Raw genomic sequence first — 112981 nt, forward strand, 5'->3', positions numbered from 1 at the left:
TTTCATTTATGTTTAGGGTTGTATTTATTTTAGTTTCTTGTGTCCTAAAGTGCAGGAGTTAAGTCAGTCCGGCTGATGAATTAACCAGCTGATATTAACTTATGTCACAGATATCAGTTTACAAAGATGAATAATTGAAATGTCTAGAAAATGCTGAGAAGCAGACCTTGAGATTTAATTTGACGTTGAAGCCTTTGCATCTTGCACACAGATAGTGGGGGCAAGTTTTCAAATTTTTTAAATAATTATATATATATATATATATATATATATATATATATATATATATATATATATATATATATATATATATATATATATATATAGTAATTATAATCTTTTACGAGATAATGGTATAATGTACAACACTTAAGAGACACTTCTTTTGTCCTTTGTATAAATGCTTAAAATGGAGCGATTTCCTGTGGCTTCATTATCAGGTTTTTTATTTTCTTTTATTTTTTAACTTTGCTGCGAGTATACCAAAATACAGATATTACTTTACACCTTTTTCTTCATAAACAGTCTTTACTTCTGTCTTTCCTTCTGTTCTTTGGATATGCTTTCCACCTCCCCATCACCTCCCCACATACATATATATATATAAGCTTTTTGGAGTCAGCTACGGAGAGCGAAGGAGGACCGAAGCGTCTCTTTGGATTGGTAGAAGTCTAACCACAGCCCTGATAAGAATCCAAATGGTACAAGCTGCTTCATTCATTCATTCATTCATTCATTCATTCATTCATTCATTCCAAAATATGATAACACAGCTGCACGGTGAATGGTCATGTATGAGGGTCCCGAGTAAGAATGATCGCTGGACCTTCTGCATCAAATGCGTTTCTTCTGATGTCAGATGAGGGCGACAGAGGGAGGTGTTCCCCCCTTCCCGGTTCTTAGGATTTTCCTCAGTCCACAATAAACTTTCATTTTGGGAAGCCGACAAACACGCACGCACGCACACGCGCGCGCACAGGCACACACACACACACACACACACACACACACACACACACACACACACAGAAGGGGTCGTCATCTTGTCCTACAGCGTTTACCGGGAAAGAAAGTTGGAGTCGGCGTTCCCTGTCATTAACCAAACGTGGTCGAGGAAGACGGAGACATGGGAAACGCACAGGTGGAGCCTTCAGATCAATTGGCGTCATCTTCTAGAAGGGAATAAGGAGAGACCAGACAATGGCAGAAAGTAACCTCTTCGTGGCTACTTAACCCCACAGTGTGTGATTTTTTATTTTTTTTTCTCCGTGCGATCCCCGAGCAACACCTGGAATGGAAAAACTTTATCTGCCTCGTGTGGACTGTAGTAAAAACTCCCAAGAAAGAATGAAGTAACCGCTATGGAGCCGGAAAATGCCCCGTACTCCAAACCCAAACCCACTGGAGTCGGGGGGTGAGTCGAGTCATTTAAAACCAAATATAGATCCTTCTCTCTTTGTTTATTGGATCAGGTAATTTAACGCGCTGGTGCGCGTCACGCACGTCTGAGCGCGCTTTCATGTCCATTTCATTGTGATGTTAATGTAAAGAGATTTTTAAAAGTTGTAACTGTTTTTGTTGCAGAATTCATTTATATTCACCTGAATAAGTTACACTGATGTAAAATTGATGCCTGAACGCATTAAGCCGTTATAAACTTCAGAAAGTTGTGTAGTTTAATAGCTCTCGGGTAGTTTGTGAAAACTGTTCTTTGCCCGTCACATAGTTGGTAGAAACCAGTGAAGTTCGCTGTTGTGCTGTACCCAATTGTACCAGAATGAGTTGCCAAACGATCTGGGACTGATTTGAACGAGATGTATGAAAGGAGGAGACAACATCTCTCCTCCTCTCACACCTCCCCCCCCCTCCTTCCTCTCCTCCTGCTGTGCATTTCACTCAGCCGGCTGGCTGCTGTCCCTATGGGAGGGGAAATAAAATTCAAAATGTTGCATCATATAACCCTGCTGGAAATATGAGAGAATGCACACCTCCCTTTCTTGGATTTGGTCTATTTCAGCGTGAGAGCAGTGAGTGGGATTTGAAGTGGAGAGGGGGAGTTCCTCAGGAATCATCCAGGAGTCTGGGTTTCAGCGGCAGACCGGTGGCTTTCTGCGGCCTAAGGGAAACCGCGAATGTAAAATACAGTAAATCAATTTAACGGCGTTAATTATGGGACTTGTCGCTACTTCATCATTTCTCCCACATAACTGATAATTTAACATCTTTAAAGTCACCCCTTCTCTATTTGTGAGCAATCAATGTTTCTCTGATCTTTATCTCAAGTTATCTCTCAGTGGAACCAGTGGTGTAAGATTGTGTGTTATGTGTTGACTACATTTTCTCTTTTCCTACAAATTCCTTACAAAACCTCTACCCTGGATCGTTTTCTTGTGGAATCATAAATTTGAAGATGCTGCTGTGTTATTATTGTTATCAGAATTGATCCAGTGGGGGCACTCGCCCAAGCGCTGCTGACAAGTAGTTTGTCTGGTCGGACAGCAAGATAAGACAAAGCGTTTTGTGTAAGTCAAAGACGTTAGACTGAAAAGGGCAGAGTTGTGTCTACCCTCCTGTAGTGGATCTGTTCATTGTGACAGGAAGAGGACGCTGTTATTGACTTCTGAAACAAGTGATTTATTAATAAGATAATCAGAGCCAACTTGTAGTTACAGCTGCAGACATCCAAAGATGATCTTGCGTTTGTGTAATCCTGATCAGACACAAAGAAACCAGCCAACTAATCAAACAGCGGACACGGTTGAACACATAATTTGCTTGGCGGAGTTAAAAGGATTTAGCATTTAATCAGAAGAAGCAAAAAAGGGATATCAGTTTATGGATACCTTTTATTAAGAATCTGTTTTTGCTTTTGAGTCAAAACATACTGAACGATTAAACCTGAAGGGCAGAACTTTGATGTACATTGGTTGTGTGGCAGATCCCTCGTCCTATACCGCCTGCTCCATTGGTATAGTTACACGGTCTTTAGTGGTAACAAACCAGTCTTAATGAAATATAAAGTGTATCATGATCATTGTATTAGGAAAGTCATTTCAAACTGTAAATTTAACATCTGCACTGAGTCCCGAAATACAGTACATAGAGATTTATATGGCTGTGGTTGGTGTGAACTCATTTGGCAAGAATGGAATGAAAGTTTCAGCAAGTTCTGCACTGTTTAATACAATCAAAGAACCATCTTTTGGACTGTCTGTGCATTAACTCTGACATAATTTGTCCAACTTTTTTGTCTCTATTTAGGAAAGTTCTGATTCTATGGACAATAATCTGTTGGACATGCCCTCTAAGCCTAGCACAAGCACATGGTAAGCAAACGTTAGTACAAAGATAGTGAATTTTGCTTTCTTGTTATTGTTATGTTATGTTAGAATTTTGGGAACGAGAGGAGTCATGGGAGGTCACAGGGACACTCACAGGTATATAATTTACACTGCAGCTCAGTGAATCTATTTATTTGACAATTAGTAAAATGATTTTATGATGTTTAAAAGCAACAGAACACAAAATGAATTAAGGAAGAGAAAGTAACTCCACATCGCCCCAACACTGGCCCCTAGTTGTTGACATGTTTATTCACAGTCCAGGGATCATCCATGATCAAGATGATCAGATTTTCAACTTTCCATTTGCAGCTTAGTAAAACTATATCTCTCTGAGTATTGCCAAAAACAGTGTTTGATTGTGTTTACACTTCTTGGGGAATCCTTTTCTGTCTACGCTGGAGATTGGCTGCTCCTCTCTTCTGTTTTCCAGTGGATGTTGTGTAAAAACCCCTTACATTGGATTAGTGACAAAATGTAGATGCGGAATATGGCTTCCTAGTCATTGAGTTATTTTCTGAGTAAATTGAGAATAAGAGACACCAGAGTCACCTTCAAAAAAACCACTGTATATTTGCCTGTATTTCATTATGATACAGTATAAGAATAGTATATGAATATATAAAATATATATAAAATATATAAAATAGTATATATAAAAGTATATAGTACATATAAATAGTATATATAAAATAAAATATATATTTTATAAAATATTTTAAATAGTATATATAAAATAATCTCAAGTGCCTGTTATGGAAATTCACTTTTTATGCTTCTTTTTTGCAATTCTACAGCATTGAATTTCATATGGGTTTTTCTCCAAAAAAGCCTTATAATGCTCTACATTTGAAGGCGTTACCTGACCCCTCACAACTCATTCCTTTTCTGAAAAATTAGTGTCTCATGCTGACTCACATTTACTTGTGTTTGGTGTCTGATATAATCAGCTTTATGTTGTCAGATTTGGCTTTCTCTATAAATCTACTAGATCTAAATTCCTCGATCTCGTCCCAGTTTTTGATAATGAAATAGATCTGGCATTTACAGTACTGCCTGACAGTTTTCTGTTATTACAAGCAATGAATACTTAAGATGTTAATTTCCAGTTTCAAATTCTATTGAGACTGTAAATCACTAGATCGTTGTTTTTAATGGTGACTATTCTTATACAGTGTCTTTTGTTAAATACCCTGAGGTTGCAGATGGCTTTTAATGAAAATCATGTGTGGGGAAGCTATTGTTTTCTTATTGTGAGTGTGATGGGCCATATACCCAAGTTCAGTTGTCAGAGTTCGTTCAGTGAGTCCTAAATCTTCATTTGGACACCAGAAGGAACCTAACTGTTAACATGCTTATCCCTTTAGATGTTAACATAGCTACAAATGCTTAACTGGCCTGTACTTTTCCTCAAAAGGGCCAGATACTGATCAAAGTGGTGCATCCATGGAGCAGATGTTGGCTTTCAGTATTTAATTGTAGATGCAATACCAGCGTCATCCAGATGGAGGCTCACCTGTGGGTGCATAGACTTGAACTGAAAACCTCATGGTTATAGGCCTTGAAGGTATCATTCAACATCTTTCATGTAGGGATAACAATTCAAATAATATTGTATTAATAAATGATATAGATAAAACCCCTGGGAAGCTATTCTTTGCTTAAAGGAGTCCCATTTCTCCTTCATAAAAAGAAGTCATCTATTTGACTGTGTCATGGAAAATGTTAGCCGAGTAAATTTTTGGCCATGTTTCTGCTGCCAGTGCGCGTTCATGCGCTGAGTCAGACAGCAACAATTTGTTTCCAGTTTTTGAGGAATTATGCAACCCCAAATTTTTGGACGCAGACTTTTTGAAATTCCTCTTTAATCTTTCTGTTAACGGATCGTATCAAATATTAAGAACCGGTTTTATGACTTAGTTGTAAAATGAACATCCATTTGCATTAATTTTCACTCGAAGCAGTTGTGTTCTTCAACAGCTGAAGTTGCTACGTTTTCAGAGCAATTGTGGAGAGAGATTCTTCTGTGCCCTTACCTCCGTTCTGGGAAAAGATTTATTCCTGTGCAGTCTATTGCCTCCTTGATGTGTTTCATTATTTCTTTTTAAGGTCATTTGAGATAGATCCCCAGCCACCTCAGCTGGCTCTGCTTGATACGAAAGAGCAACGGCTCTACTCAGAGTTTCTCCCGTGACTGAGCTACTCGCTTTATCTCTAAAGGTGCATCCGGCCACTCTGCGGAAGAAACTCATTTCAACCGCTTGTATCTGGGATCTTTTGGTTATTACACAAAGCTCATGACCATAGGTGAGAGTAGTAGCATAGTTTGACCAGTAAATTGAGACCTTCGTCTTTCGGCTCAGCTCCTTCTTCATCACGAACGACCTATATAACGACTGAATCCTTGCAGGCACTGCACTGATCCGTCTGTCAATCTCACGTTCCGTCTTCCCTCCTTTCGTGAACTAGATCCCAAGATACTTGAACTCCTCCATTTGGGGCAAAGACTCCCCACCAACCTGGAGAGGACAGACCGCCTTTTTCCAGTCGAGAACCATGGCCTTGGATTTGGAAGTGCTAATCCTCATCCCACTCGCGCCGCACACAGCTGCAAACCGCCCCAGTGCATGTTGATAATAATTCAATAATTCAAATGAGCACTAAATGGCTGGGTCTTTGTTTTCAGTTCAGTTTGATGTGCATATTACATATGTGGGTTCTTCAGTCCTGCTGATTTCCTTGTGCCTGCTGGCATTGAATGGAGTTGGATTCCCAACGTGTAGTGTTTCTATTATTATCTTCGCTCTGTAAGTCCATAATTCATCATATAGTTTTTTGTTCCTGTCTTGCCCACATTTGTCTTCTATTAGTCTGGAATATGATGGATATTTGAGATGTATATGTAAGCCTTTTATTTCAACATTGCACATGCTGAAAGTATTACCGCACCGTGTTCAGAATACCGTATGCTGATGGGTAGAAGATGATCAATTCTCTATTTTTCAACTTTGCTGAACCAAACAAACAAGCCTTTGTTTAACTTTGCTAATGAATTGCATCAGTGGCTATGAATCGATAAAAAGATGATGATGGGAACATTTCCAGTCTGTTTTGATGTAGAAAACAAAAAAAATACACACTTTGAAACTTTCAACACTTTCAAAGTGTTGAAATTTATGCTCGCAAAACTGATATCCAATAATTAGTGGAACCCTGATGCTGTTGTTTCAGTGGTCTGCTGAAGTTTATCATGCTGAGTTTAGGGGATGCACATATCATCGTTTTTTGGATTGTAATTATTGTTTGATGAAATGTAGACTACATTAAACATGTTGTTGAAAGGAGCAGTGTCCAGCACAATAATGTGTGATATTACACTGATTTTCCTCCAATGTGATGCAACAAGCAAACAAAACTCACAGAGAACACTGCAGTGTATATAGTCATGGCCCCTTTCAGAACAATTCTTGATAATCAAAAACATTACCAGATAAAGCGAGATGGTTAGACAACTGTTAAAATGTTGCACTGTCCTCCCCTGGGTTTCCTTTGGTTTCCTTTTCCTGAGCTTGTTCTAATTAAGACTGATGTAGCATAATTTGGAGCAATATCCAAAACTAGATATTGATACAGTATCTGCCCCTGTCTGTCATATTCTGCAGTACTTTTTATTTTCTTTAGCTGCAGGTTGTCCTTTATTCTAACTGTAAACTTGTGACTCCTCAGCTTGACATCACAAAGTAATGAGCACATATATAGCTACAGTAGGATAGTTTTAATAGTCGTCATCCCCAAATTCATCTGAGCACATGAGGTGCACACATCATGTTCAACATGCACAATAATCTCTGTATTTATCCCTTTAATTATGACATTTATATTTTGAGATGGCCTTCCTGCGCCTTTGGATAACTAATTTGCTGTTCTTTTTCCAGAAGTTGTGGATGTGCTGAAGCAGCTTGGGCTTTCTGGACAAAGGGCAGGGAGGTTGTCATCTCCAGGTGGTCAATCCATTCCGAATGGTGTCATTCCTTTTAAGTCTGGAGTTATCCTCACGCCACGGGCTCGCATTCAGGTGCCTCTTCAGGCCGTTATTCCTCCTACCTACAGCTCCACTAATCTGTCCCTGATACTCAGCGTATCTGTTCACCGCATCAACAGCGCCTTTCTTTTCTCGATTCTTTCCAAGAAAAGGAAAGTGCAGCTTGGAGTCCAGTTTGCACCGGGTAAAGTTCTGGTGCACATGGGGCACAGAAAGTCTGTCAGTTTTGACTATGACATTCATGATGGCCAGTGGCACAATCTGGCCTTTGACATCGAAAGCCACCAGGTATTTTTAAATACCTCTTGTGGAAAAAAAAGTTTACATGCAGATTTACAACCTAAAAAAGCAGAGTCTCTGGATGCAGAGGGATCTTTCCTGCTGGGCAAAATGAACCCCAACTCTGTGCCATTTGAAGGTGCGATCTGCCAGCTTGACATTTATCCCTCTGCTAAGGCAGCTCATAACTATTGTGATTTTATTAAGAAACATTGCAGAGAAGCCGACACATATCGGCCCGTGTTTCCAGCCCTCCTACCTCTATTTTCCGCAGACCCAAACATTACTGTCACTCACACAACCACGCCGTCATTGACAAAACCATCCAAAAACTCCCAGAAACCCACTTTCGTCTTGACGGAGAAAAGAATCAGAACTACCATTCTCGTTCCAACTTACAGTTCGCTGATGCTGAACATAACATCTGTGTATGAGACTGGGAGTAATCCAAAACCTGGTACTGTGCCTATTTCTCCACCGGTTCGTCCAGAGTTGGAAAGTTTGTTTAAATTTCCAACTCAAACAGCCACTACGTCTCTTAGGATCAACGTAACAACTCCAACCCCCAAACCAGCTTCACATGACAGTAACGGAAAGAATACAAAGCAAGGAAATAGACATTCTCAGACCCCTGTCAAAAGTATGGATTTACCAGCTTCCAGGCCACCTGACAAGAAACCAAACTTCCAGACCATCGCTGCTTTCACTCAGGGGTCCTCATCAAACACTTACCTTCCCCATAAACATCACCTGACCACAGTAGCTTCAAAGCAAACTGAGCCAAAAGTGACCATTGTGCAGGATGCCAAACACACATCGTTTGTTCCAGTCACTCCAGCTGCAACAGATGGCTTCCAAACATTTGACCTGGAACCGACCCAGTTCTCACTGCTAGCTGGACCACCTGGACTAAAGGGAGAACCAGGACTGCCGGTGAGTGTGTGAGCTTTAAAAAAAGACAATACCCACCTACACTTAAACCCATTTGCATCCATACATGTTACTTATGCCTTCGGGCCATAGAAAATACTTATTCCTATATGGACTTCAAGAGTATTTGATGACTACTGTACATGGCTGTCAAAAGTAGTTTTTTACTGTTTAATTTATGATGAATACTTGTGGGAGAATATCTGAATTTAAACGAATCTCATTAAACATTGTGGCTTCCACACTTCTATGGGGGTGGCAAGTTTCCCTAGTGACTAGATCTCAATGAAAAAAGTTTAATTTTCGATTATTTGATGTACAAATAATCGAATAGATCTGAATTGTTCTTCTTATCATAATTTTTTGTATGAATATTTGCACATGGTGTCCTGCTCTATTGTGCATCTATATTGTAAATACATATATGATTTTTGCTTTTAAGGAGCCCTGGTACAAAACATTGGATTGTCTTTTAGCAAAGTTTTTGTCAGAGTGACATTAAAGTGTGTAGTTCCTATGAAGAGAGAATGTTATGGCTTAGAGAATGGATTAAAACTGGAGCATAGGTTAAAAAAAGGCACATGTGTGTGTAAATATATCGAGTGCACCCGAATATAAACCACACTAACTAAATAATAAAAATCAAAACAACTTTGTACATATATAGGCCACACCTGTATGTAAGCCCGGGGTGTCGAGGTGTTGTAACATGAGATATTTACACAGAAAAATTCTTATAATTTACAATTAGCACTTTTTTCTGAACAATGTCTGTAACACAGTAAAACAACGCTGCGTCTCCAACGTGTCATCATCAATTAATTGATGCCAAGCGGATGTGCAGCAGCTCTGTTTCCTGCATCAACAGTCAGATCAATTGTCTATAATGTAAAATCTATATCATATGGCTTTCTTCACCTGTTTTCTATCATAAGGGGTGTACATGATGCCCAAAGTGTCTGTTCAAAACACAATGAAACTACAGTACCATCTTCCTCCTCGCATTGTCTCGTCTACCTGTCTGTCTCATTCTTGCACTTCCTGCTGGAGTGGCCCTGGAGGCCGTTAGCTCATAAAAATCTATAGAGTAGCCGCATTGTTGTTTAAGCCCCAGGGTTCAGTGGGTCAAAAGAGTAGTCGCTGTTATAGGAATTTACAGCAATATGTTGTACTGCATGAAGGGATTGGTTAATTTCCATTATTAAGAAGTATTAATTTAGTATTAATATTGATTCATTGTCTTTTGAAAAAATATTTTAACCAAATATGACTTCTCTGAAAATGTTTATAACAGGCTTGACTCTAAGTTTGAGATTTTGCATGTCTGTAAAAATGTAAAAGTAAACTCTTCCTTGCCGTGCTCAAGTTGCAGAGTTAAACGCTAGCATGGAAGACAACGAAAATAAATGTAACCCGTTTCTTTTATTACATCATCTTAAGACAACATAGAACAACCAACCTTTTTTACATTCAGAGAAAACTGTTGGTAATGAACATTGTTGAAGGATTATGTCCTATCATACATTGACTAGAACTGAGTGTGGACTTTATGTGATTATGATTTATATGATAGTCTTCTGTTGATAAATAAATGGCTAACCACATGTTCAATAGTTAAAAAGACTTCTTCCATTTCCTCCATCTCACATGTATTTTCACCAAAGAATATTTTAAGAAAAGCCTCTCTTGAGGCCACTTGAACCATTCAAATGAGAGAGGAGCAACCATCATTTTGTTTTTAGTATTACCGTAAGACTAATCTGATTCCCAAGTCACCTCTCAAACATTTTCAGGATAAATACTCATAGTAAAGTCTTGAAGAAAGTCTTGAAGTCACCAGTCTTTCAGCCTTCCACCTAGAGTAGAGATTGATTCACTTTTTAATAAGGAATATGCTTCAACTGGTACAAGAAGATTAATATCTTCATAAGTAAATACAGCATGTCAGCCCTGTTTGATCATCGTAGGGCAAGGGTCATTTAAGCCTTCAGTTTTACAATTTTATAATGGAGGATCTCTTCATAATGTTGCCTTTCGATCTCTGTAGGGTGTTGGATCATTGTGCTGGAATGCACTGGTCAAATGTGTGGGTTGTTATCATCTTTGATACTGACCTGATTTAACAGAACTCATATCTGACATACATTTTACAAATGTGTGGTTTTTGTGCCAGCATCATTATAAAACTTTCTGTCTTGCAGTTACTTGTAATAAAAGTGGACAGAAATCCCATACTGTGTACTGAGACACTGAGTCATGGATTTAAGCTAAAGGGGACCGCCTGTAATTTAGTGGATAGTTATTTTTGCCAAAACAATTTCAAGCGCAATGACAGTCAAGTTAAAACATCAAAAGAAAAAAAAAAGATGCAGGTTCCTCAGACTGACCGCTGCTTAGATTTGACCTACCAGAGCTAATTCATGTATGATCTTGCTTTAAAGCCATCTGATGTCCATAATGAATGTGATTAGTTGTAGCTGGAACCACTGCAGTCCTCCTTGCCAGAACAATGAGTCAGACTTGCATGATGTGCTGCAGATTTCTTGCTGAGATTATACTGGTTTCAGAGGAACCAAACTTTTCATTCCTCTAAACAACACATCCCCCTGTTAACTAGAATTTCACTAATGGAAGGTTTTAACTTTTAACATGTTTGACTTTTAGTGTTTGTTTTTCCTGCTATGTATTTATAGACTTGATTCAATCTGTCCCTGACATCTCTTAACTGTTCTTTTAAGGGCCTTCAAGGACTTTCCGGGTTACCAGGAAAGCCAGGGAAGAGGGGCCCAAGGGTGAGTGTTTGCCAGTCAGTGACACATTTCCTATTCATTTTTGTTCATTTCGTCTCATTAACCCCCCCAGTATTCCTTCATGGCCTACATCTTGATGATGCCTTAATCATGTCAGATCTGCATTAGAGTGTGAGTACACCACTCTCTGATATGGAATACCCCGGAGTATTTCTGATCAAGCACTCAGTGACATCTTTGGATTACAGAGCATTTTTCAGCCAGACATTAGTTTGCTTTGGCTTCGAGTTGGATCTGTGCTTCTTTGCTGCCAAGGTCCATTTGTGAAGCTGGAGACGAAACAACCATACAAAAAATCTCTGAATTGCCAATGTTAAATTAACTGAACACATATGGTAGATATTCATTACACATGGAAAAAAAGTGCAAACATTTACATAAATCTGAAGAACTGGCACTTTCTATCCCTTCAATAAACAGTGACGCGACTTAAATTAGGCATAGGTCCTATGTTCACAGTGGTGAATGGTACAAGTGTAGTGGATTGAGTTCTCTAGTGCTGTGTCTCTCCCAGTTGTAGAATGATACCGTACCTCAGTATCATTCTACAACTGGGAGCCTGTGGCGGGGCCACATGGAGAGAGTGCAGATGTTATTTTGAGCTCATGTTTTAAGAAGAAATACAAGAGGAGAGAAAAAACTGCAAGATGATTCTTCCCAAGGGATATTTTGTTATTTTAGTTCACTTCTATGACACTGAACTGTAGCATTGATTATTGTATAAGTAAGTGCTGCAATTTAAAGTGATTCTGAGCCTGCTGTGCCTAGAAATAAAGCAAAATACTCCATCACAGGAATACAGGTAGTGATAAGGAGTAGAGATACCTGATTTGACTTTTTTATAATGTAGGTGAAGTTCTCCTGCATACTTTGTGTGTGTGTGTGTGTGTGTGTGTGTGTGTGTGTGTGTGTGTGTGTGTGTGTGTATGTGTGTGTGTGTGTGTGTGTGTGTGTGTGTGTGTGTGTGTGTGTGTGTGTGTGTGTGTGTGTGTGTGTGTGTGTGTGTGTGTGTGTGTGTCTGAGCTACCTGGTGCAGGGTATTAATACTGCGTCCTGCAGTCAGGGCTCAGTGGGGTGGGTTTTGTGGGAACCCAATCTCTATAAACAAGAAAGAAAGAGGTCTTTGTCCCCATCTTATTAACGGCATTTAAGACTTTGTCCAGAGCTCAGCGGCTTTACCCAGTAGTACGCTAACCTCTCTTGAGGTCATTCATCCGTGAGCTGCAGGCCACACTGACTTAGAGCAAGAAACAAACAAACAAACAGTAAATAAATAAAAAAAAGAACCACAGGGTAAAATTCAAGGCTTTAATGTTTTTTTTTTCTTTTTTCAGCTAAAGTTTTCCTCTCTGCTCACATTATTAGAGAAAAATACCACACAGCTACACACATGATTAGTAGGAAGCTCTAGTGTGGACTCTGCTCCTGGCAAGGCTTTAACAAACACTGTGGATCAAAGTGACAGTCATTTTGGAAAATGTTTTTATATTTGTGTTAAACTTACATGCAGAAGACCAAATCATTCTTCATTTCCTTTCAGCATTTTGCCATTAGGGGTTGTCACAGCAGACCATCATCTTCTTCCAATAAGGTTGAATTATTAATACACATTTTTAAACTGCTTGTAAATTTCAAATTTAAATTCACAATTTAAGCTTCTGTAATTTCTTAATATTATTGATTATAGTTCAAGGGAAATGTTTTCAAACTACGTTCAAACACATTTGTTAAACTTACATCCCATCCAAATCACAAGTGATTTCGCTAAAGAAAAATTAGTGTAATCTTGTAACTGGATTTTTCAGGTCAAAATATTGCAGGTACTTGACAGTTCAATGAATGTAATCTGTTTGGTCTGCAACATAGTTTGTGTTTTTAATTTCTGCCCCTTGTATGATCAAGCCTGACACCTCCACTAAACATTTAAAGATAGATTAACGTTTGAAAGACGTGCTCTTTAAAGAAGAATGAGTCATCTGCTACCACTTAAAAAAATAAGAATATCATTTTAACATTTGCAATGTGTTTGTTTTTGGGATTATACAGTAACTTCTAATTTCTGAATATACAGTATTTCACATGTATGAATGTTTCATATATGAAGATATTTCCTGGAAAGAATGTAGAATATTACTGAGAATCTTCTTTTGTTATTTTTGTGTGAGTTTGAAATTATATATGGTGTTTCCATCTTGTTGTTGTGAAATAAAAAAAATTGTTAACTGTCGTGTAAATTTTTGACATTAATCAAGCTCCCTTTAAAAGAATCTGTGACAAGATTTTGTCACAAGTTAAATTTCCCTCTTCAGGATTAACTGGTTTGCAGTGAGCATATTTCTAAGGTACTCATCCCATCTCACTTTGACCTTTTAAGTCACACCAAGATATGATGTGCAGTAGACAGCTGTTCCTATTGAACTAAACCTATGATCAGCATGACTGTAGTCTGCGTAAGCATTCTTTCCCATCAGAAAGACAATGCAGCTCCTGTGATGACAGCACACTTTTAAGGCTTCACCTCTCTGAGAGTAGGGTGTCCTGTCTGACAGCAGCATCTCTTACATGTAAGGATGTCCGTGTTCCTCTACATCAGGCCATGAGCCTTGTGCTCAGCAGGGCACGGAAATTTACTCAGCCCTGAAGCTTGACAAGCTTGAGAACCAGTCAGAGAGGCTTTTGTGAAACACACTTCAGGTCCACAGTCACCATGTGAAGCAGGGTTTGTGTGAAAAGGAAAATTTTTGTAAAATGTTTTTATGAATTGTTTTTTCTCACTTTATGACTGGGGACTGCAGGAACCTTACGTCATTCAAGTAGTATTCACTAGAGCAGCAGTAGCTCAGGTCACTAGGTCTTGGGCTGGAGGGTGGCTCAAGACCCGCGTGGACCAAAAGGTTTGGAATGTGGACTGGCAATTCACCTCCTGAGCACTGCCGATGTGCTCTAGTTGCTTGTTGGTCGCTACATGAACACAGGTAACCGCCACTCTAACATCATTCTGTCCTCTATTTGCACACTTAAAGGCCCTGTGTGTGTGTGTGTGTGTGTGTGTGTGTGTGTGTGTGTGTGTGTGTGTGTGTGTGTGTGTGTGTGTGTGTGTGTGTGTGTGTGTGTGTGTGTGTGTCTTCAATATCTGCTTCTTCTGCTGTCGCGAGGGTTGCTGGTGCTTATCCCAGCGGACTCCAAACACAATGCCAGTGCATGGCTGAGCCACATGAAGTGTGTGTGTGTGTGTGTGTGTGTGTGTGTGTGTGTGTGTGTGTATACACTGTATATACACACACGCACGCACGCACGCACGCACGCACACACACACAATCACACACGTGTGGGAAACAAGATTAATGAAAAAGTGAAAAAAAAATTACTCTAGAGGGATAATAAAGTATGTCCTTTATTGATCACTAATAAATTGATGATATCTATTGGAACTAAATTTGACTTGTTGATAAATCTTTTGATTAACTATCCTTAATTTTAATCAACTTTCCCAGTCATGATTTTCAACATTTAATCACAGCTAATAAAATTGTTAGTCAGGAATTGGTTCGGTCTTCTTACCACAAGTCGGTTTTGGTGTGAAGATGTCGATCTATTTTTCAAAAGGAGGAATTTGTGTTAATAAAGTGTTAAATTAAGCACCTCCAACACAGTCATGAATGATTTAAAAACAGACAACCATAAGACGGGCATATGCGCTCTCTGCACTAAAACTCTTAATCAATGGAATATTAATTACTTGAGTAGTTTCTGGAGTTACATGACACTAGAATGACACTGGGGAAGTTTAAGGTCTAACTGATGATTAGGTAGTAAAAAACAGGTTGGCAGATTAATTGTTAAGAAAATGGCTACTTTCAAACGTAGTTACACCACTGGGCTTAACTGTTTCTCCTCCCGATCCACGATCTTATTGAATTTAACATCTACGATTTTTGTAGCAAACATACATGAGTAGTGTGTCTTTTTGTGCTGTCCATTCAAGGTGTTTGCAGGTCTGTTCAGGGTTAATTACCAATAAAACAGGAGCTGTCTATGTGTCACTTCTGTGACATGTAGAGAGCTCCTATTCACTCACATTATAAACCTGGTTACAGTGATGGCATACAGGTGCTTTTCCTCGGCAGGCCTCAGTTGTGTGCATGTTGTGTGTGTTTATCTGGTGACTACCATTTACATTGGCTCTAGTGTATTTTGTGTTTATGTTTATTTGTTGGTGCTCTCTAATTGGTTCCTTCCTTATCGTCAACTCTTGTCAATAGTGAAACTAGGAGGAATTCATGAAGTGGCAACTTTATGCTGATCATAGGTGTGAATATGAGTGTGAGTCCAAGTTTCTTTCTGTGTGTTGGCCCTGTGATGAACTGGTGACTTGTACAGGGTGTACACCACTTCTCGCCCCAGTGTCAGCTGGGATAGGCTCCAGCCCCCCACCCCCCACTCCCATGACCCAGCATGCACAGGATAAGGGGATACAGAAACTGAATGGATATTTTCATTCCCTTTCTCACCCACACAAATTTAGATGAACAAAGTGACTCATTCACTTTTTTTTTACACCCGTCTCCATTGGGATAACTCCAGCCTCTTCAGCGGTGTGTCTCTTCACTTTATGTTAGAAGGCTATTTGTGATAATCATTTCTGACTCCTCTTCCTTTTGCTTCCTATCTGGAGCTAATTGCTTCCATATGGTTCAATATTAAGTGAGTGATGGGGGAATGCTCTGAACAGAGGAGGTGCAGGAAATCTATAGATGGGCTTCTGTTAAGTGTCTCCATATGCTCAGCTAGAGGGGAGAGGTGCTGTCTGAGGGGTTTAACTATTCTCCACAAACTGATAATGAAGCACAGTTTGTACTCAGACAAATAACAGAGATGGGCCGCATCACCCATCCAAAGACCTCTACCTCTTTCTGAGTCAGTGTTCCATTCCTCCTGTTTTACCTCCAGCTCAAGACGAAATGTCTTCCAACCACTGGAAAGTTTGAATAACTCAAAGAACAGGCTGAATATACAGTAGCATTGTAGTCAGGCCTCTTGAACATGTTTCAATGCTTTCAGATTTTGCTAGGGGAGATTTTCCATGCTCAGCATTGTGGTCCCACTCCAAACAAATGTTCAGTTGAACAATTGCCTCAGGAAGTTGTGGCCTTATTTTTCCAAACAATCCCTCTTTGTAGTTCCCATGAATTTATAGTCTTCTTACCAAAAGGAAAATTGATTTTCTGCTCCATTTTCTGCTCCTGTGCATCTTCCTGCAGAGCATGACTTGAAGGAGAGTCTGATTGGATTAAAAAAATAAAATATATTTGTACATTTGTACATTTGTACATTTGTAAGTGATGTGATGGATGGGTTTTCCTTTATTTTACACTACCCCAGAAAAGAGTGAAAATGTATATGGATGAGGAAAATCACATCCATATGTCATAACTAAACAGACAGGGAGAACATACAAGGATGAACATTTTCCAATGAACATTTACACATTAAGAGGGACCTTGGTGCACCACAGACCCATCCCACCAACACAATACCAACAGACAATGGAAGAGAAACAAGGTGTAGACATGTGTGTATACCATACAACATATACCACCTTGAATGAACCTCAGCGACTCCACCAATTACCTTTGCTCTTCCTAAAAGATGTTTGTCTCTGTTTTCAGGGTCCTGTTGGCACACATGGAAACCCTGGTCGGTCTGGATCTTCTGGAGTGAAGGTGATCTATAAATCGCTATTTTAACACTTAATGCTTGTGTGGCGATAACAAATTGTCTTCTTTACCTCTCGGCTTGTCCCTTTAGGGGTCGCCACAGCATGTCATTCTTTTCCACAGCAACCTATCTTCTGCATCCTCCTCTCTAACACAAACTGCCCTCATGCCTTCCCTCACTACATGCAAACACCTTCTCTTTGGTATTCCTCTTGCCTGGTAGCCTCATCCTATACATCCTATACTCACCATCTCTACTCTAAGCTTTTCCAATTCATCAGTGTCTGCTCTCTAACTTTGTCTCAAAAAAAAAAACAACTTGGTTTTTCTTCTGATGAACTAATTTCTGATCCTATCCAAGCTGATCACTCCTGGAGAAAACCTCAACATCTTCATTTCCACTACCTCCAGCTCGGCTTCTTGTCTTGTCTTCTTTTCAACAGCACTGTCTCTAATCATGTCAGGCCTCACCACTGTCTTCTAAACTTTGCCCTTCAGTCTAGCAGACTCTTCTTTCTCATCAGACACCTGACACTTTCCTCCACCTGTTTCAGCCTTCGTGGATCTGTTTCTTCACCTCCTTACCACACTCAGCATTTCTCTGGACTGTTGACCCCAATAATTTAAAGTACTTCACCGTCGCTATGTCTTCCTGTAGCTCACTCTTCCTTCTCCACTACTCTCATTTATGCACACATATTCTGTTTCGCTTTAGCTAATCTTCATTTCTCTCTTCTCCAACATATGCTGCCACATATGTCACCATTTTCCTCTTGTTTTGTCTTTGCCACCTCCATTTTCACTCTACATCACATCTCAATGTATTCTTGTGTTTTCTCCTCATTCCCACTTCTTAAAGGCTAGCTTATATCCTTATATGGTTTCCTGTACTTTAGGGTTCCACCACCAAGTCTCCTTTTCCTCTTTCCTATCAGAATACACCCTGAGTACTCTCCTGCCTGTTTCTCTGATCATCTTGACTTCACTCTTCTGAGAACCTCTCCTGTCTCACCTCTTGTCTAAAAGTTACACAACATTATTCCTTTTTCAACTTCCACCAGATGGTTCTCTGCTCTGTCTTTGTCTTCTTAAATTTCCCCACCACCATCCTATGCCGTATAGCTACCCTCTACCCTAACACTATAATACTGTACAGTCAGTGACCTCCTTCAGATGACATTGTCAGTACAAAATGTAATCCACCTGCTTGCCTTTACTTCTGCTCTTGTAGGCCACCAAATGTTCTTGCCTCTTCTGGAAGATGTTCACTGTAGCCATGTCAAACCTTTTTACAAAGTCTACCCAAGTCACTGTAAAAAATAACTTTTCTTTTAAAATAACTCCTACTCAATTTCTAACATCCATTAACACTGTAGTAAATTAATCTGAATCCTGCTCTCACAGAGTAGATTTATCTTCCTCCTGATGATCATGCCAACCAACTCCCTAGCTTTTCTTATCATATTCCCCACATTCAAAGTCACCATTTTCAGATTTTGGGGTTTTCCTTTTATTTTATTTTTCTGTGCCAAAGTCCCCTGTCAATGTCTCCTTCCTCTTTCACAGTAGCTGAATTTCCATCAGAGCCCCGTAGGTTAACTGCACCAATGGTAGACCTTGTTAACCCGGGCCACGGCCAATCCAGTATGGAATTCTTTGGATGAACGCAAAGTTTAATGCCAGATGCCCTTCTTGCCACAACCCTCTGCATTTTTCCAGGATTGGAACTGGCCTACATTCGACACTGGCATCTCTGATCAGCATTGTTAGCTTAAAACAGATGTTTTTTGATTGAAGTCCAGCAGACTCTGTGCTGGACTTTAATCAAACAAAAGAGACATGCTGTGACATTTTTTACCTTTTATTTTTTCTTTGTACAATAAGCGCTAATATATTAAATAATCTATTTTCTCATGGGCCTTTTAGCATAGATACTCTTCCACCAGCTTTACTGGCCGACAGAGAAAGTACTGACTAGACTCGCACTGCCCGAAAAAGGAGAAGAATTTTCACAATCTCTCCCCATCACTTCTCCCAGGCTTGGTGTAAACCAAGTCACTGGAGGGCATAAATGGACTGCACGTTTGTGTAAATACAACCTCCAGACTCACCAATAAGTGGTTGGAGCTCATTACTCTTTGATAATGTAAATGCAAACAGCAAACTCCTCTGCAATTTGAGAAGTGGCAATACACAAAATGTGAAGTGGATACTGGTGCAGACTAAGACATGTTGTACTTGGTGGTGTGACAGTATCATAAACACTTTTTTATGTTCTAGGGACATAAAGGGTATCCTGGACTGTCCCCTGGTCAAGCTCCAAAAGGACAAAAAGTATACTTATTGTCATCTTTCCTTACTATTTGTAGACTGTCCTAGAAATCACTGTACTGTATTGACATTTATGTTTATTTCATAGGGAGAGCCTGGTGTCATTGGCCCTCCTGGACAGATTGGCCAAGGTGGACGAAAGGTGAACACAATACAAACTGTGTCTGTTATTGTAGATCGAAATGTACAAAGACATAAATATGATATCCTGAATGAACGAGTGTGTTTAAAGTAAAGTGTAAAGTGAGGATCACTCACAAAGTCTGGCTGATATGAATTTCCTTGGAGGGTAGAATCTGTGAAATTGAGGCTCCAGCCAAATGTAAATGTTGAGGCTCTTGGTTGGAGAAAAGCTGTTATGATTCATACATAAAGGAGTACACCTGCATTCTCTGTTCCCTCTGGGTTAAGCACCAAAGACCTGAATATCTGGGTTCTTACATCATCAGGGTCCATACTCAAAAAGGCTGCTCAGGAGAGCTGAAATTTATTGAGTAAAACATACGACTTACATGTTCCCTCCAAATACATGTTATGTCACTGACTTTGGACAACAATTCTAAAAAGTAGGGCAAGTTATAATGTGACTTTTGTTATCTTGCCCAGTTCTGTATTGTTAGTCTAAATAATCTGAGTGCTTCACATGCCACAGAGCTGGGTTATCTGACAGAGAGTGATGGCTTGCAGTGGAACATGTTCTTCATGGCCTTGTGTATTTTACCCTTGGACTTCTTCCAAAGAATGTTATGCTGCTCACAGTTGCTACTACACATATCAAGTACTCCGGTGCCTACTGTACTTGGAATAAGTAACATTATGCCTTGTAACTGACTGACCTTTTATTTCACTTAACAATGTTTTATTTTTTACAATTAATTACAATGAATTTTAAGAAGCACGTATTAACAAAACTTCATTTCATTAAAAGATAACGTTGGCAATATTGATTTTTTTATTGCTAGTATATGTGATGAAAGACATTAGCAGCAGTGCAGTATTCCATGTACACAAACAATTTTTTTCTAATCCCAGCCCTCTGGTACCACATATACTTCATACATGCACAACTACTAGTGATGTAATTGACGTTTGTCATCGCGGGAATAGTGCACTTGTTAGGGACGATCTTAGAAGCAGCTCAATGTTTGCTGATTTATTGATTAGTAGGATACTGATTCAGACTTATCTATGATGCTCATTTTTTGAATACATTTGGCACCCAGTGTAACATTTAAAAAAAAATGATACCAACTACTGTTGGAGTATGTTTATATTATTTGTCTGGTGGTTTATTCCAATCTCTTCTTATGAGAAGAAGAAATCTGCCCACTGCTTTACAGGCCCATTGTGTGTGTGTGTGTGTGTGTGTGTGTGCGCGCGCGCGCGCGTGTGTGTGTGTGTGTATGTGAAGGATTTATTATTATTATTGTTATTGTTATTATTACTATTATTATTATTATTATTATTATTATTATTAAGAACATATTTTGCTCTATCCATACAGACAGTACTCATTAATAGGTTAACCTCTGTTTTGGTTTGTTTTCATTGGGATTATTATTAAATGGAAGGCATCCCAGATCATTGTGGCTTCTGAAAAATACAAAATATCTTCAAATCAGGCCAAATGAAGGAGACATGTTTGAAATGTTTGTAGTTTCACTCTTATAATCAATCAATAGCACGATTGTAGAGATGGCTGATGTCGGTTAACAGTAGGCCTGATAAAACGTTCTGCAACACTTCTGACTAGTTTTCCTTTCAACACTGACTATAACGACAATTTAATATCCTCTACATGCCAAGAAAAAAGCATATTCAGCAAGATTCCTTCCTAAACAGATGGACATACCGCAGAAATATTTAAGACATCGTGGTATGTAAAGCTCTTTACTAGTACTCAAGCATCGTTCATTCTTCACCACATCAAGCTGGAAATTTGGGTAGGTTGGTTCCTGGCAGGGAATGTTTAAAATACAAATCAGAAATTAACTGATAAATACAGTCCATTTAATTACATTATAGGGTAGACAGAGAGCATTGTGGATATAATTACAATAAGCAAGGAGACTTGAACAAAAAAAAAAAAATCAGAGTTACATGACAAACAATACTGCAGCAGCATCTGTTCTAGGGAAACAAATTCATAATAAAAGTTGGTAGAAAAAAAATCCTGGAGAAACACTTCTTTTAAGCACTTCATTCTGCAGTTTATCTCCATACACCTGCTCTATTGTGTTTTGGGAGAATGATCTGAAGAATTGCAGCAGTACATTTAGAGTGTTTATTGTGCTCTTAAGCTGAGCAGAGTATAGTATGTATGTAGAATAAGATGCAAAGTGTGATAAAGTTGTGTTCAGTCTCTAAATGAATTACCAGTTTAACAATAATTTAGCCAAATGGCAAAAACTTTTCCATTTAAATGGACAGATATTTCTTACTTGACCAGTTAATATTCTGCCCCAAGTGTTAGTCAGTCCTTTTACCTATCAACAAATCCATTTGATTGTGTGTGAGGATACCCTTTGCTGTGTAATGTGCCGGCTGCCTGCTCGTTGTCAAGTAGTTTATGTAAAAGGCATCAGATACATCTTTTGATGTTTTCTGTTTTCAACAGTTTTCTGTTGGAGAATTTGATGCGCACAAGCAAAGTTGCTTCTCAAATAATAAGGGTAAGAAAATGATGAGAAGCTCGTCGGTCATAAACCTGTGATGACTCTTATGCTGCAAGTGTCATTTGGTGTCAGACGTAAGATTCCAAAGTAATCGGCTGCAAGTTTCCCCACTTGAAATATGTTGTCTCATTATGGAGACAAGTTGTAATGGTCCCTAAAAAGACAGATGAAGAGCTGAACATCGGCGCTTGTGTTCAGAGTGGACAACTTTGATTACACGGTCCATGTCATTACTTAGAGCATGAAGTGCTTAAGTGCATGAGGGAGGGGACATCTCATTCGTTCCTGTCCAGAGAAGGACGATGAAAACCAGCCATCGGCTGCTGTGCGGCGGTGGTCACGGCCAGTGCTAAGCCAGTGGGTGTGACTGCTGTGCCCAGCAGCTGCGGTTGTTGCGCGGCCAACAGTTGTGACTGCTGCGGGGACGGGGGCTGCAGCGTCCGCTGCACAACCGAGGAAAAGCCCTATCACTTCTTACGTGGCTGCAGCAGCTTCAAGTGCTGCAGTCCCTGTTCCATGACCCCAACCTCATGGGTTTCCAACCCTGGCCCCCGCTGACTCGCCGATCATCAACCCGGAGCCACAGAGTAACATGCAGGACACAGGTGACACAACAATGGCAACACAGGTAACTGACACACAGAGCACAGATAACGTTGATTATAGTTCACAGCGTGATTTTGAGGAGGTGGATGAGGCCACAGAGACTGCTGCCAGAGTGGCAGAGTCTCTGCTGGAGAAGGAGGAGGAAGAGGACATGATAATGGATGAGGCTTTTTAAAAATAGCTTCAAAAGAAAAAATTTCGACACCAGAAATAGTAAAGGTAAAAACTTTGCTAATGAAATAAATAAAAAGACACCAATTTATACAAGTAGTTCTGACAGTGAAAATGAAAGCAGTCTGAAAGAAGCCGTAAACGAAAAATATGATTCACAAAAGATTAAAAAAAGTCCTGCATGATACAAAAGGACTGAGGGTAAAAGTGGAAAATGTATTTCCTGACCTCAAGATGCTTTTAGATAGCATCCGTTTTTATTTAAAAAGCCCAGAAGGAAGTTTTTAGATTGAAGATATTAATGACAAAAGTAAAAAATGTGGTTGTGGCTCACGAATAGTTGTTTTTAAATTTTTTCTGTCTTTTTAAACCTGTGTTTTAAGTACTTGTTTGTTTTTAGCTCCATTTTTTACATGTGCAATTTTAAAGTAGGCACACTGAACATTAATGGAGCGAGGGACATGGAGAAAAGAGCATTTGTATTTAGTTTCTTCTTCTTTTCCTTTCGGCTTTTCCCTTCAGGGGTCGCCACAGCGAATCAATTTCCTCCATCTAGCCCTGTCCTTTGAATCCTCTTCTCTCACACCAACTGCCTTCATGTCCTCTTTCACTACATCCATAAACCTCCTCTTTGGTCTTCCTCTAGGCCTCCTGCCTGGTAGTTCAAAACTCAGCATCGTTCTACCAATATATTCACTATCTCTCCTCTGGACATGTCCAAACCATCTCAGTCTGGCCTATCTGACTTTATTTCCAAAACCTCTAACATGTGCTGTCCCTCTGATGTACTCATTCCTGATCCTATCCTTCCTGGTCACTCCCAAAGAGAACCTCAGCATCTTCATCTCTGCTACCTCCAGCTCTGCCTCCTGTCTTTTCCTCAGTGACACTGTCTCTAGGCCAAACAACATCGCTGGTCTCACCACAGTTTTGTACACCTTTCCTTTCATTGTAGCTGAAACTCTTCTATCACACATCACACCTGACACTTTCCTCCACCTGTTCCATCCTGCCTGTACACGCTTCTTCACCTCTTTTCCACACTCTCCATTGCTCTGGACTGTTGACCCTAAGTACTTAAAATCCTCCACCTTCTTGATCTCTTCTCCCTGTAACCTCACTCTTCCACTTGGGTCCCTCTCATTCACACACATGTACTCTGTCTTACTGCGGCTAACCTTCATTCCTCTCCTCTCCAGGACAAACCTCCACCTCTCAAGCTTCTCCTCCACCTGTTCCCTGCTCTCACTCCAGATCACAATGTCATCTGCAAACATCATAGTCCATGGAGATTCCTGTCTAACTTGATCTGTCAGCCTGTCCATCACCATAGCGAACAAGAAGGGGCTCAGGGCTGATCCGATGCAGTCCCACCTCCACCTTGAACTCCTCTGTCACACCTACAGCACACCTCAACACTGTCTTACAGTCCTCATACATGTCCTGCACCGCTGTAACATACTTCTCTGCCACTCCAGACTTCCTCATACAATACCACAGTTCCTCTCTGGGCACCCTGTCATAAGCTTTCTCCAGATCTACAAAAACACAATGCAGCTCCATTTGGCCTTCTCTGTACTTCTCTATCAACATCCTCAAAGCAAATACTGCATCTGTAGTACTCTTTTTTGGCATGAAACCATACTGCTCACAAATGTTCACTTCTTCCCTTAGTCTAGCTTCCACTACTCTTTCCCTTAACTTCATTATATGGCTCATCAGCTTTATTCCTCTGTAGTTGCCACAACTCTGCACATCTCCCTTGTTCTTAAAAATGGGCACCAGCACACTTGTCCTCCACTCCTCAGGCATCTTCTCACTATCTAAGATCCTGTTGAACAACCCAGTCAGAAACTCTACTGCCACCTCTCCTAGACACTTCCAAACCTCATCAGGACCGACTGCCTTTCCACTCTTCCTCCTCTTCAGTGCCCTCCTCACTTCATCCTGACGAATCTTTGCTACATCCTGGTCCACAACAGTCACCTCTTCTAGTCTTTGTTCTCTCATTTTCCACGTTCATCAACTCTTCAAAGTACTCTTTCCATCTTTCCATCACACTACTGGCACCTGTCAATAGACTTCCGTCCCTATCCTTAATCACCCTAACCTGCTGCACGTCCTTCCCATCTCTGTCTCCCTGTCTTGCCAACCGGTATAGATCAATCTCTCCCTCCTTACTGTCCAACCTAGCATACAAGTCATCATAAGCTTCTTGTTTGGCCTTTGCTACCTCTACCTTCACCTTACGCTGCATCTCCCTGTACTCCTGTCTACTCTCCTCAGTCCTCTCAGTGTCCCACTTCCTCTTAGCTAACCTCTTTCTCTTTATACACTCCTGTACCTCCTCATTCCACCACCAAGTCTCCTTATCTACTTTCCTTCCAGATGACACACCAAGTACTCTCCTACCTGTCTCCCTGATCACATTAGCTGTGGTTGTCCAGTCATCTGGAAGCACCTTCCGACCACCCAGAGCCTGTCTTTACTCCTTCCTAAAAGTCATGCAACACTCTTCCTTTTTTAGCTTCCACCATTTTGTCTTCTGCTCTGCCTTTGCCCTCTTCATCTTCCTCACCACCAGAGTCATCCTGCACACCACCATCCTATGCTGTTTGGCTACACTCTCGCCTACCACTACTTTGCAGTCACTGATCTCCTTCAGATTACACCGTCTACACAAGATGTAGTCTACCTGTGTGCTCCTACCACCACTCTTATAGGTAACCCTATGTTTGTGCTCCTTCTGGAAGACAGTATTCACTGTAGCCATTTCCATCCTTTTTGCAAAATCAACTACCATCTGTCCTTCTGTGTTCCTCTCTTGGCTACCAAACCTCCCCATCACCTCCTCATCACCTCTGTTTCCTGCACAAACATGTCCATTGAAGTCTGCACCAATGACAACTCTCTTACTTCTAGGCATGCTCTGCATCACTTCATCAAAGCCGAACCAGAATTTCTCCTTCTCCTCCAGCTCCCATCCTACCTGTGGAGCATACCCACTAACAACATTGAACATCACACCTTCGATTTCTAGCTTCAGACTCATCACTCTATCTGACACTCTTTTTACCTCCAGGACATTCCTAACAAACTCCTCCTTCAAGATAACTCCTACTCCATTTCTCTTCCCATCTACACCATGATAGAACAACTTGAACCCTGCTCCTAAACTTCTAGCCTTGCTACCTTTCCACCTGGTCTCCTGGACACACCGTATGTCTACCTTCCTCCTCTGCATCATGTCAACCAACTCTCTACCCTTTCCTGTCATAGTTCCAACATTCAACGTCCCTACTCTTAGTCCTACTCTTGGGGCTCCTCTTCTCTTTCTTCGTGCGAACGCACTTTCCTCCTCTCCTTCTTTGACCAACAGTAATCCAATTTCCACCGGCGCCCTGTAGGTCAACAGCGCCGATGGCGGTCGTTGTTAACCCGGGCCTTGACCGATCCGGTATGGAAGTCATAGGTTTGATTCGCATCTTTGATTTGGCAAGTTTTACGCCGGATGCCCTTCCTGATGCAACCCTCTGTATTTATCCAGGCTTGGGACCGGCACAACAAGACAGTGGCTTGTGCCCTCTTGCGTCTACATTAGTATCTGTATTTAGTTTAATAAATGTTAAAAAGTTGGATGTTTTATTTGTCCATTAAACATACAGTACTGTAGAAAATGAAGTTAATTGGAAGCGAGAATGGAATGGAGAAATGTATTTTAGCCACAAAGCCAGCACCAGGGGTGGAGATTTTATTTTCTTGTCCTTTTAAAACTTGCTTTGTTTTAGTGGAAGACATTGTGTTGGGCCACATTTTAAAAGTACAAGCAACGGTTGAAAGGGAGACATTGGCTTTTATCTGTGTGTATGCTCCAACTCTAGGCACAGATAGAGTGGCTTTTTTAAACATTTTAAATAATGAAATTCATAAATGCAGCAGAGGTGAGTACCTGTTTTTAGGAGGGGATTTTAATTGTACGGGATACCCAATTTTAGACAGGAATCACTAGGAGCCTCATGCTGCATCGAGAAACTGAAAGATTTTATAAAATCGAATGAACTGGCTGAGGTGTGGGGAAATTTTGATTGCACACGTCAACAGTACACATGGGTAGGCTGTAGAGAAAACACAATATCCATGTCAAGATAAGACAGATGTTATTGTTTTACCCACCATTTTAATGTTTTTAAAAACTGTTCCATCTTGCCAGCTGCTTTTACAGATCAAGCTCTTGTACAGTGTTGTATTTTAATTAATAATATAAAAGCTAGAAATTTTTTCTGGCATTATAATACAACGCTTTTATCTGACATGTTTTAAAACAGCTTTTATTGCTTTTTGGAATAGTTTTAAAAAACAAAAAAGTGATTTTAGCTCTCTGCATTAATGGTGGGATGTAGGCAAAGCCAAGTTAAGAGTCTGTGTCTACAGTACACTCAGAATGTGTCTGGTGACTTGGTCAGATCTATCAGAGATCTGGAAAGACACGTGGCAGAACTGCAGAACTGCAGATAGATTTTAGCAGAGTCCACAGGAGAAAGAAGGGACATTACAGCCCTCAAAGAACAAAAGCGTGCTTTAGCCCAGCTGCTGGGTGTGCCTGCGAGGGGTGCCATGGTACGCAGTAAGTTTAATTACATTGCTGTGATGGATGCTCCCTCTCACTTTTCCTCTGGGCTGGAGAGGAAAAACAGACAGAGGAGGTTGATCCACTCTCTGCAATCCACGGATGGTACAGTGCTGTAGGACAGTGCAGAAATCTGTGGATACGCCGCAGGTTTCTATGAAGAACTGTTTCATTCTGAGTACACTGAGAAACCTGAAACATTGACATTTCTTTCCGCTCTGCCAAAGGTGTCAGCAGACAGTAAACAACAGCCTAGTTGCCGACATCACCCTGCAGGAGCTGCCTGTGGCCCTGCAGGGGATGAAACCTGGCAAGTCACCTGGCCTAGATGGCCTGCCAATCGAATTCTATAAAGAATTCTGGGCAGTGATTGGCGAAAGACCTGCTCTCCGTGCTCAGGGAAAGCCTGATGACAAATCAGCTGCTCCTGAGGTATAGGAGGGCGGTCCTCACACTGCTGCCGAAAAAAGGAGACTTGCAGGACATCAGGAACTGGCGGCCAGTGTCCCTCCTCTTCACAGACTACAAGCTCCTCTCCATGGTCTTGCCCATCAGGCTAAGAAAAGTGTTGGAGCAGGTTGTTCATGTGGACCAGACTTACTGTGTACCCAGCAGGCTAATCACGGATAACGTACATTTAATTTGGAATGCTTTGGAACTCTCAAGTTCATAGGGCACTGGACTTGGTCTAATTTCCATAGATCAAGAAAAGGCTTTTGATAGAGTTGAACGCACGTACTTGTGGCACATCTTGCAAAGTTTTGGTTTCAGCTCTAACTTTATTGCCAAGATTCAGACCTTGTATGGAGACATTGAGACTGTACTTGAAGATAACAGTGGCTTAAGCACACCTTTTAAAATCCAGAGAGGGGTAAGACAGGGCTGCCCCCTCTCAGGGCTGCTCTACTCTCTGGCCCTGGAGCCTTTTTAAACCAGCTGAGAGCAGGCCTCTCTGGTTTTAATACTCCCTTTTTTTATGGTTTTAAAATTTCCGCATATGCTAAGGATGTTATTGTTACTATTAAAAATCAGACAGATGTGCAGGTTTTAGAATTAATTGCAGTGTTTTAATTAGATCTCCTCCACAAAAGTCAACTGGCAGAAGAGCAAGGCTCTAATGATGGGAGGTGAGCTGGAGGAGGCACCGAGATAGGGTCCAATGGGAAAAAAAAAGGTTTAAATACCTTGGAGTTTATCTGGGAGACCAAAATGTTGTACAAAAAAACTGGGAAAATGTTTTATAAAAACCGTAAGGGAGGTTTAATAGCTGTAAGTGGATTTTAAGGAAACTGCCTTTTAGAGGTTGTTTTAATTGTTAACAACTTGGTTGCGTCAGTGTTGTGGCACCGGCTGTCCTGCATTGACCCCCCACCAACATTACTAGTAGAAATCCTAGCAATTGTGGACTTTTCCTGGGACTACCGTCACTGCGTTCCAAACAGCGCCCTCCTTCAGCCCAGAGGAAGGAGGGCAGGGGCTCATTCATTTGGCCAGCAGGAGCGCTGCATTCCGCCTGCTGTTCATCCAACAGTTCCTGGCTGGCCCTGAAGACCTGGTGTGGCAGCTCACAACGCAGGCAGTCCTGGCCCAGTGCTGGGGTCTGGGACTCGACTGTGCCTTGTTTTTAATGGACCCGAGGAGCTTTTTCCAGTTTTTTATCAGAGTATTTTTAAAATGTCGAGTTTTGTACTAAAGAAAAGACCAAAGGATTTTAACTCACTTTATTGGATTTTAAAGTAATCTGTCATCAAAGGAGGGTTTTTGAATGTGATACACGTTGCAGGGGCAGCAGTAAAAAACAAGTTCATCGCGGCTAGAATCTCCACCGTTGGACATGTGGTGGAGTTTTGTGAACCCATTTTAGAAGATGCTTCTGCTCTGTTCTCCGCTCTGTGTGTGATCTTGGTGAGACTCGTTGAAAGACTGCTGGGAATCTGGAAGAGGCGACTCACCCCACAGCAACTGAATTTCATCAGTATTTATTGTACAGGTCTTTTAAATCCCGATGATGCCGATCCCTTCCCAATAGAGAGCTTGTCTCCTTGTTTTAATGACTCTGTGTCAGACCCGATCAGTCTCAGTTGCAGTAATGGTAAAAACACGTACAAACTGATGGCAAAAATTTTAAACAAAGACAAACTTAAGGATAGGGCTGATAGACCATGGAAGGTTCACCTTGGTTTTGCACCAGGGGTGATCGCTTCATGGGTGTCTTTGTATAAGTCAATGTTAACCAAAAAAGTTGGAGATCTCCAATGGAGGGTTTTATGTGGTGCTGTGGCTGTTAACAGTTTTATTTCGATATTAAATCCAAATGTGTCAGAAAACTGTCCGTTCTGTTCTGTCAGAGAAACTGTATTCCACTGTTTCCTGGACTGTCAGAGGCTGGAAAACCTGTTCTTGTTTTTAGAGTATCTCTGTCGTTTGGTCTTGTTTTTAAGAAACATGTCTAAATCGGTTTTAAACGTAGGAAAACTAAAAAAAAAAAGAATAGCAGATTTTAAACTTTCTTCTGGGTCAAACAAAAATGTCTATAAATTTAAGCAGGAAAGAAAAGATCGAAGGCTCTTCAGACTGTAATGCAGAAGTCGTTTTAAAGACAATTGTCAAAATGAGAATTATGATTGTTTTTAATTATTACAAAGCAATGAACAATATGGAGTTTTTTCAGAATATCTGGTGTGTCGAAATGTGTTCAGAGAGAAGCTTGTGTTTGGTCGTTGTTTGATTAAAGATATATATATATATATATATATATATATATATATATATATATATATATATATATATATATATATATATATATATATATAAATGTGATTTTTAAAAAATAAAAAAAACTGTCTCTCTCTCTCTCTTTCTCTCTCTCTCTTTCTCTCTCTCTCTCTCTCTCTCTCTCTCTCTCTCTCACACACACACACACACACACACAGTTGTATGATATCATGAGTATGAGTTCATGACTGCTTTGGCTCGAGATCCAGCGAGCTGTAATGTAATTGGACTGTGCTGACTGTGAACAACCATCTGGTGTTTGTAGGGTTTCTCTATTTGATCTAGTAGTAGGGAGGACTCAAGTTAAAAAAAAAGGAAGACCTTTGCACGATGTGAGTCATGGAACATGGAGTCATGGGAAAAAGCTGATTTATGAAAAACTATGATTTTTGCTAAATTCAGGATCTTTTCTGGGTGTGGACATGGACCTGTGTCTTGGAACAGGTTACTCTAACAGACCCCCGTTCATCTTCTCTTAAATCAGTCCAGGTGGGATTTTGTGTCCTGATCTAGCCGGTGTAAACATTAAATACAATTTCATCTACACAAGTAACAGCTAACAGTCATAAAAACAATTGCAGTGTCAGTCTACATGTATATCCAACTAATAAAGACAAAACGATTGGTAAGGCATCATCTGAAAACCACCAGACACTTCATTACTTCCAGCTGTTCTTAACTTGCTTAAATTTTTTTTGGACATCTTCCGAAAGTCCTTACAGGGCACATTTATATTCAAATTGCACTGAAATTACATTGTCGCTCACAGATGATGATTTGTTATCATGCTCTGGTATGACCAGCTGGTGTAGCTATGATCCACCGCTGCTTTATGGACCGTTTTCACTCGTTTGTGCTCAGGCCTTGGCCTCCTGCCAGAGAAACTGTGGGAAATGTGTAACGATGTAATGGGGAAGTGTTTGGGAGTCAGCAAGTGTTATACACTGTAAAAGACAGTTGGGTTTGGCTGAATTGTAAAGCCATACCTGCACCAGTGTTCACAACTGGCTCTGATCAATCTGGAATAATAGTAAACTTAGAACATCTGTGCAATTCACTCCTTGTCCACAGCTTTGTTTAAAACAGTCTCATCCTTTCTTTATTGAGACTGAAGTGTGACGCTTGCAGAGGGTCTGTTGCATATTCAAGAAGCGGAGAAGAAACTTCTGCTGTGGCTCTTTGTCTTTTGGCTGCCAGTTTGCTCTGATGTGTGTTACTGATGTGATGTGAAAACTATTCTTTCCATAGAAAGGAGAATTAAAAGTGAATGTGATCTCGTGTCCTTTGTATCAGAGTTCCTGACGTGTTCCACTTTTTGGGCCCCATGTACTGTACGGTACTCGTGCAGATACCCATGCTCCTCCTTCTCTATTACTGTACTCTGCTGTATCAGTCTTGCTGGAAGGCCCAGACATTCTTTTGTATGTTCGTGGCTGAAGTGGTTTGGCTCCAGCAGTCATCTACTCCAAAAAACAAACTATCAGATATTTCCAACTCGAACCACATTGCTGCTTGTCAGTAGATAAATAGACAAATTATCAACAATGAAGAGTTTGACAGAACTAAAGTGTAATGGCATATAAATGATCCACTGTGGCCAATAGGCCAGCATTTGGCTTTACTAGTTTAACTCATGATGATGTAACAGAGGGTTGGTCGGTTTTTCTTTCTTTCTGTTTTTCTGTCTTGCTTTCTTTCTTTGGTGTTATAATGATGTGTTAAGGATCAGCTATTACAAAGTTGTGATACATTTCATGAAATATTTCACTGGGGCTAATAATGACTACTTTATTACAATGCCAACATGGTTTTACACAATTACTCCAGGCATGTTATTAAATGATTAGTTGTATGCATCAAATAGTCTGAGGTGTATGGAATCTCAAGTTTGAAATTTATTGTTTGACGTTAAAAGAATAGTTAATTTGAAAAGTCTAATTTGAATTTGGTAACAACTAATTTTCTGGTAGATCAGAACCACACTCTCATGTAAAGTCAGTGTGATGCTGAAGCCACAATACAGTAACAAGTGTTGGCTAAGCTAACCTCATTGTGTCCTGATCAGCGACAGTGGTGAGTGAACATATTTTGTTTTCTAAAATCTACTCCCATTTTCTGAATGCTAAATAAAATATTTCTTACGTGGTAGAATGACATTGCATTCTTAAAGATGATTACAATTGAACGATAATTACAGTGCGCCCTCGTTCTTTGCGGTCAATGCATTGCAGGAACCACACGCCACTGAGGAATCCGTGATAGAACGACAAGCTATTTATCTTATTATTTACGGTAATTTAAATGTTTATGAACCCTCCCTAACCCTAACCCTTTACTTTTTAGTTGACAGTGATACACCTTTTCTGCATCAGCATTGAATACAGGTAGTTTACTTGTTGTGATGCTGACAGACCAAACCAGCTGCCGGCTTATGACTTCACACTCGAGAAGATAAACACAATCTTCCTTCATGACTGACTGCATTGCTCTAGGCCCTGATTGTGAGAAGATTTAGACATTGTGCAAACAGCTTGCATGCACATTTGAGACTATAGGTCATTACGGCGCCTCTGGGTTGTACTTGTTCCTTTCTAACTGGTTTATGGGTTTAATTAAAGAAAAATTGGTCTGAATTGTTTTGTCACTTGGTCAAGCAGCTTTGCTGAAACAATGAATTAAAATGGCATTGTTCTTGGATGGAGACAGTAAAAACATGGTTTTATTCTGGTTTAACCAGCCAATGCTGCTGATATGTGGTCTATTACTTCTCACTTCTACATTTTTCATCCTCAACTAAATCCTCTGGGGTTTGTCAAGTTATTTCAGTCAATGTTTTATGAGGAAACAATGTCAGGTCTAGTTGGGAAAACTATTCAGCATGACTCCATTCCCTGTAGTATTGATAGAAATGATATTGAACATAAGCTAATAAACTTTCTGACCATTGATCATGCTTTTCCCAGCATCAAACTAATCTGTTTCTCCACATCATTTAAACATGTGGTTTGGTGACTAGACATGATGCTCCTCAACACTGTTCAGTGAGACTAATGTGCAAAACTCTGACTTATTGTTTCTCTGTCACCAGGGGCAGAAAGGTCATCCAGGTCCCACTGGTCTTACAGGTGAACCTGTGAGTATGTCCTGTTTAAATAACAGTTTAATGTATACATCAATGGCATATACGATTAAATCAATTAAATTAACTAAATTAAATTAAATAAATATGGAGAATTTTTTGTCCATATCCAGTCTGGATGTTTATCATAAGATTTAATGCCATCATAAGACAACAAAAGAATGTTTCTGAACAGTAGTATTGACATTTGATACGATCCCTCTTCCACCTTTTGGAAGTAATATCATTCTGACTAAATCCCTGTATGCACTCCATCTGTGTTGACTGTATGTCATTTTATGTTTACTCATCAAATTGGGGAGATGACAGACATAGTCCCACGAGACTCATTCCATTTATAGTTACAAAGAGGAGAAGGGGGAGGAAATGACCAAGAAAAAATATTGACGCAGACTGATCGGGATGTTAAAAGAAAAAAAATAAATTGTGGGAGCGGTTGAGGGTGTCAGTTTGGGAGACGAGACATTAGATACAAGTTGTTCTGGAATGCTGGTGGGATTTGCAGAGAGCTTTTTGGCAGTGCTACAAATGGGCTAGCTTGCATACCCCTAGGTCATTCCTCCTCCTACTCCTTCCCTCTCTTCCTGTGCAAATCCTGTGCAGTATCTTTAAGAAAATGTGCTGTGTCACAATGCAGCACGAGAAAACCTTCTCCCCTGTCCTCGGGTGTAGAGAGGATACATTCTGTTTCCAGAGTGAAATGAATCCAATAACATGTCTAACACGCAGAACAGTAAGTTCTGCATTTTCTGCTTTTTTAAGGCATGGGGGGGGGTTAGTTTATAAAGTCTGTTATGTTGTGTTTTCGTATCCAGTGAAAATAACTTGAAGCACCTTGTGCTAATATGCACATCTCATATATGGGTTGCAGAAGGCACTCCTAGCTAGCAAACTAGGTGGAACTTATAACCAGTAGACCATTTCTTTCAGTAGAAATGAGTAAATGACCAAAGTGGAGAAATATCACTGTTATTATGTGGTCGCCCAAATGTACATCACATCTCATCACATCACATCACATCACGTCACATCACGTCACATCACATCACATCACATCACATCACATCACATCACATCACATCACATCACATATACCGTAAATGACAACATATGTGTAAAAAATATATTTTATAAATGTCAAATTACCCTATTAAATATAATTATTTCTTCTAATGCCCACCCTGATTTTCCTGAGATGCTCCAAAGCATTTTTGATGTGTCTGCATAATCCATGCCAGAGGCTACTGGTATTTCAACACCATGGTCAGGGCCATAAATCTTCGTTTCCATTTACCTCAGGTGGAACAGTGAGTCAGAGAGACTAGATATTTTCTACTACCAACCTCTCAGTTCCTGCACTCCTCTTTTCAAGTAACAGACAAAGACAGGCTAGTAAGATGAACATCATTTCTCATCCATCCATCCATCTTCCACCGCTTATCCGTAGTCGGGTCGCGGGGGCAGCAGCTTCAACAGGGAGCCCCAAACTTCCCTTTCCCCGGCCACATCCACCAGCTCTGACTGGGGGATCCCAAGGCGTTCCCAGGCCAGTGTTGAGATATAATCCCTCCACCTGGTCCTGGGTCTGCCCCTTGGTCTCCTCCCAGCTGGATGTGCCAGAAACACCTCCCTAGGGAGGAGTCCCAGAGGCATCCACACCAGATGCCCAGACCACCTCAACTGACTCCTGTCCACGCAAAGGAGCAGCGGCTCTACTCTGAGCCCCTCTCGAACAGCAGTGTTTCTCACCCTATCTCTAAGGGAGACACCAGCTATCCGCCTGAGAAAGCCCATTTCAGCCACTTGTATCTGCAATCTCGTTCTCGTTCGGTCATGACCCATTGCTCATGACCATAGGTGAGGGTAGGAACGAAGATTGAACGGTAGATGGAGAGCTTTGCCTCTCGGCTTAGCCCCCTCTTTGTGACAACAGTGCGGTAAAGCGACTGCAATACCGCTCCTGCTGCCCCTATTCTCCGTCCAATCTTAGGCTCCATTGTTCCCTCACTCGTGAACAGGACCCCAAGATACTTAAACTCCGTCACTTGAGGAAGGACCTCATCCCCCACTCGGAGAAGGCAGTCCACCGGTTTCCTGCCGAGGACCATGGCCTCAGATTTGGAGGTGCTGATCCTCATCCCCGCCGCTTCACACTCGGCTACAAACCGGACCAGTGAGCGCTGCAGGTCACAGGCTGATGACACAAACAGGACCACATCATCTGCAAAAAGCAGCGATGCAATCCTCAGGCCACCAAACTGTAAAGTCTCCTCACCACGACTACGCCTCGATATCCTGTCCATGAAAATCACAAACAGAATTGGTGATAAAGCGCAGCCTTGGCGAGGGCCAACAGTATATCGGAACAAGTCCGACTTACTGCCGAGAATCCAAACGCAGCTCTCACTTTGGGCGTACAGGGATTGGATGGCCCTGAGGAGAGGCCCCCTCACCCCATACTCCCGCAGTACCTCCCACAGTATATCCCTGGGGACTTGATCGCACGCCTTCTCCAAGTCTACAAACCACATGTAGACTGGATGGGCATACTCCCAAGCCCCCTCTGGGATCCCTGTAAGAGTAAAAAGCTGGTCCGTTGTTGTTCCACGACCCACATTGTTCCTCCTGAATCTGAGGCTCGACATCATTTCTCTCCCCTCTCAAATTAGTACTCAATAATGCTGAACACCTTACTACATGCAGATTACAAGCATACATGGAAAACAGAACAAATGTGATGTTTAATCTTAGTATTTCTCCCTAAAGTATGTATGTAACAAATTTCTCAAAGTTTTTTCCTCCTCGTTGTTATTTTGAAAAATCAATTTAAATTTTACGTAAACTTGCGTTTGATAATGTTCACTTATTAGATCAGGTGCGTTCTGCTGACAATCTGTAAAATACTAAGAAATGAACAAGTAAAGAGAGAGTGATTTTGGATGTATTCACAGTTTCCTTTGTTCGCACTATGTTTAAATGGAACATTTCAGAGTTTATTGGCATGATACTGCCACCAACTGTCAATCATAGGAATGGTTTGGGTGCTTTACATACATAGTGTCTTATCCTTGTGCTCATGCATGTACTTTTGCTGTACCTGTTCATAGACAGGTGGAATATAAGATATCAGTTCAGTACAATTTAATAATTCTAGTCCATTACTGCTTCAAAATGTACTACTACTGCTCATATACTATTGTTGCCAGTTCTTTGTAACCATTTCCTATATTTCTCATTGCATTTCTTGTGATACATAACAAATTTCAATCTTTGGTATTCCATTCATCATCTAGTTTGTCACAGAAACAGAAACTATAGAAACAAATGTTCTCCAGTGTTTCATGAATGAGATGAGCTTTTATGAACAGCCTGTCGCTGTCTTCTGTATTTTCAGGTAAATGTTTCAGAGTAACTGAAGGCAGACGGTCTTGATTGAAAAGTTAATAGATCGAAATTCTTCTATGAGACTGGTTGACTGATGTTTATCATGTCATAAATGAGGCTTTGATCCCATTGATTTTATCTTTATTCTTTCTATTGTAGTAGCAATGAGGCCTCTACAAGTTTATGTCCTTCTTTCCTTCCTTCCTTCCTTGCTTTCTTGCTTCCTTGCTTCCTTCCTAGTTTCCTTCCTTCATTCCTTGCTTCCTGCCTTTCATTGCCCACAACAATTCTGATTTGTGCCTCTTTCTTCACAGGGTGAATGGGGAGATGATGGAAGCCCTGGTGCCAAAGGCTATCCTGGCAGGCAGGTGCAGTAAATCTAGTGTTGCAGTGCTGGTTGAGCAGACACACACACACACACACACACACACACACACACACACACACACACACACACACACACACACACACACACACACACACACACACACACACACACACACACACACACACAACCAAAGTGGACACATATTTATGGAAACATGGAAATATAAACTAATTATAAAAAGATAAGAGGATATCCTCTCCTTTGTGAATTCAGTTTTTTCGTTAGTTTCTTATCCAAATTCAGTTATAATCTTTCATTACAGTCAGGATGATGAACAAAATGGAAAGGTGGGGGAAAACACTGAATCAGTGTGTGTTTTCTATCAATCAGCAAATTATATAAAGTTAGGGGGAGTAAAATGAAGTATACATTTACCCAAGATGTGAAAATTTCTTCTATGTTTTATTAAATGTAAACTTAAGACATTATTCCTGATCTTTGGTGCTAAAAAGGTGTTTTTACAGTAAATACTGTATTCCTTTCCCTGTAAAGTACTTTAAGCACCATTAGAATGACTTATTCCGTGATTAATGTTCTTGTCATGCAGCCTCACTTCCCCTGAAGACTACGGAGCAGACAAGTACCACCCATTACCATTGTAGTAAAGCAAATTAAATTCATTTTCTTTAATAACCCATGAAATTCCCACTTAAGACCCCCATTAAATTGTGGGGGTAAATTCAGAATCCCTGTATTTTATCTGTTAAGATGGTCTCAGTCAGTCAGTAGTCAGTAGGGCTCTTGCGATGGGGGGGTGTCCCGTCCCTGTTCGTTGAGCCAACCAGATGAGTCAGTTTTTTCCAACGCTGGCGGTCTTTTGCGAGCTGCTCTGCATCCTCCACAGTGACTCCCTGTTGTAGATAGATAGATAGATAGATAGATAGATAGATAGATAGATAGATAGATAGATAGATAGATAGATAGATAGATAGATAGATAGATAGATAGATAGATAGATAGATAGATAGATAGATAGATACCGTGGATAGATAGAGATGTGGTCTGTGGTGGAGCGGTAAGGCATGAAGCCAGCTTGCTGAAGACAGCGGCGACTTCTGATTGCTGGGAGAGCACGGGTGAGCAAGATCCTGGTGAAGAACCTGCCGGGGATGGAGAGAAGTGTGATGCCTCTGTGGTTGCTGAAGACTAGCCAGTCACCCTTATGTTTCCAGAAGGGTAGGATGACTCCTCTGGTCCCGTCACTGGGAAGTTTCTCTGTCTCCCACACATGGTTGAAGGTGTGAGTGAGCTACTCAACAAGACTTTCAGCACCAGATTTTAGCATCTCAGCCGTAAATGCGCAGATGCCAGGGGGTTTCCTGCTGTTGAGTTTTTTCAGAGCAGTTCTGACTTCCTCGGGTGTTATGGGATCTGTACTGCAGGCGTCACAAGGGACTGTGGTGTTTGCAGCCGCCATGATGGTGGGATCAGTTGGGGTGGAACTGTGCTGCAAAAGGAGGCTAAAGTGCTCTTTCCAGCACGCGAGGCAGTCTGCTTATGTTGCTATGATGTTGCCATCAGAGTCTTTAACCAGGGCTGTCTTGATGCGTGGGCCATTGCGAGCTTGGCTCAGCAGAGTGAAGACAAGGCTCATGTTGTTGATATTGGCCGCGGACTCGAGGTGTTCAGCTTGTGCTTGCCAGAACTTATCTCTGTCCTCAGCAATGGCCACATTGCGCTGGTGGTTCAGTCACCGGTATTCGGTCAGGTCGCATTGGAGCCTGGCTTGGCGTCGCCAATCGATGATGTGGAGTGTCCTCTTCGATATCCAAGGCTTTTTGGGGGAGGATCGAGAGCATCCAAGGACATTATGAGCTGACTGGATGACACTATCCTTGAGGGTCTGCCAGTCTGTCACTTTGTCAGTGGTCAGGGCATCGAAGGTACGGCAAATGGAGCGACTGAACTCAAAGGCAATGTTTTGGTCACTGAGTAGCTGGTTGGCTCACAGCTTTAACTTAAGCTGGGCCACCAGCAGGCGGTGGTAAGTGTTGCCAAGCTCCGCTCCTGTGTACACACGGCAGTTGGTGACAAATGACTTCCAAAGTTGGGAGATGAGGATGTGGTCAAACGCGTTCCTGGTTCTGCCATCTGGGCTGTACCACATCCAGTAATGGTTTAGTTTCCAGGAAAACCAGGTGTCAGCAGTGCAGAGGTTGTTGTGGTGGCAGAGAAAGAGAAGGCGGTGACACTGATGGTGTACACTGGCAAAAAAAAGTTGGTAGAAGCTGAATGAAGCATAAATTGACCTTAGAAAGAGCCACAAATAGCTCCAAGCTGTTGAGATACACCTGTGGTGGAATTTCAGCAATGCATGCCCTGGCATAGAGAAGAAGTAGAATGTCAAAAGGTTTCCATAGTAAGAATGACTCAGAGGAAAGAGAGGGTAATAAAAGTGTGACAAAGACCATTGCTCAGCAAGAACCAATAACCCTCCTCAGTCTGTCTAAAATGTGAGTTTCTTGTTTTGCCTCACTTCTAGATTTCCTAGAACTATGAATATTATTCAGTTAAAGAAATGAAAGCTTTCTGTACATTTTAGTTCAGTTATTAAGAGCTATAAGCAAATTTAAACTCCATTTAGAGTTGGACACTGACCTCCTCGATTGCGGCTTTTGAACATTTCAGGTAACATAGGGTTCCGCACTGGTGTCGGTGCTTGCTGCCAAAGCACTTGCTATGTTTGCAGTCAAACTCTTTAACCACTTAGTGTGGAGTGATGGATTAGCATCCTGTACCGTCCGTGGGCTGTAAATCTTTATGTCGGTTTATATCAAGGCATAGCACCTTGCTTTGGGGAGTTCTCCTGAGCTGAGTGCTCAACTTTATAGCCGTAGGGGTATATTTTCTGTTCTGATGGATTTTCTGGCAGTATCTCTGAGAAACTGATGTGAGTGCTGCTTAAGTATTAAAACAGGAAACATCAGCTAATTAGAATTTTATAAAGTATGCCCAAATATAGATGAATTTCATGATTTTCATCATTGACTTTTTTAAAATATCCTATATGATAACCTTTTTCTTCTTCAGATTTACAATTTAGTGCGCTCATCATCAGCACAATTGTAGTGCTGCAGTTCATAACCAGACAAATGTTTGTCCTCCTTTATTTTTAGGGTTTACCTGGACCTGTAGGGAAGATGGGACCAAAAGGAGTCAGGGTAAGTGGAAGACATTGAAGATTACAGCTATGTTTTGCTAAATGTAAGCTCTGTAAAACAGATAATAAAAATGTGTATTCAAAGTAATTACTGTATGTCAGGCTACGTAAAATTATAAAACACATGAGAGTGACTTATTCTGTTTGCCAGTGTTTAATGCCTCCCCAGAAGGCCTCAGGAGAGATAATCATTACTCTTTTCTTTACTGTAATGGTTTTTAACTTTTGTTTTGTTTAACGACTTGTGAAATGCCCACTAAGTGATTTACTTAACCAGAGTGTATGCACATTAAAAGGCCAATGTCATAAGCTCCACTTGTCTTGATTTGCAAATGCAGTTAATATAACGACAGCTGGTGTTGTTCATTTATTTAAAATGCTGCAGGGAGCAGTCTACACTTTCTGTCTTTCATTTCCTGGCTTTCTTGTTCTCGTTAACAGTACCCAAATATTGTAAAACTGTGATATACTGCAGTCAAGCACAACCACAATTTATTCAGATATTTGCATCCCATTAAATGTCATTGTAATTTCTCCCTCTATGTTTTTTGCCATGTTTTTCTCCTCCTCCCCTGAGCCTTGACCTGAGAAATCTTCTGAGATCCCTGATGTGAGGGTATGTGCCCTTGGACTACATCGTGGAAGCCAGCACCATGCAGTCCATGGGCATATACACTTGCCTCAAGGCTTGACTCTTCAAGAACAATTCACCACGGCTGAGAGCCTGCATTGCTGTTAACAGAATAAAACACGACAGAGATTTTAAGACATATTAACTTTGTTAGCATTCAACATTTTTATTTGATGCCCATCCTCTAAAATATCACTGTCTTGTTTTTTCCTCTTTACCTTTGCCTGGTCACTTCTCTTCTCTATCTTTCATTAATCTCTTTAGGGTTACATTGGCTTGCCTGGGCTTTGTGGCTATCTTGGTCCTGGTGGTGACAGAGTGAGTTTTAATTTATGTGGCAGTAATGCTCACTTGGTTACATTATATGACAATGAATCAGAAGTAGATATCATCCTTGAAGCTCAATCCACCGTCTGATGGACTTGAGTCTTTATCTGGGGCAAAAATGTTTCCATTTCCACTATGACACCAGTGTCCGAAGACCTCAATAGTCCTTTGAGATTAATGCCTGTGCTTTAGAACTTGACTGTCTTAATTTGTGAAATATGTTAAACGACCATCCAACAGGTGATATCCAATTGAATTTTAAATTGACACCCATTTGTTTACTTTTCTGATCACATACCACGGTTTTCAGCGATAAGACTTCTCAGTAATTTCAGCATTGAAGTGGCTTGTGTATCAATAGTGGCTTGTGTATTGGTAGCCTCATCAGTGTTTTTTGTTGTGTTACAACTACCAGAGTAGTTCAAGACTTTGAAGTCTTTGTTGGACTTTTTTTTTTATACATAATGCACTTTTATCTCTCCTTTAGCTCCTTCATCTCTCTGTTTTCAGGGAATTCCTGGCATCCATGGGAAGAGGGGCAAGATGGGTAGGCCGGTAAAGTTTTCTCTCAACATACTTCTCAGAAAAAAAATAAAATAATTTTCTACGGGTGATCTGTCTTCCTGTTACTGTCCTGCAGTGTTGCTCTAAAGTATATATAAAAAAAAACAATTACAGGACCTCTGGTTCAGTGGGAAACACTTCCAAGCCACAGCCATAAATCTGCAAAGAAAAGTTGTGGTAGCTTCCACTCTTCCGCAATGATGCATAGCACAAGGATTGTTAGTCACTGAACAGTGTAGATGTGCACCCTAAACAGTGCAACTGGATGTTTATTAAACATATCTGTGGATTTCATTTCTCATTCATTTCCATTTTCAAAGTTCAGACGTTCCTGGGATATCACTGAAATCATTGGCTCCTCATCTTTGATTGTTATATAATTAATTCCCTCTGGCTGAGGCGGTTTGAAGAACATTACACGTCATATCCATTAACATGTTTGTTTTGCATTAACTTGGTATGATAATTTGATGTGTCCATTGTGGATTTGGCTCTCCAGAGTCTCTGCCCACAAATCAAAGCTCTATTGTTGTTACTGCCTGGAGCACACTTCACATCTTTCCAGTTTTACACGGAAAATACTAAAACTGCACATACACACTTGTGTAAGTCAGACATGTTTGCAGGGCTAGTCTGATTGTACAACCTCTTTTTGTGTTATTATGCAATAATGTTCTGTGACTAAGACTGGGGTTGGAAAATTTCTATACTCATAATAGCCAAATCATGAGTAAGCTGTGTTTCTTCCTCTGTGGTGATATGTGAGACCATTCACTTTACACCACAAGGTTTTTCCTGTCCTGAATCAGCAGTAATTTACAAGAAAAAAAGAACATAGGAAGACATGCAAGAGGAGGAATTTGTGCTTGTAATTGCAGAACTCTGTAAATGAAGGATCTCTATTGGATGGATAGAATATTAAAAAGGATTTGATGTCCTTCCTCTGAATTTTATGCTGCCTATTATAGAATTCATTTCTTGCATAATGTATTAGGGCAGGAGAATGCCACACAAGTAGTGCTCTTCCTGTTATCTCTTAAGGCCTTCTTGCTGCATTTGACCTTTTTCTCTCCCTGTGTTGACATAAAGTGAGAGGCTTCTCATTTGTGTGTTTAACCAAAGTGTTTCCATTCTGAAGGGAAGTGCTGAAACATCACGTTTGTGGATTGCATGTTGACCTTGTAATAGTTAAAGGCCGACGTTGATCGCTTGGCCTCATGTCTGCATCATGTCTATTGTTCTGTCTCTATAATAGAATTAGGAGCGCCAGGCATAAAAAGTGGACATAGTCAGCAGTTCTCAAGCCAGCTTCATTCAGCCTGGGGGTTTGGTTCGGATTGGTTTGCAGGATACTGAGTCCTCCCTGCCAGCACATGCACACGCAGACAGTTGGTTGCTTGAAAGCACTCAGCCGTGGAATTTCCGGAGGGTCTCCCAAGAATGAAGCTCTGGGACTACATGTGATGGGTTTTACTTGGCTTTATTTAACAAACGTCCTGTTTGGGAAATTTTTTAGTTGGTGTCAGGATAGAGTTTTTCATATCATGCAAAGATTGGAAAATCCCTCTTGGTTAATAAGGCTGTGTTCACACTGGTGGCCAAAATCTGATTTATAGCCCATCCAGATTGATATTGGATGCCTCTTTTGGAGTATGAACAATCACATACCACATGAAATCCGATTTTTGCGGGATAGATGGAAACCACATTCGGAAGGTAGTTTCAAATTGCATTTGGACAGATGCGTCTCAGTCTGAACAGCTCCAAACACACCGATCGGTTTTGAGTGTGTTGACGTCGCTCTACGAGCCAAGAGTCATTGAGCGTTACGGAGCATGGATAATGTTGCTACGGCAACCTGTCAGATCAGCCAATAATGTGACCCAATCTGAACAGAGCAAGATCGCATTTGGACTCTTGATAAAAACAGTGTGGACAACCCTAAATATCGGATTAGGAAGGAAATCTGATTGGTATACAATTTGGCTGCAGTGATGTGTAATATTTGGCTACACAATTGAAACCCGCTAGACCACTAGGAATCAAGGTAAATGATGAGGGTTTTCCCTTTGTCTCCAAAGGGATTTGAAATGGATTTAGTGTAAATGGCATTGCAAAATAGTAGTAATAAACCTTAACCAGTGTCTGAAAGTTACAGTTCATCTTAATTTTAGCAGTTGAGCCCCTGTTCAGTTTTTTCCATCTGACAAATGTGACATATCAATATATTCAACACAGAATGGGCATTTTAACTGTGGGAACACTCACTTCCCCAATCTTGTTGCATGACCAGGGGTGGACAGTAACGGAGTAAATTTACTTAAGTACCATACTTAAGTACAGATTCTAAGGATTTTTACTTTACTCAAATACTAGAATTCTTTCATACTTGTTACTCTTACTTGAATACATTTCCGAGACAAAGATTTTTCCTCTTACTCGAGTTAATTTCTGAGAAGGCTCATGAATACTCGTTACTTTTGTTTGCCTGTTGTTGTTTTTTTTGCCCCCCCCCCCTAAAATGCAATTGGCCACACGTAGTGTTCGTCAAAGAAAGAAACCTATCACAGTACACTTTCTCAACTGGGATTTACGTACAAGCGGAAATACGTCATCCCCTACCCAATCAGCTCAAAACAAGATCGCTGAAAAAAAGCCGGCAGTCTGACCGCCAGTCATGCCACACTCCGCCACCAGAGGAGCCCCCTCACAAGGCACTCGGGCCTATGCCCCCTAACAACGGTAGTCAAGGGGTGTCACCAAAGTCCCGGCTCTGACTGAGCTGCTGAGCTGCATTCAGGCTTGTGTATTCTGTCTGCAGCGACGTGCTGTGAGATTCACGGCGGTGAGACACCGACATTAAAAACTAGTTAAAAAATTGTTTAGGACACACAGCAGCACATAACTGCACCTCACCTCCGACTGGACTACCGATTCGATCGAAACAATATTTAATTAATAAACGAAGACAAACGTCGGAGCTTAAATATCTGCTTCGAACTTCAGATCAGGAAATAATCTGCTCTGTTTGCACTGACTGCACTCGTAATGAATTTAACCAGTTTTTAATGTCAGGTTTTTTAATACAGGTAGTCGCCGACTTACGACCTGTGCAACTTACGACCGATCGACTTTACGACCACAATGTCCGGGTAGGGCGGGGCATTCCCTCCAGCCACAGTACTCACGCTCTGAGGCTCCCGCGCTCTCTTCAGTCCCCACGGCGCACACACGCTGTTCAGTCACACTGAGATCAGCAGCCCAGCCCACTACTGATGGGCTGGGCTGCTGAGGAGGCTGTGACGGAGAAATGTATGAATGACGTATGGAAAAACTGTCAAGCGTTACGTGAACTCTTCTGCTGGATTTGAAAGTGACGAAGAACTTGATCAGATTCGAGAGAAAATAGTGAAACTGGCAAAAAACCTCTCCTTGGAGAACTCACGAATGATCGCGCTGTAAGAAGAACTGATCGCGCTGGAAGAAGAAAGAGTGGAAGAAGAAGAGAGAAGAGAAGCAGAGAAAGAAGAGGAGGAAACAGAAAAAATGTCCACCACCAAAGGCTTGTCAGAAGGCTTTTCCCTGTTAAATAAACTCCGTGCACACTTTGAAGAAATGCACATAGAACATAGAAACATTTGCAAGGATTGAACGGATGGCAAACAACGCTTTCCGTCCATATCGTGAAATTTATGAGGAGAAAAAGAAGCGAACAATTCAGACAAAGCTCACAATGATTATGAAAAGATCGTCTCCCGCTCCCACCAACCCACACGCTGCCCCAGCTGACGATCCGGGCGACCCCCAGCCAAGAACCAGCGCTGCTGGATTTAATTTTTACGTAAGAGTCGATTTACGACCAAGTCGAGTTACGACCGATCTGTCGGTCCCAATCGCGGTCGTAAGTCGGCGACTACCTGTATGCGTGTTGACTTCTTTCTAAGATGGCAAAGTGATCAAGTGATCAGGTTTCCTTGATGAGGCTCAGAATGGCTTATTGACATAACAACAGGGGCCATTCGAAGGTAGTCAGGAAGTAATGAATGCAATCATTACAGCCTGAGCAGCGCGGCTCTATCTAGTGGATGGATTGCGCAACTACAGCTGCTGCAGTTTATCAAATTTTATTTATTTTTATTGTGTGCGCCTTATGATCCGGTGCGCCTTGTATATGAAATAAATTATAAAACAAACAAATTATTGGGGGTGCGCCTTATAGTCCTGTGAGCCTTATAGTGCGGAAAATACTGTACTCTGTCCATCTCTGTGCATGACTATCCTGTTCTCTTGTGTGCTCAGGGTTTTCCTGGTGACACTGGACAGAGGGGACCTCCTGGCCCAGATGGGAACCCTGTAAGTTAAAAAATGTAAATGAAAGTTTCGCTGTACTCCAGTAAAAACAAATAACAGCAAGTAGCATCAGTTAATAGGACTGTGCTGGCATTTATATAATGGCAAGCATCAGCTAATTTACTGTTTGTAATTAAATCTGTTCATAGCTTTTTATTTTTTTGGTATTTGCAATGTTGACCCAATATTTCTGATTCAAAGTTGTCAAACTGTCTCTTGAAATCATTGGGTTCTTTATTATTTGACTAAAAACCACAATGGCACTGTGGTGTTTGATTTAGTTGTGAAATGATCCAATATGTTAATACTAATAAATGATAAAAACAGTGCGCCCTTGTTCGTTGTGGTTAATGCATTCCAGGAACCACACGCGATTAATGAATTCCGCGATAGAGCAACAAATTCATTCATTCATTCATTTTCTGCCTCTTCATTCGTCACGGGGAGCTGGAGCCTATCTCAGCTACATAGGGCGTGAGGCAGGGGACACTCTGGGCACGACGCCAGTGCACCGCGGAGAACACACAAGGACAGACAACCATGCACACACACACTCACTCCTACGGGCAATTTTGGACTGGCCAATCAACTTGAAGCGCATGCTTTTGGAGGTGGGAGGAAGCCGGAGAACCCGGTGAGAACCCACGGAGACACAGGGAGAGCATGCAAACTCCACACAGAGCGGGACTCGAACCCGGAATCGCAATGTTGTGAGGCGACAGCGCTACCCACTACACCACTGTGCCGCCAGAGTGACAAATTATTTATGGTAATTTAAATGTTTATGACCCTCCCCATACTGATATTAAATCAACTTATATCTGTATTACCTTTTCCCACACTCTTATCGACTGTTTAAAGCACTTTTGTGTCTCCCATAAGTCCGGGACTCACGTAACCGTGCGCAGTTCCGGATGCCTTCTGCCAATCAAATGCGCGTATGGTATTACGTGACTGCCTACCAAGAATCTGCAATGAGGTGAAGCTGCGAGCTTCGATGCGCGAGGGCGCATTGTAGATATTTGGTGATTCTGCAGGCTAATTTCATTTTGCCCTAACATGGAAAATAGGAACCAATAAATGACTTCATGCATGAGTGTCAGCGAAATATAAAACAGCGGGAAATGATACACAGAAATCTATCTGGTTTAACACAGATAATGGAAGTAATTGCAATGACCACATAACTGTAGTTAGGTGAAATAATCATTATTAGGTGATTTTATAATTTGACAACGATATCACAGAAATTTATTAAGGTTTCTGCCTGTCCTTTGCTTTCTTCTTATCTGTTTAGTTGTCAGTATTACTCAAGCAGTGTTTTTATGAAACCTTTTAGACTCCTGCCAGTGGCTGAAGTGATGAATTTTGCTATTTGCTATTTTATCATCTATATTTTTTTCTCAATGGTTAAAATGTGAATGAATCTCCATTCTGTGAGTTTAAGATCAGGGTTTCTGGGTTACAACAGTTGTTTTTCATGAAACTATAGAAGTCTCCTGTGTACTGGAGAGGTGCCGTTTCATGTTATGGAATTTTAAACATTGTGTTTATTTATTGAGAAATTGTTTAACATTGTGCAAATGTGCAACGAGAATTGCAAGTTAGACATGTTCTTGCTAGCTATCTTTCTTCAATGGAATTAACCAGTGGTAGGCAGTGATGAGACTTTCATGCTAATCTTTGTCTCTTTTTAATTGAATTATTTATAAAAAATAAATAAATAAATAAATAAATAAAATCCAGGGCTTATTTATTATTTTACTTGTGTATAAAACTGATTTTTAGACAAATACACACTTCTCTCACACCATAATCCCTACTGATATGAGGGCAGTATCGGCAGTTCCACCTCATTTCTTGTTGTAGTTTGACCCTCACTGCTCATGATTGATTGGACCAATGTCACATTATGATTGGCTGACCTCAAAGAGCCTCCAGGCCTAATTTCCGCTGTCTCCCAAGGGAAGAGGGGTTGTTCTATTTGGCTGAATTCATCCTCTTTCATTTGTAGAGAGGGAAAAGAGGCGACAGGAAGGCCACACTGAGTTGTGTTTCATCCAGTTCCGCTCTTGGCTTGGAGAGGGTGTAGACATAGTGTGTAGCTGAGGGGTAAATCATTCAGACGACAAACCTGTGTGTGTGTGTGTGTGTGTGTGTGTGTGTGTGTGTGTGTGTGTGTGTGTGTGTGTGTGTGTGTGTGTGTGTGTGTGTGTGTGTGTGTGTGTGTGTGTGTGTGTGTGTGTGTGTGTGTGTCAAGTGCCAAGTTTTCACTCACTAAGCCCAAATGAGTGGAGGAACACATACTGTATGCTTGCAGTTGAACAGCACTGTTTCACTGTGTTGATATTTATCTCTACCTTTGTTGTCATAGGGTGAACTGGGACCTCCAGGCCCATTTGGAGTCCCTGGTCATATTGTGAGTGTGGGTGTATCCTTGTCACTGTTTTTATTACTTCATATTTTATCACTCCTTTTTGTATTCTCCTTCTTACTTGTTGCTATTCTCTTCCACATGATTTTCTTGAATTATTCATTCAGAAAGTAAATATCTTTTTGTCATTGAATTCCAAAGCACCAGGTCTTACATCAAGTGTTGCTACCTGATGTTGTTTTCTCTGGTCAGATATAGTAGGTCTTCATCTGTAAAACATTTTTAACTATTTTGTTTGTCAAGATTTAAGAAATATCTGTTTTTAAATTGTAGGCCAGTGGTCCCAAATTACGGCCCGCGGGCCGGATGGGGCCTGCCTCCACATTTGGCATGGGTTTCTCTTGACATGCAGAAATGTAATTACATGTTTTCTTGTGTTATTGTTTGCAGGGAGACATGGGACCTGTTGGTATTATGGGTTTACCAGGTCCACCAGGAATCAAGGTAAATGATGAGGGTTTTGCGTTTGTCTCCAAAGGGATTTGAAATGGATTTAGTGTAAATGGCATTGCAAAATAGTAGTAATAAACCTTAATCAGTGTCTGAAAGTTACAGTTCATCTTAATTTTAGCAGAAATGTGGTTGTTCTTAGAGTTCAGTTGTTTCAAACCATAAATGTGTGGTCTCAGTGAGCAGGGAAAGACTGGTCATTAATCTAGTTTTCTTTTCTATTTTACTTTACTTACAAGGGAGTACCTGGAAACCCAGGGGAGCCAGGATTGAAAGGCGATAAGGTGATCCACTTATATCTTTTCTCAAGCTGACAGAAAGTGCAAACATATAGTATAATCAATGACTGAGTTTGTTGACTTCATCTTTAGAGTATGTTGATTGAATATGTTGAGCATTTTGTTTGATGTTTCTCTGTGATTTCTCAGGGGGATCTTGGATTACCTGGAGAGCCAGGGGAGGTTGGATTCCAAGGAGACAAGGTCGGGATATGCACCGTTAGTGGAGTGGGTCATCCATAAATAATTAGACCTAGAGTTTCTCCTTTGAAGGCGGAATGTCAAATCTTGACAGTGAATCCATATTGTTTTTGATAATCAAATTAGTACATCCATTTCTGCCAAGGAAGTTTGACTCATTTAGAGCTTTCTTTTGTTCCTGCCACTGAAATGTAGTTTTTGTGTTTCTGTACCTAACCAAGGTGTTTATGTATGTGATTATACTTTATTTTTTCATTATTTTGCATTTCCTTGTTGTAACTTTGCCACTCTTTTATGTCACAGGGTGTTTGTGGCTCACCTGGGCTGCCGGGTCCTGCAGGAAAACCTGGACCGCAGGTATTTTCAAATACTGTGTAGCTCACTCGCCATCCTTTCTTATCATTTGTCAAATTTTGTTTGATTTTTTTAATTTAATTTAAATCATAGTGCTATCTAATCTAATCTAATCTAATCTAATCTAATCTAATCTAATCTAATCTAATCTAATCTAATCTAAGTACTGTAACCTCTAAAACAGACCAGATTTTTAACTGATTTGGCTGCTTGTATGTTTTCACTTCGTAAAGCATTTTCCTGGAGGAGCATCTGGTCTACAATGCTGTATGTATGTAATACAGCTGGGGAATAAGCAACCCCTCAAAAATGCTGCCAAAGAAAACAATTGACATTAGTGTGACTTTAAATCCTCATTTTTTTTCAGTACACTCTGATGTGACATGACAGTACAGTACCATGAAAAACTGGCACTGCAAGAAAGGAATTAATTGAATTGATTGTTTCAGTCATAGTTTTTGCAGCAAAAATTTGGAACATTGTCTGGTTCCAGCTTCTTAAATGTCATGAGTTGCTGTTTTGGACAAAATAAAGAATATCAATCATTTTAATTTGTGCTCCAAGAAGTTGTGAAATGCATGTATTATATTAAATAATTATTAGAAAAATGGATTCCCCATATAAACTTCCCGCTGTATGTGACCTAGAAAGAAGTACATTGTTGTATATTTGGTGTAATTTATAGTTATATATTGTTGTTTTGAGAATGCACAATATAATTTTCCCTGCAGAAACCAATTCATTAAATGTATCCATGGTAGTGTCAAACTCTGTTTCATTTCAAGTTGCTTTCAGGTGTTAATATGAATATTTGGGATTTTTCTCAGGGTAAACCTGGTGAAAAAGGTCCAGATGGTTTAATTGGACCTCCAGGCCTAGAGGTAGGGCACATGAAGTGTTATATTTTGACAAGAGTTACTGCATGTTTTAGTTCTGTCAATGTAGCATAATTTTTAGTGTAATGCAGTACACATAAAGTGTCCTGGTGTTGAATTCTAAGATCATGGTTAATTTGCACAGGGCTTTCCAGGAGACATTGGCCTACCAGGACACAATGGTCCAGAAGGACACAAGGTTAGAAGAGTGACATTAACACATAAGGTTGGAATCACAAAGGGAAACTTTACTCTCAGCATTTCATCCACAGGGAAAACAAGGGACAAGAGGGCTTCAAGGTCCAAGAGGGACATCTGGACTTCAGGTGAAAATAAATTACTTTTTGAAAATGAAGTAATAAATATCAAGTACTGTAATTCCCTTCCTGTGACTATTTTTTCCCTTTGTTTTTTTTCAGGGTGATCAGGGACCAGTTGGACCAGCTGGACTTGCTGGGCTCGAGGTGAGTGCTGATTGGATGTGTCCTGTAAAAAAAAAAAAGACCGACTAGAACACACTGCTGTTTTATTTGAGGTTCCACACATAGTATCACCACATTTGCTTTTAAACATGTTCATGTGTTTCTGCCTTAATTAACATGACCAGTTGGACCGTTGGCTAACTAATTATTCCCTCTTGGACACAGTATAGTCATATTACCAGACTGTTCAGAAAATGTTCTTTGTCTATCAAAAATAATTAGCGCAACAAAACAAATTGTACTGTTATATTGAATGATTTGTCCATTAAAAAATAAAGGTGCAGAAAAAGGAGAAATTTTAGTGAAGTTCTTACAGTAGTTCTTTACATGAGTATCCCTTAGGATACACTTATAAAGTGTACGAGTATCCAAAGGTATATGGGTATCCCTTTGGCATAATCATATAAAGTATTCCTTAGGAATACTTATATAAAGTGTATGTAATGTAAATTAAGTGAGAAATACTATGAAATAACTAACAGCTTGTTTTTTTTATTTCTTCCCCCTAAATAGCTTTTCTCTTTCAGTTACTAGGTTTTGAACTAAAAGTGTAGATGCCTTACTAGATGAACTATATGACAAAAGGCAATAGGATGGATTTACTGTTTTGCAGTATTTTAAATTTTTAAAACATCTCATTCAATGTGGGGCAAAACAAAAGAGACCTCTTTCCTATTTATTTTTTTTTATTTTATTTTTGTGATGCAGCCTCCAGTCTGCCCTCCTTATAGGCCATTACTAAAACCAAACAACTGACTTTTGTGGGTAATAAGAAGCCTTTGATGGTGCACCGTGCTCTACATTTAATAAGTCTTTTTATTTTGGCATCAGTTGTTGATTTTTTTTTTTGCCACAGTCTCTCAAAGCAGAGAAGCTTCATACTGCATCTTTCACCAGAGATGTAGTTGCTTGTTTGTTGTGTGGAGCTGCAGTAGCCTTCTCTTTGTCATTTTTGGGTTCTGTTCAGGGCAGGCCTGGGAGGCACGGATTCCCTGGACTGACAGGCCCAGATGGACTCAAGGTCAGACCTAATATACACACATAGGCTTTACCCAAACACTGTCATCCATACATGAACAGCTTTATTTTATGAAGATTTATCATCTGAATATGTGTAAGTGAGATGTTAATTTTATTTACCCCAAAGGAATGGGTCTCTAAGCACATTTTAACTGATTTGTTCCTAAAATTAAAGGCATGAATGTTTCTGACATGCTAATTATCTGCATTGCTGTAGGGTGAGACCGGAATGACTGGTGAGGTTGGAAAGCTTGCCGAGAGGGTAAAGGCTTTTCTCCCCCTCAGCTGATTCCTGTTTAATGCTTGCTGTGTGCCTCTGCGTGTCTTTTTGTTTAGTCAGAATCCCAAAGCTCTGCAGCCTGTTTTGAGGAAACTAAATTCAATAGAACTATAGAAATAAGAGACAATTAAGAAGGCATGTTTTCTTTTTTTCAGGGACTGCCTGGGTTTTTTGGTTCTGTTGGAGAGACGGGCATCACTGGAGGAAAGGTTAGCATGGTCTCGATTTGTCACATTTCGCTTAAACCACAATTAATAGCTGTCAGTTTTAATTGGTTAATTTGCCTTTTGTTGATGCAGCATGTGATTAGAGTTGGAAAAAATGTCAATCACAGCAAAGTTGTTATTTGCTTAATTGTTTAATTATTTTATCGAACCAGCTTCTCCAGTGAGCTGATTTGCTTGTTTTTTCTGCATTTTTTCATTTGAACTTAAATATATTTACTCTGCTAGTCTGCTAGTCAGACAAAGACTGCAAGTGGGAACACAGTTGGGGTTTGTGAAATTGTGACGATTTTAACTATTTTCTGATGTTCATCAGCTAAAATAACCATTTCTACGCTTGACAGAAGCTCTCTTCGTGAAATATGACAGACTAGAAAGATGAAAATATTTCTGTGATTGGTGCTGCGTCACCAGAGAAAGGATATGTAAATGTGCGATTTTCCCATTTGTACAAAATTAAGAAAATATAAAGCGATAACACTGTGTGGTACCAGAACACTAAACGTTCCAGCTAGTGACATGGTGAATGATGGTGGGACTCAGCTTCAGATACAAAATGGGGCTAAAACACAAAAATACACCCCGGTGGTGATCTTCTAATAGTGTCTTGTGGTTCCTCAGGGGGATCGAGGGAAAACAGGCTCCCCTGGGCCACCTGGTGAACTGGGGCCGATGGTAAGGAGTAAGTTTGGACCCTGTCTCTTATATCAGGGGGCTTTCAAAGATACATGTGTAAGGGATAAGGGGTGTATTCTCTTTGGGGACACTGATGTCATTGATGAAAAGAATGGCCATCTTATTGGCAGATCAGATGACGATTTGTCATTTGATCTGTGTGATTTTTTTAATCACACAGATAGAAATGAACTAAAACTGTATCCATCAGGGTCACACTGGTTTGCCTGGTGAGACGGGTGCATCTGGACTGCAAGGAATCCCAGTAAGTTTACTAAATAGTTATCCTATATAACCTAATGCCAGGAATTTTTATGCACAAATTCAAGTTTCATGCAAGAAACCTGAGTATATATAATTTGCATTAAGTGATGAGAAGACATTCTCCATAATAATACATGATAGAAATAAAAATTTCCAATTCCAAAAGGATATGTGCCACAAAATAGCTGCCCACCTATTCATCGGTATGTATAGTAATTCACAAGTCAATGATTCCATTTTTGGCACATGCCCCACTTGTCCCCCTCATAGCAATCCATCAATGTGTGTATGTGTAATTGATTAAAATACTGAAAAAAAAACCCAAAACGGATCTTGTAGTTTTATCCTTCATCCAAAACCAGTCCAAAATTTGATGATTTCCTTCCATACAGTTTCCTGGGAATCTTTCAAATGGTTTGGTTTTATTCCACTCCAAAATTTAATCTGTTCTTCCTTCTTGTACCCCAAACGAGTTCAAACCAGTCTCATGGGAATGTGTCTTTTTGTTATGTAATACTGCTGACAGACAGACAAACTAACACTGGCTAAACCATTGTGCCCTTAGTAAAGGTAATGAACTGCCAAGTCCTATTAGAATAAATGAAAATTATATAATGATGCTTTCTGTGTAAAATAATTTAATGGGTTCCTAAATTTCCTGAATTTGCTGCTACCGTTCATCTCAAACTACTGTAATATTTCACTCACATTTAGGGTCCTCCTGGTTCACATGGATCAATTGGCATCAGAGGACCCAAAGGCAGGAGGGTAAGTGATTAAAATCTGAGACTATGAATAATAATGATAAAAATAACAACTAGTGACTACTATATATTTGAAAACAATGTTAGACAGACAGAGAGTTTACAAAGTATTTCTAAAGACAAGTCAGTTCCAGCATCTACCACAGCTATAGAGTGAGGGAAGATCAAACTCTAATCAAAAGAGCTGCTTAGGAAATTGCGCATTTTGCATCCCTGACAGCAATGTTTAACCCTTACAGCCCTGACCTATTTTGGCTGTTTTTTGGTACTTTTGATATTTGTCTCTATTACCACATTAACATGATTTTACATACCCATGCTTGGTATGTTTATCTTCAGCACAACTTCAGCTGTAACTTATTATATTGACATATTGGGGCAAAATAAACACAAACAGTCAAATTCGGAAATGGAAAAAGTGTATTTTATTGCACATAAAAACCAAAAACATGCTCATCAATTTGATTTTGAACTCAAAAAGTTTGCCATAGGCTTCTAACATAATATACAGTTTGTGTCACTTGTTCCACTCTTCAAAGGAGTTTTTCAAAATAAGACTATGCGCACGATTCATGCATAAAAATGCGTAAATCATGCGCATAGTCGTTTGCGTCAAATAGACGTTTGCGTCACATGACCAATCAATGTACATGTTTGCATCACGTGACAAGCATGTACGAATCGCGAAACATGTTTACATCACGTGAATACATGCGTCACCGCTTGTACGATGGCGACTACATGAAAAGAAACACGGTGTCTGCCGTCTGACGATAAGGAGCCATTTGGACCGCTTGTGTTAGATCAAATGCAAACGATCATCCGGTTTTCCGGGGTCAATTGACTCCAAATAAAAACCGGAAGACAGTTTCACATCTATACTGTCACGTAAACATGCGCACAGCAATTCATATGACAGACTTTATTTTTTAAGAATGGTTTAAAAACGTCATGCGCTCTGATTACACCGGAGTGATCATAGGGCTGTAAGGGTTAAAATAGTTAATTTAGTTACATGGTCGAAGGGCAGTGTGACATCACAGTAGTTAACATGAGTGGTCATTTTAGCTCAGCTTTACCAGATGAAAAAAATAGTATCAGACTTGACACTGAAATGACTAGATACATTTTTTTAAGGAAGCTGACCCTTCTGTAGTGCATAGACAGTGATACAGTATGATGGACCTATTCCATAGGTCCATCAGTTTGATCACTTTGTGATTGTCCAGTTCTAAAATTGCAGGACAGCATTCATGCTTAAATGTGAGAAGAACATGATAAATGAACCATGAAATCTGAACACTGCTTTTCCATAATTGAGTTTCTCCTTTGAGAAAATAGCTCTTGGTTGCACAGCAGGATCATTGAACTGAAAGGAATAACTGATCTAACATGAATAAGTAGTATAATTTGGGCATTTCTCTCTCTGGACTGGTTTTACACAGCTCCATGGATATTACAAACAGTCACAAATGTCATGTTTAATTATTATAATAGCTGAAAACTACACAAAGGCTTTGGAATATATACGTAATTAAAACCAGCATAATTAATCACATGTCTCCTTAACACACCATCTGAATTCATTTCCAGTCAACAACAATTAAAACAACATAGAAATGGCCTTTTAAGTGCCCAATCTTTTCTTTTTAAAAGAAAATGCAGGACAAACATTCTAGGTCTGTTTGTGGTTCTGAAAGGAGACAAAGCGTGAATGAGTAACACTGTAACTGAATCACAGGATTTATAGAACAATAGTGACAGATATTAGGAGAATTTTTCCAGTTCTGTTAATCTATTTATTTACTTCTACAGATTTAGTCACACCTGTAGTCACATGTCTAATTTTGTTAAAAAGTGACTATCCAGTGTTTCCATACAAAGTGATAGTGTCAATGAATTTCTGTAACTTTTTAGTCTTAAACAAACAAACAAGCAAACAAACAAATAATAATAATAGTAATAATAATAATAATCTCTTATTTCCGTTTTGCTTTTCCCTTCAGGGGTCGTCACAGCGAATCAGTTTCCTCCATCTAACCCTGTCTTCTGCATCCTCTTCTCTCACACCAACTACCTTCATGTCCTCTTTCACTACATCCATAAACCTCCTCTTTGGTCTTCCTCTAGGCCTCCTGCCTGGCAGTTTAAAACTCAACATCCTTCTACCTTCTTTTTTTTTTTTTCTTGTCTGCATGTATTCTCATAGTTTAACCCCACAGAAGGGGGTCAACCTTTTATAAGATCAGTGCTTATTTTAGTCTTGCAGCAAAATCTTTTATATATTTTAATGCGTGCATGTGACCGTCACCAGTCCTCTCTGGGAACTAAATTGTCAGTCTTTATTAGAATTTCCTATTGTGAGCCAGAGAGGGAAGTGCTGCACCCCTGTGAGTTAAGGGAGAAAGCAAAAGGAGACAGGGAGAGAAAACACAAACAAGGTAGTGGATAGACAGGCAGTGCTGTTGGAGTGAAGAAGGTTTAGGCTGTTTTATCATATCTTAGAAGTGATACCTTAACACCAATGTTATAAAACACCAGATTAGTGGAGGTCCTGACAGTATAGAATAGACCACCAGAGGAAACCAGTATAGGAGGACAATAGAGGGCATAAAGACTGTGATGTCTGAAGAGAGAGTCATCACATTCTGACGGGACCCAATGTTTCTCAATAATTGGACTCTACAGAAGCTGGTAAGCCCTGACCCAACATGCGTGTGTGATGAAACCAGATAGGCTACCAGAACTCAACAGGGCCACGCCAGCCGAGCACTCCCAACCCCGGCAGCCAGGAGCATCCAGAAGCCATCACCCGAAGAGCCACCGGGGGCACCGAGAACCACGCAGACACAGGGATCCAAAGGAGGCAACGGCCGCCACCGCCAGGGCACACGGGACAGGCCCAAGGGGCACGGGGCAGGGAGGCTCCCCTCCACCCCCCACCCCACTCCCATCTGCCACGCCCACATCCCGCCCGATCCCCCAACCTCAGGAGACAGGAATGCTACCCGCAGCACCAGGGGTCAGCCGCAGTGACCGGGTGACATGTGACCCACCCCCCACATAGCCCCCCTTGACCGGGCATGGGGTCTTACAACCACACATGCCCATCATGCCTTCTGCAAGCGTGGGCAGACCAAAGATAGGGGCCCCACCAACCCTCTAGATACGGCAGAGATCCCCAGCGGGCCACAAGCCCCCTGCGCAGCCTGCCACCGAGGAAAGCTGACCAGAGGCAGCCAACCCTCGCATACCGCCGGCCGTCCTCGGCAGCCCATGCCAGGCCCTATCAGAGGCCCATCGCAGCCAACCCACCCACAGGTGCCACCACGCCGAGCCCTGCTCATAGCCCAGGTCCAGTGGAAAATCGATGGCGACGCCATCCCACACCCCAGCACCCAGCAAAGTAAACCAACCGCCGGCCACCCACCCCAAGGCAAGGCACATGCCACAAAGCCGACCTAACGTGCCACGCCCGATAGGCCAGCAGGTGAGCCGTGCAACACCCACAGGTAGATGGGAGACAAGGTCCGCGGGGGAGGAGCCAAGCCGCCCAGCAACCATCCCACCCCCAAATGAAGCGACAACTCCATACCACCCGACTACCCCCGCACCCACGGGCCATCCCCCCGCAGCCCAAAACCTAGGCCGGGCCAGACAGCCTACACATCGCCCCATCCCCACATCAGCGCCCCAGCACCACACACCCGGTCACCATCGCAGCGCGGCGAATCTACGGCCACGACCAACAACCGGCAGCCATCAACAGCCATCCAGTTGCCATAAAAAGCCCACAACCAAGCCAAACACACCAGCAGCCCAAGCCTAAGCCGAGACGCAGGCCCAGGTCAAGCTGTTGACCTGGGCCCAAGCTCATCTGTTAACATGCTATTGTGGCCTACTTAAGGCTCGACATTTAAACAACAGAAGATTAGAGTGTGAGGATGAATTAGCATAAACGTAGGTTGGCGAGTAATGATAATTTTGAACCTGATTTGAGGGCACAATGTGTTAGTCTGATGTACTTATCTATCTTCATATTGTTTTCGTTTTGTCCCTCCAACACTCCATCGAAAATGTTTCATTTAAAATTGAAAAAAGAAGCCAATCATATTTGAGAAATTGGGGCTGCAGAGAGTGGATGTAAATTAGCGTTTGGCCCGAATCTACTGTGCCGGAGAAAAACTAAACATCTTCTCCTTTCGGCTTTTACCTTCAGGGATCACCACAGCAAATCAGTTGCCTCAATCTAACCCTGTCTTCTGCATCCTCTTCTCTCACACCAACTACCTTCATGTCCTCTTTCACTACATCCATAAACCTCCTCTTTGGTCTTCCTCTAGGCCTTCTGCCTGGCAGTTCAAAACTCAGCATCCTTTTACCAATATATTCACTATCTCTCCTCTGGACATGTCCAAACCATCTCAGTCTGGCCTCTCTGACTTTATCTCCAAAACCTCTAACATGTGCTGTCCCTCTGATGTACTCATTCCTGATCCTATCCATACTGGTCACTCCCAAAGAGAACCTCAGCATCTTTGTCTCTGTTACCTCCAGCTCTGTCTCCTGTCTTTTCCTCAGTGACACTGTCTCTGGACCAAACAACATCGCTGGTCTCACCAGAGTACACCACAATAATAATAATAATAATAATAATAATAATAATAATAATAATAATAATAATAATAATAATAATAATAATAATAATAATAATAATAACAATAATAATAATAATAATAATATATAATTAAATCAATTCCTTTTATTATACCTCAGAAACGTTGACTAAATTCCCTTAAGATTAATACATGTACTATAAAAAGAAAGTCAAAATGGGTGAGCTTCCAGTTCATGTTGTTGATTAGTTTAAATGAAAAAATGGATAAAAAGGCATGGAAAGACACTTATAAAACATTTACCTTAAGTCATGTAACCAATGTTGCTTTATCCTCCAAAAACTGACAAAAAAAGCCAAAAATGGACTGAAATAAGCTCTGATTTAGTTTTATCTCTAGTCATGTGCTTTTACAGATATTTTACCTTCACTAACAGGGTTAGGCAGATATTATGTAATTGCCATGTTCTCTCTTCTGTGAGTCTTTTTTTTTTTTTTTTAATGTTCTCAGCTTTCTTGATTACTTCGGAATTAGATTGTGATTTGACTTATGTCTCTGATAAATTTTTTATGAGCCATTGTTGTGGCTTGATCTGGAAACTATTTCATGATTGCTTGAGTTGTAATGCAGTATGCTTTGCCCAAGTAATCTGCTAGTAAAACAAATGACAATATCTTAAAGTAGTAATAAAAAATGTGTTCTGCCCAGGCTCCATTTCAATCACTTTCATGTTTAATGACAGTAAATAGATGGGTCCATTTTTAATATCAAGGAAGAATTAGCTACAGGTTTCATGACCTTTGCCCACGGCTTGTTAACAATGAATCCAGTGTGCTAATGGTACCACTGAGTATGATCATGGAAAGATGGGGTACCAGTCTAAATACTGTGGATTGGGCATGCTTTGGGGCTCACTGGCAGAGGTCAGCTATTTGTAAAATCTCCATAATCTTTCGTGGTGTCTCTCCAGGGTAGGCTGAGCCCCAGTGAATAATAAAACCAGAAGAGCTGTCTCTCAGCTCCATGACATGGGGATTGTAGAAATGAGAACTGAGTGCCTTCATTAATCAAAGCAATATGTGCCTTGGGATTGTTAAAGGGAAATTCTCCAAAACAGTAACAATTTTTTTTTTTTCGTAGGGTGTGAGGGGTCCTGATGGACCAGGGGGGGACCAGGGGTCTCCTGGAGTAAAGGTGAGTACATGGTCAAAAATTCAAAATTGACAACATTAGTTAAATTTTTATTTTCACACTTAGCGCAGCATGGTGGCACAATGGGTGTCCTGTCTTGTCTACAGTCTGAAGGTCCTGTAGACATGAATGTCTACGGGTAATTTAGTCCGTAGACATTCAGACTGAATTGTCTGATTATTTTTTTGACTTCTGTGTGGTAATCTGATAAACTGGTTTGTTCAGGTTGCACACCTCCTCCTTCCCATGGTCAGCTATGATAGGTCCCACCCTTCATGACCCTTAAGATGACAAGTTGTCCAGTAATGATTGAATGAATTTTCATATTCAATAATACATGTTTTGTTTCAAAGGCAGTGGCGCACTATCAGTTGTCTCTCTCGGCAACATCTGGCTTACAACTTCCTATTTGTGTTCATCAAATCTATGTCAGATAACGTGAGAGTAAACAATGTCCCCAAGTTTCTGAAATGGGCAAAAAAATAATAAAATCAACTTTGATTTGTTCAGCAGACTGTAATAATTAACCATTTTTAACTTCTGAGGAATCTTTAGAGCACACACTTTGTGTACTAGAAATCTAACCGCACAGCCTTATTTCAAAGAATCCTAAAATACTGCTGGAAATGTTTGGCTGTTGGGAACATTTTGACTCTTGGGGATTTCAGAAAGTTCTGTTAACTGAGTTCAGTGTTGTCTTTGCAGGGCACTGATGGTCCACCAGGAAAATTAGGCTTCAACGGGGAAATGGTAAGGAAAGTTCAACTTCTTTATTTTCCTTTCATTGGAGTACTAGAAGAACTATTTCAAAATAATACATGTGCAAGTATAATTTAGCAAAATGTACTGAAAAAATTAAAAGTAATTAACCTGTTCTGTAAAGAAATGTGATGCTTGATTGTTCTTGCCAGTTGAGATGGAGTTAATTTTACCTACTTCCCACATTTCACAGCACTTTTGTCAACAAAAATGTATGATATAAAATTGTGTCATGTTTGACAAGTTAAATTCCATCATACAAACATAACTAGTAACTCTTACAGCTGTAAAGCAGATGTATTATTAAATACTATGGCATTCCTTGGAATGCAGTTGGGGTAGACAAAATGGAAAAATATCTGGAAATCACAAAAATAGAATAAATATGTTTAGTTTCTAATGTAGCTGCAAGAGGGCACAAGTCTAATTGTGCCAGTCCCAAGCCTGGATAAATACAGTGGGTTCTGTCAGGAAGGGCATCTGACGTAAAACTTTTGCCAAATCAAACATGTGAATCAAATCTATGACTTCCATACCGGATCGGTCGAGGCTCGGGTTAACAACGATCGCCATCTGTGCTGTTCACATATGGGGTGTCAGTGGAAATTGGACACTGGTGGTCGAAGAAGGAGAGGAGAAAAGTGTGTTCGTAGGTAGAGAGAAAATAGGAACACCAAGAGTATGGGACTGAGAGTAGGGACGTTGAATGTTAGAACTATGAAGGGAAAAGGTTGAGAGTTGGTTGTCACGATGCAGAGGAGGAAGTTTTGACATACTGTGTGTCCAGGAGACCAGGTGGAAAGATAACAAAGTTAGAAGTTTCGGAGCAGGGTTCAAGTTGTTGGACTTTGATGAAGTAATGCAGAGCATACCTAGAAGTAAGAGAGCTGTCATTGGTGCAGACTTCAATGGACATGTTGGTGCAGGAAACAGAGGTGATGAGGAGGTGATGGGCAGGTTTGGCATCCAGGAGAGGAATGCAGAAGGACAGATGGCGGTTGACTTTGCAAAAAGGATGGAAATGGCTATAGTGATAGGTATACAGGTAGACTACATCTTGTGTAAACGGTGTATTCTGAAGGAGATCAGTTACTGCAAAGCAGTGGTAGGCGAGAGTGTAGCCAAACAGCATAGGATGGTGGTGTGTAGGATGACTCTGATGGTGAGGAAGATGAAGAGGGCAAAGGCATAACAGAAGACGAAATAGTGGATGCTGAAAAAGGAAGAATGTTGCATGACTTTTAGGAAGACATTAAGACAGGCTCTGGGTGGTCAGAAGATGCTTCCAAATGACTGGACAACTACAGCTAATGTGATCAGGCAGACATAGATAGATAGATAGATAGATAGATAGATAGATAGATAGATAGATAGATAGATAGATAGATAGATAGATAGATAGATAGATAGATAGATAGATAGATAGATAGATAGATAGATAGATAGATAGATAGATAGATAGATAGATAGATAGATACTTTATTAATCCTGGAGGAAACTGTATACATCCACTGCTCAGGCATTACATAACGAATAATACTGGATAAACACCAGGAGAAAAAGAAACACTGACATCACAGGACATACCGCAAGACATACACTACACTAACAGACACATGCAGCACTAACAGGACTTATATACTAAACTATAACTAAAATATAGACACTATAAAATTAAAAAATAAACTCTATAAAATTAAAAAATAAACTCTATAAAATTTTAAAAATATAACAGTATTGAATTAAAATATAAACAGTATAACATTAAATTAAAATATAAAACAGTATAAAAATATATATATAAACAGTATAAAATTAAATTAAATTAAATTAAATCCAATCAACCCCGTGCTGACCTCGCCACCTCCCCCCCGCTCCTCCTGAGAGAGTCATTGTACGCCCTGATGGCACGAAGGAGGACCTCAGCCTCTCTGTGGAGGCGCTGTGTGACAGCAGTCTACAGCTGAAGGTGCTTCTCTGCTGGGAGAAGGTGGTGTGTAGGGGGTGGCTGGTGTTGTTCATGATAGCCTTAACTTTAGACATGGTCCTGCTCTCCAGAAGCGTATCCACAGAGTCCAGGCTCAGACCGACCACTGAGCCCGCTCTGCGGATGAGTCTGTTCAGACGGTCCACATCTCTTTTACTGGCCCCCCTACCCCAACACACAATGGTGTATGACAGCACACTGGAGACTACGGACTGATAGAACATGAGAAGGAGCTTAGGACAGATGTTGAAGGAGGCCAGCCTCCTCAGGAAGTACATCCTGCTCTACCCCTTCTTGTACATACAGTCCGAGTTGAGTGACCAGTCCAGTCTGCTGTCTAGCTGCAGTCCCAGGTACTTATAGTTTTCTACCACCTCCACCTCACTGCCCTCGATGATCACTGGCTGTGGAGAGGGAGGTGCCCGCCAGAAATCCAGCACCATCTCCTTTGTCTTGGAGACGTTGAGCTGGAGCTGGTTCTGTTGGCACCACTCCACGAAGTCAGCCACCAATGCCCTGTACCCCCCCTCATCCCCCTCCCGGATACATGCCACTATCGCGGTGTCATCGGAGTACTTCTGTATGTGGCATGTATCCGAGTTGTGCTTGAAGTCTGATGTATAGAGGGTGAAGAGAATGGGGGAGAGAACAGTCCCCTGTGGCGCCCCCGTGCTGCTGGTCACCATAGACGTACTGGGGTCTGTCTGTTAGGTAGTCCGTAATCCAGCTCATGAGGTAGGGGTCCACAGCCATGGAGGTCAGTTTATCCTGCAGGAGCCGGGGCTGGATGGTGTTGAAGGCACTTGAAAAGTCAAAGAAGAGCACTCTGACGGCACAGCCCCCGGCGTCCAGGTGGGAGAGTACATGTAGGACTTGGTACTTGGTGTGTCATCTGGAAGGAAAGTAGATGAGGAGACTTGGTGGTGGAATGAGGAGGTACAGGAGTGTATACAGAGAAAGAGGTTAGCTAGGAAGTGGGACACTGAGAGGACTGAGGAGAGTAGACAGGAGTACAGGGAGATGCAGTGTAAGGTGAAAGTAGAGGTAGCAAAGGCCAAACAAGGGGCTTATGATGACTTGTATGCTAGATTGTACAGTAAGGTGGTAGGGACTGATCTATACAAGTTGGCAAGACAGAGAGACAGAGATGGAAAGGACATGCAGCAGATTATGGTGATTAAGGATAGGGATGAAAGAGTAATGACAGGTGCACGTAGTGTGATGGAAAGATGGAAAGAGTACTTTGAAGAGTAGACTAGAATAGGTGGCTGTTGTGGACCAGGAAGTACAAAAGATTAGTTAGGATGCAGTGAGGAGGGCATTAAAGAGGATGAAGAGTGGAAAGGCACTCCGTCCTGATGATATACCTATGGAGGTTTGGAAGTGTCTTGCAGATGTAGCAGTAGAGTTTCTGACTGGGTTGTTCAACAAGATCTTAAATAGTGAGAAGATGCCTGAGGAATGTAGGAGAAGTATGCCAGTGCCCATTTTTAAGAACAGGGGAGATGTGCAGAGTTGTGGCAACTACAGAGGAATAAAGCTGATGAGCCATATAATGAAGTTATGGGAAAGAGTAGTGGAAGCTAGACTAAGGGCAGAAGTGATCATTTGTGAGCAGCAGTATGGTTTCATGCCAAAAAAGAGTACTACAGATGCAGTATTTGCTTTGAGGATGTTGATAGAGACGTACAGAGAAGGCCAGAGGGAGCTGCATTGTGTTTTTGTAGATCTGGAGAAAGCTTATGACAGGGTGCCCAGAGAGGAACTGCAGTATTGTATGAGGAAGTCTGGAGGGGCAGAGAAGTAGAGCGGTACAGGACATGTATGAGGACTGTAAGACAGTGGTGAGGTGTGCTGTAGGTGTGACAGAGGAGTTCAAGGTGGAGGTGGGACTGCATCAGGGATCAGCTCTGAGCCCCTTCTTGTTCGCTATGGTGATGGACAGGCTGACAGACGAGGTTAGACAGGAATTTCCATGGACTATGATGTTTGCCGATGACATTGTGCTCTGTAGTGAGAGCAGGGAACAGGTGGAGGAGAAGCTAGAGAGGTGGAGGTTTGTCCTGGAAAGGAGAGGAATGAATGTTAGCCGCAGTAATACAGAGTACATGTGTGTGAATGAGAGGGACCCAAGTGGAATAGTGAGGTTACAGGGAGAAGAGATCAAGAAGGTAGAGGATTTTAAGTTCTTAGGGTCAACAGTCCAGAGCAATGGAGAGTGGAAAAGAGGTGAAGAAGCGTGTACAGGCAGGATGGAACTGGTGGGGGAAAATTTCAGCTGTGATGTGTGATAGATGAGTTTCAGCTAAAATGAAAGGAAAGGTATACAAAACTGTGGTGAGACCAGTGATGTTGTTTGGTCTAGAGACAGTGTCACTGAGGAAGAAGACAGGAGACAGAGCTGGAGGTAGCAGAGATGAAGATGTTGAGGTTCTCTCTGTGAGTGACCAGGAAGGATAGGATCAGGAATGAGTACATCAGAGGGACAGCAGATGTTAGAGGTTTTGGAGATAAAGTCAGAGAGGCCAGACTGAGATGGTTTGGACATGTCCAGAGGAGAGATAGTGAATATATTGGTAGAAGGATGCTGAGTTTTGAACTGCCAGGCAGAAGGCCTAGAGGAAGACCAAAGAGGAGGTTTATGGATGTAGTGAAAGAGGACATGAAGGTAGTTGGTGTGAGAGGAGAGGATGCAGAAGACAGGGTTAGATGGAGGCAGCTTATTCGCTGTGGTGATCCCTGAAGGTAAAAACCGAAAGGAGAAGATGTTTAGTTTTTCTCCGCCACAGTGGATTCGGGCCAAACGTTAATTAACATCCACTCTCTGCACCCCCAAACTCTCAAATATGATTGGCTTCTTTTTGCAATTTTAAATGAAACATTTTCGATGGAGTGTTGGAGGGACAAAATGAAAACAATGTCAAGATAGATAAGTAAATCAGACTAACACATTGTGCTCTCACAGCAGGTTCAAAATTATCATTCCTCGCCAACCTACGTTTATGCTAATTCATCCTCACACTCTAATCTTTTGTTGTTTAAATGTCGAGCCTTAAGTAGGCCACAGTAGCATGTTAACAGATGAGCACTAGTCTTATACTGACTTGTTTGCACCTTTATAAATGTAACATGATGTAACAGGAAATCAGACCATTTAGAAACATCCCTATTTACGGGGTCTTATTATATTTCTACAGGGAAAGCTTGGAGAACCAGGTGAAGCTGGGTCCAAGGGATTTCCAGTAAGTGATTGGGGCTAACAGAGCTCTCCTTTAGGTCAGTCTTAATTTTTGGGGGAGCTGTGGTTGATCAGTGGTTACTGTAGTGGGTATTCCGTGGATTCCAGCTGTTTGTTTCTTTAAACGACTATTCTTTTTTTCAGGGTGTTCGTGGACCCACTGGACCTCCAGGAGCAAAAGGAATTGTAGGAGACCCAGTGAGTTCATTGTTTGCTGTATGAATGTGCCATGTTCTGGATCCATGTTTGAAAGGAAACTAACCAGTGGATAAAATACTTAGCGAGGAAATGGGAAGAAACCTTAAATTTTTAATGACCCCTGGCTAGCTATCACCTCCTGTGTATAAATCCCATATTTCTACTTCCACACACTTTTTGTATGTGGACGTATTAATTTTCTTTTCACTGAACAACCTAATCCTCTGTCTCTCATTCTGTCCAACTCTCACAGACATAATCTTAAAATAGTGAGTCTAATACAATTTGATTTACACCCATGTCCTTCCTGGAGTGGCAGCTTTATTGTAGCCTGGATGTGTCTCTGTAACAGCAGGCCTATGTCCATCACTTGCAGAAGCATTGGCCCAGTGTTTTGAAGGCTTTAAGCACTGAAGATTAACTTATCTCCCCAAATTCACACTTTCTGCCTGGTTCCTATTTCTTTGCACAGTTTTCTTCCCTTAAATTCACTTTCAGGTGTTTTTCTAAGATTAGGAAGTACTCAAACCTTTTATGAATTCCTCTGCTTTTCCCCAGGGACCAGCAGGGCCACCAGGGACAATAGGGCCACTGGGGGAGATGGGGCCAATAGTGAGTTTGGTCACTCATGCGGTGAAGGAACCCAGACTGACTTTTACATGAGCCCTGAAAAGGCTGTGATTATGTTTTGACAGGGACTGCCAGGCAAGGCTGGAGAGATAGGACCTCCTGGTGAGCCTGGAAAAAAGGTGAAAATATTATTGAACTACTTTAATGATGGTTATGTGATTACATGTGGGGTCAGCGTGAACATTTGTGTGGGTATATACCATTACGGTTTGCCATTATGAAACATTTTGTTTTAAGGCATTATACTAATAAAATTTAGAAACATGTATTTAATGCAAGTTAATGCAACTTTTTAAATGCAGATTCATTACTTTTATTTTTCAAAGAATTAATAAATTTTACTCAAACAATTTTGTTTGATTTATGTAGTTGGTTTACAATATCCACTAATGGCACAAAACCAACCTTTAAAACTCTATAAAATTATGTTCTCTCAACAGCTCAGCACTTTGCACTGCAGGCTTGTTTTGCCTGATATTAGTGAGGTCATGTCTGATCGACTCTTTTGGGTCCAGTCAAATTGCAAGATAGAATAGCAGTTGCTAGGGAAATAGGGAAGCAATGGGAGAAATGATAAAAAGTATTGTTCTCTAAATTGGTTTGTTTAGAAGTTATCTCTTTACCTATCATCACTTACCATTATACCTGATCTGCTAACAGGGAATAATTGGTTTACCTGGCAACAGTGGGGAGGACGGTTTGATTGGCCTGAGAGTGAGTTCAATGTTTTCTTTCTGCAACTTCTGAACTGTTTAAATCGGACTGGTATGCAATGGCAAACCCTGTAAAGAGGATATGTCAGTAATTACTCAGCCACTTAAGAATAGTTGGTATACACCAAGCATATGATAATCACAGTGTTTTATGATCTATCAATCAGGGAGAAGTAGGTATCGAGGGGGAGGCTGGATCAAGTGGACCTGATGGAGCGAAGGCAAGTTCAAGAATAAAACATTGCCACTGAAAATTTGATTTATTCATCACATTAGAAACAAAGTACTCTTTACTGTTTAGGCCCAATGGAAAATTGTTGTTTCAAGACTTATGTAAGTCAAATTGGTGTCATTAACGTAAACAGGGATTCACTCTGTCCTGAAGCTATATGTGTGTGAGCCCAGAATTGTCCTGTTTATACAGCTTCTTTGAATTGAAGCAAGTCAGATATCATATTTGAGAAACTGGCCTGTGTAGCTGGATATGCATTGTGTTGACCCTCTGTGAAAACAGAAAATGGGCTATTTTAAGAGCTAATATACAGTATTTGGCAAGCAATTGAGAAAAGCAAAGTGAAGTAACCCTGTCGGTGCAGCAGGGCCAAAATGGGGGAAGTATGGATGACAAATACATGAGCAACATTTGACTTATAAAAGCATCAAACTGAGTGTGTGTCTGGGTCTGTGCTGTACAAGATCAAGGACAGAACTACTTTGAGGGGTTCTTGGCTACAGTGCAGCTATTGAATGGAAAAACGAGTCCACCAGGGATTTGCAGCTCCTGCTATTAAAGGAAATGGAAATGAGAATGAGCAGTGAATTGCCATGCTTCAATTCCAAATTAAATAGTGGAATTATATAAAATTGAAATTCAGCAAATAAAAACGATTCTGATTGTAGACTGCCTACTTCAGCTGTCTGATGCAAAATTAATATCTCTTCATTGTTTATAGGAGTATGAGTAGCAAATTAATGTAATTGTAATGCTATAGATTGATCAGCAAATTCAGAGGAGCCACGTTGGGAACCCCCATTAGCTGGTGTCAGGAAGACAACATTAAGAATCCTCTTTTTTTTTAAAGTACAAGTTGAGAGTAGAAAGTACTGATAAATTATAAATCGCTTTAAATACTTAAACCAGAGCCTTCACAGAAGATAATCAACTTGAACTATGGGTTTGTTATAGCTGTTGGGGACTTAAATTGTGGAAGACAGCTGAATACAAATAATTGTATAAAAACACATCTAATTTGCGTGATTGAAAATGTCAGTTAAGTCTATTTGCTGCCAAATAATTTAAGTAAATTTACTATAGGTCAGTGGAAGTTTGATTAACTGCAGCAGACGGTTGAATATTTTTACACACATGCTCATGTTTTTAAAATACTTTTGAAATGCACTGATGCTGGTAAGTGATCAACATAGACCTCATTTTGTTCACTAGAATATTCAGTAGCTGGGAAATCTCATTAGTTTTCATCCCATCTCCACAGCAGGAGTTTGTGAGAGGAATTCCCAGTCCCTTTCTTCACTTCTAACTATGTTATAACTGTAAGGCCCTAATTCTTGGCCCGTTTCTTTTTCTTATTTACATATTTCCTCCTGCACAGACTGCTAGCCCTTAAGTTTTCGTTACTTTGCCTCTGTTACAAACAAGTACAAGCAAACAGTTCATGCTACTGTACACATTTCCTTTAAACTAGTTGAACATGCTGGTTGTCTACAGGACTGCTTACTACTGTAAACAATTCATTGGTCAATGATTTCTATCAGGAAAATGTAAATAAGCAAAAGTCTTACTGATCAGCTTTGGCTCAGCTTCATTAAAACAGTGTTAAAGAATATAAACTGACAGTGACTGTTTCATCCCAAAAGTCTATACAACTTTCTGTCTCCTGTTTCTCTCATACTATTATGTGATTCTGAATACATCAATAGAAAATGTAACTCAATCCTGACAAGTTGTTGCTCAGACTCAGAATCACCTGTCCTGGCCTCACATCTGTGCGGCTGTGGATACATGATACAGTTGAGCATTTTATTAGAGAACCTTTTACACACGTGCATTCATGTTAGTTATCAAAATATACTAAAAATATGGTCAGGTTTGATGGAAGTAGATAATATTTATTTGGGCACCATGTACTTGCCTATAACATGAAAAAACCCAGGCATTGTAATTTCCACTGATTTGTGTGAAATAGATAGATAGATAGATAGATACTTTATTAATCCCGGAGGAAATTGTATATGCATGCATTATACTCTGATTTGAGAGATTAAACTTTTTTAAGGAGATATGATATAGTGGGTCACAGTATAGTAACAATCACGACACCACCACTAATATGTAGTTCAGTTAATGTAGATTTACTTTCATTGACATGGATTGTATTCATTTGTGAAAGATAACAATTTGGGCCCAAAATCCAAACTAAAAAAAATGGTGGATTATGCTTTGGCTTTGCTGTCTAGTTTCCAGACTTCTGCTTTCGTAAACTAAATATGGGAAAGTTTTGACACTACTTTCTTCAGGCTTTGCAGTATGCTTTAGTTCATTGGGCTATTTGAAAATGTGGAATATCATTAATGGTATGGGAAACCTGTAGACACAGACAGACCTTGTATTAATATTCGATTAAGTCAATAGATAGTGTCTTTATTTTCAACTTGGGAAACAGTACTATTTTTTTGCAAGTTGATATTTTTTGCAGTCTTGATATTTTATTCAAATGTATTCCAGCTCAAGTTTGCCTGTGATTGCTCTTAAATAGTCAGGTGTATTGTGGTAGAACTGAATGGTCACCTTTTCCATTGGGCTCAAATCATTGTTTCCAGGGTGAAATGGGGGATCCTGGTCCAGAGGGCCCTAAAGGAGATGATGGTGAAATTGGTCTCAAAGGAAAGGAAGGACCTCTTGCTCCTCCTGGGCTGGTGGGTGTAAGGGTGAGTCTAGCAGCCAGATGCTGCAGTCAGCAGCCCTCCGATTAAATGCCCAGAAAAAGACAGGGCTTTTTGTCCACCTACAAAACTATTTGATTTTCTCTTACCAGGGTCAGGAGGGTAAACCTGGTAAAATTGGGGAAAGAGGAAAACAAGGGCTTAAGGTTTGTCTGATAACTTGCTTGGGACTGAAATACACCTTTCATTCATGGATGTCTGTCAGTTTGCTGCCTTGTAAAACAGCTTGAATAGCTTCTGCTATCTTGGTAAACACTATGGTCAGTAAATCCCATAAGCATAATATTGAGAGCTCATCAAATTGACTTCAAATTTTAAAAGTAGGAATCATCAAATTAAATTTCTCAGTGAAGTTTGTAGACTCACTTTATACCTGCTGTTTAACTGCCTCTCTCCAGGGGAGAAAAGGTCATCAGGGTCTCCAGGGCGAGCCCGGAATGATTGGAGAGCAGGGAGAGGAGGGATTTGTCGGACAGAAGGGAGCAAGAGGACAAATCGGGCTATTGGTAAGACATCCGGTTTGAAGGACATGCTTAGTGGTTGTTGAATGTGGGCTAATATTGCACAATTCTCTAGGGTGCTCTCGGGAGAATGGGCCAACAAGGAGATCCAGGTATAGCAGGTTATGAGGTGAGAACACTATTAAGATTTAATCATACAATTTGTAATATGATGGTGTTTAAGTGAAAGACCAACAACAGTTCCAATGCTTCACAGAATACTGTTGCTGATTCATGAATTATGATTGACAACAAAAAAAAGGAAAAAAAGACAAGGCTTTTTGAACATGTATGAAGACGTCAGTCTTTTTTAATTTAGTATACCAAGAGGGATGAATGGATAGATGGATGGATAACACATGGGATAAATATACTCTTATGTTAATGCTACATTTTTAAATCCAAGGATTTATTGGTAAGACAACAAATATTGGTTTCTAATTTGTCGAGTAGTTGAAGATGAAGATGTAATGTTGACACATCATAGCTGTGTTGGATAAATCTGTTAGGAGATGGGACATTTTCTGTCTCCAGTAAGGGCAAACCTATAATTCTATATCTATAATCTATAATTATTATACGTCAACAAGATCCTTTGTAGTGTTGATCAGTTTAATTTGTCATTGATGAAATAATTTATTTAGCTAATTATTACTTTTGATTTTTTAAAAACTCATTGTTATTGAAAGAGTAAAATATGACATCTGATCTTGATCAATAACATTGTGGATACAGGTGAAAAAAAATGTTTTTAAGCATTTTGTGTGTTAAAGTTAGCCCCTAGGGGGAACATCATACAAACCAAAACGTACATACGTCAAAGGACAAATCATGCACACTCAAAAGAAAATGGCAAAAACAAGGAGCTTGCTGTTTCTTTCTCAGGGTTGACTAATGATGTGTTTTGTGTAATTTACTATATTACAAGATTTCTGCTGTTAAAAGTAACATCATTGGTTACAACTTAACCATCTGAAAAAATTAATTATTAGAGCGCTTTTATTCACAATGGAAATGCCTCTAAAAAGGTAGCTTCAGTTTGGAAAGGTGTTCAAACAATGATTATTGTCTTGATGCGCAGTCTAGTAATAACCAAAACTGACAAAATGTCTTGATATTAAATATATTCTTACTAATGTTCTTTTTAAACAACAAATGCTTCTGTGCTTTCCTAATTCATCTTTCACTAAAGTACAGTATATCTGGATTAACTGTCTTGGTGTTTAATAAGCACACTTTCCTCAGAAGTGACAGAAATAAAATAAACATAACCTAAATCTTCTATTTTTAATAAAATTTAGTCATAACAGTTATTATAGTCACACTATTTTGCATGGTGTTTTTCTCTGCCTCTCAAACCTCACTAAAATCGTCCAGAAGAAATGATAATAACAATATATCTTAACCTGCATATAAACATAATCACACATAAAAACAACTAAGGTTGAGAAACTGATCAATGCCAATTTAAGATATGCACAACCACTGGCATGATATGAGATGACATTGCATTATGCATCATCAGTTGGAATTCTGTTCTTTAATTTAGAGATCTCTCTGCATTATTAATGTAATATCAAGCAATAAATAGGAGCTAAGAGAGGATACAGTCAAGAAATGAGCCTCATAATCTTTTTCTTGTCATAGGGTCACATGGGACCACAGGGCCCCATTGGACCACTGGGATCAAAAGGTGAAAAGGTAAATACTTAATTACTATCATTAATCACTGTCTGCATTTTGATTGTGTCTAATGAGCTCTGGGGCCCCATAATAGTTGCATTATTCAAAAATATAAAACTGTCTTGCAGCTGATTGTCTTGAAGTGCTTGGCTAGGTTTTTTTTTTTTTGTGTTGGAGCTTGAATGTTGTGCCTAATTAGTGCTTCTCATCGTGCCTTTTTGTAGTTGTGGTATTACCACAGTCATCCCTAATTTTATCAATGATATGAACCAGGACAGATCCAATTAATTGTGTGCTGTCAAATATTCATAATTAACACCTTGGTTCCTTTAGTCATGATTCTGGGAGCAAAGGCACTATGATTCTATGTTTATTGTGTCAAGAGTAGTACACAATATAACACACTGCACCATAGTATAGAGACTAATTTATGGTCGTCCAGATCTGTTGGTGGGGAGCCATGTGTATGGGGATATTTATTCTATCTTTGCCAATATTTCCCCAGCAATTATTACACTATTACACATACATCAGCATCAAGTTATCACACCAGTCGTTGAAAATGTAATAATTTACCGACCGCAAAATATGCAGCAAATACAGATCCATGTCATGATTTCATCCGTATTAACATCATTTTAGCTCAGCTCATGGAGGTCACTCTTTTCTCTCCTACATTTAGCTTTATATTGTGCTTTTCACTTACTCATTTCACTTGTCACATGCATAACGCATAACTGTCACATGACTATTAAACACAGCGCCATAGTTATTTTCTAATGAAACCATTAAATATATTTGCATCAAGTTGCACCATTTTCTGTGACAGTGCCTTCAATCATTTGTGATTCATATGGAGAACGAGCCCAGTGACTTTCAATAGCTTTCAATGGCCATAGGTTTCTTGTTTATTCTGTTTGTCCATTGCTTGTTTAGGGTGAACAAGGAGAAGATGGCAAGGTAGAAGGTCCTACAGGTCCCCAAGGTGACAGAGTGAGTGCATCACATGGATCACTTTTTCATGTATGGTTTTTGGGGGTTGATCTTCATTGTAAAAATAATTTGTTTTCATGTGAACCCAGGGTCTTCCTGGAGAACAGGGAGAGAGAGGAGAATCAGGGGACTCTGGACAAATTGTAAGTGAAATAAGTCAAGTAATTTAATTTGATGTTGTCTTTTGAAATATTGTCAATGGGGTTTGAGTGATGTTCTGTGTATTGAAATGCAGAAAATGATGTTTTCAAGGGTCCAATGGGTGTTGATGGAAAGATAGGGGCAGCTGGTGGCCCAGGGGTTCCTGTAAGTGTCTAAATCACCTCTCTTGTAGTATAAAACTAAATAGACATGCAGTCACATTTTTAGACCAAATCAACATAATTTAAACTAAACAGTAATGATCATTTTAGGGAATTCCTGGGTCAAAGGGACAACCGGGACAGAAAGGATCCAAAGGTGATCAAGTAAGGACAAAAATAATAATGGCATGTTTTGTAATTTTTGTTTTCAAGGACACAGTTCAATGAATTCATGCATGTCATGAATTGTTATTTCTGCAAAATAATCCAGACCTGAGGAACACAACATGTTGGGTTTTTTTCCTCCAGGGTCAGAAAGGAAGCTCAGGGGCAAGAGGGCTGTCGGGGGCCAAAGGGCCACCAGTAAGTTTAATTAATTTGTTGTCTTAGATCAATCACATTCAAACTACTTTTCCCTGTTTAAATCCAATGGAAACTGTGAAATGAACATTTCTGATTCTTTTCTAAGGGTCCACTGGGCTCACAGGGTCCAAGAGGCGTTGTAGGCAGGGAGGGACATGAGGGTCCGATTGGTAAAGATGGAGTACCTGGTAAAGATGGACCTAAAGGACTTAAAGTGAGGATATTGAGTGGACCTTCTAAGTAAATCAAAGCAGTTGTGATTTTCATTCAACTCTCTTCTGTTTTAAGGGGGAGCAAGGAGAAGATGGAGCTGTAGGATTACCCGGCAATCATGGCTACCCTGGTAAGACTGGTGTGAGAGGGCTTCAAGGAAGTCAAGGCTCCACCGGGCCAAAGGTAAAAATGATGGATGGAAAATATACAATATTTTTTTAGTACATGGACATTGACAACTTGGATTTAATCTGCCAGAGTTTTAATGCTAGGCACTCTGCCTTTAAAATTCTACTATTTTAAGAGCTCAAAGGCCAAATTCTAATCAATACCTTTAATATCATTTCTCCAAAGACCTCACATTAACTGTAATACTTTTGTGAGGAGTATTGCCAAAAATAATGAGTTGGCAGTCTTGTTTTGTATAACTTTGCCAAAATGAAATCAAATTTACATAAAGAGGCTTTGTTTTTGGACCTGCGGCATTCAGCTACTTTCACTTTACTGCCAGTGTTTAAAGAATTAAGTTACATCCTGATTGAGTCATATACTCTTGACTAACATTTAATGACTTTGTATAATTTCATACGAACTTTACTGCAGTTGGTTTTATGCATCTTGCGATAATGAAACTGTCAAAACTGATTTTACAAGGCACCATAATGATGTAGTAAGCAATTAGCTTTGTTCATTGGTGGGAAGCCAGTGAGGGATGATGAGCTTGTGTCTTCACTTGCTGCTTTTGCAGGCTTGTCTTGGTGACTGCTCAGTGTTTATTAAAGGAAAAAAAGAGGATGAGCACATGTTTACATGTGTTTTGCGTCTTCTCCAGGGTGAGAGGGGTCTTACGGGCCAAGATGGTGCATCTGGAAAAAGAGGCTCCAGAGGCGGGATGGGATTACCAGGAAAACAAGGAGACTTCGGATCTAAAGGGCAACCAGTGAGCACTGATTTATCAACTAACTTAAAATAAAAAATCCTTCCATGACATCTTATTTCCAAGGTCTGTGAGTAAAAAAAGTAATTAATAAATAAATAATAATAATAATAATTATTATTATTATTAAAAATAATAATAATGATTTTCACTGTGTCTTTTAGGGGGAGATGGGTGACCAAGGGTTTTCAGGGTTTTTTGGTCTCTTTGGTCCAAAGGTATGTGTTCCTATTAAGCTCTAGTTAGAATAAAAATGATGACTTCTGGTCAATCAGATGAAAAAAAATCTCTTTTCAATTCAAATACAGTTATAAGAAAGGCCCTGAGATGGTTGAATGAATTTATTTACATTTATGAAGTTTGTATGTTTAAAATTATCTGTTGGTGCATTGCGGAACGTTGTCTGGAGTAAGAATTTTTATGAAAGCCCCTAGATATACCTGTAACATAGATTATATCTGCTACAACATAAGCAGTTTTTTCTCAAACCACTGCCACACTATACATTACTCTATTTCTAGCTTCAGAAACATGACAGGCTCTAATTGAGTAACACATTTTAATTGAAACGGTTGGGTATGTTTTATATTTTCCTTCTGAAGAAGTTTAGCAAAAATGTTAAGCAATTGAGCTTTGTGTTCATATTCAGTATTGTTTGAAATATAAACTGAATAAAGATAATAAGAGTAAAGTCATCAGATAAGAGGGCCGAAATAAAGACTAGTTAAACATGTTCTTTCAGGAAGTGGTTCTGGATGTTTGTATTTACATGCAATAACTACGTCATTAAGGGCTTTGTCTAATTAAGAAGAAACACAAAACATAATGAGAGAAGAGATTTGGCTCTTGAAAAAAAAGTTTTCTTTCATTTACAATTCCTCTAGGTAATTATGTGTGGTGTTTTGTTCTGGTATTGTTTTGGTAAAGTTAGCAAAAAGTATTGCTGCTAATGATTCTGTTTTGCAGCTATTTTAGAATAACCCAGACCTAGTAGCACATACATTAAGCAGTTGAATACCTGTAAGTCTCCATGCATGAAAAAGTTTAATGTCAAATTTACTATAATAGAAGTCTTTTTTGGAAAGGAGCCATAAATTAGTGAAGCATCACAGCCCAAAAAAGACATACATGACATCATTCACAGGTTTCACAGAGGACCCTGTAATGATGGTTTTTATGTATGAGTAAGAAAGAATAGGGACCCTGGGTGAAAGTGAGGAGGGAAGAATTTGGTTTTCATGGATTTTGTCTTTTACAAGACTGTCTTGTTAAATAATCACACATCAAGCAAATTTAGAGTAATTATAAGTCTCGAGTTTGAAGTTTGATCATGTTATACATTGAAATAGTGTTAATCTATATATATATCTATAGAGATGTAGGCGTCCCTTCTACACCTCAGTTAGTTGCCCCCCCTTGTTAAATTAATATTAATTTAACCTTTATCCTTCCAAAATCATTAAAAATACTTTTAAAAAATTGTCTTCTTAGGGACCACCAGGAGACATTGGACCAAAAGGAATTCAGGGACCAAAAGGACCACATGGTTTAATGGTATGTTGAACTGCGAGAATCATTTTTCTCACATGAAAAATAAGCGTTATACCTTCAAAATAAGCGTTATACCTTCATTGTGTCAGTTCTCTCCTTTCCCAACATGTGTCTGCTTCTTAGGGAATGGAGGGAATTTTGGGTCCCGTTGGCATCATTGGTCCCAGCGGCCATCCTGTATGTATCTCATCTCATTCTCTCTGTCAAGCTTTGCGCAAAGTCGCTCTATTTCCTGGCATAGATGGAGTGATCCTCTGTTTCCTCTCTCTCTGTCAGGGACCCCAAGGGGACAAAGGAAGTCGGGGGGAGATGGTGCGTTGCAATGTTTTGATGAACCCTTTTCCATTTGTAATGTGAACAAAGGATAGGATAGTATAGAGATGACACATCTCTCAACTTCCTTTGCCCTGGGCACTTTTTATTTCCTGTTGTACTCCACTGTTTGTTGTTATACTCAGAATGACACTTAGCTCCTTTGGAATTCCTGTCAGAGTGATAAATGCTCTTCTGAGGCTTTTTAAGAGGTTTGCTGAGCATTCACATACAGGCACAACTTACTCCTAATATACTAACATTCACATGTGAGTTTCACTGCGCTCCAATGAGATTTGCTTTTGAGAATGGCCTTACACAGAAGCAAGGGAGCTGTTCAATAAATACTCTTTTTACTTGATAACAGTCTTTCACGACATCATAGAAGAACTAATTTGCTTTTTGTGATATCATCCCTCAATTTCCAAGTGTCCATATTATTGTATCTTTCCTCTTCAACAGGGGCTGCATGGACCAAGGGTGAGTTCAATCATTATTCTTTGCATTGCCAGCTTGTCACTTCAAGAGATTGGCTACATCTATGAAGAACATTTTTGAAATAATGTGAATAATACTTCTTTATTTCAGGGTTCTCCTGGCCCTCGTGGACCTCGTGGACCACCTGGACCACCAGTAAGTGTTTTTTTAGGAAAATTATTTTTATGGTAGTTCTAATGTAGTTCAGTTTTAAGAGCCTGAACATGTAGAGGAAAAAAAATCACGTACAGTAGTTTTCCTTTATGGAAAGGAGAACACATCATAGTTTTGGATTCTACATGGTCATCATGTCCTAATGCAAAAAGTAATACAAGGACAGGAGTCCATCCATCCATCTTCTCCTGCTTATCCGAGTCGGGTCGTAGGGGTGTCTGCTTCCACAAGGAACCCTAAACTTTCCTTTCCTTGGCCACATCAACCAGCTCTGACTGGAGGATCCCAAGGCAACCCAAGCCAGTGTTGAGAAATACAGTAATCCTTCCAACTGGTCCGGGGTCTGCCCCAAGGTTTCCTTTCAGCTGAACATGCCAGGAACACCTACCTAGGGAGGCGCCCTGGAGGAACCTAAAAGCACGACAGACAAACGGGCAGGTCAAGAGTCTCAGAGCAGTTTTAATAACGCAGGCGGAGGTCAGGTTCCAAATAATCAGTCCAATAGGCAGAGGTATCCAAAAACGACAGGCTAAAGGTAGAGTCCAGAATCCAGCAGGGTCAGGCACGAAACAATCAACAAACCAGGCAGACAAACCAGATGAGGAGCAGACAACAGGCTGGGTCGAGAGAGCAGACGGGATTCATATACGGTCACCAAAGCAAGCAGGATACGAAAGCTGGAGAGTCAGGGTGAACGCTAAACAATCTGGCAGAGAGCAGAAGGCTGAGCTGGCGGAAGTGGCTCAGTGGTAAAACGGGCGGTAGAGCGGGTCGTCCTATGATTTAAGATCGGCAGTTTGATTCCCGCTCCCGCCCCCCCAAAAAATACCCGGAGGTGAGCTGACAGTGGGAGGTGTCAGCTCACCTCCGGAGCACTGCCGAGGCACCCTTGAGCAAGGTGTCGTCCCCTTTACAAATTGCTCATTTGAGGCGCACCAAGAAGGAGCTGCCTGCCACTCTACCTCCCCTGCGTGCCTACAGGCCCCCTTGTGTGTGTGTGTGATACAGGGGCCTGTACTCACAAATATATATGTATGCATGCATTTGAATCAGTAGCCAGATTGTGCGTTCTTAATTTCCCTCCGGGGATCACACCAGTATATAAAATTTAAAAAAAAATTTTAAAAAATTTGTAGTGTGGGGACAGACTGGGGAGTGGCTGCAGGTGTGTGGAGAAACGGCAGGTGCAGGGAATGAACTGATTGAAGATGAGACAGGATCTGGAATGATATGATATATTCATGGCAGGAAAACAAACATGAAAATCACCAGACAGAGACGTGACACAAACAGGACCACATCATCTGCAAAAAGCCGCGATGCAATCCTCAGCCCACCAAACTGTAAACCCTCCTAACCACGACGACACCTCGATATCCTGTCCATGAAAAATCCCGTACAAAATTTGTGACAAAACACAGCCTTGTCGAAGGCCAACAGCCACTTGGAACAAGTCTCACCTACTGCCGAGAACTCGAACACAGCTCTCACTTTGGGTGTACAGGGATTGGATAGCCCTGAGTGTGATGCCCCTGTAGTTGGCACACATCCTCTTGTCCCCTTTTTTAAAATGAGTAACCACCACCCCAGCCTGCCACTCTTTCGGCACTGTCCCAGACTTCCACACAGTGTTAAAGAGGCGTGTCATCCATGACAGCCCCTCAGCACCTATAGCCTTCAGCATTTCCGGGTGCATCTCATCAACACCCGGGGCTTTGCCCTGCTGAAGTTGCTTAATTACCTCGATGATTTTGCCCAGAGAGATTGATTCAAATCCCCCATCATCCGCCATCTCTTCCTCTGAAACAGAGGATGGGTCAGTTGGGGTAGTTGGATTCAGGAGTTCCTCAAAGTGTTCCTTTCACCGACTGACAACCTCCTCAGTGGAGGTCAAGAGTGGTCCATCCTTGCTGTATACAGCTTGAATAATCTCCCGTCTTCCCCTCCAGAGGTGTCGAAGAATCGTCCAGAACAAATGTGGTGCCGTCCGAAAGTCTTTTTACATGGCCTCTCCAAACTCTCCCACACCCTCTGTTCTGCACCCATCACAGCTGCAGTCCTCTGGCCTGTCAGTACTCTGCATCTGCCTCAGGAGTCCCCAGGGACAACATGCCCCTGAAGGCCTCCTTCTCCAGTCAGACGGCTTCACTGACAACCTTGGTCCACCAAAGTGTTCGAGGGTTACCGCCCCTTGAGGCACCCAAGACCTTGAGACCACAGCTCTCAGCTGCAGCTTCAGCCATGGATGTTTTGAACATTGACCATTCAGGTTCGATGTCCCCAGCCTCCACAGGAGTGCGAGACAAGCTCCTTCGAAGGTGTGAGTTGAAGGCCTTGTGGACGAAGTCCGCCTCCAAACATTCCCAGTTCACTCACACTACTCGGGCTTACCAGGTCTATCCAAAGGTTTCCCTGGCCAACGGACCCAACTCACTACCAGGTGGTGATCAGTTGGCAGCTCTGCCCCTCTCTTCACCCGGATGTACAAAACACACAGTGGAAGGTCAGATGATACAATCACAAGATTGATCATTGACCTCCGGCCCAGGGTGCTCTGGTACCACGTACACTTATGAGCATCCTTGTGGTCGAACGTGGCGTTAGTTAAGAACAATCCAACAACATTCAACAGCACAGAAGTCCAACAACATTACACTGCTCGTTCTTAGATCACGGAGGCCATTCCTCCCAATCACACCCCTCCAGGTGTCTCCGTCATTGCCGACGTGTGCATTGAAGTCCCCCAGGAGAACAATGGAGTCCCCTACAGGGATCCAGTGGACCCCAAGAAAGCCGAATACGCTGAGCTATAATTTGGCGCACACGCACATATAAAAGTCAAGAGTTTTCCCTCCCACAGCCTTAAGGTGTAGATAGGTGACCTACAACACAGCTGCATTCAGCCTGGGACTTGTGAGTATCCCCACTCACGCCTGTCACAACTCCAGAGAAGAACAAGGTCAACTCCTGTCCAGGAGTTTGGATCGAGAGCTGAGGCTATGCGTGGAGGTAAACCACACCAGATCTACGGGTAACACTCCACCTCCAACACAAGCTCAAGCTCCTTTCCCACCAGTGAGGTGACATTCCACGGCCCCAAAGCCAGCTTCTGCTGCCCGGCTCTGTTCCGTCATGACCCCCTGTCTTCACTGCCACCCATATGGCAGCACACCCGACCCCATCGGTCTACCCTGTGGATTGTGGGTCCGAAGGGGTGGGTAAATTCCATGTTGCCTTTTCGGGCTGAGCCCGGCCGGGTCCCGTGGTAGACCCGGCCACCAGGTGCTTGCTGACAAGCCCTCATTCCAGACAGGGCTCCAGATGTGGGCCCTGTGCTTTGTCTGGGCAGGGTCACTCTTTTCCTTTTCCGCAAAGACTGAAGTATCTTTTACAATTAAAAACAATGTCCCTCAACAAGTAACAAGGTATCGTTACCTGATTTAGAAAACGGTTGAACACAAGTACTAAATTGAGCTGTGATCGGATTAAGACAGCTGTTGACCAGTGTGCATCATTTCCTGTGCATTCACTTTTGTTCCTGTGTATATGTGCATATTCAAGAGGGAATGGCAGCCGTGGGTGCTGCCAGGAATAATTAAGATTTCTAGAACTGCTTCCTGATTAGACTGAAACAACTGTAGGTGTGAAAATATTGAGAAGATAAACACAAGTCAGTATAATAAAGACCCCCCCCCTCTCTCTCTCCCTCTCTCTCTCTCTCTCTCTCTCTCTCTCTCTCTCAGAGTCTTCACACTTCTGCTGTGTCACTTGTAAGTACAGTATCTCTTTAATGTCAGATCATAACTTTAGGAATGCTGGCATAAGGATACAAAGTAAATAGTAAAAATGACTTTTTGTGATGACCTTTTGTCTTTTGGTAGAAATATGAAGCTGTTGCTTCCACTTTTCAAATCATCACTGATTCTCATGATTTGCCGAGGACAGAGGTTGGCTTTCATAAAGTATGCTCACTGCAAGAAATCTTTTCTGGTAGCTGGAGACATATTACAATACAATTATCTACCTGTATTTGTCTGTATCTAAATGAGTCTGTAAGAAGCTGGTCTTTGAATTAAAATGCAAAAGAAATTTTATGTTAAGTAAAAATAATGCCAATATTTGTGCCCAATGTATCAGAGCATGGACGTACCCATTTTAGACGAGGGCACAACAATTTTCAAGTCCTTGCAGCATCTGAACACTTTGATCCAGAGTCTGAAGGACCCACTGGGAACCCGTGACAACCCTGCAAGAATATGCAGAGACCTCTACGACTGTGAACAGGAGATGTACAATGGTGAGGAGACATTTAAACTGTTAAATGTTTTCTTTGCATGAGTTCATTGTGTTCTTGCGAGTTAAAAGCTGTTGGTCTCCTGCTTTGACTCTTTAACAGGCATTTACTGGATTGACCCAAACCTCGGCTGCACTGCTGACATGATCGAGGTGCTGTGCAACTTCACTGGTGGAGGACAGACTTGCCTTAAGCCTATCACAGCAGCCAAGGTTTGGATTACTTCCATGTTTTGTCATTAGCTTCATCTAAACAAAGCATTGGTGAATTATAACCTCAGAAACATAAATGCAGATGAGCAGACTTGGAGATCTGGCTAAGCATGTGGATATGAAGATCATATAAGGCCTTAATTGCTTATGTGCTTTTGGAAAAGGTTTTGTCATCTTTTCAAGTAGAAAAGCTTAGAGTTAAATGTTGTGCAAATGCACAAAATACACAGCTTTTCATTTTCTGGCTCATGAAACAAAAACTTTTCAAAGAGTAATTTTATCAATGAACTTTAAGGATTCTTAGTTAATTCTATTGACAACATCAAAGACACAAACCTCTAGATTCATAAAATATCTTTCTTTCTTTTTTTTTTTGTTTCAGATTAATGCTTTACCCACATGACTCAAATTTTCGGTATTAAAATGTACCACTCAATAAAAAATCCACTTTGATCATCCTTTTTGCAGCTGGAGCTAGGAGTGGGTCGTATCCAGATGAACTTTGTCCACCTTTTGAGCACAGAGGCAGTGCAGCACATCACAGTTCACTGTCTCAATATGCATGTGTGGGCAGAAGAGCCCTCTCTACAGCCTTCACCCAGGGCTGTGAGCTTCAAAGCCTGGACAGGAGAGAGGATTCAGGCAGGCGACCTCCTGGAGCCTCTCATACCCACGGACGACTGCTGGGTACGAACTATTACTCATCTGGTGTGAATGCAAAGGAGATGTTCTACATAAAATTCCATACAAAACTCAACCTCTTGTCCTACTATGTAAATAAATTCAGTCTGCAAAAGTTAGGACATGTATAAACATAAAGAAAAATATTTTAGATTTTTTTTCAAGAAATTTAGAGGCCTTACCTGCTTCTTCTTCATTATTAAACTTCAATGAGATTCAGGTTTGTTGTTTTTTTATGTCTTGTAGTACATTAATACATGGCCCATAACAGACATTTCTTTTTCGCTTAACTCTTGTGTTAATAGATTTTCTGATTCCATGTGCTTTTGAGAAGTGTGTTTTTAATATTTCTGATGTGATCATTAGACGTTATCTTCCACATGCTAACACCATTACGCCCCTTTTTCAGATCAAAGATGGCCGCTGGCATCAAACCCACTTTATTTTCCAAACACTGGATCCAAATGTTCTCCCTATAGTGGATATATACAACCTGCAGAGCACAGACACAGGCTCACGCTACTATCTTGAGGTCGGACCCGTGTGCTTCTTATAGGATCCTGTGGAGGGCACAGAGAAGGTCTTCAATGAATAACATGGGTGGGTGAATCAAGGTGTCTGTGGTTTCCAGAACAAAATTTTCTCTCCACAAAATATACTTGGACAGCAGTAAGGATGGACAGTTTTTTTTTTGCATTAATTGACCTTGAAAAAACATCAACTCTCTTTTTCAGAGACTTGTATGCATTAAACAAGACCTGAAATACCCATTTGGAAGGATATAACATGAACATGACATTCTGTCATCTCCTTGACCATGGTATCCTGAAACAATGAGTCAAAAACATTGAAGAGATGCAATAATTTCTATTTTAATGGTTCAGTATTATTTATATATGTATATGAACTGTGTATATATGATGTACAAATATTATTCTTCCACAGCCTTTAGGCATATTGTGTCAACATCAGACCATTTATTCAGGTAAACGGTTTAAGACACACAAGCAAACTGTCTCCAGGTAAGTTTTCTTGAGCCGCCAATAACTGTAGAGCTGAGACCTTCATTTTCTTAATATCTATAGACAGCCGTGAGCTGTTCGGTGCTTTCTGTGTTGATGTACACTCAAGCTTTCCACAGTGTGAACCAAGAAAAGTGTGTTGAGATGCTACCTCGTACTGCACCTCTCATCTCAGAGCAACCGAGACGTTACCTGATATCATAGATAACAGGGGAGACACCTGGTGCTACAACAGCTGACACATGAACTTCATTGACTTCCTGTCGATGTTTATGGAAAAAGGGAAGATTTGAAAATATACATGAAGAAATTCGTTAAATTATATTTGAATGTTTTCAGCACTCATGACACTGACGCATTTTTCCTGTTTCCCCCATATGTAAATTATAATATATAATTATGCAACCTTGATTGTCTGCAGTTGATTGTATTTAAATTTTATTTAAAATCTGATAAGCTTCCTTTTTCACGACCAGGCGTCACTGTGTTTAATCACTTGTCATAAGGATTCTAGTCTTCATCTAAACTGTCCCAGCTGGAGTATTATGAGAATGCCATGCTTGTCCTTCTTACTGTTCACACATCACTTGAAGGTATAGCAGTGATAGTTGGTCTCACCCAGCTATGCACTATAAGCTCAGAGGATTTCTTGGAATATATTTTAAACTACTTTATGTACGACCTTACAATTGCAGTATTTGGTCTGTAGAGATGATTTACACATCAAGAACGAAGTCTGAAGAAAAATTATACATTTCCTGTTAATTTTGATTCTTGATAAATGATATGCGATATTCAGTCTTAAAAAAAATAAAATAATGGGCTCTCCAGTTCATGGAGTAGTACACATTACATTTCATGGGCACCAAGTCAGTACTTAATGGTTGTGTGGGGAATGTGTTGTATAGAAGTATTTCAGTATCTCAGATATGCTGCAGAAATAAAATGATAGATGGATTCCATTCTAATATCCTCTTCCTACATTCACGGTGAGAAAACTAATGAACTTTTTTACAAGTAGCATTCAGTTGTCTTCCGTTTTGTTTTTCTGGAGCAGAGTGACAAAATAAAATTTATAGAGGTAAAAAACTGTTCTTGAAGACATTATTCCTGTTATTGCTCCCTGGTCAATATTTGTGGTGATGTGGAGAAAAAACACAAACATAGTCTCAGAGGGTGAAATCACTTTATTTTTAGACTATTGTGCACATGATTTCATCTTGGGCACATGGCATGCCGGCCCCCATCAATGGGCAGATTGACTCCAGTAATAAAGCTGGCTGCATCAGATGCCAGAAAGGCGATGCTCTGGGCCACCTCATCCACCTCCCCTGGTCGACCGAGGGCATGAGTCTGCTTACAGTGGACAAGAAACTGGCAGGAAAAGAAGAGGGCAAAAAATACAGTTCTTACTGGTTGACAGACTTAGACTTTGATGCACTGTAGGTTGATGATATAGGCCACTGTAGCTGTATGGTATAACTGAAATTTAGAATCTAATTTACTATAGGCAGTGTCATCCAAATCTGAATATCACAATTTTACACATTTTCTGTTATTAATTGACCATAAAGGCCTGTATCTTAATATATGTAATCAAGTAAAACATTATTTTACTATTTATAGAACTTTTGTAGGACAAAACAAATTCATTCAAGTTTTGAATATAAAAAGGGTAAATAGAAAACATGGTTCTTGTGTAAGATGGAAAAGGAGTTCATGATGTTTGAGTTCTATTCAGTACTTCCCATGCCTGTATTTCTCTTACGTCTGCTCGGTTGACTTTTTCAGCAGTATATTTTAAAACTTTGCCAGAAAAAAGTTTGTATTTCACACTTGTTTTACCTTGATTCTACATTCACCGCAGCAGGTGAACTGTGTGTGGCGAAGGCTCAAAGACAGCCACGTTGAGTTGATACTGAATTTAATTTAAAAAAAAAAATTTATATACTGTTTTGATCCCCGAAGGGAAATTAAGAATGCACACCCTAGCTAATGATTTAAACGCATGCATATATATATATATATATATATTAGTGTGTACAGGCCCCTGTAGCACACACACACATACACAAGGGGGCCTGTAGGCATGCAAGGGAGGTAGAGTGGCAGGCAGCTCCATCTTGGTGCGCCTTAAATGAGCAATTTGTAAAGGGGATGGCACCTTGCTCAAGGGTGCCTCGGCAGTGCTCCAGAGGTGAGCTGACACCTCCCACTGTCAGCTCACTTCCGGATATTTTTTTCGGCGGGAGCGGGAATCGAACCGCCGATCTTGAAAACATAGGACGACCCGCTCTACCGCCTGCTTTACCACTGAGCCACTGCCGCCCAAATACATGACACCCAGGATCCAGGAAAACTTAGAATCTTTTAGTTTCCAGTGAACTGAATATATTGCATTGGAATCAGCTTTTTGTCTTATTTTTGTTTTAAGCACAGCCATAGATGGCAGATTATTAGGAGATTTAAACATGTAAAGATACCTTGGCGTACTGCTCCTCATCTTGTCCTGCTCTCTTGTGGATCTCTGTCACAATCACACCTGGGCTGAGGTAAGGCAGCAGCAACAAGGATAGAATTAATTATATGACACAAATGATCAACTGTGACAAAAACATTTGAGAACAGCAACCAAAACAACCCCAAACCAATATATTGTATATTAACTATGAATGCATTAAAAAAATTAGTGAGGTCAGCTACTGAAGATAACACTTATTAAAACACTTACCAGACAGAGTTCACTCTGACTTGCTTACTTGCCAGTTCTGAAATGGAAGAGTCATGTTATTTATATTTTTTTTATGTTACTTACAATCAGTGACGTGCAGTGAGGTTCATGGCTGGTGAGGCACTGATTTCATCATAATTAGATTGACATATTATGAATGTACAGTTTAGCTTATTCACCATTTGATTAGCAACAGGTCATTTTTAAAGTCTCACAGCAGAATTATTTATACAAACACACAATTAGCACATTTGATTAAAAAAAGTTATGTTGTTTCCAACATGTTTGCTTATATGTTACGTTTACTTATAAATGAAGTCCATGCACCACTCCTGAACAAAAGCATCGCAAAAATTTCAAGTGGAGATATGAAATCCTCCATTTTTATAGTAAGGCAAGGCGAGCGGAAAACAAATGAATGACTACACTTGACTCGCTGAACTTACCAAGTGCAACGCAGCGTGTGAACTGATCAATGGCAGACTTGGACATGCAATAGGCCAGCACATTTGGGAACTATGGAGAGAAAGCAGTGCATCATAATTCCCAAAACCATGTGGAGAATTTGTGGCCAGCTGCATTATACCCACAGATCTCTGTCCATTGATGCTGGAAACATTGACTATAGATCCCTTCGTCTTGATCAAATGGGGCACGCAGAGATGAGTCAGGTGATACACAGATCTGAGAGAGAGAAACAATAAACAGAATGATAAATATTTTATGTATCCCAAATGAACTTTGGAGAATCAGCCACTCTTACAGAAACAAGTTTTAAAGACAGAGAAGTAGTAGTAAAACCATAGCGGTGAGACAGAGCAACAAAGATAAAAATAAAAATGAAATAATATTAAATAAATACTTTCAATAGTCACTTCTGAACTACCTCGACTTTCTGTTGGAAATATGGGTCACAGTACTTAAAATAACTGGAAAAACAGTGTTTCTGGTTTGGCGTCATAGCCAAACATTAACCAAGGATGAGGAAGCTGAACCATGATGAGAACACAGGTGCAATCCTACCTGACATTGGTATTCATGGTCTTGTCATACTGAGCCAGGTCTGTTGTTTCAATGGAACCCATGGTTAGGATACCAGCACTGTTGACCAAGACATCCAGTCGGCCATAGTGAGCGATTGTTTGTTCCACTGTCTTCTTCACAGTCTCCTCGTCAGTGAGATCTCCTGGAACGAGCAAAGGCTGGACAAAATCACTCCTTCATTAAGTTCTGATAAGTTACAAGGCTTTAGCAATTCCTTCACAGCCATAATGTCTAGAAGATAAAGTACAAATGTATCTTTTTAAATGCAAATGTATGTGTTAACATGTAAAGTTACGGAAGCAAAAGCCCCGTTATATTCTAGGTTTATGAGCAAAATTTTTAATAAACCATATGACACAAGAAAAGTTAAAGCAGCGCAGCACAAAAAGATTCTATGTTAAATTTTTGCTAAATTCAAAATAAATGTTACTTTGATGACTGTGATAACGGCTGTCAAATTATATACATAACCCTACCCTCCTAACTATCTGGATAGAACACAGAAGGTTTGGTATGCTATTTTTGGAGCAATGGAACAAAAGACAAACTTTCCTGGCCTATTGATCAGCTATACTGTATGTCTGCAGCGTGAAGCATGAACTGAAAAAAACACCTTAAAGACAAAACCTAGAAGAAATGAAATCATCTGTTTGGAAGCTGAAGCTTGGACACCAAAAAAGGACAATGATCCCAAGCAGACCTAACAGTTCACCAAGGAATTCCTTATAAAATCTGATGTAAGGTTGAAAGGTGGTCGAACTGCTTAAAGCGGGGGATACTGCAGAACTGGAGACTTTTGCCATTGAGGAATGGGCTAAGATTCCTCAGAAGTAGAAGTTGGTGTATGCTAATCGGGTCTGCAGCAGGTCAGCGCAGCTAGAAGGGTTCTTCACAAAGCACTAGAGATTCTCATCGGGTTTGAATCATTTTGAGACTGCAGCAGTTAGTAAGTGCTATTTAAACTTTGCTTGTTTGACCTGGTTGATTATTTACATATTTCAACAGGGAGCCCCAAACTTCCCTGTCCCCAGCCACATCCACCAGCTCTGACTGGGGGATCCCAGGGCGTCCCATGCCAGTGTTGAGATATAATCCCTCCACCTGGTCCTGGGTCTGCCCCGAGGTCTCCTCCCAGCTGGACGTGCCAGAAACACCTCCCTAGGGAGGCCCCCCTGAGGCATCCGCACCAGATAACTAAACCACCTCAGCTAAGCCCATTTCAATTAGAAAAAAATAGTAATTTAAATGATTTAATTAAGGGAACAAGAACGTAGGCATAAGGGTCACCTCTGCAGCGCCACACTCAGTGCACTGTCTGGCCACTTGGTTGAGGTTTTCCATGTCACGGCCATTCAGAGCCAACAAGGCTCCCAGTTTGGCGAACAGGATGCTGGTACCGGCTCCGATGCCCGAACTGGCCCCGGTAATCAAAGCGACTTTTCCCCTCAGGGAGGACACCTAGAAAACAAACACAAGGTGTCCATTCATGAGAACACGCATTGCAATTATCAAACACTGTATTTATTATTTTTTTAGAGCAGCAAACTTGCCTTAAAGGCATCATCTGATGACATTCTGCCCTCGACGTGTTGTCGACTAATGATGACGTAGGGACGCGTTTCGTACTTCCGAGTATAAAGTTAACAGGAAGGCTGCTATTTGTAGACCCAGACGAAAACCACATTACTGTATGTCGCTTTGGAACGATACAATTATTATTTATTTTTGCAGGCACAAAATAATTACTTTCATTAAACAACAAAAAGCTTATCAAGAATAAGGAATCTCATTGTTGAGTCAGCTATGATTAAAGTTTTTTTGGGTTTTTTTGGACATTTTAAAACATCTCATGGAGGACTCCCATTTAATGAAAATGATTAAGTTGTTGTGAAAACTATTGTGAACAAATGGCAAGTCACATCACTCAACTCCAAACATTTATCTTACTGGAATTTGTAACAAGTACGAGCTGAAAAGTTAGCCCTTTAAGACTTACTAGTAAATTTATCATGTGCACTGAAATATCCTGCTATGTGAGCCCAACCAAACCAAAATTGCACAGACCCATTAGGGTTAAGAACTGAGAGGGCTTTGCGTGTACTCATACAGTCTGACATTACAGTATGTAACTAACATACTTTGTGGTTATAGGCTTCACCCTCTGGTTCCAATGGGACCGAGCTGCACCAGGATTTCGTTCCTGCTACAGTGAGTCTGTTCGGACCTTCAGCCATGAACACACCTTCACAAAATGGAACACTAAGCATGTCCTGGCCAGTCAAGTCATCATGCATAATGATACATCACAAAACCCATACGGGCCTGATGGCACATCTTAATAGGATATCTTCTATTCACCAAGACTGGAAGAGATCTGGGAGCAAACAATCTGTTGCTGTGAGGGAGTGGGGATGAATGTTATACCCTGTAAGCATCCAGTGAGAAGAGCTTTACAAGTACAAACAGGCAGGGGAGAAATAGAAAACACACAATTGTAAAAATCAAAAACAAAACTCAAAGAACTATTAGTACAGAGTTGGACATGGAAAATGCCACATGATGTAAATAAAAATTAACTATAATGCTAACTTTATTACCTGCGGTGTTTACCGTATATTTCAGAATATACATTTAACTTCACTTTGTACAGTACATGGCCTTGTGGTGCTTTGTCTGTAAAGACGAAGCACCACAAAATCTTTATCTTCCAGGAGTCTGACAATTTTTTTTTCCTTCTCAGTAAAGTGAGAAAATAAAATGCATTTAGACTGCCTGCCTGTAGCAGTGTGTTTTAGTTTCCTGGTAGAGGGACGGGCCAGAAAAGAAGCCAATTACATTTTGATGTGTATCAGAATCAGGGGATACATCCAGGATTTTTTTATCAAGGTATTTGCTTGACAGATTGTCATCCTACTTATGAACTATGATCATTTGGTCACAGCTTCACTCTCTTCTGCTCATATTCAAGTGCCACTCATTATCTTTACCACTTTTCTCACAACCAGCAATGACAATACATTGCAAGGGAAGCACTGTTGATATAGATAAAATATCTTTAGATAACAGGCAGAGTAGACAGGTGAACCCTCTATATGATGTCAGGCAGTGACACCTTTCACACCTGCTGACAAGGAAGTGCAGGCAGTAAAATAATTCAAAGTAAGTGAACCTTGTTTTCCAAATGTAAGAATAACACATGGCACGGGCTCCCTGGGATGTCTGTCTCAGGCAGTGACACACACACACACACACACACACACACACACACACACACACACACACACACACACACACACACACACACACACACACACACACAGAAAGAAAGAGCTGAGTTTGACATTTAGACAGGTTTGAATTGAAGTAAGAGACACTACAGTATTAGGCCTTGTTATATTTTATATATTTATTAAACAAGTTACATGTGCGTCTGTGACACTTTATCACAGTGCTAACCTGGAAAATGCTGGTAAGGCAGGATATACTGCTAAAATTTCATATTAAGACAGCCGTGATAAAAATAAAGCTCCCACACTCCCTCCCGCACTCCCTGCGACCAAATATCAATCCATCCATTTACCTTCAACCACTTATTCGGGGCCGGGTCACGGGGGCAACAGTCTCAGTAGGGATGCCCTTACTTCCCTCTCCCCAGACATCTTATCTAACTTCTCCGTAGGGATCCCGAGTGTTTTGTGAAAATTTTTTATACAAGTCCGTGGAGGTAGATACACAGAAAACTCACACAATTAACAAGACTCCTATGATGCTAGAATAAATGAGTGGTTCGTTCTCAGCAGAGCATAGCAAAAACAAACATTCACTTCTATGATGCTAGAATAAATGAGTGGTTCGTTCTCAGCAGAGCATAGCAAAAACAAACATTCACTTCTATGATGCTAGAATAAATGTGTCGTTCATTCCCCGCAGAGCATAGCAATGTACAGTCAATTCTTTGGTTGAGCTAAAGCAATCATATGGTGTCATTCCAAATGTGCTTCGTATCTTACCTTGACACACGGATCGGAGAGCCCACGTATGGTGTCATTCCAAATGTGCTTCGTATCTTACCTTGACACACGGATCGGAGAGCCCACGTCCCAGGCAGAATAGCATCAACCAATGCTGGGCGTCCGAACGTAACCCGCAGGTGACTCTAACCTGGAGCCGGAAACTCTCTACTTTTATAGTTTGAACAAACAAGGTCTGCATGCAAGCAGGGGTGGCCAGCCCCACCTCGCAGGCACCCCTCCTTTCGGTGGCACCATACTGTCGGAAAAACAAGTTTATCAGACAGTGTGGGGAGGCCATCCCTACACCTGGGAATGCAGTGTGGGAGGCGTTCACATAACACATGTGGACTCTCATGAACCCTCAAGCACTCGATGAAGAGTGCTCCGTGCTCCGTGGCTGGGACAAATACCACTTTGTTGCTCCTGAATCCAAAGCTATTTAAATCAATCCACTGGACTGAAAGTTTCTTGAAAACTTTTCACTTCTCATCCAACAGGCTTCTTCAGTTCTGAAGGTGGCTGGTCTTGTCCCAGCTTATAAACCCTGTGGGGTATGGTCAGTGCTATTCACATTTCAACGACCATAGTTGAAACCCATGTGGCGCATCAATGATGGTTGATAGGGGTACCAGGGGGTGTCAAAGGCGGGTTGTTGAAATGTGAGTTTATTCCAGCCTTTGGGATAATTAGGGTCATTAGTAGTGATGTTTGAATGGTGCCCCATGGGGCTTCGAACCGTTTGAGACAATTGTGCCGCAAACTGTTTCTTTACTCCCCATTCATTGTGGGGCAGTGTGGCGGCAGTGGCTCAGTGGTAAAGCGGAGAGTAGAGTGAGTCCAATGTTCCTAAGATCGACTCCTGCTCCCGCCCAAACACCCAGAGGTGAGCTGACAGTGGGAGGTGTCAGCTCACCTCTGGAGCACTGCCGAGGCGCCCTTAAGCGAGCCGCCCTTGAGCAAGGCGCCGTCCCCCTTTACAAGTTGCTCATTTGGGGCACACTATGAAGGAGTTGCCTGCCACTCTACCTCCCCTGCATGCCTACAGGCCCCCTTGTGTGTGTGCTACAGGGGCCTGTACACACTAACATGTATGAATGCGATTGAAGTGTTTCACTAACTAGAGTGTGCTCTTAATTTCCCTCCAGGGATCAGAATAGTATGCAATTTTTTTTTTTAAATTATAAAAAAATTAAAAATTGAGAATGTGGATGCCCTCATTGGCAGGGTGTCTGTACTCCAACCACACAACAGTCAATGGGCCCAGAAAACAGTGCCTTGACATTTCCTGTATTGCATATATTGTCCGAATAAAATTGAATATAATCTAATGGAATGTGTTAATTCTTGCTTGCTATATTGTAGCCATATCCTTCTTTTCCTTTCGACTTTTCTCTTCAGGGGTCGCCACAGCAAATCAGTTGCCTCCATCTAACCCTGTCTTCTGCATCCTCTTCTCTCACACCAACTACCTTCATGTTCTTTTTCACTACATCCATAAGCCTCCTTTTCTTCTTCCTCTAGGCCTACTGCCTGGCAGTTCAAAACTCAGCATCCTTCTACCAATATATTCATTAAAGCTCCTCTGGACATGTCCAAACCATCTCAGTCTGGCCTGTCTGACTTTATCCCCAAAACCTGTGCACAAAACATGTGCTGTCCCTCTGATGCACTCATTCTTGATCCTATCCTTCTTGGTCACTCCCAAAGAGAACATCAGCATCTTCATCTCTGCTACCTTCAGCTCTGTCACCTGCCTTTCCTCAGTGACACTGTCTCTAGACCAATCAATATCGCTGGTCTCACCACAGTTTTGTACACCTTTCCTTTCATTACAGCTGAAACTCTATCACACATTACACCTGACACTTTTCTCCACCCGTACCATCCTGCCTGTACACACTTCTTCACCTCTTTTCCACACTCTCCATTGCTCTGGGCTGTTGACCCTAAGTACTTAAAATCCTCCACCTTCTTGATCTCCTCTCCCCGCAACCTCACTCTTCCACTTGGGTTCCTCTCATTCTGTCTTACTGCGGTTAACCTTCATTCCTCTCCTTTCCAGGACAAACCTCCACCTCTCTAGCTTCTCCTCCACCTGTTCCCTGCTCTCACTGCAGATCACAAGGTCATCGGCAAACATCATAGTCCATGGAGATTCCTGTCTAACCTCGTCTGTCAGCCTGTCCATCAGCATAGCGAACAAGAAGGGGCTCAGAGCTGATCCCTGATGCAGTCCCACCTCCACCTTGAACTCCTCTGCCACACCTACAGCACACCTCACCGATGTCTTACAGTCTTCATACAAGTCCTGCACCGCTCTAACATACTTCTCTGCCACTCCAGACTTCCTCATACAATACCACAGTTCTTCTCTGGGCACCCTGTCATAAGATTTCTCCAGATCTACAAAAACACAATGCAGCTCCATCTGGCCTTCTCTGTACTTCTCTATCAACATCCTCACAGCAAATACTGCATCTGTAGTACTCTTTTTTTGGCATGAAACCATACTGCTGCTCAAAAATGCTCACTTCTGCCCTTAGTCTAGCTTCCACTACTCTTTCCCATAACTTCATTGTATGGCTCATCAGCTTTATTCCTCTGTAGTTGCCACAACGCTGCATTTCCCTTGTTCTTAAAAATAGGCACCAGCCCATTTCTCCATTCCTCAGGCATCTTCTCACTAAGAACCTGTTGAACAACCCAATCAGAAACTCTACTGCCACCTCTCCTAGGCACTTCCAAACCTCTACTGGTATATCATCGGGACCGAGTGCCTTTCCACTCTTCATCCTCTTTAATGCCCTCCTCACTTCATCCTGACTAATCTTTGCTACTTCCTGGTCCACAACAGTCACCTCTTCTAGTCTTTGTTCTCTCTCATTGTCAACGCTCAACAACTCTTCAAAGTACTCTTTTCATCTTCCCATCACACTACTGGCACCTGTCAATAGACTTCCATCCCTATTCTTAATCACCCTAACCTGCTGCACGTCCTTCCCATCTCTGTCTCTCTGTCTTGCCAGCCTGTATAGATCAGTCTCTCTCTCCTTACTGTCCAACCTAGCATACAAGTCATCATAAGCCTCTTGTTTGACCTTTGCTACCTCTACCTTGACAGTACGCTGCATCTCCCTGTACTCCCGCTACTCCTCAGTCCTCAGTGTCCCACTTCTTTTTAGCTAACCTCTTTCTCTGCATACACTCCTGTACCTCCTCATTCCACCACCAAGTCTCCTTATCTACTTTCCTTCCAGATGACACACCAAGTACTCTCCTACCTGTCTCCCTGATCACATTAGCTGTAGTTGTCCAGTCATCTTGTAGCACGCCTGTCTTAACTCCTTCCTAAAAGTCATGCAGCACTCTTCTCTTTTCAGCTTCCACCATTTTGTCCTCCGCTCTGCCTTTGTCCTCTTCATCTTCCTCACCACCAGAGTCATCCTACACACCACCTTCCTATGCTGTTTGGCTACACTATCGCCTACCACTACTTTACAGTCACTGATCTCCTTCAGATTACACTGTCTACATAAGATCTACTCTACCTGTGTGCTCCTACCACCACTCTTATAGGTCACCCTATGTTCCTGCCTCTTCTGGAAGAAAGTATTCACTATAGCCATTTCCATCCTTTTTTGCAAAGTCAACCACCATCTATCTTTCTGCGTTCCTCTCCTGGATACCAAAGCTGCCCATCACCTCCTCATCACCTGTGTTACCTGCACCAACATGTCCATTGAAGTCTGCACCAATGATAACTGTCTCACTTCTAGGTATGCTCTGCATCACTTCATCAAAGTCGAACCAGAATTTTTCCTTCTCCTTGAGGCTCCCATCCTACCTGTGGAGCATACCCAGTAACAACATTGAACATCACACCTTTGATTTCTAGCTTCAGACTCCTCACTGTATCTGACACTCTTTTTACCTCCAGGACATTCCTAACAAACTCCTCCTTCAAGATAACTCCTACTCCATTTCTCTTCCCATCTACACCATGATAGAACATCTTGAACCCTGCACCTAAACTTCAAGCCTTGCTACCTTTCCACCTGGTCTCCTGGACACACAGTATATCTACCTTCCTCCTCTGCATCATGTCAACCAACTGTCTACCTTTTCCAGTCATAGTTCCAACATTCAATGTCCCTACTCTCAGAATCAGAATCAGAATTAGAAAAGGTTTTATTGCCAAGTGCAGTAAAAATTACTGTCGAGGAACTTGACGCGGTGTCGGTGCATAGAAAGGCGGAAGAGAATAGTAGTGAGTGAGGAATAGGTGTAATACAAAAACTATTTACAATTCACATTACGGTGTGTTTAGATACTGTATAAGGATGGTGATTGCAGGTGAAGAAAATAAGTCCAAACAGTAAACTGTCTTTGCAGAGTGGTGAGGGGCGGATGGTTACCGAGGGGGGGGGGGGCATTGTTCATGAGGCTGACTGCCGTGGGGAAGAAACTGTTTTTATGCCGTGAGGTCCTGGTCCAGATGGACCGTAGCCTCTTGCCGGAGGGGAAGGTCTGGAAGAGTTTGTGGCCGGGATGAGAGGGGTCAGCGGCAATCCTGGCTGCACGACTGCGGGTCCTTGTGTCAGACAGTTCCTGGAGATGTGGGAGGCTGCAACCGATCACCTTCTCCGCAGAACGGATGACACGCTGCAGCTTGGCCTTGTCCCTGGCCGTGGCTGCAGCAAACCACACTGACATGGAGGATGTGAGGATGGACTGAATGGTGGCAGTGTAGAAGTTCACCAGCATCTTCACAGGGAGGTGAAACTTCTTCAGCTGCCGCAAGAAGTACATCCTCTGCTGAGCCTTCTTGGTGAGGGAGCTGATGTTCTGCTCCCATTTGAGCTCCCGGGTGATGGTGGTGCCCAGGAAGCGGAAGGACTCCACAGGGGTCACTGGAGTGTCACAGATGATGATGGGGGGAGGGCAGGAGGGTCTTTCCTGAAGTCCACTATCATCTCCACTGTTTTGAGAGTGTTGACCTCCAGGTTGTTCCTGCTGCACCATGATACCAGCTGGTCCAACTCACTTCTGTAGGCTGACTCATCCCCATCAGAGATGAGGCCGATGAGGGTGGTGTCGTCAGCAAACTTCAGGAGTTTGACAGACTGGTGACCAGATGTGCAGCAGTTAGTGTACAGGGAGAAGAGCAGAGGGGAAAGAACGCAGCCTTGAGGGGAGCCAGTGCTGATAGTCCGGGTGTCAGAGACATGCTTCCCAGCCTCATGAACTGCCGTCTGTCTGTCAGGAAGTCCGTGATCCACCTGCACATGGAGTCGGGCACGTTCAGCTGGGAGAGCTTGTCATGGAGCAGAGCTGAAGTCCACAAACAGAATCCTGGCGTAGGATCCTGGGGAGTCCAGGTGCTGGAGGACAAAGTGTAGCGCATGTTTACAGCATCGTCTACAGATCTGTTGGCTCTGTAGGCGAACTGTAGAGGGTCCAGGAGGTTGCCAGTGATGTCTATGAGGTGGGTCAGGACAAGGCGCTCAAAGGACTTCATGACCACAGATGTCAGAGCGACGGGTCTGTAGTCGTTAGGTCCTGTGATCCTTGTCTTCTTGGGGACTGGGACAATGGCTGAAGTCTTGAAGCACACTGGTACGTGACAGGTCTCCAGTGAGGTGTTGAAGATCTGAGTGAACACCGGAGCCAGCTGGTTGGTGCAATGCTTCAAGGTGGAGGGAGAGACGGAGTCTGGGCCTGCAGCTTTGCGGTGGTTGAGTCGTTGGAAGAGACTCCTCACCTCTCCTTCTTTGATAAGGAGAGGTGTGGGGAGGGTGGGTGGCGCTGAGGTGTGGGGCTGTGAAGGACCTAATGAGACAGTGGGGGAGGGGATGGGGCTGCTGACCAGTGGCTGGTTGTTGATAGTGATGGGGGCGTCAGGTCTGTCCCATTGTCTTTCAAAACGACAGTAATAGTCGTTAAGGCTGTTGGCCAGACGTAGGTCGTTGACAGAGTGGGGGGCTCTAGGCTTGTAATTGGTGATGGCTTTGAGCCCTTTCCAGACAGAAGCAGAGTAGTTAGCTGAGAATTGTTCTTCCATTCTCTTACCATATGCAGATTTGGCTCTTTTCACCTCCTTACCAAATCTGTACCTGGCCTCCTTGTATCTGTCTCTGTCCCCACTTCTGAATGCAGCCTCCTTCTCTGACCTGAGCCTTCTGAGTGTGGCTGTGAACCAGGATTTGTCGTTGTTGTAGCTAACCCTGGTGCGTGTTGGGATGACGCTGTCCTCACAGAAGGTGATGTAGGACGTCACAGTGTCCGTGTACTCATCCAGGCTGTTGGTGGCAGACCTAAACACATCCCATGCTGTGCAGTCCAAGCACTCCTGAAGTTCTTCCACTGCATCACTGGTCCACTTCTTGGAAGTCCTAACAACAGGTTTGCAGAGCTTTAATTTCTGCTTGTAGGTAGGAATCAGATGCACCATGATGTGGTCGGACTGGCCCAGTGCAGGGTGGGGAACAGCGTGGTACACACCGCTGATGGTGGAGTAGCAGTGGTCCAGGATGTTCCCTTCTCTGGTGGGGAACTTGATGAGCTGCTTGAACTTTGGGAGGTCTTGGGAGAGATTACCTTTGTTAAAATCCCCGAGGACAGTAACCAAGGCATCCGGGTGTGCACGTTCTACTCTCAGTATCTCGTCGGTAGGCGCGCGCTGCACCTCACACACGTTAACTTGAGGAGAACTCATGGGGCGAGTAGAAGGGCTTGCAGTTGATGATGAGGGCTTCCAGGTCCGGGGAACAGTACTGAGTTAGTACTGTTCCACCTCCTTTTGTTTTGCCGGAAAGCGCCGTGTTCCTGTCCGCTCTGTAGATATCGAACCCGCTCAGGTCAAGCGCAGAGTCCGGAATGAGATCGCACAGCCACGTTTCCGTAAAGCACAAAACGCAGGATGTGGAAAAATCCCTGTTCGTGTTTAGTAGCAGGCTCAGCTCGTCCATTTTTTTGCAGAGTGAGCGCAAATTAGAGAGGAATATCCTGGGGAGCGCTGTGCATAGTCCACGCCGGCGGAGACAGACCAGCACAGCTGAGTGCTTTCCTCTTCTGCGGCGTCTCACCTTGCTGCGAGCCTCCTTGGTCAGAATCTGCAATAAAACTGCAGTTGAGGCCATGAAAGTCGGAAATAAATCCTCCGGAGTTATAGCTCTGATGGCCATGAGAGCTTCCTTGGAGTAGTAGCCATAAGAGTGGCAGAAAACCGAATTTAAGCTCAAAAGAAGAAAAACGAGGGCGCACCGAAACGACGAGGCGGCCATCCCCGGCGCCATCAGGGATCAGACTCTCTCAGTCCTATACTCTTGGCGTTCCTCTTCTTTCTCTTCTTATGGGCACACTTTCCTCTTCTCCTTTTTCGACTAACAGTGGTCCAATTTCCACCAGCGTCCTGTAGGTCAACAGCGCCGATGGCGGTCGCTGTTAACCCGGGCCTAGACCGATCCGGTATGGAAGTCATAGGTTTGATTCGCATGTTTGATTTGGCAAAAGTTTTACGCCAGATTCCATTCCTGAGGCAACCCTCTGTATTTATCCGGGCTTGGGACCAGCACAATAATACACTGGCTTGTCTCCTCTTGCGGCTAAATTGCTATGTCATAGCCATATATTATAGGAAATTGTTTTATGATCATTGGTCCTTGCAGGGTTCAATAAAGCAGTAAGCGATATACGTAGATAACATGTTCATGTATATACATTTAATATACGTAAATATATACACATGTATTTGTTCGTGAGTTACATAGGTTGATTAGTGTCACTGGAAAAAACAAGGTCTATGTTGTGAGATAAAAATTCTGAGACGTGTTCACAGCAGCACCACCAGCTTCATTCTCACATCTGGACCGGTAACGCCTCATCATTGATGAGATGTTGTTACTGTTTGTCAGATGCTGTGAACAAAGCAAACACTTAACCTGCAATTAAAATGACATGTGTGGTTTAATATTTTCTACTGTGTGAGCAACAGAGCCTGAAAATAAGTTTCTTAGAAATTAAAGTCTACTTTGTTCGGCGGCAACAGTTCGGCGGCAAAATGTTCCCAGACTTAGGATCTATGTCTGGTTGGATCCATTGTAAAGTAATTACGAAGCACACTATCTGTCAGTAGTCGGAACGCTAATGTGATCAATCCAAAGGATAGTGACACGATAAGCAGCGCACTGCGCTGTTTCATCCATTCTAACACATCTGGGAATGGCTGTTGTTTCGCATCACCCATTGATCCGGACCACTAAACTGTGACCTGGTGAATGGAGTGCCAGTGTGTCACCTGGTGAATGGGGCACTTAGTGTTTCGTCGCACTTGGTGTGCTAAACGTCATCCGTCACGTGGTTTTTCCATGTTTGAAGCAGGCTCTGGAGCAGTGTTTCACATGGGAACGCCCACTGAGTCCAGGGCGTGTATCGGAGCACCAGAACAAAGTGGACATCACTAGTCATTAGCATGAGACACATCACCTGGGTTAGTCTGCTGATAAATCCTTTTTGGGAATTTCGAAAGGACCTGATTGTGAATGGGCGAAAGATGATGTCGCAGATCACCCCCATGGATCACCCATCCATGTCAGAGATCTCCACTTTGACATGGATGGCTTCTTTCACTCCTCTCTCAAACCATCTGTCTTCCCTGTCCAAGATCTGAACATCGATATCCTAAAATGAGTGGCCCTCTTCCTTGAGGTGAAGGAAGACTGCTGAGTCCTGTCCTAATGAGTTGGCTGTTCTGTGGTGAGCCATGCGCCTGTGTAGTGGTTGTTTGGTTTCCCCTATTTAGACATCAGACTATTCCTTGTTGCATTTGACTGCATACACCAGATTGCTCTTCTGACTGTGTGGTGTGGGGTCTTTCATATGGACCAGTCTTTGTCTGAAGGAGTTGCCCGACGTAAAATACACAAGAACTTGATGTTTGTGGAAGATACTCTTTGGTTTATGGAAGATCCTCCTTGTTTTTTCAGACATGTCAGTCACATATGGGATCACTATACTGTTATGCTTGATCTGCTCCTCTTCCGTCCACACTTGGTTATTCTCCTTTCTGGATCTTGTGTGAGCCTTCACAAAGGTCCATTCAGAATATCCACAAGTTTTCAGTGCCTCTTTCAGGTGATGGTGTTCTTATACCTGGTCTTGGGCACTGGTTGGTAGGTCATCAGCCCTGTTTTGCAGGGTCCTGATGACGCCAAGCTTGTGCTTCAGTGGATGATGAGAGTCGAAAAGCAGGTACTGGTCCGTGTGTGTTGGTTTCCTGTATACCCCAACATTCAGACTCCTGTCATGTTTTATCCAGACCTCAGAATCCAAAAAGGACAAACTGCTGTCCTTTAAATCCTCTCTAGTGAACTTGATATTGCTGTCCACTGAGTTGATGTGTTCGGTGAAAGGTTGCACCTCGTGGTTTTTGATCTTGACCCATGTGTCCTCCACATAATGGAACCAATGGCTTGGTGTTGTTCCATTGAACGAGGTCAGGGCCCTGTGTTCCACTTCTTCCATGTAAAAATTGGCCACAATAGGAGACACCGGCAAACCCATGGGACATTCTTGTTTCTGCCTATAGAAGCTCCCTCTGTACTGGAGATAGGTGTTTAGGTAGAGGTTCAAAAGTTGGCAGATCTGGTCAGGCTTGAGGTTTGTTCTATCACTGAGGGTGTTGTCCTGTGAAAACTGTTGCATTACTGCTTCAACTGTCCCCATTGTGGGGACACATGTGAATTGGAAAGTTACGTTGTAGGATACCATGGTGTCATCTGTATCCAGTCTCAGTCCTGTCACCTTTTCCACAAAGTCCATGGAATTTCGGATATACACATAAAAATAAATCAACAACAAAAGTCAGAAAATGCAATTAAGTGACAGTTTAATCTGTGGACAAGAATATCCAGGGGGTTTTGGTCCCTTTGGTCCAAAGGTATGTGCTCCTATAAAGGTCTAGTTACAATAGAAATGATGACACTTGGTCAATCAGATGAATGAAACTGTTTTAAATTCAAATATAGTTATAAAAAGGCTCTGAGACAGTTAAATGAATCTACTTACATTTGTTAAATGTGTACATTTAAAATTCTCTGTTGGTGCATTGCGGAATGTTGTTTCAAGTAAGAATTTTTAAGAAAGCTTCATGAAAGCTTATGAAAGCCTGTAACAAAGATAATATCTGTTACAACATAAGCATTTTTTTCTCAAAAAACTGCTACACTATGCATTATTCCCAGCTCCAGAAACATGACAGGCTCTAATCCAGTCACACATTTTAATTTAAACCTTTGAGTATGTTGTATATTTTTTTTCTGAAGAAGTTTAAAACAAATGGGAAGCAAATGAGCTTTGTGTTTTGTGTCAATACAAACTAAGTGAAGATAATAAGATTAAGCATATCAGATAAAAGTGCAGAACTAAAGACTAGTTAATCATGTTTGGCCATGAAGTGGTTCTCGATGTTTTTATTTACAGAGTAGTTGCATCATTAAGGGCTTTGTCTAATTAAGAAGAAACACAAAACAATGAGAGAAGAGATTTGTGTAGCATATGTATGTGTACATTTAACAAATTAACAATATCAAATTGGGCTTGATCAGAAGATTTGGTTCGGCTCTAGGAGTGGAGAGAGGAGGAGACTGAGACTGTACTTTGAACTTGGTACCATTTATTAAAAAAAAAAACCCAGAACAACAAAGAATGGCTATCCCCACAAAGAATAAAAAAACAAATGAAATTTCTAACTTAAATAATCTTCATACACCCTCCCCCCTTTAGATCACACAACTCCTGATGCATGCTAAACTTCAAAAACAGGAGGGTGCACACGATTGTTTGCTGCAGAGGTACCAATTGCCCCACTATACTGGTCAACGAACCCATAGAAAAGAGTCTGCACAACTGAAATTAGAGGGTTACCCAACACTGAGTACTGCAAGCGATTTGGTAGTTGGCGCTGACGACTTGAACGTCGGACAACTGTATCAGACTCAACTACAGGGTCAGATGTATTTTGTGCTGTAACAAGGGTCTCAGCTGGGATGATTAACGGCTCATTGAGGTTGGGTGATGTCTCTGCTTGACCAGGAAGCTCAGGTTCTCCAGGTAAGCTCTCCGGAGCACAGGTAAATTGAACTCGGTCAGGTAAGTCATCAGCTACAGGTTCAGAAGCTTCAGGATCAGCAGAGGAATCCCCATCTCCAGGTAGGTGGTGTATTTCATGTGCAGATAAATTGGATCCTTCATTTGCAGGTAAGATGGTTCGCAGGGAAGAAGGTTCAGCATCAACAGGATTCTCATGTGTTTTGGCCAAGGACACATTTGTAGAGTCAGCTTGAGACAGTGAACTTACAGCTGAATGTTCTCTCCTGAAAGCAAAAGAAGTTGGAGGAATATGAGGTTGAGGTGACTACCATTCTTCATCTTCATCCATGTTTTTGTTGGGATCTTCAAGAGCCAAAGTCTGCCTTCGAGTTTTAGGACGATGGGGTGGAGTGTCTGGCAAGAGATTAGAATCATTCATGCCTGCTTGGAATGGACATGGAAGAAGTAAATCACGGTGCAATGTACGAATTGGCCCATCCTTTGTTTCAGGGCGCACAGTGTACACAGGCAACTCTCCAGCCTGTTTCAAGACAATGTAGATATCTTGTTCCCATTTGTCTTCAAGCTTGTGCTTCCCGCGCAGCCTGACATTGCGAACAAGAACTCACCTTCGTCCAACGTTGAGGGTGTAACTTGTTTGTCAAAGCGCATTTTGTTTCTCACCTGCTTTTGCAGCATTCTTGGATGCTATCTGAAAGCTTTCTTCAAGATGAGATTGGATACGTTCAACATATTGGGAATAAGAAATGGACTGATTTCTTTGCAGAGGCAGACCAAAGGCGAGGTCTACTGGAAGCCTTGCTGAACGACCAAACATTAATTCATAAGGCGTAAAGCCAGTGACGTCATTCCGAGTGCAATTGCACTAGAGGCTTCACATACTCTTTCCATTTGGTCTCCTGCTTTGGTTCCAAAGTTCCAAGCATGCAGAGTAGCGTCCTGTTGAACCTTGCAACTGGGTTTCCCCTAGGATGATAGGGGGTTGTCCGTGTCTTTTCCATCCCTGTGAATTGGCAAAGTTCTTTGATTAACTTGGACTCGAAGTCTAGTCCTTAATCGGTGTGGAGACGCTCAGGTATTCCATAGCACACTATGAAATTCTCCCACAAACACTTTGCCACTGTCCTGGCTTTTTGGTTTGGGTATTGCAACAGAATATTTTGTGAAATGGTCAGTTAGTACAAGGATGTCCTTTGTGTTGCTCTGGTCTGGTTCAAGTGAAGGATAGTCCATGCAAACCAACTCAAGAGGACGAGTGGTTTTGATATTAAAAAGAGGTGCAGATCTTTCAGGGAGTGCTTTGCGTCTCACACATCGGCTACAAATCTTGATTTTGCATTCTAAATCAGCTGCCATGTGAGGCCAGAAGAATCTGGAGCGTACAAGGTCTAGAGTGCGCTCAATGGCCATATGACCCATGTCATCGTGCAGGCTTGTTAGAAACAACCAATGTCAGCTCCTTGGGCAGAACCAGCTGGAACGAGGCTCGTTCCTCATCCCACCTCCACCGGTACAAGATGTCCTCGTGCAGCTCAAGGCGATTCAGCTCCCTCAATAACAGAGCTAGGTCTGGAAGCTCATGCTTTGCAGTGGTAGGCATTTTTTCTCCAATCTTCATCTGGTGAATCACCTCTCTTATAGCTGGATCAGCATGTTGCTGTTCTTTGAGGTCCAGATGTGACAAGGAAGGAACAACTGGTCGCCCATGGTCGGTTTCACTGGAATAACAATCAGGAATGGCCTCAGCTGACAGGCTCAAGGACTCAACCAAAGTGATAGGACTCTCTGCTGAACTGCTGGGCTGGCTGGAGACAAGGCAGCGATGACAAATAGCAGACACAACATCAGGGTCCACTTCCTCTAATTCACTTGGTTCACTCAGGGATAATTTGTTAATCAAATCCCAATCTTTCTGTGATGAAACAACAGTAAGTTGGTTCTGAGGACGGCGGGATAAACCATTAGCGTCAGAGTTCAACTTTCCAGATCTGTACTGCAGTTTGAAGGTATAGGTGGACAGGGCAGCAAGCCACATGTGGCTGGCAGCATCTAACTTTGCTGATGTTAACAGGTAAGTTAGGGGATTGTTGTCAGTTACCACTACAAAGCTGGCCCCATACAGGTAGTCATGCAGTTTCTCTGTTACACTCCACTTCAGAGCAAGGAATTCAAGCTTGTGTGGGGGCTATCTGGATTCGCTTGGCCATAAGCCATGGCTGGCGTATGCAATTACTCTCAGCTGACCTTCCTGCTTTTGATACAATGCAGCTCCCAGTCCAGTGGTGCTGGCATCAGTGTGGAGGATATAAGGTAGCTTGGGATCAGCAAAGCCAAGGACCGGAGAGCTTGTCAGCTTTGCTATCAGTGTTTCAAATGCATTTTGGCAGACAGATGACCATTGCTCTCCAAAGGGCTGCTTTGCATCTTGAAGTTGGGCTGAATGGTGTTTGGACCAGGACTTCAGCATAGACACATAGCCACACGTAAGATCATTTAGTGGTTTAGCAATGGCAGCATACCCTTTGATGAATCTACGGTAATACCCAGCAAATCCTAAAAGTGACTTGAGCTCTTTCAGGGTCTGTGGAACCGGCCAGGATTTAAGAGCAAGAATCTTATCGGGATCAGTTTCAACTCCTCTCTCCGAAACAATATGTCCAATATATCGCACGGATGTCTGACAGAACCTTCACTTCTCTGGAGAGAGTTTCAAACCATATTCTTTTAAACTATTGAGCATTCGCAGCAACCTCTGCTCATGCTCTTCAAGTGAGCTTGAAAACACAATAAGATCATCAATGAAAACAAGTACTTCTTTTAAATGGAGATCCCCCATGTACTTCTCCATTACCCGCTGAAACGTACTTGGAGCATTCGTAACCCCTTGGGGCATTCTATTAAACTCCCAGAACCCAACTGGCGTTACAAAAGCTGTCTTTGCTTTATCAGCCTCATCCATCTCGATCTGATAGTAGCCGGATTTTAGGTCCAGCACACTAAACCACCAGCAACCAGTCAAGGCTGAAAAAGATTCTTCCAGATTCGGTAAAGCATAGGCATCTTTCATAGTCTAAATTCAACTTGCGTTAATCGATGCACAACCGAATATCCTCATTCTTCTTGCGGACCACGACAATAGGTGATGAGAATGGTGAATTGGACTCTCTAATGACACTCGCTTCTAGCAGATCATGTAGATGTTGGCGCACAGCCTCAACATAATAATAATAATAATAATAATAATAATAATAATGATAATAATAATCCACCTTTAATTGTCCACACAATGGGGAAATTATGTTTTCCTCTCCAGTTTTGTACATGCATATATATATATGTGTTAGTCAGCATACACACACAAACATTATATACAGGCCCCTGAACACAACACACACTAGGCATGCAGTTAATAACAACGAGTACAGGGAGGTGGAGGGACGGGTCGCAACTTCGGGGGTGCGCCCCAATGAGCAGCTTGTGGGGGGGACGGCGCCTTGCTCAAGGGCGCCTCGGCAGTGGCTGGGAGGTGAGCTGACACCTCCCACTGTCAGCTCACACTCCAAAGATGCCTGGCTGGAGCGGGAATCGAACCGCCGATGGCTGGGCGCTGTCTGGTTCCAAGACGTCCGCTCTACTGCTGAGCCACTGCCGCCCCAGGAAAATCTTGAGGGTGAATCGGTCTGGCCCAATGCTTGAAAGGGGTTTCATCATACAGTTTGATCCGGTGTTTCACCTTATCAGTGCAAATCCAAGTTGTGGTGTGAAAAGACTTCAGGAATCTCGCTGAATTTATTAATAATCCTCTCCTTCCATTCTGGAGGAATTGGTGATTCTCCTAAATCCAGCTTCAAAGTATTCAATGTCTCAGATGGTAACTGGTTCGAGGACACTTGATGGGACAGAATCTGGGGGGATATAGCAAGTTTGGCATTGGCACAGAGAGGTGGGATAGTTACGTCATGATCTGAGTCATTAGTAAGAACAACAGGAATTCTCTCCATGTGTGATTTGCGTGAAAACGCAAAAAGAGAGTTTTTGACACACAGCCCGCCTGGCAGTGGTGAAGCGGGATGCTCCACAAGCGCCCATTGCCCAAGAGCTGTTGCACTGGAGTGAAACGATCCTTCCACGACGGTGGTGTGTCCAGCAGGGATGAGGACCGGAGACTTAGTGGCTATACTCACTACTCAATTAATGTCAATGTGGTGTTGTCGGTGGTGCATCTGCAAAAGTTTGAGCACAGCTTTGTACCCATGAGCAGAAGGCTGGAACTCTGCAACGTCACTCTCCCTATGGTGCCTGTACAGTGGTTCCAAAGTGTTCATGCCGATTAATACTGGGGACTGAAAATCGGATCTTACATCAGGAACTACAAGTGCAAATGTGGCCACATCAAAATCTGCACCTAGGAACTCCTTAGGAAATTTTATTGTCATGTCCACATATCCAATATAGGGGACGGCTTGTCCTGCCACTCCTTCAACTTGTAGGATGTCACAGAGGTTTCACAGGCTGATCGGCAAAGTGCTGGTTATAGAATGAAACGGGGATGGTTGTAACTTGCGACCCTGTGTCTAGGAGGCAACTGCATTCTTCTTCAGCAAACTTGACTTTGGCTGTACAGCAGGAACCAATTAAGCCGTTGGGTAGTTGAGATGTGATGACAGGTGCTGTCTGAGTCATTTCTCTACATTGCATAGTTTTCTTTTTGTTGGGACAATTTGGGTCCACAACAGTTCTGGTTCGCCCCGCAACAGGAACTGGATCTAGTTTAAAGATTGTCTAAACTGGGGGTTGGATTTTTGCCATTTTGCTTGTCTTTCTGCAAACTGTTTTTTCTTGGCGGCCACAAGAGCAGAGTTTGGAGGATTTTCGCACTGCGTCTTTATATGGCTATCTTCACCACACCTGTAACAGTAACCAGGCTTGAGTACCGAAGGCAGGGTCTTTGTTTGCTTACCAATCCTCTGATTCTCCTGCAGCATACCACCAGACATGGACTTGAAAGCAGCGGGATTAGTGAAACTTGACTGGCTGGCAGTAAGTGATGCAAGCTGTTTCTGGATGCCTGTCAGTTGCTGTGCGAGCCGCTGCGTGACTTTGGTGAAAGCAGCAATTTCTTTCTTCTCGGCACTATCTGTAGAGACATACTGCACATGGGCTGAAACTTTGGGTCTTGCTGAGCCAAGATGTTGCTTCATTCGGATAGCCTTTGCAGCTTCATGGTCTTCCTCAGTTCGTAGTCGTAGTAGAACTCTGCGAATGTTGGTGGATTATGTTTCCTTTGCTTCAGCTGTAATTCAGTAATCAGGGAGTTATCCCAACAACCTCGACAGAATTGGGTCAACAGGTGTCGTTCAATGTCTTTGTTTATTACTCCCCCACGCTTGACCACTGAGTTTAAAAGAACCTGAAGACGTTGAAGATAGGAGGAGGGTTTCTCCCCACCAATCTCAAAGATTTTGCGGGAGCACTGAAGGTCAGACACAGGATCTTTTAGTAATAGTTCTATGCTGGAATGCCATGTATCATAGTCTGATTCATTCGGAGGTCGCGGGGACCTCCCAGAAAAGGCTCAGATTCGGTGAGCTGAATAGTTACCTGTGCTTTCTTCATTCTTCACTATGTGCTCAACCACATAGGGTTGAATCTCAGGTGGGTTTAAATTGTGATGCGTCACAGCTGGCAGTCTTGGTGCATCCTGAACAGTGGGATCTGGTTCTACCTTTAACTGGGTTCCACTTGGGCTCGAGGGTGCAACAGCTGGATGGCCCACGTGAACAGCTGAGGGTCGTGCAGAAGGCAACCCAATACCAAGGGGAGTACTTGGCAGCTCTCTCTGCCTGTCCTCAAGGGTAACTTCAACATCTCCAGCAGTGGGGTGGAGCTCAGTTACAGTCTGGCCAAGCAGAGACATCACACCATTTAGTACCACAGCTAAATCTTGCCCCGTTAATTTGGCGACTTTTTGTAGTTCAACCAGGTAATTCTGAGTCTGCATTTTACCTACCTCGTCGGCAAAGACGGCAGATAAGTCCAAAATTTCATAGACGACCTTATCTCTTTTGCAAATGTAAGTATAAGGTAAAGGTTTGCACAGTGCAACTAACGGTGCGCCTGAACTGTACTCAACTACAATACTGACTCATGGAAAACTGACTCAGGCTCATCTATAATGTCTGCTTTAGAAATTGAACCGTACGTTTTCAAAAAGTCGACAACTTCATCATCGGTTTCAGTTTTTTTCTCATCCTGAATCAAACTGAATTGGGGATTTTAATGCCACGTTTCTCAAATGTTTCCATGTTTTAATGTACACCAAGAAAAAACCCCTCAAAAACAGCATTCAATAGCTCTATCTACTCCACTCATGGCTATCTCGCCACAAATTATGTAGCATATGTGTATATTAACAAATTAACAATATCAAATTGGGCTTGATCAGAAGATTCGGTTCGGCTCTAGGAGTGGAGAGAGGAAGAGACTGAGACAGTGGTTTGAACTTGGTACCATATATTTAAAAAAACAGAATAACAAGGAATGGCTATTCCCACAAAGAATAAAAAAACAAATGAAATTTATAACTTAAATTATCTTCAAGGAAAACAAAAAATCATTGCCGTCAAATGAATACATTTAATTAATACATTCCATTTAAAAGTATAATGAGCCCACTTAATTTGCACGTTGAGCACAACAAAAGTTCGGGTTGTCCACAACACGGGGTTGTTCCAACGTTGACTTGAGCAGGATTTCCAGAGGGATAATGTGCAAAGTGAGGGAAAGGAATGTGTGAATGTGAGTGTCTGGGACAGACCGCAAAATTCAGCTCACAAGGATTTTTTTTTGTCCAAGTTCTTACACGTTTCACGAACGTAGTCGCACTGTAGTTGGCTCTTACAAGTTGACATTCAGGCAATAAGTCGATAACGTTTCAAGTGTTGTCACAGTGAAATCAAAACTAAAATCACGGCCCCTCTCGCATCACCCGACTCACTTCCTGGGACGCCGTTTTATGGGCACCGATAGGCTGCATGGGGTCATGTGACGCCCCGACAGTCGCTAGGAGACGACTAGAAATGCCAAATGAATTGTTTCCTCACCTGGGTTACATTTGGTTCTTGAAAAAAAGTTTTCTTTCATTTACAATTCCTCTAGGTAATTACGTGTGGTGTTATGTTCTGGTATTGTTTTGGTTAATTTAGCAACAGCATTGTCGTTAATGATTTTGTTTTGCAGCTATATAAGAAGACCCCAGACCTAGTAGCACACACATTAAGCAGTTGAGTACCTGTTAAGTCTCAATGCATGAAAATGTTTAATCTCAAAATTTAGTATCAAAGTCTTTTGTGCAGTGGTGTCATAAATTAGTGAAAATACATTTTTGAAAATTGTATTTTTAGGGATCACCAGGAGTTTTTGGTGCAATAGAAATTCAGGGACCGAAAAGACCACATGGTTTAATGTTAAACCACAAGAATCATTAATCTCGCATTAAAAATAAGCATTATACGTTCAGATGTTTCAATGTGTCAGTTCTCTCCTTTCTCGAGGAATGGAGGGAAACTTTGGGTCCCGTTGGCATCATTGGCCCCAACGGTCATCCTGTATGTACCTCAACTCATCCCCTCTGTCAAGCTTTATGCAACATTTCTCTATTTTCTGGCATAGATGGAGTGATCCTCTGTGTCCTCTCTCCCCGTCAGGGACCCCAAGGGGACAAAGGAAGTCGGGGGGAAATGGTGCGTTGCAATGTTTTGATGAATCCTTTTCCATTTGTACTGTGAGCACAGGATAGGATAGTATAGAGACGACACACCACTCAACTTCCTTTGTCCTGGGCACTTTTTATTTTTTGTTGTACTCCACTGTTTGTTGTTAAACTCGGAATGACACTTAGCTGCTGTGGAATTCCTGTCAGGGTGTTAAATGCTAGCTGTATGCTCATCTAAAGCTTTTTAAGTGGTTTGCTGAGCGCTCACATACAGGCACAACTCACTCCTAATATACTAACATTCACATGTGAATGTAAGTGGCCTTACACAGAAGCAAGGGAGCTGTTCAATAAATACTCTATTTAATTGATAAAACAAACAGTCTTTCACTACTTTTTGTGATATCATCCCTCAATTTCCAAGTGTCCATATTAATGTATCTTTCCTCCTTAATGCATGGACCGAGGGTGAGTTCAATCATTATTCTCTGAATCACCAGCTTGTTACTGAAAGAGATTGGCTACATCTATAAAGGACATTTTTGAAATAATGTGAAGGTTAATGCTGCTTTATTTCAGGGCTCTCCTGGCGTTGGTGGACCTCGTGGACCACCTGGACCACCAGTAAGTGTATTTTCATGATAATTATTTTTACGGTAGTTTTGTTCAATATTAAGAGCCCAGACTTCCCTCTCCTTTAGCCACTTCATCCAGCTCCTCCGGGACAATCCCAAGGCGTTCTCAGGCCAGCCAGGACACATAGTCCCTCCAGCGTGTCCTGGGTCGTCCCCAGGGCCTCCTCCCGGTAGGACTAGCCCGGAACACCTCACCAGGGAGGCGTCCTGGAGGCATCCTAACCTAACTTTTTCCACCTTTTGATCACTGAGGCAGTGCAGCACATCACAGTTCTCTGCAATGACGTGTGGTGAGGTTCATGGCTGGTGAGGCAATGATCTCATCATAATTAGATTTACAAACATATGAACCTACAGTGCAGCTTATTCACCATTTATTATCAACAGCGAGTGGGTTATTTTTAAAGTCACAGAGCAGAATTATTAGAATTATTCATACATACAAACAGTAACAGACAAATAGCACATTTAGTTAAAAAATATGTTATGTTGTTACTACATGTTTGTTTATGTTACGTTTACTTATAAATTAAGTCCATGCACCGCTCCCTCTGAAAAAAAAGCAGCAAAAATTATATAGTAAGGCAAGGCGAGCGGAAAACAAATGAATGGCTGTAGTTTGCTGTCACTTCTTCTACGGCCGAGGAAGAAGACTCCTCGGCTGAATCCCTGGAATCACCAGCGCCCCCTACCAATGGGGCACAACATCATCGTGCCTCACCTAGTGCCTTGTCCCAGCAGTTTCAGGACTGCTCAATTCAAGAGAGATGTTACACTCATGCAGTTGTTGACAAAAAAACACTGTACATTATATACATTAGCTAAATTTTGGAAATTGAGTTCATAGAGCAAACGTGTTTGAACATTTTAATAGCGACATATAGAGAAATAGCATTACGGTCTCACTGTATAGCATACCAGCACAGCTAGTCGAGTCATTGCGCAATCCATGGTGAGGCTCGGCTGGCTGGTGACTCACTGACTGGTCTCTTCTCAGTATTTCAGAGGTAAATAAGAAAATTCAGAAATTTTGAGTAAAAATGACCAAAAATTGGTGATGTAGAATAGAAAATAAATGTATAATAAGCATCACTGGATAAATATAACCATTTAATTTATTTCTCACATTTTTCTCATTATGGCAGGTGAGGCACGGCCTCACCTGCCTCCCCTGACCGCA

General features: G+C 41.6%; 2 protein-coding genes and 1 pseudogene across 6 annotated transcripts; 1 reads left to right on the forward strand and 2 right to left on the reverse strand.

Annotated features, from left to right (window-relative positions):
* Positions 1–999: 999 nt before the first annotated feature.
* Positions 1000–85635, forward strand: col27a1b (collagen, type XXVII, alpha 1b). 5 transcript variants are annotated; one of them, XM_068310265.1, is made up of 62 exons: positions 1002–1414; positions 3262–3326; positions 7277–8595; positions 11331–11384; positions 17072–17125; positions 19400–19453; positions 19539–19592; positions 33393–33437; positions 37142–37195; positions 40332–40376; positions 41271–41324; positions 41844–41888; positions 46197–46250; positions 48622–48666; positions 49072–49125; positions 49371–49415; positions 49560–49613; positions 49914–49967; positions 50792–50845; positions 50985–51038; positions 51112–51165; positions 51259–51303; positions 52289–52342; positions 52559–52603; positions 52777–52830; positions 53467–53520; positions 53732–53785; positions 54499–54552; positions 60305–60358; positions 61061–61105; positions 66299–66343; positions 66484–66537; positions 67096–67149; positions 67233–67286; positions 67828–67881; positions 68048–68101; positions 70719–70826; positions 70934–70987; positions 71240–71347; positions 71418–71471; positions 72989–73042; positions 73961–74017; positions 74107–74160; positions 74270–74323; positions 74431–74484; positions 74629–74682; positions 74789–74896; positions 74971–75078; positions 75728–75835; positions 75997–76050; positions 77324–77386; positions 77507–77560; positions 77660–77695; positions 78158–78175; positions 78284–78328; positions 82090–82116; positions 82228–82308; positions 82484–82643; positions 82743–82852; positions 83321–83539; positions 83943–84133; positions 84268–85635. In XM_068310265.1, exons 1-61 carry the CDS (start codon positions 1362–1364, stop codon positions 84087–84089), a joined length of 5127 nt encoding a protein of 1708 aa, XP_068166366.1. In that variant the 5' UTR covers positions 1002–1361; the 3' UTR covers positions 84090–84133; positions 84268–85635. The 5 variants fall into 5 exon arrangements, 4 of the variants coding, with proteins under 4 accessions (XP_068166366.1, XP_068166368.1, XP_068166367.1 ...); XM_068310267.1 differs by having other exon boundaries at positions 1003–1414; positions 82228–82293; positions 83943–85635; XM_068310266.1 differs by having other exon boundaries at positions 1003–1414; positions 7280–8595; positions 83943–85635.
* Positions 85636–85724: 89 nt separating this feature from the next.
* On the reverse strand, positions 85725–89957 carry zgc:101858 (uncharacterized protein LOC449555 homolog). Its single transcript, XM_068310904.1, has 8 exons — positions 89881–89957; positions 89618–89788; positions 88310–88488; positions 87877–87970; positions 87733–87802; positions 87287–87323; positions 87039–87102; positions 85725–85929 (listed from the first exon to the last, which is right to left on the reverse strand). Exons 1-8 carry the CDS (start codon positions 89902–89904, stop codon positions 85771–85773), a joined length of 798 nt encoding a protein of 265 aa, XP_068167005.1. The 5' UTR covers positions 89905–89957; the 3' UTR covers positions 85725–85770.
* Positions 89958–100801: 10844 nt separating this feature from the next.
* LOC137592173 (uncharacterized) lies at positions 100802–102183 on the reverse strand (annotated as a pseudogene).
* Between the last annotated feature and the right edge of the window lie 10798 nt (positions 102184–112981).

The sequence above is a fragment of the Antennarius striatus genome, chromosome 3 (assembly GCF_040054535.1).
Source record: "Antennarius striatus isolate MH-2024 chromosome 3, ASM4005453v1, whole genome shotgun sequence".
In the NCBI taxonomy this organism is placed as follows: domain Eukaryota; kingdom Metazoa; phylum Chordata; class Actinopteri; order Lophiiformes; family Antennariidae; genus Antennarius; species Antennarius striatus.

Bases quoted from the DNA above. Each gene is read 5' to 3' on its own strand.
- col27a1b (XM_068310265.1), top strand. From the start codon at position 1,362: ATGGAGCCGGAAAATGCCCCGTACTCCAAACCCAAACCCACTGGAGTC. The intron at 70,988-71,239 runs GTTTGTCTGATA...GCCTCTCTCCAG, and splicing joins GAGGAAAACAAGGGCTTAAG to GGGAGAAAAGGTCATCAGGG. The intron at 74,897-74,970 runs GTGAGGATATTG...TTCTGTTTTAAG, and splicing joins ATGGACCTAAAGGACTTAAA to GGGGAGCAAGGAGAAGATGG.
- zgc:101858 (XM_068310904.1), bottom strand. From the start codon at position 89,904: ATGTCATCAGATGATGCCTTTAAG. The intron at 89,789-89,880 runs GCAAGTTTGCTG...TTTGTTTTCTAG, and splicing joins CATCAGATGATGCCTTTAAG to GTGTCCTCCCTGAGGGGAAA. The intron at 87,324-87,732 runs GTAAGTTCAGCG...CTTCCATTTCAG, and splicing joins CACACGCTGCGTTGCACTTG to AACTGGCAAGTAAGCAAGTC.